General features: G+C 44.1%; 1 protein-coding gene across 1 annotated transcript; it reads left to right on the top strand.

The window, feature by feature from the left end:
* Window positions 1–3,869: 3,869 nt before the first annotated feature.
* LOC141059049 (BPI fold-containing family B member 4-like) lies at window positions 3,870–101,682 on the top strand. The gene is made up of 16 exons (XM_073555258.1): window positions 3,870–3,993; window positions 7,906–8,377; window positions 27,375–27,479; window positions 49,797–49,940; window positions 50,028–50,091; window positions 57,075–57,135; window positions 66,270–66,361; window positions 68,123–68,308; window positions 78,371–78,424; window positions 81,095–81,265; window positions 81,751–81,818; window positions 90,836–90,878; window positions 90,979–91,042; window positions 91,953–92,029; window positions 100,344–100,372; window positions 101,395–101,682. The coding sequence occupies exons 1-15, from the start codon at window positions 3,870–3,872 to the stop codon at window positions 100,365–100,367; spliced, it is 1,749 nt and encodes a 582-aa protein (XP_073411359.1). The 3' UTR covers window positions 100,368–100,372; window positions 101,395–101,682.
* The last annotated feature ends 19,579 nt before the right edge of the window (window positions 101,683–121,261 follow it).

Genomic DNA, 121,261 nt, shown 5'->3' with positions numbered 1-121,261 from the left:
CCATAATTTTATTTAAAAGACAAAATAAAAAATCCCCATTATTCATCAGAAATGTAAACATAACTTGCTACATTGCAAAGTTTTCCTTTTGCAAGAAAAAAATATGTTTTTTGCAATCTTCATTTTTGTAGTAGACCAATATTAGATCTGTACCAACAATATACAGCTCTTGGTTAAAATTGGTTACCATCCTTTTTTCCTTAGCCAAATAGGTTGAGGTCATTTTGACAATAATAAGGCTTTGTTTGCATTACAGAGCTCCAAAAGGGTTTAATAAAGTCCAAGGAGTACTAGAGGCTTTTAAGTATTGCAATTCTGATAATCAAATTTTTCATTAAAATTCGGTGAATATTTGAGTTACCCGTAAATTTTTTGAAGCTGGAGAAACTTGAACAGATTATTAGAACTGTACTTATCTTTTCTACAGTTCACAGGAAATGCTGATGTCTTCATATCATAATTTAGAGCTGTAGACATACAGCGGGAGCAATAAGTATTGAACACGTTACCATATTTCTGCGTAAATTTATTTCTAAAGGCTTTCTTGAAAGGAAATTCTCACCAGGCGACGATAAAACACATCCAATCCACACAGGCAAAGAAATCAAAACATAGATGTCCATAAATGAAGTTATGTGTAATGATGAGAAATGACACATGTTAAAAGTATTGAAGACATGAAGAAAGAGGTGCAAAAACTCATGGCCTATAAAAAGGTGTCTCAGTAAAAAGGTGCCATACATGAAACATCACATGATTGGTAAAACTAATGAGCTGTCCCAAAACCTTTGCAACCTTATTGTTGCAAAACATAGTGATGGCATTTGTTACAGAAAAACTTCTGTGGAGGTTTCTAGTGGGTACTTTGGGGCCATAATCCGGAAGTGGAAAGAACATAATTTCACCATAAACCAGGTTCTTTCCGCAAGATTTCAGATAGAGGAGTGAAAAAGAATTATTAGAAGAGTTGTCCAAGAGCCAAGCACATCCCGTGGAGAGGTACAGAAAGACCTAGAACCTTCAGGTACAATTGTTCCAAAGAAAACAATAAGTTATGCACTCAACCTCCATGACCTGTATGCACGCTCAATATGCAAGACTTCATTGATGAACAAAAAGCATGTTCATTTGCATTTAAAGTTTGTTCAAGAACATTTAGACAAGACTGTGAAATACTGGGAGAATATAGTCTGGTCAGAGGAGAAGACCATAATAGAACTCTTTGGATACCATAATTAGAGATGAGCAAACCTGTTCGGAAAAAGTTTGACAATCTCAAAGTCAGCACGAATGTTGCACATTCGGATTTGTGTTCGGATTCTCGAACGCTGTCCATAAAATTTTGTAAATGATTGAGTTTTTACTAAGGCTGTGATCTTACCTGTGGTTCTAATCGCGGTAAGATTGTGACCATTGGTCAGAGTGTTGCAGGGACATACTTTGTTCTCCTTATTCTCTGTATTGTTCAAGTGCAAAAAGTAATTTGTTCTGTCACAGATTTCCAATGTGAAGTTGAGAACCTCCTCATTCTAATTGAGCCAACAAATTAACCAAAGCCATCTGTCTTTACTGTTCATAGAATTAAGATATTGTCAATATACAGGACAGTATCACAACCAAAGCAATCTTGAGGAAAATTGCAAACATTGAAGCCATGGGGCCGCATAGCAAAAGTCATAATTGGGTCTCCCCCTTTCCTCTCAGCAGAGTGGGTGGGGGCACAGTGCATTGGAGGAGTCACAGTATGACATGCCTCATAAGTTTACAAATGAATAGGGACATGTATTACCGCAAATACAGACTAATTTTGCTCCTATTGAAGACCCTTATTGTTCTCTCCCACTACAATATCCATTTTATGGCCCCACAGAATATGATGCTTCTAAAAATGCATCTAACATATTACATGAAACCCCCACAGGCACAGTATGATGACCCCAACATAGCATGATGTCCCCATGCCCCACAAGTAAATAGGTCCACACAATATGAGAGCCCCATACAATATGAGACTCCCATATCACCTTGCACAGTATAATGGCCCCAGAAGTATAATTCCCCCAAACACAGTATGACCACTCCCACAATGGTCCCCACAACCACAGAGAATGATGGCCCCCTATAAGTACTGACTGATAAAAGAAAGGAAAATACTACTTACGTAGACACTTTCCCCTCCTCTGCTGCCCCGATCTGTGCAGCTTGTGGACTGAGGCTCCTTACAGTAGGAGACTCAGATGGACATGCTGAATGATAGAGAATGGTTCTCACAGCTCCCTGTTCCACCAGTGTATTCATTGTCGGACTAGGAAATATAGGACCTACCAGTGACACATTTTTATAATCATCAAAAACATTTGGAAACCCTAAACTTTGCCCACAGTAGCAAACTAAAAAAATAAACTCAGACATGTAAAAGAGACTTTAAAAAATGGTGCAAATGGAAAGATGAATATGGTGCAAACAAAAGAGACCCAAAACACTGAAAATGTAGTCAATTGTAATAATGAATTGGGCCCATATTATTCATCCTAATTGTTTTATTATTATTATTCATTTTATTTTACTAAATTTCGTAGTTACTATATTGTGCCACTTGCTTTGTTTCATCTACATGGTGATAAGACCTCTGTTTTCTCATACAAAGCTACAAATAGCCTTATCAGATATCAGTTTCACATACAGATGTTGTCCAGGAATGTAAGAAAATTATGTTTCCTTTTTAAATGAGTCATCTAGTGCCATAAAGTAATCAAATGTGCTTAAAGAGAAACTAACCTTTTTTTTAATTATTGATGTTTTTGCAAAGTTATGAATCTATGTAGTGTATTCCATTACCATATTTGGCTTCCTTCCCAAATCCATGCTGAAAGTGCTGTTTAACTGCCTTGTTAATGCTGAGTAGCTGATTTGAACTGCAGTGGCACAAAAAAATCAATAATCAAGCATAATCTTCGCTAATCCTGTCCCCCATTCTCAGACACTTTTTACAAATACCCACCCTGATTGAACATGAGAGGAGAGCAGAGAAGCTCAGACTGGAGTATGGATTTTTGGTACAATTACAGTTCAAATCAGCTACTTTTATTGCTTGAACAAGACAGATAAAACATCACTTCTAGCATATAATATTTGGGAGAAAAAGAAGAAAAATATTTTAATAGAGTATAATACAGACATTTGGGCATTTTCAATGGCTGATAAATGATTAAATTAAATAAAAAGCTTACCGGTAGTTATTCTTTATATTTGTACAGTACAAGTATGTTACTAATTAGTATATTTCATGTCTCAAAATTGCCCAATCTTTAGTTATAATCTCTGGTCCTCGGTCCTGGCAGGAGCCAGCCTTGTTCTCTGTCATTGCTAATGTATAGAAAGAAAAAGGAGCTGATTTAGCCATTGAAATAACCAGGTAACCTCCTTCACACACAACCATGGCCACATGCAGACACTAGAAATACCATACTGTATTGGACACAAACCTAAGAAGGACCTACCAGAATGCATCTTCTGTTTGAAGACTGGGGCACCTTCGAGATGATGAGTAGACCATTTGGGTTGCATCAACAATGTGCTGTACATAGCAGCAACAACACGGTGCCCATGACTTGATTCAGTGGTCTTGTGGCTGTATGGTACATGACTCTGTAGCTGAAGAAGAACGACTGTCAGGGACCTTATGAGATGACTTGAAACCCGCAGAGGATTTTACTAGAATGTTGTGATAATGTATTGAGTTTCTATAGTGAAAATTTCAACTCTGTAACAAAATGTTCAGAAAAGTAAGGGTGAGCATATCTGAAAATAGATATATCTTTCCAGTCATTAACATTATTTTCTATTTTGTCAGGTAAATTGATACAAAGATGTTCAAACTGTGGCGCGTCGGCTTCATATGTATATTGCTTATCCAGGCACATAGTCTTAGTAGTGCTGCCGGAAGAAACAATGGTGCTGTACTTCGAGTGTCTAAAGAAGCATTAAATAATGGTGAGATCTACATTTTATAAAATATTGAATAATTTTATGATTTAGCTATTGTTCGGGATCTTTAGACAAATGAGAATACATTTTCAGTTGAACAGAACAAGTGCATGTGAACTCTGGATTGTCCCAGATAAGTGAAATTTCCAACTCTCCCTCCCCCACATAAAAAAATTCCAGGTTAAAACATTAAAAAATGGAAAAAAATGTACATCGCACACACCTATTACATGATGTGTTACATATATGTCACATAATTGCTTCAGACAATTGCTGGCATTATCAATTGACTTTTTGAAGGGAACTCATCAACAATATATGGTTGTGAAGCATTTATCAAAATGCTAATGGCTCATAAATACCTTTACAACCAATAAACAACAAGAAAGCATAAGGCCCCATCCAGAGAGGGAACATATAACCTACCGTATATAAAATATATCAGAGACCACAAAAAATGTAGAAAATTAGCAATTTTATTAACATCAACATTAATACAATACATACCATGGTGAATAGAAAAGGATAATATACCCCTTCAAATATAAACCCCAATGCAGGCGATGACTCCTTATGCTTATGAGGAAACTTTAAGGGATACTCACCCCTGTGTTTTGGCTCCTTCTTTCCTGATTCCTAGAGTGGTAGAACAAGTATATTGTCCATTTCTGTTCACCATGGTATATATTGCATTATTGTTGATGTTAATAAAATTGCAAATTTTCATATCTTTGTTGGCATCCCCCTTTTGAAATTGTAACTTTCAATAGGATCAAGACATTAATGCCACGTTCACATGTTCAGTATTTGGTCAGTATTTTACCTCAGTATCTGTAAGCCAAAACCAGGAGTGGGTGATAAATACAGAAGTGGTGATGTGTTTCTATTAGGCCATGTGCACACGATCAGTATTTGGTTAGTATTTTACCTCAGTATCTGTAAGTCAAAACCAGGAGTGGGTGATAAATACAGAAGTGGTGACGTGTTTCTATTAGGCCATGTGCACACTGTTCAGTATTTGGTCAGTATTTTACCTCAGTATCTGTAAGTCAAAACCAGGAGTGGGTGATAAATACAGAAGTGGTGACGTGTTTCTATTAGGCCATGTGCACACTGTTCAGTATTTGGTCAGTATTTTACCTCAGTATCTGTAAGCCAAAACCAGGAGTGGGTGATAAATACAGAAGTGGTGACGTGTTTCTATTAGGCCATGTGCACACTGTTCAGTATTTGGTCAGTATTTTACCTCAGTATCTGTAAGCCAAAACCAGGAGTGGGTGATAAATACAGAAGTGGTGACGTGTTTCTATTAGGCCATGTGCACACTGTTCAGTATTTGGTCAGTATTTTACCTCAGTATCTGTAAGCCAAAACCAGGAGTGGGTGATAAATACAGAAGTGGTGACATGTTTCTATTAGGCCATGTGCACACTGTTCAGTATTTGGTCAGTATTTTACCTCAGTATCTGTAAGCCAAAACCAGGAGTGGGTGATAAATACAGAAGTGGTGACGTGTTTCTATTAGGCCATGTGCACACATTCAGTATTTGGTCAGTATTTTACCTCAGTATCTGTAAGCCAAAACCAGGAGTGGGTGATAAATACAGAAGTGGTGATATGTTTTTATTATACTTTTCCTCTGACTGCTTCGGTCTTCTCTTTTGCTGGCTATTTGCACCAAACATAAAAACGGTTCCGGCGTGAACTTTAAAGAAACGAGGCAAATACTGACACCAGAGGCAGGCGGAGGTGCTGGGGCAGAGCTGAAGGCCCTACCCACAGTCCTGCCCCTATGCACCAAAAGGTTATTACACCCAAACTTCAAACTGTGGATTAAAGAACAATCAGATTTCTTTACTAAATGTATCTATCAACTCTTTATAACAGTGAAATTATGACCATGCCTTTTACTTTAACATGCTAAATTGTGATAACAGGCTTTCTTTAAATTAAATTTAAAATCAATAAATGGGTTGACGTTGACAGATTTAAAATCCCATTGTCAACCTTTTAGTCAATATGTTAATAGTAAGCCTCTATTCAGGACCTGCATCACGACAGTGAAAATGTAACCATGAGGAATATTTCTCACATCAGTACTTTACATACAGTAGGGAAAAAAAGTATTTAGTCAGCCACTAATTGTGCAAGTTCTCCCACTTAAAAAGGTGAGAGAGGCCTGTAATAGATTTCATAGGTAGACCACAACTATGAGAGTCAAAATGAGAAAACAAATCCAGAAAATCACCTTGTCTGATTTGGCAAGATTTATTTTGCAAATTATGGCAGAAAATAAGTATTTGGTCATTAACAAAAGTTCATCTCAATATTTTGTGATATATCCTTTGTTGGCAATGACAAAGGTCAAACGTTTTCTGTAAGTCTTCACAAGGTTGGCGCAAACTGTTGGTGGTATGTTGGCCAATTCCTCCATGCAGATATCCTCTAGAGCAGTGATGTTTTGGACCTGTCGCTGGGCAACACGGACTTTCAAATCTCTCCAAAGGTTTTCTATGGGGTTGAGATCTGGAGACTGGCTAGGCCACTCCATGGACCTTTGTAAGCCACTCCTTCATTGCCCTGGTGGTGTGCTTGGGATCATTATCACGCTGAAAGACCCATCCTCGTTTCATCTTCAATGCCCTTGCTGATGGAAGGAGGTTTGCACTCAAAATCACACTATACATGGCCCCATTCATTCTTTCATGTACAAGGATCAGTTGTCCTGGTCCCTTTGCAGAGAAACAGCCCAAATTCATGTTGTTGCCACCCCTATGCTTCACAGTAGATATGGTGTTCTTTGGATGCAACTCTGCATTCTTTCTTCTCCAAACATGGCGAGTTTTGTTTCTACCACACAGTTCAACTTTGGTTTCTTCAAATGATATGACATTCTGCCAATACTCTTCTGGATAATCCAAATGCTCTCTAGCAAACTTCAGATGGGCCCGGTACTGGCTTAAACAGGGGGACATGTCTGGCACTGCAGGATCTGAGTAACTAGCGGCATAGTGTGTTACTGATGGTAGCCTTTGTTATGGTGATCCCAGCTCTATGCAGGTCAGTCACTAGGTCCCCCTGGGTGGCTCTGGGATTTTTGCTCGCCATTCTTGTGATTATTTTGACCTCATGGGGTGAGATCTTGCATGGAGTCCCAGTTCGAGATAGATTATCAGTGGTCTTGTATGTCTTCCATTTTCTTATTATTGCTCCCACAGTTGATTTCATCACACCAACCTGCTTGTCTATTGCAGATTCAGTCTTCCCAGCCTGGTGCAGGGCTACAATTTTGTTTCTGGTGTCCTTTAACAGCTCTTTGGTCTTCACCATAATGGAGTTTGGAGTGTGAGTGTTTGAGGTTGTGGACAGGTGTCGTTTATACTGATAACAAGTTCAAACATGTGCCTTTACTACAGGTAATGAGTAGAGGACAGAGGAGCCTCTTAAAGAAGAATTTACAGGTCTGTGAGAGCCATAAATCTTGCATGTTTTTAGGTGACCAAATACTTATTTTCCACCATAATTTGCAAAATAAATCCAGCCAAATCAGACAAGGTGATTTTCTGGTTTTGCTGTCTCATTTTATCTATCATAGTTGTGGTCTACCTATGATGTCAATTACAGGCCTCTCTCATCTTTTTAAGTGGGAGAACTTGCACAATTGGTGGCTGACTAAATACTTTTTTCCCCCACTGTAAACAGTTCATTTTAACAGCGCCATCCATGCCAATAAGCAGATTATCTCAAAGTGGTCTCCACAGCTGGGCATTCAATGATTATATTATTAAACATACTTTTTTTTAAGAAGAAGGGATTGTCTAAAGCAGACAACCCCTTTAACTTGTAAACTAATGTAAAGATGATGCAAAACAAATAGTGGAACAGAGTATAAGATATATACATGTTTTTCATTCACAGCTGTCTCAGGCCAAATGAAAGGAAGACAGTCGCAGAACACAGCTATGGGTAGTGGCGGTGGTGACCTTGTTGGTGGTTTGGTTGGTGGGCTTCTTGGTGGAGGTGGTGGAGGAGGTGGAGGCCTTTTGAGTGGTGTCCTGGGAGGTGGAAATGGTGGTGGATTATTAGGTGGTATACTTGGAGGAGGAGCAGGTGGTGGAGGAGGCCTTCTTGGTGGTATTCTTGGTGGAGGTGGTGGTGGTGGCGGTGGTGGCCTGCTTGGTGGTATTCTTGGAGGCTCTGGTGGTGGTGGACTACTTGGAGGAATTCTTGGTGGCGGTGGTGGAGGTGGTCCACCTGGTTACACCGATCCTCATGTTAATGGTGGAATCCTAGGAAATGGTGGTTTGCTTGGTGGATTGCTTGGAGGCGGAGGACTTCTTGGAATACTTGGCAATGGAGGACTCTTAGGCACAATACAGGGCATAACTGGGTAAGATATGCAATGTTCATGTTATGTCTCCAATAAGTCAAAATAATAACCCACTCACATAGTAGAAACTTGTTAAATAATATTTCCTGCAATTTATTGATATTGGCAAAGAATGGAGGACAATGTAAAAGTGTTCCTAAATATTTGTATACAGTGAAACGGTTGCGGTCTTCAAAATTACATGAAAGAAACTATCTATAAAAAGAGCAGTTGTGTAAAGAAATCCACCGAATGAAATGGTGTTCAAAGTAAGGGACAACAACCAAAAGTCAAAAATTTGTAATCATTACCATTAAGCAGTATCATTACTTTTATTACTATGTGCCACAAGTAGATCTTGGGTTTCCTCTATAAAGTATTCTGGAGAACATTGTCTGTGAAAACCTTTTGTATATTATGTGGTGCAGTAACCTCTGTTAAAGCTAGGGGCGCTGTGTATGCTACTCAGAATATGCATGTGGGCGTATGTTTGAACGCCCAAGGTAAAGAATGTATGTGTCTGGCTGTATGTAATAGAACCTGTAGTGAGGTCATGACCATGTGATCCATACCTCACTTGTGGGTGTGGTCACGTACCATATAGTGTGACTGAGGTCAGGTCACAGGAGTTGTGTGTTTGATCTTGAGTTGTCAGAGTGGAAGGTCCCGGAAGGCCTGTGTGTGCTGGAAGTATCTGAGACTGAACTTCCTGGAAGAGCACATGGAAAAACCCTGTACCTGATAGAGGCTGTGATGGCTCTGTGTAGGGAAGCTACTGCCCAGCTGCGGGTCTGAAACTGTAGACGGCCTAGTGAGCAAGGCACTGTCTGGAACGGTGATCCCAGTGCGGCCGCTTCTCTGATAACCCGTGAGGGATAAACTGTGAGTAACGTTGACCGGGGTCAGTAAGAGACTTTGTATGCTTTATGTGGTAACACTGCATGTTTAACGGACGTTGTACTGGAAGCTACACGCTGTTATGTTCATGAAGAGCGGTTTATGCTGATGTTTAATAAACTGAATGAACTGTTTAACCTGAAGTGTCCCCGAGTATGCCTCAAAGACCAGCCAAGTGAGTAAATCCCAGTCCACTCACATGGTGGACCTCTACAATTAGTAATATCAGGGATTACAAACTAGAAATTAGCGAATCTTTCAAGGTTTGGTTCAGTTCGGATTCGAAGATTTCGTCGAACACCATTAAATTCAAAGGGAGGCAAAACTAAACACATAGACAACACCATAAGAGGTGACAAAAAGCTTTCCAAACAACTAAAATTAGGGGCAGACACCAGGAAAAGTGGCATAGATTGACCCACAGTAGAAATTTATAAATGGCACAGCGCAGCAGTCAGCCATGGGCCATGCATGAGGTATCAAGGTCTGGGCCAGCATTTACAGAAGTTTTAATGAGGACCTGTTGGTTAAGGGAGCAATGTAAGCCTTCTCAGTTGGGAGACCTCACACCTCTTGCAACACCTCCATTTTTTTTTTTGTATTCCAGCCACACACATCATAACTGTAGAGTCGTGGGCCGGACTGGGGGGGTGGTGCCTCTGTATCCCGCACAACGACATACAGACACAAGATGGAGGCAGATTTCGGGTGCAACAGGTCCAAGTTTATTTCCCGCTGTCCGACTGATGGCCCTCACAATACACCGCAATTCTCTTCACAGCCCTCCGTGTCCAGGCCCAGTTACACACACCGTACTTATCACCAGGGACGTAAACATACGTACTGTCCCTTTTCACTTAGTGACATTCCTGTCAGCTCGGTCACTGTGGCCACCTTAGGCCCGTACTCCAACAGTAATTTTACTGGTCAGGTATCGTCTTCAACTTGGTATGTATTTCCACGGGGCCTCATCTGTACTGCGATACTTCATGTCAGGACCACCCCCCTGACTTCCTTTCTCCTCAGTCCCCTGGCTCGGCTCTCCTCACAGTGCACAAACTGTCACAGACTTCTTGTCTCTTGAGCACCTCCCGGGGACTGGAACTTTCTGGAACCCTCCTGTCAAACATATTACTTTCTCGGTCCCCTGTAACTCCGCCCCCATGACTAACGGTTTCTAAAGCCCTAGGCTGCTGTCAAGTCCTGAACTCACACTCCTCCCTGCCATCTTGTGGTCAATCCAAGGTTCTGCACGTCATCTACACTTTCCTAGCTGTTTCCCCACTGTCATAAATGCCATCTGCCTAAAATGTGCAAACCCTCCTTTCTACTTGCTAACAAGTCCATCCATCAGGTCACCTTCCCTACACTCTCCTTCCTTTGTCTATTGTCGTCCTCGACAATCGTAGTCCCTGCCTTTGTCATTCTGAAACTTCTCCTACTATCTGTTGTCGGACCAGTTGTTGGGCCAAACCCACTATCTGCAGGTGCCGAACCAAACCGGGAGCACCATGCTCCGAGCAGCCTACTGCCACTCGCCAGCACGCACGTCACATGACAGCATCTTTCAAATTGGGCTAGGTACACCCGGATACTTTCTACGGCGTGTACCTTCCCCTACTCTCCCCTTCTGTCACCTTTCACTATCCAGTACGCCATGATCGAAGCCTGACACCTACCAGACCACTGTCAGCGTCCGCCTTCTTCTTCGGGAATGTCCGTGGTGTTAGGGACCTGACTTGGGACTTCTGTCCGTCTCACATCTTCCATCTCTTTACCTTCCTCTTGGTAACAAGTCATAGTCGGCATCTCGGTCACACAGACCCTGTCTGCTCATAGACCCCTTTGGTCTCACACTTCCTTCGGTCACCAAGACCTTCCCGTACCCGGACCTGTTGCATTCTACTTTTGCATATTATACATCAAAACATTTTATAATGGCACAAGTACCCCTTTTTCTATATATTTTTCCTTTACTGTTTCTCGTTAAAACCAACATACAATAAAACAAAAACAAAACAGGTTTTTCTCCCCCTTCCTTTGACATTGACACTCCCTCTCTTTTTCTTTGCATCCCCGCTATGTCAGGCAGTAAAATAAACTTTAACTCTCATATCAAAACAAACTTACAAAACAACAAAGAGAAAAAAAAAGGAAAAAAAAATATAAACAACACTTTCTGTTAACCAGGACGCCAACTTTCCCGATGATCTGCATAACGTTGCAACGAATTCCCGACAGTCCACGCCATCTCCTGGTGGCCGGTAGCAAGAGACCCCACAGCCATGGAGCTCCTGGGATGCAGGCAGTGTCCTTAGAGTCCTTTCTACGGGAGCTCGTGACCTTCGGGTTCAGCGAGTACGGCTACCACGTAGTAGCCGCGGGGACAATATTCCTTGTAATAAGACACCAAGTCCCCCTCTTGCAAGGCCCGGCCATGGCGGATCAATGCCACATTGATGTACACTTTCTGGCCGGTCGCAAGGTCTCGGATAAACCCGTAACCCTTGGGTATATTAGTGTATACAAGCCGCCCCAAGGATCATGCAGCCGCTATGCCAGCCTCTCCCCTTGCATATAGCAGGTTCCATATTTCCTGCTCCCTGGCTTTTTTCTTCTTAATGACCTCCGCGACCCAAACGGAGGGTCCAGAGTAGGCCCCGGAGTCCGGTGGGCGGGACTTAGCCGGGGGTGAAAGCGGGGCAGATGCGGTCATTGATGTCAGCGGCCCAGCAGCCGCTGAGGCCGGGTGGCAGATAGGGGCAACCGTAGTTCCTGTAGACTGGGCCGCAGGGCCTGACAAGCAGGCCGCAGCCAACTCTGGCATCGGCATAGACGTGGCCATGGGATAGGCCGCACTCTGAGCTGTAGACGGGGGCGGAATGGCGGCCGGTTTCGGGGATGAGGTCACTACTGGCAGGGGGAACGCATCAGCGCCTTCCGCAGACAGACTCCGCACTGGTGACACCGGGCAGGGTGGCTCGGGGACGGGAGCAGGGCCCTTACTCGGCTCAGCGTAAACCGTAGGGCCCTCCGCAGCCTTGCCTTCAGGAACACAGTAGGCCGCGTGCGGCAACCGAGTGGTGGGGGCTGCCTGCGGAGCCGCCAGCGGAACCGGGGGAACTCTCACCTTCCCCGGCGCCGCGGCTCCTCCCACAGTCTCCCTCCTTCACCCCGCCGTCGGCGGGGCTAGCCTCCAGGCTCAGGGGTTCTGCGGGGAGGGTCTCTGCTGTCAACGTTGGTGGCCGCTTCCGCAGGACCAGCAATTGCTCTGCTTCTCCGCCCGCGATCCAGATGTCTGCCCGTGACTCTGAGGGATAAGTCTTCCAGCGAGGCGCGATCTCCCGACGCCATCGCCACTCCAGCGGCACTAAGCTTTCTTAGCTGGGAGACCTCACACCTCATGCAACACCTTCAAATTTTTTTTTTACTCCAGCCACACTCAGATAGCACAAACATCAGTTTCATTCAGTAAAATTGGTAGGAAATTATAAGGAAAGTAACACAGGTAGTTGACTGAAAGTAAGTGCAGGCCTGCCTGTCTGGGAGACCTACTTACACGGGCAACCCACCAGATGGAGAGCGAACTTGGAGTCTCCACATTTAAAAAAATAATTGTCACACACAGAGTAGAAACAGTATAATAGGCCTCTGACACATCTTCTACTACAGGCATCCCACCTGATGGAGACCCAACTTTGAATCTCCACATTTCAAAAACGTTGAACACCAAACCCATTCTCCCTTCCTTCACAACCTTGCTTTTTTGCACTCATGTTGTAAGTAACCTTCTCATGTTGTAACCTGCTGTTTGACAACCTTAGACCCACAGCTGTCAGTCACCTGTCACTAAATGAACAATCACTACATATTTTCTTAGGTAGTGTGCCTGAACAACATTGTCATGCGTAACGATTTTTAAGTGGAAATCTGACCTTCTAATTTGCCACTGAAACAGTTTTATCAAAAGCGATTTGGAGTAACTAATTGGGCCTTGTGACTGCACCCCAATATTAGGCCTAACAATTTTTAGGTGGAAATCTAGCCTTTTAATTTGCCACTGAAAGACAGTTTTATCACAAACTATTTGGAGTAGCTAATTGGCCATCCGGAGACTGCCACACAGCTGCAACACTACTTCAATGCTGGAAGATCAATTTCACACAGGACAGTATCAATCTATTTAACTGACAAGTTCACATTCAGCTCTAGCACAGGAGCGACCACTATGACACTGAGACAGTGGTGCCAGCAAAACAAGAAGTCCGCTTTTTATATGGCAGGCATATGTGACTTTGGCAGCCAATCACAGAAGACATTATGTCATGACGTTGTAGATGGTTTCTGCCCCCTGATTGGCTGCCGGAATCAACAAACATAAAGTTAAGAGGAAAAAGAAAAGAGCGCGCCGCTCCGGTAACCTCTCCACACGCTTTTCTAACCTCTCACACCCCTTCCCCTTATCAAACACGTCATCATACAGCACCACTATCTTAGCCAAAGTAATAACAAAAGCATTAGTGGAAACGCGATGATTTACCGAACTGTGACTGAATTTTGCCGACTTTGAGTAAAAATGCTCGTGAAAGCGAATACGAATACGAATGTGCTATATTTGAAATTGGTGAACGTTTTCCTAACACGTTCGCTCATCACTATTTAAGATTACCTGCGTATTCTCTTAAAGTCAGTGGTACAGAGAGTAACTGCTGTCATTGTAAAGTATTTGTTACTTATACACTGTTTACCTTCCATCTTTTCGTTTCTTTTATGAACTGGTTAAGTAAATATTCATATTATGTTATCTAATCTTTGTGAATGTTTGCTGATTGTTGCTGTACCCCTCGTGCATGTTTCAGCACTACACTTGCTTTGGCAATGATAATTTGTATTTGATTATTCCAATAAAGGTAATTTGTGTTTCAATTTCATAGGTAAGCTATTAGAAGTGTTTGTAATGAAACTTTTGAAGTGTTAGGAACGGCAGAACGCACTAAATAAAAATAATAATAAAGTGCGTTCGCCGCTCGGGGTCCACCGTAGAGTAGGTGTTACAACCGCTGCTGAGTAATGGCAGATGAGCAATATGGCGATATAATACGCACGGGTTCAACTTCACCCGAATTGCGCAGAGCGGGCTCTGTTCACACACAGAGGCGCCGCAACAAAAACATACAAAAGGCTGAGCCTGTTAGAGTCACAGGCCTCAGGAAAATTCACACACGGTATAAGGTCACAGGAGCAGGAACTAAGACAGAGGGGCTGTGTCTGTCTAGACCTACCGTGTGTGGCGTTGCTACTGCGAACGCCAAGAAGGACTGCAACTGCAGCGCAGCGCAGGACACTGTCACTAAACGACACAGCTACAAAGCAGGCGTTATGTCGGACGCTAGCGCAGAGGTGCGGTGTGCACAGTGGCCAAAGGTGTTATGAATGAGTCACCATAGGAGGCAGACACAAAAATAGAAGCTACGTCCAGAAAACCAGAGAATTTGGCAACTATCAGATTGCAGACCCCTGAACCTATCAACACAACTAGCAGTAGCCGTGGGGGGTTCCTACGGTGCCCTAGACCCCTCGATCAAAGCCGGAGAGCTAAATAGCCTAAAGACAGAAAAGGAAATCTAAACTGCCCCAGAGCAGACCCCAAAGTAAAAGGCAGCCCCCAACATATAATGACGGTGAAGCAAGATGAAAAAACACTCACACAGATAGAAAGATAGGCTGAGCAAACGATGGGGCCCAAGCTAAACTAAACAGGACAGGAAAGGACGGTTGCTGTCTGCAATCTGCCAAAAACCCTATCAAAGAAATAAGCCAACAGCTGATATGGAAAAAGACCCTGAAGCAGCTAGGCTTCAAAAACTATATCAGCACTCCGGTATTTTCAGAAGACAGAGCTAAAGGAATTCAGCTCACCCCAGCAGGGAATGGCAGAAATCCAGAAAAACAAAGCAAACAAAGTCAAAGCACAAATGCAAAAAGCAGCGCAGAAAAACTTAGCTTTAGAAGAGCAGGAATTCAGACTGGTCTCCAAGGATCCCACAGAGAAATCACCCGCAGGGCAGGAGGGCGCCGGCAGCCTTATATCCAGTCTGTAACTCCACTCAGCCAGTCATCATCATTAGGCTCAGGTGCCTGATAATCAGGCTCACTACCTTTCCTTACCAGAAGAGGGAGTTCATCGGGCCTCAGTAGTGAAGGGGAAAATGAACTCACAACACTAAGGGTTGCCACAGACTGGTGCAGACTACTGAACTAATTCCCTAACCACATGTGTAATATCAGAAGGAAGGGGTTTCATAATAAGTCAGTCACCAGAATCATACATCCGTCACCATTCACACATAGCATTATAGTCTATACTAGCACATGGCAGAACGGCCATGCGCGCTTTTTATAGCAGCCGGGACCTTCCGGAAGCTTCCAGATCTCCGAGATGGACCAATGAGATCTGGAGCAGGACCTGAGCACATGACTCCTGATATCCAATGGGAAACCGTCTCATGAGCATGCTCAGTAGGAGGACAGAGGGACTTAGCCCCTGGAGAGATTTGCTGCAAGGCAATCTCCTCTGCGGTAGATAAAGAGCAAGACACCGCAGAATGTAAGAGTCTGGATTCCTGCAGAGCAGAAGCAGGAACCTGACTCCTAACACTACCCCCCCTCCTAGAGCCCCCTCCTATCTTGAGCCTTCCAATCCACCACCCTGTGCCCATCAGAGGCATAGGCCTCAGACTCGTCCGAAGGCAAGTCTGATTTCCCGGTAGGTGACACGGAAAACCAGGACACGTGGAAGGTATCAGAGGCGGCAAGATTGCCAGGTTTAAGAAGGGACACGTGGGAGACAACGTGAGCGGCAAAACCGCCCAGAGCATAAGTTGAAGTGGGACGCCGCGGTGTGTCGGTGAACGTCTCCACTCTCTATTTTAGGAAGCTTACCCGAGCACACGAGGCGCATGCCTGAATATATTTCTTTATGTCCTGAGCCCTGTGCGGCCACCAAGACGACCCTGCCAGGAGTTTTGTGGTCTGCATGTAGCCACAGTGACCACCCGCCCTGGATGCGTGTGCCCACGCGAGGACCTTCGGCCGAAGGCGAGGGGGGACAAAGGTCTTGCCCAGCGGCACAGAGTTTGGCCATTGCGGGGCCCCATTTCCTGGTGAACAGAGTGCTGACAGTGGCAGCTGCAAGTGGAACTTAGTGTCGGACGCGCCTCGAGACTGGCGCAAGACACCTCCATGGGCTCTGGGAGTGAACACTCAGGCTCGGGTGATTCCAGAGGTTCAAAGAGGTTGGGAGCCGGAGTAACCTTCCGTCTGGATTGAGCACGCTCCAGTCCGTGCTCCGAAAAACGGAGATCAATACGGGTGGCAATGGCAATCAGCTCCTCCAGACTTGCAGGAACCTCTCTGGTAGAAAGAGCATCCTTAACATGCTCAGCTAAACCTTTCCAAAACCCAGGGATGAGTGTTATGAATGGGTCACCGAGGAGGAACAACAAAAGCTAAGTCCCAGAAAACCAGAGAGGTTGGTAACTATGCAGATTTCAGATCCCTGATCTTAACCACACAATTAACAGTAGCAGTGGAGCGTTCCTACGATGTTCCTAGATGCCTCGTCACCGCCGGAGGACTACAAAAACCTAAAGCAAGAAAAGGGAAAACTAACTACCCCAGAGCAGACCCCAAAGGAATAGACAGCCCCCACACATGTATTGACGGTGAAGCAAGATAAAAACACAAACACAGGCAGGAAAATAGGCTGAGCAAACGATGGGGCCCAACTAACTATAAAGAACAGGAAAAGAAAGACACTGTCTGCAATCTGCCAAAAAACCCTACAAAATAACACTTCTGATAACAAAATTAACCCTGAAGTCACTAGACTTCTCCCACTATATTAGCACTCTGAAATATTCTGAGACAGAGCAAAAAGAGGCCAACCTAATAAGGGACTAAAAGCAAATTGGCAAATACAGATAAATAAGAGTGGAAATTCAGCACAGCCCAGCCGGGGCTGGCTGAACACACAAAAAACTGAATAGACCAACAAAATCAAGTGTGAACATTAGCAAAAACACTTAGCTTTGAGAAGGCTGGAACAGAGCTGAAAACCAAGACCTGAGAAGCCAGAAGCAATCACCAGCACTAGACTAGGGCGTCGGCTGTCTTAAATCCAGTCTAAGATTCCTGAGGTCCAATCGTCATCCTCATTATCAGGTGGTAGATCTCTACTGATTAAATCAGCCTCACTACCTCCTGTTACCACCAGAGGGAGTCTGGAAGGCGAACTCACCACTGGTGGACCAGAGAATGAACTCACAACAGTACCCCCCCTTGAGGAGGGGTCACCAAACCCTCATCCACGCCACCAGGCTGATCAGGATGGGCCCGCTGAAAAGCACGAACCATTCTATTGGCATGAATATCAGAGGCAGGGACCCAAGAATTATCCTACTGGCCATAACCCTTCCATTTGCCCAAATACTGGAGTCTCCGTCTAACCAAACGAGAATCCAATATTTTCTCTACCTCATATTTAGAGTTGAGCGATACCGTCCGATACTTCAAAGTATCGTATCGGATGGTATCGGCCGATCTTTAAAAAAAGTATCGGTATCGCCGATTCCGATACCGGAAGTCCCATTCAAGTCTATGGGACTTCCGGTATCGGAATAAGAAAAACCCTTTCCTGCCCTTGTACAGCCTCTCTGGGGTCTGTACGGGCCTTTCGGGGGGCTGTGCCGGCCTGCCAGGGGGTCTGTGCAGGCTCCGGTGGTCTGTGCCGGCCTGCCGGGGGGCTGTGCAGGCTCCGGTGGGCTGTGCCGGCCTGCCGGGGGGCTGTGCCGGCCTGCCGGGGGGCTGTGCAGGCTCCGGGGGGCTGTGCCGGCCTGCCGGGGGGCTGTGCAGGCTCCGGGGGGCTGTGCCGGCCTGCCGGGGGGCTGTGCCGGCCTGCCGGTGGTCTGTGCAGGCTTCGGGGTCTGTGCAGGCATCGTCCGATGGGACTACAAGTCCCATCGGGCGATGCCTGCTACCATGACAGTGATTGACACATTAGCCAATGATGGGACAGTAGTAGTCCCATCATCCGGCTAATGTGTTAAATGTAAAAAAAAAAAAAAAAAAAAATTACATGCTACATACATACAACATGCATACTACATACATGCTACATTCATACTACATACTACATACATGCTACATTCATACTACATAAATACTACATGCAACATACATACTACATATATACTACATACATACTACATATATACTACATGCATGCTACATACATACTACATGCTACATACTACATACATACTACATGCATGCTACATACATACTACATGCTACATACATACTACATATATACTACATGCATGCTACATACATACTGCATGCTACATACATACTACATATATACTACATGCATGCTACATACATACTACATGCTACATACATACCACATATATACTACATGCATGCTACATACATACTACATGCTACATACATACCACATACATACTACATGCATGCTACATGCTACATACATACTACATATATACTACATGCATGCTACATACATACTACATATATACTACATGCATGCTACATACATACTGCATGCTACATGCATGCTACATACATACTACATACATACTACATACATACCACATATATACTACATACATACAATACATTCATACAATACATACATAGACATACAGTACATATAACATAGAGTAACATACTTACCAATACTTGTCACATTGTTCCCCGAAGCCATTGTCGTCTACGGAATAAATATTAACATAACAAACCACAAAAATACTCACCCACGATCCGAAGCAGTCCACGAGTGTGTCCCACGACGATCTTGGGTAGAGAACTGCAGCATCAGATGATGCTGCCGTTCTCTACGGGCTGCAGGAATCCAATGACGGAAGGTAGGTATCCTTCCGCACTGTATTCCTCCGCCACTTAAAAAAAAAAAGTCCCTAGTCTCACTTTATGCCATTGCTGTGTGGGAATTTCCCACGCAGCAATGGTATAAAGTGAGACTAGGGACTTTTTTTTTTTTAAGTGGCGGAGGAATACAGTGCGGAAGGATACCTACCTTCCGTCATTGGATTCCTGCAGCCCGTAGAGAACGGCAGCATCATCTGATGCTGCAGTTCTCTACCCAAGATCGTCGTGGGACACACTCGTGGACTGCTTCGGATCGTGGGTGAGTATTTTTGTGGTTTGTTATGTTAATATTTATTCCGTAGACGACAATGGCTTCGGGGAACAATGTGACAAGTATTGGTAAGTATGTTACTCTATGTTATATGTACTGTATGTCTATGTATGTATTGTATGAATGTATTGTATGTATGTAGTATATATGTGGTATGTATGTAGTATGTATGTAGTATGTATGTAGCATGCATGTAGCATGCAGTATGTATGTAGCATGCATGTAGTATATATGTAGCATGTATGTAGCATGCATGTAGTATATATGTAGTATGTATGTAGCATGTATGTATGTGGTATGTATGTAGCATGTAGTATGTATGTAGCATGCATGTAGTATATATGTAGTATGTATGTATGTATGTAGCATGTAGTATGTATGTAGCATGCATGTAGTATGTAGCATGCATGTAGTATATATGTAGTATGTATGTAGCATGCATGTAGTATATATGTAGTATGTATGTAGCATGTATGTATGTGGTATGTATGTAGCATGTAGTATGTATGTAGCATGCATGTAGTATATATGTAGTATGTATGTAGCATGCATGTAGTATGTATGTAGCATGCATGTAGTATATATGTAGTATGTATGTAGTATGTATGTGGTATGTATGTAGCATGTAGTATGTATGTAGCATGCATGTAGTATGTATGTAGCATGCATGTAGTATGTATGTAGCATGCATGTAGTATGTATGTAGCATGCATGTAGTATGCATGTAGCATGCATGTAGCATGTATGTAGTATGTATGTAGTATGTATGTAGTATGTAGCATGTATGTAGTATGTATGTGGTATGTATGTAGCATGTAGTATGTATGTAGCATGCATGTAGTATATATGTAGTATGTAGTATGTATGTGGTATGTATGTAGCATGCAGTATGTATGTAGCATGTATGTAGTATGTATGTAGTATATATGTAGTATGTATGTAGCATGTAGTATGTATGTAGCATGCATGTAGTATGTATGTAGTATGTATGTAGCATGCAGTATGTATGTAGCATGTATGTAGTATGTATGTAGCATGTAGTATGTATGTAGCATGCATGTAGTATGTATGTAGTATTTTTTTTTTTTTTTTTTTTTAACATTTAACACATTAGCCGGATGATGGGACTACTACTGTCCCATCATTGGCTAATGTGTCAATCACTGTCATGGTAGCAGGCATCGCCCGATGGGACTTGTAGTCCCATCGGACGATGCCTGCACAGACCCCCGAAGCCTGCACAGACCACCGGCAGGCCGGCACAGCCCCCCGGCAGGCCGGCACAGCCCCCCGGAGCCTGCACAGACCACCGGCAGGCCGGCACAGCCCCCCGGCAGGCCGGCACAGCCCCCCGGAGCCTGCACAGCCCCCCGGCAGGCCGGCACAGCCCCCCGGCAGGCCGGCACAGACCCCCACAGGGTGCACAGACCACCGGCAGGCCGGCACAGCCCCCCGGCAGGCCGGTACAGACCCCGGGCAGTCCACACAGCCCCCCCGGCAGGCCGGCACAGCCCCCCGGCAGGCCGGCAGAGACCCCCAGAAGGCCCGAAATGACGGCGCATCATGATGCGCACACACCGCGCATCATGATGACGTCAGTCTGTCAATCAACTTTGAACTTCCGATTCCGATGCCGAATTCCGATATTGAAAAAATATCGGAAGTCGGTATCGGAATTCCGATACAGCAAGTATCGGCCGATACCCGATACTTGCGGTATCGGAATGCTCAACACTACTCATATTCCATATTGCCTTTAACCAATACAGGGTCAGGAGGTGCTGCCATAGGAACCACTGGCTCAACAAACCTCTTCAACAGTGATTTATGAAATACGTTATGAATCTTGAACGTAACTGGAAGAGCCAATCGAAAATAAACAGGATCAAGAATCTCCAAAATTTTATAAGGTCCAATAAATCTTGGCTTAAATTTTGGAGATGCAACCTTCATAGGAATATTCTTAGACGACAACCAAACCATATCACCCACTTTAAACCGGGGACCAATGGTCCTACATCGGTTGGAAAATTGCTGGGCCTTTTCCTGAGAGAGTGACAACTTATCCACTACTTGGTCCCATATGTGCTGCATTCTCTCAACCACAGTATCCACACCTGGGCAGGACGAAGATTCCACTTGCCCTGAAGAGAATCGAGGATGAAACCCAAAGTTACAGAAAAAGGGTGACATCAAAGTGGCAGAACTAGCTCTATTGTTCAGCGCGAATTCGGCCAAGGGCAAAAATGAAACCCAATCATCCTGATCAGCAGATATAAAACTTCTTAAATAAGACTCCAAGGTCTGGTTTGTTCTCTCAGTCTGCCCATTAGTGTGCGGATGAAACGCGGAGGAGAAGGATAACTGAATTCCCAGATTGGAACAAAAGGCTTTCCAAAATCTGGAAACAAACTGGACTCCTCTATCCGACACAATGTTCTCAGGAATCCCATGGAACCGAACCACTTGTTGTAAAAACAAGGGCACCAACTCAGCGGAAGAAGGCAACTTTGGGAGTGGTACAAGATGCACCATCTTCGAAAATCTATCACAAATCACCCAAATCACAGTCATTCTCTGAGAGACAGGAAGATCAGAAATAAAATCCATTGAGATATGGGTCCATGGTCTCTTGGGCAACGGCAGAGGCATCAGCAACCCACTAGAACGAGAACAGGATTTAGACCGAGAACAAGTCCCACAGGACTGCACAAAATTCCTGACATCATGAGATAAGGCGGGCCACCAAAAAGACCGACTCACCAAATCTCTGGTACCAAAAATACCTGGATGACCAGCCAATATGGAGCAATGAACTTCAGACATCACTTTCTTCCTCCACTGGTCAGGAACATACAATTTTCCCATAGGACAATGCTCAGGTTTATCCTCCTGAAATTCCTCCAGGGTGCGTCTCAAATCGGGCAAAATGGCAAAAAGAACTACCCCCTCACCTAGGATGGTAGTAGGCTCGGTCACATTAAGAGAATCAGCAAAGAAACTCCTAGAAAGAGCGTCTGCCTTAACATTCTTAGTGCCCGGAAGAAAAGAGACCACAAAATTAAAACGCGTGAAAAACAAGGCCCATGTAGCCTGTCTAGGATTCAAGCGTTTGGCCGACTCCAGATAAATCAAATTCTTGTGATCAGTGAGGACCACAACTTGATGTCTAGCTCCCTCCAAACAATGTCTCCACTCCTAAAATGCCCACTTCATGGCCAACAATTCCCGATTCCCCACGTCATAATTGCGTTCAGATGGGGAGAACGTACGAGAAAAGAAGGCACAAGGATTCATCTTAGAAGTCACAGGGTCTTTTTGGGACAAAACAGCTCCTGCACCAATCTCAGAAGCATCTACCTTCACCTGAAATGGACGTGAGACATCAGGTTGCCGTAAAACTGGAGCTGAAGTAAATCTCCGCTTAAGCTCTTGAAATGCTGAGACAGCCTCAGGAGACCAATTCAGCACATCGGCGCCCTTCTTGGTCAGATCAGTCAGTGGTTTGACAATACCAGAAAAATTACCTATAAATTTACGATAGAAATTAGCAAAACCCAAAATCTTCTGGAGAGCCTTCAAAGAAGTAGGCTGAACCCAATCACAAATGGCCTGTACCTTGGCCGGGTCCATTTCAATAGTCGACGGAGACAAGATAAATCCCAAAAATGATATCCTCTGTACACCAAAGAGGCATTTCGATCCCTTAACAAACAGGGAATTCTCCCTCAAAATCCGGAACACAGTCCGAACATGTTCTACATGAGAATCCCAATCACTGGAAAAGATCAGAATATCATCCAAATAGATGATCAAAAACTTATCCACAAAGTCCCGGAAAATATAATTCATGAAGGATTGGAAGACAGAAGGGGCATTAGTGAGCCCAAAAGGCATCACCAGGTACTCAAAATGTCCCTCCGGAGTATTAAACGCCATCTTCCATTCATCCCCGTGCTTGATGCAAATAAGATTATACGCCCCCCTGAGGTCAAGCTTAGTAAACCAGCAGGCACTCTTAACTCTGGAGAATAAATCAGACATCAGAGGTAACGGGTGCTGATATTTAACCGTCATCTTGTTAAGGGAACGATAATCAATACACGGTTTTAATGAACCATCTTTCTTGGCCACAAAAAAGCCCAGCACCTAAAGGTGACGAGGATGGTCTAATATGACCCTTCTCCAAATACTCCTTAATATAGGATCGCATAGCATCATGTTCGGGTACTGAGAAGTTGAAAAGCCGACCCTTGGGAAATTTACTCCCAGGCATCAACTCAATTGCACAGTCATAACTCCTATGAGGGGGCAAAGATGCAGACTTACTCTCACTAAAAACATCAGAAAAATCGGTCAGATAATCAGGAATATCATGAGACTGAGGAGAGGTGGAGAAAACAGGAGTGTCTCTAAGAACACACTGACAGCCACAACTCACCACAGACCCAGATTTCCAATCCAAAACTGGATTATGAGCCTGCAACCAGGGAAAGCCCAGAACAATAGTATCATGCAAATTATGCAGCACCAGAAATTTACAATTTTCTTGGTGGTCTGGGGCAACTCGCATTATCACCTGGGTCAAAAACTGAGGTTTATTCTCCACCAAAGGAGTAGCATCAATACCCCTCAAAGGAATAGGAGTGCACAGAGGCGTCATGGACAAACCACAACGTTTAGCAAAGTCCAAATCCATCAGATTCAATGCTGCTCCAGAATCCACAAAAGCTTTAGTGGAAAACGTGGATAAAGAGCAGATCAGAGTAATTGCCAAAAGAAACTTAGATTGTACACCACCTACAGCAAATGTGTGTGCAAAACGTTTCTCTCGTTTAGGGCAGACAGAAATAGTATGAGAGGCGTCTCCACAGAAAAAACACAGCTTATTATGCCTTCTAAACTCCTGACGTTGCGCCCTAGACAAAACCCCATCACATTGCATAGGTTTAGACATTTGTTCAAAAGGTGGCAGCGCCTCCCATGTAGTTTTACGTTCATATAAACACTGATCAACGTGAATGGCTAATGACATAGAATTATCCAGACCAGAGGGAACAGGAAATCCCACCATAACATCTTTTACGGTCTCTGACAAACCCTTCCGAAAGAGAGCTGCCAATGCACTATCATTCCATGTAGTAAGGACCGCCCACTTTCGGAATTTACGACAGTACAACTCTGCAGAATCCTGACCCTGGCTTAATGCCAACAGGATTCTTTCAGCTTGATCAACAGCATTAGGTTCATCATACAACAACCCCAAGGCTTGAAAAAATGCATCCACATTAGTCAAAATTGGATTTTCAGGTGTCAGAGAAAAAGCCCAATCCTGGGGATCGCCGCGCAGCAAGGAGATGACAATTTTAACCTGCTGCACAGAGCTCCCCGATGAATTAGGCTTCAAGGCAAGAAATAATTTGCAATTATTCTTAAAATTCAGAAATTTAGACCGATCCCCAGAAAACACATCAGGAGTAGGAATCTTAGGTTCAGCAGCATGTGACTGAATGAGGTAGGTGGAAATTCCCTGCACTTCAGCAGCAAGTTGCTCCACACGATCAGACAATTGCTTAATCTCCATTAGAAAAAAAAAATCCTCCTACGGCCCCAGAAAAAAAAAAAAAGGAAAAAATATGTAAAAAAAAAAAATTCTGACCCTTTTTTTTTCTTTTTCTTTTAAACAATTTTTCCCTGCTTTTGAGTACCCTAGAATCTGCGGTATGGCTGGTGATTCTGTTATGAATGGGTCACCGAGGAGGAACAACAAAAGCTAAGTCCCAGAAAACCAGAGAGGTTGGTAACTATGCAGATTGCAGATCCCTGATCTTAACCACACAACTAACAGTAGCAGTGGAGCGTTCCTATGTTGATCTAGACACCTCAGAGGACTACATAAGCCTAAAGCCAGAAAAGGGAAAACTAACTGCCCCAGAGCAGACCCCAAAGGAATAGATAGCCCCCACACATGTATTGACGGTGAAACAAGATGAAAACAATAGGTGGCACTAGAGTTCTAGTCCTCTTCCTCTCTTCATAACAGAAGGGGTTTCATAATAAGTCAGTCACCAGAATCATACATCTGTCACCATTCACACATAGCAGTATAGTCTATACTAGCACATGGCAGAACGGCCATGCGCGCTTTTTATAGCAGCCGGGACCTTCCGGAAGCTTCCAGATCTCCGAGATGGACCAATGAGATCTGGAGCAGGACCTGAGCACATGACTCCCGATCTCCAATGGGAAACCGTCTCATGAGCATGCTCAGTAGGAGGACAGAGGGACTTAGCCCCTGGAGAGATTTGCTGCAAGGTAATCTCCTCTGCGGTAGATAAAGAGCAAGAGACCGCAGAATGTAAGGGTCTGGATTCCTGCAGAGCAGACGCAGGAACCTGACTCCTAACATTGAAGTATTGCCCCTTCCTCCACACTGACTGCTAATGATGAGAGCTAAAAGCCATCAGTTAAAGGGAACCTGTCACCACATTGGACCTATCTCAGCTATCAATATAGGAAAACAGGTTATAGACTGCGGTAAACAGTCCTCCCTGTGTGTGACATATCAGCTGAGTTGTTGCGAAGAAATAATCTTTTATCACTTTATATAAGTGACCTCTTCCAGGCTCAGGTGCCTGGAGATAACTCTGCTTCCAGAGATTATTTTAAAGGAGGCACTCCCAATGTGAGACAAGTAACCACCACAGAACAAGAGAAATTAAACTTGTCTTCTTACAAAAACATTTTGCTTGTGTCTGCTCTGCTGTATTGCAACAATATTGCAGCCCTGTCTGCCTGTGAACTGGAAGCTGAGAGGAACCTGCAAATGTGTCAGTTATCAAAAGAGCACAGAAAAGTTTTCATGTCATATTTTATTCCTGCTGCTCCCCTAAGTAGGTCATTGTTTTTCTTTTTTAAATCCATTATGTGGTTCCAGTGATATCGGCCTCTTCATTTAGTGCTAATTTTTGCATTCTTTACAAAGTGGGCAGTGCTCACAGAGTAATAATGCAGAGCAGCCTAAAGACATATCTCCACAGAATCCTGTTAGTTATGGCCCTTGGGTAAAGACCATAAGGTACAATTCGCACGTCAGTATTTTGTCAGTATTTTGCACCATTGTTTGTATGCAAAAGCATGGAGTGAAACTTACAAAGAAAAACTTTAATTGAAAGATTGATACCTATTCTGTGTTTTGAAGAGACTCCTTGTTTTGGCATACAAATACTGATCAAAAAATACTGATGTGTGATTGAGGCCCAAAAATTTGCAACATATTTATGAAAACGTCTGGTGGATTTAAAAAAAAGTAAAAAAAATAAATGGAATACCCTAGGGAGCAGCAAGAATGAAATTAAAGCAAAAGCTGGACACCTTTGATCTTGGTCTTTTTTCAGTAATGGTCAAAAAGGAAGTCACGTTTCTTATTTTTTTCACAGTATTAGAAGGTCTTCTATAACTAAAATAGCATATTTCTACCTATCAATGTGTGATTAGTGAGGGTCTAATTAATTATTGATACTGCCACCAATTGTGGCAATGCAAAGAGTGCTGAGAAATAGAATGAGGCCAAGCATCAATACCAGCTGCATGGTTTTGGGTAAAATATGTAGAGGTCCTTTACACTGGGAATCACTGAAGCCACTTTAGTCTGCTGATTAGAAAGAACCCCTGGACCGGATGGATCCTCACCAATCTAATATTGATTACTTATGTGAAGCCCTCTGAAATGTTGTATTTGAATATCTTCAATGCTGGCCATAACTATTGCCATATACCAAGGCACTCAAAACTATTTCTGAATACAATATATGGTATGAAATGAATACATAGTGTCATTGCTACATTGAAGAGCTGTTGTACTTTTACGATTTCTTTCAGCCTACGAATTATAGACCTTACACTTCCACAAATATCTTTGCACCTTTTACCTGGTATTGGAGTTCATCTGCACCTATACACAAAAGTGGCAATCAATGGTAATAGGTAAGAAAATACATTTAAATTAAATGTGTGATGGTTTTTATTTTGACTGGATATGGGGTCTGGGATTTAGGAGCCACCAAAAGACCCTGGGTGGTACAGTTCGCTCCCATACATGTGTCTGTGTCATAGAGGTCTAATAACAGACAGCTGGGTTAGCTAAGCAGAGTGTGTTGTGTTGGAGCTGGAGAAAGATTATTCATGGTGGACAGTCTATGTTAGAGACTGAGAAGTGGCTATAACTGCAAGTTGGTAAGACTGTTTGATTTCCTTTACCTTATCCAGAGGCCTTATTTGTTATTGCTTTGTGCTGAAGAAAGACTGCATTCATTTTGGAGCTGTAAAGTTTATGAAGGGGAATAAACTTTAGTTTTTTTGGACATTAAAACTGTCACGATTCCTTCGCTCAGTGAGTGACTGTTTTGCTGCTCTATGGAATCTGGGTCATGCTGAGTTGTTGGTATTTTAATTGACAGCTCGGCCATCCAATCTTGTGATGGGCATGCTGAGCTGTCAGAACCTTGATTGAGAGCTCAGCAGTCCAATCTGTGACCAGGAGGTGCTGGACTTTTCTTCAGATGTTCTCTGTTCTGGAGATGGCCCAGCTACTTAACTTAGTTGTCTGCCTCTGATCCCTTCGAGATGTAGTTTGTGCTTCCTGTTTACCTGATTCTGTTCTGCTGAGTTCTCATCTTCTGCTGCTTGCCTACCCTTTGGACCATGTTATGACTATCCCTTTGTCTTATCCTTTTGCTTTAATCCACTATCTCCTGGGAGATTGACCCTAGACCATGACCATATTTCCTCCCTTGTCTTTCTCCATGGTTTTCTATGTGCGCTCTTAGTAGTGACCCTGCAACGTCTGAATTCTCTGCCTCACAGTTTGTAAGCTTTACAGAAATCTATGCACTAGCAGATAAAATCTTATTTAAGGTGAGCTTTATGATCAGGTTGCAGCCTCAAAAAATGTTGCTTCAGACATATTTCTCAGAGCAGGGTATATACAGTAAAAGTAAAGTATTTAACACAAGCACCATACTCATAAAAAAAAGTCCCGCCCGTCAAGTTCATCCCAACAGCGCTATTCAGTGGAGGAGGCATATGCTTTCCTTGCCTCCAACACTGATAGCGAGTGAGAGGATCCCACATTTCTTTACTTTTCAGATTCCTCCTTCTCATCTTCCATCTTCCTCCTCGGGTCCTGCGAAACTGCCACGCAGATATCCCCGGACAGAACATGAGGCAGTGCCCACCATTCCAGAAGATGAACCAGTGCACCCCATTGCGGACCTCGTATGGACCTCGCCCCCTGAAAATTACGAGCCTCTGATTTCTGATTTTGTGGCAGAATCAAGAATCAAGTTTGACAGTACCTCACAGAAATAGACATTTTTCAAAGTCTTTTTTCTGAGGATTTTGTTAACCTCATGGTGGACCAAACTAATTTATATGCTCATCAATTTTTGGCACAAAACCCTGGTTCATCATTTTCTAACTGTTCTCATGTAGAAATGATGCAGTTTAGGGGCCTAGTCCTTCACATGGAGATTCTGAAGAAGCCAGAACTTCGGCAATGTTGGAGTGTTGATGTTTTATACAACACTCCAGTGTTCCGAATGGTCATGGCCTGGACACATTTTGAGGCCATCCACAAATTCCTGCATTATACCAATAGTGCACAGTGTCCTCCATGAGATGACCCCAACTTTGACCGTCTGTTCAAAGTTCGGCCGGTCATCGAACATTTCAACAAAAAAGTTTGCTGAAGTGTACGTGCCCCAAAGGGACATCTGCGTGGTTGAGTCCCTAGTTCATTTAAAGGGAAGGCTCAGATTCCGTCAGTACCTGCCCAGCAAGAGGGCCAGGTATTGAATTAAACTTTATAAGCTGTGTGAGGAACAGACACCAGGATAGAAACCCCTGAATGTCCCCCTGTCCTGGGAGTGAGTGGAAAAATTGTGTGGGATTTGGTGTACCCACTGCTGGATAAAGGTAATCACCTCCACACAGATAGCTTTTAACCAGCATCTCACTCTATAAATCCCTCTCTGCGCGAGGTACTGTAGCCTGCAATACTGTCCGCAAAAATCAGAGAGGCCTCCCGAAAATGCTACTTGGGCAGATGCTCAGAAGGGGTAACAACAGAGTCCAATATAGCGACCACCTGGTGGTCAAGTACAAAGGCAAGAGGGATGTCCTTCTCTTGACCACCATACACGGTGATGGCAGCGCCCTCAGCACTGTAAAAGGTACCACTGCACAGGTTAGCAAACCGACCTGTGTACTGGGGTGCAACAAAAATATGGGGGCATTGATCTCTCTGATTAAATCCTCCAATCATACAGTGCTTTGAGAAAGCCCAATGTGTGGTACAAAAATCTCACCGTGCACATCGTACAAATGGCAATGCTCAATGCTTTCCTGCTGTCACGATGTGGAAGCCTCACAGATACGTTATACCTTCAATTCCAGGAGGTAGTGGTTAAGGCCCTAATATTTGGCACTCAGGAAGGAGCGGGCCCCAGTACTTCTGGAACTGAAGGTGCTCATATTATACCAGGTCAGCATTTCCCAGGGGCGGTCCTGCCAACTGATAAAAAAGGTAAGCCGCAAAAAAGATGCCGAGTGTGCTACAAAAGGGGAATACGAAAGGAAACCATTAATCAATGAGAAACCTGCCCCGAAAAACCTGGCATGTGTATGAAACATTACTTCAAACTGTACCACACCTCCATGCACTACTAATTTACTTAAATTTACATTGCCGGAAACAGTAGATTAGTTCCAAAAAGGGGGCACATCTGGATAAGTTCCTTAGGGGTCTAGTTTCCAAAAAGTTGGCACTTGTTGGGCATTGCCACTGTTTAGGAACATCTAGATAAGTTAATTGGGGGTCTAGTTTCCAAAAAGGGGGCACTTGTTGTGCATTACCACTGTTTAAGCACATCTAGATAAGTTCCTGGGGGTCTAGTTTGCCAAAAGGGGGCACTTGTGGGTTTTTTTTTACTGTTTACATCAGGGGCTCTGCAAATAGAACATGACGCCCGCAGACCATTCCATCAAAGTCTGCATTCCAAAATGTCACTACTTCCCTTCTGATCCCCGACATGTGCCCAAACAGTATTTGTTCCCACATATGGGGTGTCATCGTACTCAGGACAAATTGGGCAACAACTTTTGTGGTCCAATTTCTCCTGTTACCCTTGGGAAAATTAAAAATTGGGGACTAAAATATCATTTTTGTGGGAAAAAATAGGACTTTTTATTTTCATGACCGGGCGTTATAAACTTTAGTGAAACACTTGGGGGTTCAAAGTTTGCACCACACATCTAGATAAGTTCCTTGGGGGTCCAGTTTCCAAAAAGGGGGCACTTGTGGAATTTTTTACTGTTTAGGCACATCAGGGGCTCTACAAATGGAACATGATGCCCGGAGACCATTCCATCAAAGCCTGCATTCCAAAACATCACAACTTCCATTCTGAGCTCCAACATGTGCTCAAACAATAGTTTTCTCCCACATATAGCTTATCAGCGTACTCAGGACAAACTGGACAACAACTTTTGGGGTCTAATTTTTCTTGTTACCCTTGGGAAAATTAAAAATAGGGGACTAAAAGATCATTTTTGTGGAAAAAAATGTTTTTTTTCACGCCAGGGCATTATAAACTTTAGTGAAACACTTGGGTGTTAAAAATTCTCACTACACATCTAGATAAGTTCCTTGGGGGGTCTAGTTTCCAAAATGGGGTCACTTGTTTCCACTGTTTAGGCACATCAGGGGCTATCCAAATGGGACATGGCGTCCGATCTCAATTCCAGCCAATTTTGGCTTGAAAAAGTCAAATGGCGCTCCTTCCCTTCCAAGCTCTGCCGTGTGCCCAAACAGTGGTTCCCCCCATAAATGAGGTATCAGCGTCCTCAGGACAAATTGCACAACAACTTTTGGGGTCCAATTTCTCCTGTTACCCTTGATAAAATAAAAAAATGTGGACTAAATTCATGATTGTGGAAAAAATAGGATTTTTTATTTTCATGCCCGGGCGTTATAAACTTTAGTGAAACACTTGGGGGGGTCAAAGTGCTCAACACACATCTAGATAAGTTCCTTTGGGGGTCTAGTTTCCAAAATGGGGTCACTAGTGGGGGGTTTCCACTGTTTAGGTACATCAGAGGCTCTCCAAATGTGACATGGCGTGCGATCTCAGTTCCAGCCAATTTTGGTTTGAAAAAGTCAAATGGCACTCCTTCGCTTCCGAGCCCTGCCGTGCACTCAAACAGTGGTTTTCCACCACATATGGGGTATCAGTAGAGATGAGCGACTTTGTCTTTTATCGGGTCAAGTCGAGTTTCACGAAACCCGACTTTCGCAATAGTCGGGTCGAACAAAATCGGCCAATTATCGTGAAAAGTTGAAGGCCGACTGAAACACGAAACCCAATGTAAGTCAATGGGGAAGAAAAGTCTGCAGTGAGTGGAGGACAGGAAACACACCTAGAGTGCCCATTTTAATGCCAAAAACATCAGTTCTTATTCCTCAAGCTTGTCAACCTTAATTTACTTTATAATAATAGTTAGGCATTGAAAACTGGGGGTTATTTGGCTAAAGTTGTGGGGGGGTAGTGCTGGCTCCAGATTTTCGTGGGCCTAGGGCCAAAGAGTGTCACTGGGCTCCTTTAACACATTACACAATTCATGATCCTTTTATACAGCAGAGAAATAGTGGTACAGTACAATTAAAAATGCTTCAATTCTTACATCACATGACTTATATCCGTTTTAAATTCTCCAATAGCTCCAAAAGCAGACACTATATTCCTCCATACAGTATTATGGCCACCGCATAGTGCGCTATACAGAGTAATGAGGCCCGTATATTTCTCCATACAGAATCATTGGTCCCATATAATGTTCGATACAGTATATGATGAGCTCCACATAATGCTACAGTATAAGTTGTTCACCATGAATGAAGCTCCACTGTCTTATGGGCCCAAATAATGCTCCATATATAATGGGCCCCATTTCTAATGCTCCAGTGTATAATAGGCCCTGTAAATGCTGCTCCAGTGACTGATGTCCACCTTTGGAATGCTCCAGTGTATGGTGGGCCCCAGATATCATTCTCCAGAGTATCATGCTCCACACAAATTGCTCCCAACCTTTAATACAATTAAATAAGTCTCCTCGCTAGGGAATCCCTGTACTAGTCTGGACTCCTCGTCATCCCCATCTTCCATCTCTCTGCACTTGGACTGTTTAGGCAGAGGGCGTACAGACGTGATGTCATCACGCTCTTTGACCAGAATGTCACTGTCAGGAAAAGTGTTTGGTTTCTGGGGGCAGTACGGTTGCAAAGCTGAACCTTAAATGAATGTCCAGAAGGGCACCACCAGGAGTGGAGCCTGCGGCTTAATTGGACTCAACACGGGCAACCTCAACCATGCCATCCACAAAAAAGCTGCACAGATTGCAAGCTTAATTCCGTTAACGAACGAGACACAGGCATGCCCCCGCGGTCCGCGTCCAGCTTACTAGAGGGACACGCGAGGCTCTGGCACTCGAGATCGGCGGATAACAGGTCTGTCATGCCCTTACATGTCTGGGGCTGTACGCGTGCTACAATGAAAGGACCAGCGTGTATCACTTACAGGTGCGGATAACACGCTGAACCCCGTTAGTGATGCGGATCTGGGATTACAATTCTTCCCCGCAAACAAGCATTTCCCAGTAAGTGCAGGTCAACTGTAATTCCGGAATTAGGCCTAAACGGCATTCCAGAAAGAATGTGAAAGAATTAAGTGTCCAAACCACAGGTGCTGTAGCTTGCTTAACAGCTGGGCTCCTCTGCTGAGTAGCACACAGTTCTTACATAAACAGGCTGCATAGCTTGGTTCACGGGTGGCCAACTCTGCTGAGTAGCATACACAGTTACTATGCCCAAAGTATTAAGTGGTATAAATGCAGTCAAAAACTGGTTCTTTCATAAACAGGCAGCATAGCTCGGTTCACGGGTTGACTCCTCTTCTGAGTAGCAGACACAGTTACTAGGCCCAAAAAGATTTTCAGGACAATATGCGGTAAAAAATTATTAGAAACACACATGGTGTAGCTCCTTCACAGGTGTACAACACGGCTGGCTACCAGACACCACTACTATGCCCTAAAACTGTCTATTATCATTGAAAACCATTATTAATGTGAAAAAAAGATACGCTTTTGTTTAACGAACCGTTCTCGAACGGAAACTCAAACAGCCGAATTTTAATCAAAGTGTTGTAGTTTGACGAACGGATCTAACACCACCCAAAACAGCTAGAATTTGAACTTGGCCAACAGTTCCACTCAACACCACTCATCTTTAATCAGGAGGCAGACTCAGACGGTCTCAGGCACAGTATGGATTCGACAAGATTGCAGAAAGTTGAGAAAGGGTACAGTATCACCGGATAAAAGGTATATATAGCATAGTTTAAACATTTAAAATCTCCGTTTTTATTTCCGGAGTCCGACAAAGACACTCACAGCCTCAGTATGGATTAGACAACAATCTAAAAAGTAGAAAAAAGGAAATGTTTTTGAAGCGTACACCAGTATACACTGTTGGGGTATTTTTAAATCTTCATATATATTTCTGTCTCAGTAAAACAGTCCAGACTCTCCGCAAAAGGAAAGGAGATGGATAAAAGTACAGACATAAAGTCGAGTGATTGCAGAAATTTAGGAATTACTAATCAGGGGAAAAAGTCCCGGGAGAATTCTCAGAGGCGATGCTGACCCTCAATTACTTTGTGTGTGGAGACAGAGAAAACAGGGAGAGATGTAGACATGGTCCTCACTGCCTATCATGATCTGTCAGGTAACTTTGGAGTGCAAAAGACAGAAGCCACAGGCTGTAGGCGATTCTATTGGATTGGCATGAGAGGGCACATTTAAAAATGTGGGCAGGAATGTCACACGTCTGTGAGTAGGAAAACTGTAAAAGCTGATGATAAACCACCACTGCATCCCATTGTGAGTCGACGTCCATAAGAAATGGAACCATTGATCATCTGAAGCTAGAGCCCGGCCAGCAGGACAGGGCATAGCTATGTCTTAACCATCATCTATCAGTTCACCAAATTTGTAGTGGCAGTCCCAGGGAAGGATTTGACAGCCCAGACTACACAGTGGAGGAGCAGGGAGAGGTAAATATTGTAAATGCTGGGGCCCTGCCCAAGCAAGGGGGGCCCACTCGTTGGCGTCGGTACTGGCACTGGGCCCCTCATAGTACGCCGGTGTGTCTGACGGCGGGTGTGCACCCCCACCGTCAGAGACACTTGATTGCACTATGAGCGACCCTGTGCCAGTGCCGGCGCCCAAGAGTCGGCCCACCCACCTGTCCAGGGCAATGGCACTCGCATGGTTGCGAGCGCTAGGTGGTGACCCCGGCCATGGGGGGGGAGAGGCAGCCCAGTTAGGGAGGTTTAAAAAATGGCATATGTTGATGTTGGACATTCAGCAGCTGCAAATGGAGGAACTGGAGAAGTCCGAGGAAGAGGAGCGCAAAAGCGAGCCATTTTTCTGGCAACCTATGTGTCATCAGGGGAAGGTGGGACCAAATCCTTTGAAACCCATGCATGGTTCATTTTAATGAAGGTTAGATCATCAACATTTTGGGTCGACAGACGGGTCCTTTTTTCTGTCAGGATTGAGCCAGCAGCACTGAAGACTCTTTCCGATAGCACACTAGCAGCAGGGCAAGCGAGCTCCTGTAAGGCACATTGTGCCAATTCAGGCCAGGCACCTAGTTTAGAGGCCCAATAGTCAAAGGGGAATGACCTGTGAGGGAGAACATCGATATGGGATGAGAAGTAGTTTGTAACCATAGTTGACAACTGCTGTCTCTTGTCACTTTCAATCGATGCAGTATTATGAAAAATCAGTCAACAATATGGTCATGAAGCCCCTGTCTCCAACGCCACTTCTGATGTGTGCACCACGAACACCTCTTCCATGTTGCCCCCTATGGCTCGTTGGAGAACCAACACCGCTGCTGTGTGCTGGGAATGCCTCAAACAAACGGTTTACCAGAGTTGCTTATTTGTTAGCCAATATTAGTTCAAGGTTCTCCTGTGGCATGATGTTTTGGAATTTGCCTTTATAGCGTGGATCCAGGATGCTGGCCAACCAGTAGTCGTCATCGTTCATCATTTTGGCAATGCGGGGGTCCCTTTTTAGGATCTGCAAGGCATAATCTGACATGTGGGCCAATGTTCCATGTGTCAATGATGCACTGCGAGTGCTGGGTGGAGGAGTACTTTCTGGCAAATCCACATCCCTCCAGTCACGCACAAACCCTGTACCAGACCTTGCCACGCCAACATTTTCTCTTGCCCCATGAGAAGCATCCTCCTCCCCAAATAACAATACCCATCATCATCCTCCTCCTCCTCTTCTTCCTCCACCTCATCCAGGAGAGGTCCCGGAGCAGACAATGGCTGACTGTCATCAAGGCTTCCCTCCTCCTCTTCCTCATCCTCCTCGGCTGCAGACGCCTACTCCTTAATGTGCGTCAAAGTTTACATGAGCAGACGCATAAGTGGGATGCTCAATCTTATGATGGCGTCGTCTGCACTTACCAGTCATGTGCATTCCTCAAAACACTGAAGGACTTTACAGAGGTCTTTCAGCTTCGACCACTGCACACCCGACAACTCCATGTCTGCCCTCAAAGTGCCTGGTCGTGTATCCTCCCACAAATGCATTACAGCCTGCCTCTGATCACACAGGCTCTCAACCATGTGCAGGATGGAGTTCCACCTTGTTGCAACGTCGATAATTAGGCGGTGCTTGGGAAGTTGGAGCAATCGCTGCAGCTTCTGCATACGACTGGAGTGTACGGGCGACCGGCGGATGTGCGAGCACAGTCTTCGGACCTTCTGGAGCAGGCCTGTTAACTCAGGATATTTATAGAGGAAGCACTGCACCACCAGGTTCAAGGTGTGATCCAGGCAAGGTATGTGTCAGAGTTTGGAAAGGGCTAATGGCTGCCACAAAATTCCGGCCGTTATCACTAACTACCTTGCCTGCCTCAAGATGTAGACTGCCCAGCCATGACTCAGTTTGTCACTGCAAGTAGTCGGCCAGTACCTCCGCGGTATGTCTGTTGCCCAAAGACATCATCTTCAACACAGCCTGCTGACGCTTACCACTAGCTGTTCGATAGTGGGAAACCGAGTGTGCAACACTGGCAGCTGCGGATGGAGTGCTCGTGCGACTGCGCTCTCAGGACGAACTTTCGCTTCTGGAGGAGGAGGAGGGTCGAACACCTACAGCCAACTGTTTCCTATACCATGGGCTAGGCAGCACTCTCCCACTGCCGCTGTCCCCTGTGGACCCTGCATCCACCACATTAACCCAGTGCGCAGTGATGGACACGTAATGGCCCTGGCCATACCTACTGGACCATGCATCTGTTGTGAGGTGCACCTTTCCACTCACTGATTGCTTGAGTGCATGGACAATGCGGTCTTTCACATGAAGGTGGAGAGCTGAGATGGCTTTGCGAGAAAAGAAGTGCCGACTGGGTAGGTCATAGCGTGGTACTGTGTAGGCCATGAATTCGCAGAAAGCTTCGCTTTCAACCAACCGGTAGGGCATCATCTCTAACGAGATTAGTTTGGCAATGTGGGCGTTCAAACCCAGTATACGTGGATGAAAGGATGAGTACTTTCTTGTCCTACTCATAGTCTCTGGTAGGGTGAGCTGGACTTGAGAGGTTCATATGTTGGAATTAGCAGTGGACATGGCGGACTGAGAGAGGGTTGAAGATGGTGATGGAGTTGGTGTTCTTTCTGATTGCCTAGATTCAGTCTTTCGTAGCAATAACATTGTGATTCCCTGACTGCTTTGGCCTTGCGACGACACCTCAACATTTGCTGCTGGTGTTGTGCTAACCGGTGGGCTTACAGTGGGGGAAATGATGTAGCGTTGCTGACTACCTTTATTGGGAGCAGTTGCACATGTGGTATGTGAGGTTTGGTAGTCCATCCACGCTTGCAAGTGCATGGTGGTTAAATGTCTAAGCATGCAACTGGTATTCAAATTTCTCAGATTTTTCCCTCGGCTAAAGGCTTTTGCACACTTCTTACAGATAACCTTTGCCTGATCATTAGGATTTTGTTCAAAAAAGTACCACACTGCACTCTTCCTACTATGGAAGACATTTTGAGGCCTTGCACGCTGTGCCAATTTGACCATCTGGCCTAGCTGTCCTGCAACTCTTTTGGTTTTTGTAACCCGTTTTTGGACTGCTCCGGGCCTGCCAGATAACAGCTGTTGCGATGTCGATGCCTGCTGCGGATGCTCCTCCTCCTCTTCTGAGCTATTGGCAGCGGCACCCTCTTCCCCTGATGGATGCCAATCTGGGTCATCAACTGGGTAATCCATCACCTCCTCTTCAATGTCATGTGCACCTTCTTCTGTGTCACCATGTAAGGTGGTATAGTATGCGGGAAGGGACACCTGAGTTTCATCAGGGTCAGATTCTGGCTCAGTACACTGCGAGGACAATGTAGTGCTCTGAGTGAATGTACCAGCAGATAAATCTAGCAGTGGCTGTGCATCAGTGCACTCCATGTCAGATTCTTCTTGGACTGGGTAATTCACGATTTGACTTGATAACCCAGGCATGGTATGAGAAAAGAGCTCCATGGAGTAATCTGTAGTGTGGCCTGCCACATCCTTTACTTTTGGTAGGGGTGAAGGGCACAAGGAAAGGTGTGATTCCTGACCAGGAGCCTCCAATGACGACTCAGTGCTTTTATTTTTTGAAAGTTCAGAAGAGGAGGCGATAGAGCTGGAGGCTGTGTCAGCAATGTAAGCCAAAACTTGTTCCTGAAGCTCCGGCTTTAAAAGTGGTTTACCTACTCCCAGAAAAGGGAGCCTTCGAGGCCTTGTGGAGCCAGACGATGACGCAGGCTCAACACCTCCTGCAATAGGTGCTATTGTGCTTTTGCCACTACCAGCAGATCCACCACCACCACCAACACCATCATTACCAGCTGGCAACCCCCGCCCACTTCCACGTCCTCTTCCAACACATTTCCTCATTTTTGGGAAAATGTACCCAAAATACCACCAGCAATATGGTACTGTAAAACAAGCTACAAGGTGTATATAGCATTGGAGAGAATTTGAATCTCCCTACAGACTTGAGGACACTGAACTAATATCTCAGGCCCAGTGTAGATTACACCTCAATATAACAGGCTGAAATTGGATGGTGTAAAAAATGTCTATATAGGACTGGGGAGAATTTGAATCTCCCTAAAGACTTGAGGACACTGAACTGTTATCTCAGGCCCAGTGTAGATTACACCTCAATATAACAGGCTGAAATTGGATGGTGTATAAAATGTCTATATAGGACTGGGGAGAATTTGATTCTCCCTAGAGATATTAGCAAGCTGACAATGATGCTCTCAGTCCAAGCATGGCAGCAGGCAGCCTAATAAGCAGGACTGCTGAACACAAAAGTGTGGAAAAATGAACGCTTGGTAACTGGGCAAAAAAGAGGATGAAAAGTATTTTTGCTTTTAAAAAAGCAGTTTGCACAGTAGTGTGAAAACAGATATGCAGCTATCAGGGAGCTTTATAAGGCAGCCTAATAACCAACAGAGCTGATGCACCAAAATATAGCCTCCCCTTGTACTGCACACTAACTGGTGTGTTGTACAGGCAAAATCGCTAGCAGCAGAAGCAGTTTTTGTATCTTCTTCCCTGCCTAACGCTCTCCCTACAGAATCAGCAGCAGCTCTCCCTATTCTGAGATCAGCAGAAGTAAGATGGTGGTAGGCATGCACGCCCTTTTATAGCCCCTGTGATGCCACACAAAGCAAGCCAATCACTTGCATGCCCTTCTCAAAGATGGTGATGACCGCTGCCTATGTCATCGCATTGCCCACAGTGTATGTCCTCCATCATTGGCTGAAAAAGGGCGATGGAAGCATCTTTTGAAACGCAACTTTGGCGCTCAGGTCGTCGACCTCGTGGCCAACCTCACGCTATGGTCGGGTTTCGTTTCATGAAACCCGACTTTTGCGAAAGTCGGCGACTTTTGAAATTGACCGTCCCGTTTCGCTCAACTCTAGGTATCAGCATACTCAGGAGAAATTGTCCTTTGTCTCCTTTTAACCTTGTGAAAATAAAAATATTGTTGCTAAAAAATCAATTTTGTGACTAAAAAGTTAAATGTTCATTTTTTTCCTCCCACGTTGCTTCTGCTCCTGTGAATCACCTGAACGGTTAATGAGTTTCTTGAATGTGGTTTTTGTCAGCATGAGGGGTGCAGTTTTTAGAATGGTGTCACTTTTGGGTATTTTATGCTATATAGACCCCTCAAAGTGACTTCAAATGTGAGGTGGTCCCTAAAAAAATGGTTTTGTAAATTTTGCTGTAAAAATGAGAAATCGCTGGTCAACTTTCAACTGTTATAACTTCGTGACAAAAAAATTTGTTTCCAAATTTGTGCTCATTTGAAGTAGACATGTGGGAAATGTTACTTATTACCTATTTTGTGTGACATATTTCTCTGTTTTAACCCCTTTCTGAGATCAGACGTACTATCCGTCCATGGGACCCGGGCCCCTATGCCCATGGACGGGATAGTACGTCTAGCGCGATCAGCTGCCACAGATCATCTATCACAGATGATGTGTCATCCCTTCGACTAATCACCCACTTATTTGCATAACCTCTTCCATATTAAATAGACACATTTGAGGATATTCATTAAATAAAAAGAAAACAAAAGAAAGGAGCGTGTGGGAAGCAGAAGAAAGAATGGGATAAAGATATGGGGCTGCTTCATAGGACATGTGGACGTTGTCAGGTTTACTTTAATTAAATATTTGGAAATTTAATTCCTCCATGTCCTGTGCATAATATTACACAGTGACAGAGATTCTCTTAAAGCGGTATTTTGGTAAAAACAAGTTGTCACCAATCCCTGTATCCTATCCCGACTGCTGCAACCTGTACTGATCAACAGAATGTGGATAGAAGGTAAGTGAAAACTTAATAATAATAATAATAATAATAATAATAATAAATTTTATTTCTATAGCGCCGACATATTCCGCAGCACTTTACATTTCAGAGGGGACTTGTACAGACAATAGACATTACAGTATAACAATAATCACATAGATCATAACAGATACCAAGAGGAATGAGGGCCCTGCTCGCAAGCTTACAGTCTATGAGGAAAAAAAAAGTGGGTGGTAACAGTTGCCCTGATTGTATGGACCAACCATAATGTTAAGTGTGTAAAAGTACAGACGCAGAGGGCTAATGGATGCATAAAGCATGTGGGAACATAATGCGGGGAACCTGGTTATGGTAAAAACTTTTGGCTGTACCACAAAGGGATAGATTAGGTTAATGTGTGGAGGCGATAGGCCAGTCTGAATAAATGCGTTTTCAGGGCACGTTTAAAATTGTGGGGATTGGGGATTAATCGTATTGACCTGGGAAGTGCATTCCAAAGAATTGGCGCAGCACCGTGTACAGTCTTGGAGACGGGAGTGGGAGGTTCTGATTATTGAGTACGCTAACCTCAGGTCATCAGCAGAACGGAGAGTGCGGGTAGGATGGTATACTGAAACAAGGGAGGAGATGTAGGGTGGTGCTGAGCCATGAAGAGCTTTGTGGGTGAGGGTAATAAGTTTGTACTGGATTCTGGAGTGGATGGGTAGCCAGTGTAATGACTGGCACAAGGTAGAGGCATCGGTGTAACGATTGGCGAGGAATATGATCCTGGCAGCAGCATTCAAGACAGATTGGAGGGGGGAGAGTTTGGTAAGAGGGAGACCGATTAGAAGGGAGTTACAATAGTCGAAACGAGAAAGAATAAGAGAAACAGTAAGAGTTTTTGCGGAGTCAAAAGTAAGAAAAGGTCTAATTCTAGAAATGTTTTTGAGGTGCAGATAACAAGAGCGAGCCAGTGATCGTATGTGGGGGACAAAGGAAAGCTCGGAGTCAAGTATGACTCCAAGACAGCGGGCATGTTGCTGGGGAGTAATAGTAGAACCACACACGGAAATGGCAATATCGGGTATAGGTACATTAGTAGAGGGAGGAAACACAAGGAGTTCAGTCTTTGACAGGTTCAGTTTCAGATATAGTGAGGACATGATGTTAGACACAGCGTTTAGACAATCGCCGGTGTTTTCTAGAAAGGCTGGCGTGATGTCAGGAGAAGAAACGTATAATTGGGTGTTGTCAGCATAGAGATGGTACTGGAAACCAAATCTACTGATTGTTTGACCAATAAGGGCAGTATACAAAGAGAAGAGGAGGGGGCCTAGGACTGATCCTTGAGGAACCCCAACAGAAAGGGGAAGATGAGAGGAGGAGGAGCCAGCAAAAGATACAGTAAAGGAGCGGTCAGAGAGATAGGAGAACCAGGAAAGAATGGTGTCCTTGAGGCCAATGGAATGGAGCATAGTGAGGAGGAGCTGATGATCCACAGTGTTGAATGCTGCAGAGAGATCCAACAGAATTAGCATGGAGTAATGACCATTTGATATAGCTGTTAGCAGATCATTAGAGACTTTAGTGAGGGCAGTTTCAGTAGAGTCTAAAAAGCGGAAACCAGATTGGAGAGGGTTGAGAAGAGAGTTATCAAAGTGATAGCGGATAAGACGGGAGTGGACCAGGTGTTCCAGGAGTTTAGAGATGAAGGGAAGATTAGAGACAGGTCTATAGTTAGCGGCACAGTTTTGGTCGAGGGATGGTTTTTTAAGTAGTGGATGTATGATGGCATGCTTAAATGAGGAGGGAAAGATACCAGAAGAGAGAGAGAGGTTAAATATTTTAGTTAGGTGAGGGGTGACAGCAGGGGGAAAGGGACTGGAGGAGATGTGACGGAAATGGGTCACTGGTGCAAGTGGTTGGGCGAGAAGATGCAAGGAGCCTGCTTACTTCTTCTTCTGTGACTGGTTCAAAATCAGAGAGTGAGCTAGATGCAGTGGGGGAGGGAGGACAGTGCATGGTATGAGGTGATTGGCAGATAATTTCTTGTCGGATCTGGTCAATTTTTTCTTTGAAGTAATTGGCCAGATCGTCAGCTCGAAGCTCCGTGGTTGGGGCCTGTACTCTTGGGTTGAGTAGAGAATGAAAATTGTCAAAGAGACGTTTAGGGTTATCGGACAGTGAAGTGATGAGGGTGTTGAAATAGGTTTGTTTTGAGAGGTGAAGGGCAGTGTGGTAGGTTCGAAGCATACACTTATAATGGATGAAATCTTCGGGTAGATTGGATTTTCTCCACAGACGTTCGGCGCACCTGGAGCACCGCTGCAGGAAACGTGTTTGCAGGTTGTGCCAGGGTTGTCGCCGTCTGTGTTGTGGTGTTCTATGTATAGGAGGAGCAAATTCATCCAGGGCACTTTGAAGTGTTTCATGGTAATGCTTCAATGCAGAATGAGGACATGAGAGGGAGGAGATAGGGGTCAATGAAGACTGCAAGTTCTTCATAAGTTTCTGGGTGTTAATGGCCAGTATGTTTCTATAAATATGGACAGTGGGGGTGACCTGAGCAGCCTGGCAGTTCTTGATAGAGAATGAAAGAAGGTTGTGGTCAGAGAGCGGGAGTGGGGAGTTTGCAAAATCATCCACCGCACAAAGCCGAGAGAAGACCAAGTCGAGGGAGTTTCCGTCTTCATGCATTGGAGAATTAGTAATCTGCAAAAGGCCAAATGAGGAGGTTAGAGATAAAAGGTGAGTAGCAGATGGGGAGAGGGGAAGAGCAATGGGGATGTTGAAATCGCCCATGATGAGGGTAGGGATGTCACAGGAGAGATAATGTGGAAGCCAAGTGGCAAAATGATCCAGGAAATGATGGGAGGGGCCGGGAGGACGATATACCACCGCCACTCGCATGGAGAAGGGGGTGTAGAGTCTGACGGCATGGACCTCAAAAGAAGGGAAGACAAGTGAGGGTACTTGAGGGATAACCTGAAAGGTACATTTTGATGATAGGAGCAGACCAACACCTCCACCTACTCTATTGTCTAATCTTGGGGTATGAGAGAAGTGTAGTCCACCATATGAAAGAGCAGCAGCAGCGGTAGAGTCTGACTGTTGGATCCAGGTTTCAGTAAGGCTACTTTCACACATCAGGTTTTCGGCGTCAGGCGCGATCCGGCGTCGTGCCGGAACGCCGGATCCGGCAAATGTTTTGTAAAACCTGATGTGCCGGATCCGGTTTTCTGCCGGATCTGTCTTGTTCTTGACAGACAAAACCGGATCTCCTCACCAGCAGCTTCATGTAATGTAGGCGGCCACGATGCTCCTGTGCTGGTGGATGGGACAGATGGGTCGAATGTGTGGGAAGGCTGGGAAGGTGCAGATGTACCGGGGCGGTCGAAGTGTCCCTCGGTGCCGGTCTCCTCAGGGATCGCCTCAGAAGGGTCCAATCGTGCAGGCTCCCGAGTGCTGCTCACCGTGCTGTGGAATAAAGAGAAAAAAAAACAATTAAAATAGTGACATGGTATGGCCCTGGCTGAAAAAAAAAAGTTACATCTAAACATTTTTTTGTCACATGTGGTGTGTAATATTTACCTTCTGGTGAGCATTGTATCCCGGAGGAACGACAGGGCTCGTGCGTACTTGTACTTGCTCCTGCGTCCTCCAGATCCACTCGGGGCCCGCATCTCTTTATTGAACTCCTTCTTGAAACGATCCCTCACAGACCGCCACCGCTTCACAATTCTCTCCCCTGAAACGAGAAAGGACAAAGTGGTTAGTATACAACATCAGTGTTTCCCAAACTCCAGTCCTCATGGTCCCCAGGGGTCATGTTTTCAGGATTTCCAAAGTAAATAGAAATCCTGAACACATGATCCGTGGGGACCACGAGGACTGGAGTTCGGGAAACACTGGTTTAAATCAAGCAACCGGTACTGTATATACTTACGCTCTTTAATCTGGGCCCGAGCTTCGAGGTCCTCCCAGCGGTCCACAAGGAGCGAACAGATTTCCTCACAGAGTCGTCGGGTAACGATAAGGTCAGCGTGGCGGCGGTCAGCCATATTCCAGAGCGGCTCCCTTTCTCTGACGAGATCGATGAGGTGGTCCACATCAATTCCTCCATCCTCACCGTCAGAGTCGGGAGCACGCTGTGAAGGCTGTTAAAGAAAAAGACAAAAATAACATAATTAGCCTCCACAAAAGAAATGAAATAAAAAGTGCAAAAAAACAAAGCAAAAATATTTATACTTACACGCTGGTGACCGCCGCGTTGCTGTCGCCGACGACCCTGGGAGGCACTGCGAGGACCTCTTGGCCGAGCACCAGATTGGGAAGACTAGAGAAGAAAACAAAAAATGTTATGTCTTTGGATGTAGGCATTTGTTTGCTGTGTGTGGTCTGCAGAACATTGTTTTCTATGTGTTGTGTGTGGTGTGATGTTGTGTTTCTGCGTTTGATGCAAAAAACTTACCAATTGTGAGCCCACTCCAAGTGTCTGTCCACCCCTTCCTTCTTCTTCTGGGAGCTCCTCTTCATCTTGTGATTCCTGTTTTGAAATAAAAGGCAATGAATAGACATATATTACAGAGATGATGGATTTTGGAAATAAAAACTTACCGTCAAACGCTGACGATGCGAGGGAGGGCTCCCAGAAGAAGATGTGCTGTCTTCCTGATGGCCAGACTCCATGGCTGTGGGTGGTGTTCCTGCTGCTGCCATTGCTGCTGCTGCTGCTGCATCTATTGGGCGGCTGTTGAATAAAGAGAAACAAAGGGCCAATGAATATCTTGATATTCCATAGCCCTAGTTTGGAGGAATGGGGGATTTGATAATTACCGTCTCTCATCTGCTGCTGGACTCCCCTCCCGTTGTTCAGCATGCTGCTCCATTTGGGGTGGTGCTGATGGTGCTGCTGCAGATGTCTGCTGCCTTCTCCTGCTCCTGGTTCTTGGCTTGGGTGGCATGTTGGGTATGGCTGAGGGTCCCACTGTCTTGCTTTTATATATGTCTTGTGGGCAGAGCTACTGAGCATGCTCAGACCAAAAAAACCGGATCCGGCCACCGGATCCGGCTGTCGCCGGATCAGGCGCATTGCGGCGCTCATAGGCTTTCATTGTATGAAAAAGCCAGACACGCCGGATCCGGCGTGTCCGGCTTTTTCGCCAGAGACAAAAAACGTTACAGTAGCCGTTTTTTCCAGACGCCGGATCGCGTCACATTGCCGGATCCGGCGAAAATCAGATGAAACGCATGGCCATCCGGCTCGATCCGACTCTAATGCAAGTCAATGGGGGGGAACCAGATCCGGCATTGCATTTCGCCGGATCCGGTTTCTGTCAAAAGCGCCGGATCGCGCCTGACGGCGAAAACCTGATGTGTGAAAGAGGCCTAAGAGACAGAAGGTTAAGAGAATTAGAAAGGAAAAAGTCATGAATGAAGGAGAGTTTGTTACACAATGAGCGAGAATTCCAAAGGGCACAATTAAGAGAGACAGATGGCAGGCAGGGAATATTTATAAGATTAGATGGGTTTCTGAGTCTAGCAGTTGGGGGGTTTGACTTTCTATAACATGGGGGACCAGGGTTGGGAGCAATGTCTCCTGCGACTAGGAGGAGGAAAACTTTAATTGAAACCACCGTAATTGTACATCACAGTTATGGCGATGGCACAGAGGCGTAGCTAGGGATTTTGGTATGGGGGGGTGAAACTTCTCAGTGGGCCCCTACCAGGTAACTTTGATTACAACTCAGTGACGCACCCTTGTAAAACCTCAGCAGATGACCGCTCTGTTGCTGAAGCAATCTCTAAATAAAGACCAACATTGATATTACCGCTATATGGTCAGAGGTAAATACCAGTCCTACAGAACATTTAAGAGATCACAGCACAGTTACAGATAATGGCTTACCGCAGACATTCTTTCCGATGGAATCGTTCACTTTTCACCTCTTCTCCATCTGGCCCAGACCGACATGACGACTTCTCCAGCCAGGACTCGACTGCAGAGATTACAAAAAAGACACGTTTCACTTCTCACATTTCCTGCACCGTCCCCATCTATTCCCATCCTGCACAAACTCATCATCCTGCTGATAACCCAGCGCTGAGCCGCTGCTGTAGCTATGTGTCCCTATTACTGCACCTGCTGGGTGGTTCTGTGAGCCCTCTAGACGGTAAAACAAACCTCTAGAATATAGTAATGCCCCTTGCAAGTGCCCTAGAAAACAGTGCCCACATTTTGTCCCCTAGAGAGTAATAATGCCCTGACAGTCCCAGTAACCTGAGTTCCCCTACAACAATAAGTGCCCACTTTACATTTAATAATGTCCCAAGTCTCCCCCCTTTAAAGCTCCCTCTGCACAATATTATGCTCTGTTATACAGTCTAATGACCCCTCACTGTATAGAGCTCTGGCAAAAATTAAGAGACCACCACATCAAAACTGTCATGGACAGCCCAATCTCCAGACCTGAACCCCATTGAAAACCTCTGGAATGTAACCAAGTGGATGATGGATAGTCACAAGCCATCACACAAAGAAGAACTGCTTAAATTTTTGCGCCAGGAGCAGTGTGAAAGACTGGTGGAAAGCATGCCAAGACACATGAAAGCTGTGATTATAAATCATGGTTATTCCACAAAATATTGATTTCTGAACTCTTCCGGAGTTAAAACGTTAGTATGGTTGTTTCTAAATTATTATGAACTTGTTTTCTTTGCATTATTTGAGGTCTGAAAGCACTGGTTCTTTTATTTAATTTTGACAATTTCTCATTTTTAGAAAAAAAATACAAAATTTATTGCTTGGAAATTCGAAGACATGTTGTCAGTAGTTTATAGAATAAAAGAACAATTTACATTTTACTCAAAAATATCCCTATAAAGAGAAAAATCAGACAAACTGAAAATTTTGCAGTCCTCTCTTAATTTTTGCCAGCGCTGTATATACTGACCCCTTAGTATCCACCAAACTGTTTGATAGCTCTAACACTAATCTCAACACTGTATGATGGCCCCCTAGATAGCCTCCATATAGTATAATACACCAGACAAGCCACAATATAGTCCTCAATATTGTATAATGCACTCCCCACAGGTCTCCATACAGTATAATGCTCCCCCCATAAGCAGACTCTATATAATATAATGCACCCCCCAAAAACAGACTGTATAGTATAATGTACCCTTCATAGGCAGACTCTAGTATAAAGCAGCCCCATGCATAGACTCTATAGTATAATGTACCCCTCCATAGGCAGACTCTATAGTATAATGCACTCCCCATAGGCAGACTCTATAGTATAATGCACTTCCCATACGCAGCCTCTATGGTAAATGCAGCCTGTAATATAATTCACCCCCATAGGCAGACTCTGTAGCACAATGCAGCCCCTAATATAATGCACCCCCATAGGCAGACTCAATAAAATAATGCAGTCCATAATAATAATAATCTTTATTTTTATATAGCCCTAACATATTCCGCAGCGCTTTACAGTTTGCACACATTATCATCACTGTCCCCGATGGGGCTCACAATCTAAATTCACTATGTCTTTGGAATGTGGGAGGAAACCGGAGTACCCGGAGGAAACCCACGCAAACACGGGGAGAACATACAAACTCCTTGCAGATGTTGTCCTTGGTGGGATTCGAACCCTGGACTCCAGCGCTGCAAGGCTGCAGTGCTAACCACTGAGCCACCGTGCTGCCCATAACATAATGCACCCCTATAGGCAGACTCTATAGCATAATGCAGCTTCCAATATAATGCACCCCCATAAGCAAACTCTATAGTATAATGCAGCCCCTAATATAATACACCCTCGTAGGCAGACTCTATAGTATAATGCAGCCCCTAATATAATCCACCCCCATAGCCAGACTTTATAGTATAATGCAGCACCTAATATAATGCACCCCCATCGGCAGCCACTATAGTATAATGCAGCACCTAATATAATGCACCCCCATAGGCAGCCTCTATAGTATAATGCAGCCCCCAATGTAATGCACCCCATAGGCAGCCTCTATAGTATAATGAACCCCCATAGGCAGCCTGTGTAGTATAAAGTACCCCCATAGCATAGGTGCCTGTATAGTATAATGCACCCCCATAGGCAGCCTGTATAGTATTATTCACCTTTACAGGCAGCCTGTATAGTATAATGCACCACCATAGGCAGCCTACATACAGAGTGGGCCATTTATATGGATACACCTAAATAAAATGGGAATGGTTGGTGATATCAACTATCTGTTTGTGGCACAATAGTATATGGGAGGGAGGATACTTTTCAAGATGAGTGGTGACCAAGAAAAACAATGGTGTGCTTGGATTTAACGTAATTTTATTCTTTCATGAGTTATTTACAAGTTTATGACCACTCATAAAATGTGTTCAAAGTGCTGCCCATTGTGTTGGATTGTCAATACAACCCTCTTCTCCCACTCTGCCTTCTCAGGGGTCCCATAGCAGCCAGGGGCTGACCAGGGAGATCAATTCTCCCTGCTCTGCCGCAGAATGTAACTGTATCGGCGCAGAATGTAACCGTAGCTCCGGGTGGGCCCCCTAAGAGCACGGGGCCCGGGGCGATGGCCCCCTCTGTCCCCCGGTAGCTATGATACTGCGATGGCACACTAAATGTGCCAAAGTCACTTGCTTTTTATGGTCAACACTTCACTATAATGGGGATAATGTCTTAACAGATATTTATATATACTGTAGGTGCATTTTGGCCCCTCAGTGTCAATTCAACCTATGAGTCTGACACTGGCCAAATGGTCAGACCTTGACCTAATTTTTGCATTGGAGTGCCAATGAGTCTGTGCAAAGATCATTGTGAAGGGAGGGAGAGTGAGAGAAATCTATGACATTGCCTACAGTGATTGAGGGAGGCTTTGTAATTAGCTGTGTGTATAGAGGTGTTGCCTGTCATTACATGACAATCTTTATTGCTAAGTAACATTGCTTAAAATTCTTTCTGAAAGAACAAAAAATACTTATCTAAAAAAGCCCCTGTGGCCAGTGTGAAAATTGCAATATTTGTTTTTAATAAAAACAGTGATATGAAAGAAATAATCGTTTCCATTTTTTTTTCAAACATGCATGAAACACAAAATATGATTAAACAATAGGTAATTTCCGATTATGGTTTTCCTTTAAGTTGCAGCAACTTCTGCAATTAATCTGTTGGGTGTCAATATGATTAATATTGTAATTAAGAATTTTTTTTTTCAAAACATTTTTAATCATACATTTTCATGAAAAGGTGACATTTATAAAACAAATATTTGTGATTTTAGTCTTCTAGGATTTCTTGATATCTTGGTGGAAGTAAATATTACAGCAAGAACCAGACTGACTCAGGAGGCATCAGGAGTTCCCCGGTTGGTTATCGAAGACTGTCAAGCTCTACTTGGGGGAATAAACATAAGGCTACTAAGAGGGTGAGGAGCAGCAGCTACATTTCCTTCTCTAAATTTGGATATTAAATATTTCACAAACTAAGAAGTATTGTGATTTCAATGACATAGATTACTATCGGGGATCTTGGATGGCCTTTTAACCGAGGTTCTTCAAAATATTTTACCAGGAGTGGTAAGTTTCCAATCTACAAATTGTCATTTATGTTTACTTCTCACTACAGAGCAGCTAAGAAAGTAAATGTATTTTATTTCGCAAAATATATATAAGGATATCATAGGTTAATAGTGAAATGAAAAGAAATTAGGCAAGATAAGTTAATGGCTTGAGTAGCATGCATGATGGGGTAAATATAATTTGGAAAGGTCAAAAATTTGTAGTTGAGCATCTCAAAAATATGCTCTCACTAACACCTATTAGCCTACAGTATTTCAAAGCATATCTGTAGGCCAAATTTAGTTGACTACCTCATTGCTAAATTTTTCTCCCAAGAGCAATAGCTTTATTTTTCCTTCAACAATAGAGAGGCTTATTTTTTGCTTAATGATTTGTCACCATGCATTTTACCAGATTATATATTTAAAAAGTGGGGTGAAATAAATGCACTTAAGTCAGTTTTTTGTCAGGGTCGGGACAAGGTATTTTGGTTCCCTGGGCAGATGAGGCCAATGATGCCCCCAACTCTTCACTTCCATGGAATGGGTCAAAAAGTAAGGTAATAGGACCCAGAACAAATCTCCTCATCCTCCCCAGATGGTTCAGTTAAGCTCTGATAACCATTTTCCCCAGAAATGTTTCCTTTATCATCGCAAAATACCAGTAAAAGTAGAAAAGTGACCGCTTGTATTTTAAATGTCAAATCCAAGGATAGTTATGGACACTAACATAACTTAACTATAAGAGTAGCCGTTTGGTTTAACATAAAGAAGTACTGTCATCAAAGTTTTTATCCTCTTAATATATTGTAGTCATCATATTATATAGCAGTGTGTATTTACAATTGCTCATTTTGCATTTCTACCCTGTTAGGCTACTTTGACACTTCCTTTTTTTTGCGCTGCGTGCGCACTGCAAACGCACATAAAAAATGCATCATGCATTTTTATGTTTTTTTTTGTGCTTTTGCGCATTGTTTTTTTAAAAAAACATGCGTTTTTTTGCGCTGACGTCAGCGCTCCCATAGACTATAATGTGTTTTTGGGTGAATTTTGTGCGCATTGCGTGCACATGCGGTTTTTTTGAGCCAGGTCTGATGCACAAAAAATGCAACAGGATGCATTTTGTGCGCCCGGGAGCACACTACAAAAAACGCATGCGCGTACAAATGCGTACAAACGCATGTCTATGCGCACACATGTTAAGTATAGGAAAAAAAAACGCATGCGTTTTTTTGAGCAAAAACACAGCGCAAAAAAACGCAAGTGTGAAACCAGCCTTAATTCTTCTCTTTTCTCTGCACTGTGTGGAAATAGAAAGTCTCTTCTCCCTGCATTTATCATTCCCCCTTCAACTCCTGAACCAACTGTTCTGCTATTCCCCAGCCAGGGACTTTTGCAGTGACTGATGAGTTATACAGGGAAAATTGACCTCCTGTTTTTACATAGATCAGCTAGTCATTTTTTAATCACATGGTGTCATAGAGGCAACATGGCCTATTGTAAGTACACAGTGTTATATATTATGATGATTGCAATATATTAAAAGGATAAAAATGTTGATAGGAGTTCTTTAAGGTGTCAAGATAGGAATAATTTGTGAATACCTCCTGTGCTGCTTTGTATGGAAGACGTCAATGCTCAGAGATTTATTCAAACATGCATTTTTTTATTCAACACGCTTCAAAATGTCAAGAACATCTTCTTCAGGAAATGACCATTTGTGGTCATTTTCTGAAGAAGAAGTGCTTGAGACTTTGAAACGTGTTGAATAAAAACCACGTTTGATTAAATCCCTTCCATACACAACAGTGCGAGAGGTATATACAGATTATGCTATCTTCATGTTTGTCGGTTATGAAACCCGTGGAAACGCAGCAGCTGTACAATGATTTGAAAACGCCTTTTAAGCAGAGATGAGCAAACTTGTTCGGAAAGCATTCGCCATTCTCAAGTCTGGCAGGAATGTTGCAGATTTGTGTTTGTGTTCGGCTTCCAAAGTATTTTCCTTAAAATCAGCAAAATTTGGCCAAAGTTTGGTAAATGAACAGGTTTCCACTAATGATTTTGTTAGGTTATTGGCTAGGATAGTGGTGCTGTATGATGAACCTGGGGGGACGTGTTTGATGAGGGGAGGGGGTGGGGAGAGGTCAGAGGAGCGGCAGACTGTTATTCTTTTTTTTTTATTAACTTAATTTGTATAGATTCTGGCAGCCAATCAAGGTGCAGAAACCATCCAAAACATCCAGACAGAAGGGCTTGTGTCATTGGTTGCCGAAGTCAGATGTCCCTCTCTATATAAAAAGCTGACATGTGGTTTCAGCGTAATTTTTACATTGTAATAGCGTGGAGTAGTGAGCCTGCTGCTGCAAGTAGTCAGGTAGTTAGCTAGTTGGTCTATTATCAGCTGGCTCAGATAGATAGGATCCTGTCTCAAGTCGACCTTCCAGCATATCAATTCTTTGTGCTAATTGCGTGGTCCAGACACCAGTCCACATTTCAGCATCTAAATCCTGTGTGATAACTGTGTGGTCCAGCCAGCAGTCCACATTTCAGAAATCCTTTGTGTTAATTGTGTGTTCCAAACACCAGTCCACATTTCATGAACTAAATCCTTTGTGCTAATTGTGTGGTCCAGCCAGCAGTCCACTTTTCAGCATCTAAATCTTTTGTGCTAATTGTGTGGTCCGGCCAGCAGTCCACATTTCAGCATCTAAATCCTTTGTGCTATTTGCGTGGTCCAGACAGACACCAGTCCACATTTCATCATCTAAATCCTTTGTGCTAATTGTGCTGTTCAGACACCAGTCCACATGTCAGCATATAAATCTTTTCTGCTAATTCTGTGGTCCAGGCACGGTATCTCAGCACATAAATACTGATTGTTAATTTAGTGACAGGTGACTGACAGGTCTGGGCCTAGGGTTGTGAAACAGCTGGCTAAAAGAAGGGAAGGGTACATCCTACATGAATGGGAAAATGCGAGGTCGTGGTGGAAGGGGAAATAGGCTTAGTGTTCGAAGTTAGCTATAGCAACATATTCTGGTATCCAATAACACCAGAAATTCTGAAGAGATCCATAATATTAAAAATTAATGAAACTTTATTAATAATTATTTTTAAAAAGCGCAAAAACACAATATTAAATGAACAGAGTGCCTCACAGGGGAGCACCACAAAAACAAATGAAGTACTGTATTTTTCAGTTTATAAGATGCTCTTTTTCACCAAAATATGGGGGAAAATGTGAGTGCATCTTATAATGCGGATATACCTTACCGGTCGCAGTGGAACAGGGTCACAGTCTGCAAGCTGGGATGAGGGGTTGTTCGGCACGCCGCTGCGGATGTTCCGTGCTGCAGGTGTTCCATGCTGCAGGGGTTCTGCTGACATTTTTTGAAAGGCCAGAGCCCCAGCACTTGCATTGTTTCCTATGCGATGGACTCCGGGAAAATGGCTGCCAGGGGCGGAGCATGTGCCAAGATCTCGGCAGAAGCGTCATGCGCTGTAGTGCCATATGTGTCATTGGGCTATTTTCTCTTATATCCATTGGCTCGGGATATATTTAAATAGACCACCTCCCCTCACATACCCACGCCCCCGGAAGAAGCCAGCAGCAAAACGCACATTGGACCTCATGGAAGCACCTGACACATAAGTGCATTTTTTCTGCCCTACCTGCATCATGATGCCCATATTGTTAGGATTAGAAATAGGGCTGACTACTGGGTTGTCATTCTGTTAGATCCATTTTACAAGAGTAAATTTTGCCAGATTCTCCCCCCCTGGAAAGGGACATATGCATACTGGAGTATGGAAGCAAGCTTGTAGATAATCTTAAGAGTAGTTTTCCTGAAGACAGCAGTGAGGCACATAGTGTGTCTTGTAGTTCTAGACTTCCAACCCCGGGATCGTCGAATCTTCAGCACAAAAACATTAGCAGCAGCAGCAGCTGTAAGTGGCAGAAACAATTTCTGTGAGTCGTTTTACATTTTTTGAGACCAACTCATGCACCAGCAGAACAGAGTACAAGTCTGACACATAGTGAACGACTGGAGAGGATGGTGCAGGAATATCTCAAGCTCAATATCAATGCCATTAGTGGAAATTTGGACCTTTTTCCATTTTGGTCCTTAAAAATGGAAGAGTGGCCTGAGCTCACACATCACATCTTTGACGTTTTGTAAAGCCCTGTAGCCAGCGTTCTCTCAGAACGTGTTTTCAGCACTGCTGTTTGGGTCCTGATGGATAAGGTCATCTGGCTGTGCCCTGAAAGTGTAGACCGCCTAACTTTCATCAAGATGAAAAAGTCATGGCTCTCTAATAACTTTTGCACCCCAACCACAGGCTAGGCAGATTAGGAGATGGTGTAGTTTTTAGTGTGCTGCATTGATCTGGCATTATTGCAGTTTGTGACACCTTTGTTGTGGCTTCTGTGAGTACTGTTGCTACTGTGGAGACTCTAACTTGGGTCTTCATCTGGTGGGTTGCCTGTAGTGGAAGGAGTCTCAGAGCTCCATTATACTACTTCTACTCTGTGGAAATTGATGTCACATTTCCTCCTACACCAGTCCCTCACCCACATCTTCATTTGAACTTAAATTCAAATATGTAATTGCTGATCCAGACCCTATCTTATGCATGGCCCATCGCTGACTGCAGCTGTGCTATTTTTAAACTTCTACTGTAGGTTAGTTAATGCAAATATTCCTTGTGTCTGCCCCTAACTTTTGGAAATGTTTTATATCCTTCATGTGTGTTGTCTGTAGCAGTGGGTCTTCTTGACCAGCAGGTCTGCACTTATTTTTAGTCAACTACCTGTGTTACTATTCTTAAATTTTTCTAACAGTAGTAGTTTGCTAAGCTCATATTTGTGCCACCTGAGTGTCACAGAGCAGAAAAGTGGTTTGAGCTGTTGCATGAGGTATCAAGGCTCCCAGCACAGCAGGCATACACTAGTCCCTTACCCAACTCTTAATTTGAACTTAAATTCAAAGCTGTAAATGCTGGCCCAGACCCTGTCTTGTGCATAGCCCATGACTGACTGCTGCTGTGCCATGATAAAATTTCTACTGTGGTTCAATTGATGCTACTTTTCCTTGTGTCTGCCCCTAATTTGAGCTGTTTTGCCAGCTTTTGGGCCCCCCTCAAAGTGTTGTCTATGCATTTGCTTTTGCCTCCCATTGAATTCAATGGTGTTTGGTTATGTTCAATAAATTTTTCAGTGACCATCAGGAAGTTCACTGAGCTAAACCAAACCTTGAAAGGTTCGCTCATCTCTACTTTTAAGTCATAAATCAGGTTAGTACAATCTGATAAATAGCTCCAATTTTATGTCAGATGAGACTCTATTTGTGCTAATTTCTCCTTAGTTTTTTATCTTTAAGGTGTCCAGGATTTGAATACTTTAAAGCAAATCAAACAAACCCCATTGTAGTTGAAGGCACACATCTGATGGTGTTTGCATCAATCATATGACAAATACAGCTTGCAACAGCTTGTGGTTTTTGGGCAGTATTCATGTACTGATGGCTATTCTGGTGTCATATTTATGTAGTGATGGTAGTTCTGGTGATGCTTTCATCACTAGAATCATCATCAGTCCATGAATATGTCATCTGTGTTTATGAATATGGCATCAAATACCATCATGAGCAAATGAATACAGAGCCACCATCAGTTCTAATGTACAAGAACAAGCTTAGTACAGCAATCAATTGCATTGTCAGGTCAGCTCCATATATGAGTACTACATGAACCTACAATTCCCAGCTTATCCTTAGCAACTCCCAGCATCTCCCTACTATTGTTATTACCAGCCACCATCAGATTGCGGACTATACAGGAACCAGAGTACTGATTAAACGCAGGCAGTAATCACAAATAAACATTTACATTTGGGTACCTTATATGTGACATCTTCTCTGATTGCTGTTGTTGTCATTCCTTTCATCTCCATATGTTTCTGACAGAATTACGGAAAGAAGAAACTGGGAAAGCAAAGGCGCAATAGGGTCTTAACCGATGACAATGGGGTGTCAGGAAAAGGGGAGATATACACACCTTGTTAGCTTGCTGAATGGCAATCCATAAAGCTCATATAAAACAGCTGCTGCACAGATACTAGTTAAGAGGATGACCATAGATATAGAGAGGAAGACGGTGGTATCACTCATGCGCTGCTGAAAACGGAATATCGGTTAAATAAAAACAATTATTTAATAAATGTTTTAATTTCACCGATATTCCACTATCAGCGCATGAGTGATACCTCCGTCTTCCTCTCTATGTTTTTGTCAGGACAAAGCTGACATTTTTGTTGATACCAATTTGGAGTATACACTATATTTTATTATCATTTCTATATATTCTATTTGCATAAGGGAGATGTAGCAGCAAAAACTGTCAGTTCTGCATATTAATTTTTTTTTTCTTTTTTCCAAATATGTTTTTTTTTTATATTATTTACTTCTGAATGGTGAAAAAGGGGGGAATTTAAACTCTTCTAAGTTTAAATTTTTTACTTTTACTTCAATTTTAGTTTTCTTGGGGCATGAGAACCTTCTGATATTTGATCGCTTATACTATATACTGCAATACAACAGTAAGAATGTAAGAATACAGTGTAATTGTGGTTCTCCTATGAAGCCCAGCCTCTAATTGAGCTTCACAGGAGGACTAAGTGGGTAGCCATTGACTCCAAACAAGTGACTCACAGGAGTACAGATGGGAGACAACTGAGCCATTTAAATCTCTCTGTCAGTGATTGACAGCTGTATCTAAATGGTTAACAGCAGCACTCTTGCAGACAGACACCGGCTATGTAATACAGTTGGCATCAGTCGCATATGAAGTGGACTAAGTTCCTGAGCTTGTTACATATAGCCCTCAGTGTCCGGTGAAAAAATGTGCTTCACAGGTTGATGTGGGATTAAAAACACTATGCAAAGTTGGTAGAAGGTAGTGTCATTTACCCAAATTTCTTATTATTATTCTCTGCAGTTGTGTCCAGTTGTTAACATTGTGCTTGACTTAACCAATGGACTTCTTTTGACTGTGAACTGTAAGTTGAATAAATATATAAATGTAATAGTGGTGGTCTCTAATATGCATTAATGTATATTTAGCATACATATGAGCAATAATTATTGTTGCCATTTATGTTGTACATGCATTAAAGGGAGCCTGTCATGTCAAAAAACGCTATTAACCTACAGATATCGGGTTAATCTACAGGTTTATAGCATTTTAAAGCTGCCTGGTGCCAGCACTGAGAGCCCCTCTGCTGGGAGAAAATTAATTTTAATATCCTCGGCAGTCTCAGGCTTTTAGTTATGGAGGTGCGGAAGGAGCAGTTTCAGTCACCGTTCAATGGCAGCTGTAACCACTCCCTTAGTACTGACTGACAGCCGGTTCTTCATTGCATCTCCAAATTCAACACAAAATGTCACTTGTATTGTCTACCGCTGTCATAGAGCCATTAAACCCCCTGAATTGAAACCCTCATAACAGCAAACAACTACAAATTAAAAGCACATGTAATATATTAGTAACTAACCAATCATGAGTAAAAAACCATATCAAATACCTGATTTAAAAAGTCCAAAAAGTTAAGAGAAGAGATCATTGTTTGCACAAACGAGGAAACGGATAAAAGGATATGGCAAAGGCATTGAGAGTTCTTAGGCTGTGTGCACACGCTGCAGATTGGGTGTGGATTCATCCACGCGGATTTTGTAAAATCCGCAGGTGAAACCGCAGGTCAAAAGACCTGCGGTTTTACCTGCGGATTGCTCTGCGGTTTTGCCCTGCGGTTTTTCATCTCCACAATGGAGGAGATGGCAAACCGCAGCAGAATCCGCAGAAAGAATTGACATGTCAGTTCTTTCTGCGGATTGAAAACCGCAGATAATCCGCGCGGAAAATTCCGCACCGTCTGCATTGCGGTTTTTGATTCCCATAGGGAATCATGGTACTGTACACAGCAGCAAAAACTGCTACGGATCCGCAGCTGCCCAAACCGCTGCGGAACCGCAGCAAAATCTGCAGCGTGTGCACACAGCCTTAGAGATACAGATGGATGCAAAGTTCACAAGATCAAAATTTAAATAACGCTGGCAATACTCCCTGGACATGATAGAAAGAAGCTGTCATAAGTTGTTACTAGACTCCTGAGGAGGAAGGTGACCAAAAACCTGCAAGTCCTTCCTTTCCCCTCTCCAATTTTTGTTTTAAGAGGGAAAACTGTAAAAGACCCACAGCAAGATTTGATGGCAAAAGGCACTGAAGTTTCATTTTGCACAATAATATGCATACTAAATGCTGAAAATCTCAATGCTCAAACTACAATACGTACACCTTTACAGTCCCAAAATTTCAAGAAAAGTTGTCTAGTATACTGAAAAACATAACTATAAGCCACTGAAGTTTTGGTATTCTGCTCTGTTGAGAGAGGAAATAAAACTAGAACTCTTTCAGCCTGTGCATTTACGACATGTCTGGAGGAGGAAGAAGAATAAAGAGAACACACTGCCAGCAGTAAAGCATAGTGATGTCTCATGGATGCTGTGGGTCTGCTTTGCTTCCTCTAGAAGTGGGAACCTCTACAGTATGGAGGGCAAGATGAATTAAAAGTATCAAGAAGTCAAAGAAGAAAACATCACACCTTTTGTGGGGAAGTTGAAGTTGGGGGGTCATTTCATTTTCCAGTATGACAATGATCAAGGCATATCTCAAAGTTCACCAAGGCTAGGTATAAGCAAAAGTTTTAAAAGATTCTGAAGTGGCCCACTGTTTCCTACCTTGAACTCCATAGAAAATTTTTTGATGGAATTTGAAAAAAGCGGTTACAAACCCAAGAATATTATAGAATTGAACCCTATTGTCAATAAGGAATGGGCTAAGATTCCTCTGGAATGCTGACAGAAGCTGGTGTCTGGCTGTGCAACATGTTTGCATCAGGTCACAACAGTAGTCACTGTGACTGCAGTAGTAATTAAAAGTTGCATTTTCTGTTGAATTTGGAAAAAAAAAATTGTAATAATAGCTGTGTTGGGCTCTTGAGTTCTTGTTTGATTTATTGCAGAAAGTTTGTAAATGTTTACTTTGTGCAAAATTCGTGAATCGCGTTTTCCATTTTGATGAATTTAGCACTATAAACTTGAACGTATACCAAAAGACAAAGAAAAGTGACTTAAAAATAAGTGCAATTAATAGTTTTTAATTTTTTCATTTCTAATCTGCGTTGTTGTAATATTACATTGCCAAGATTAGATTATAATTTATAAGAAACCTAACTGGATGTTACAAGAGATTTGTCTCTGAAAGAATGTACGTTTTTTTCCTGCTGACATTGGCCAATCATAAGTAAGAGGCATAATGCAGGGGAAAGAAGAATACACCCCCAGAGGGCAGTATGACATGCTTTTTCCTGTGTGTTAGGCTGGAGTCACACACAACGAATAAAAAATCGGTCCGATTTTTACGGTACGAAATCACACAAAGATTTCTTGTCCAGAGATTCGTCTGTCATCCCATTTTCCGGTGATGAACCAATTTTATTCGCATCTAAGCATCAAATTGACATCCAATGCCAATGCCTGAAGCTCTTTCCTGTTGACCTGGAGAAGTCTTGCGATTTAATCGCAAGTCACACGTGTGGTCCGTTTTCAATGCGTTTTTTAATCGCATCCATAGACTTGCATTGGCGAATCCGATCCGAAAATCGGTGACAATCGCAGCATGATGCGATTGTCTCGGTCCGAGGAACGGATCCGATAAAAAAACGCATGATGGGAGCAGCACCATAGAATAACATTGGGACGAATGCAATGCGATTTTTTATCACATTGCATTCGTCCGATTTAATCGCTAGTGTGACCCCGGCCTTATAATGACAGACAATCCTGCTCTCAGCCCTTATACCTGTAGCTACTGTGTAGAGTACAGCAGAACTGATTGCAAACACCTTCACCTTTCATCTCATGGCAGTCAGTGTGTTTGGAGGGGGATACAACAGAGCTGACAACAGTGAGAGAAGAGAGCTGCAATAGGTATTTGAAATCACACTTATTTCAGTTCTACTCCCCTTTGCCCCACACTGAGTGCTGTTGGATTGAAACTGGAGGGATTATAAACACTCTCAATTCTGCTCTACTTTCCACAAATGCTGCAGAAATTAAGAATGAGAGCTAAGCTGTCTATCATTATTTGTCTCACAAGAGTTATGTTCTTCTGACCTTCTGAAGGTGTGTTAATAATAATAATAATAATTTTCTGTAGCACAGTGGCTCAAATCCCACCAAGGACAACATCTGCAAGGAGTTTGTATGTTTGCGTGGGTTTCCTCCGGTTTCCTACCACACCCCAAAGACATACTGATAGGGAATTTAGATTGTGAGCCCCATCAGGGACAGCGATGATAATGTATATAAAGCACTATGGAATTAATGGCGCTAAGAAAATGAGTAAAATAAATAAAATAAAATAGCGCCAACATATTCCGAAGCACTTTACATTTCAGAGAGGACTTGTACAGACAATAGACATTACAGCATAACAATAACCATATAGATCATAACAGATACCAAGAGCAATGAGGGCCCTGCTCGCAAGCTTACAGTCTATGAGGAAAAGGTGAGACACAAAAGGTAGATAGTAACAATTGCTTTCATTGTTCAGAACAGCCAAAGTGTAAAGCCCCCGTCTCACATAGCGAGATCGATTTTGTGACACAACAGCGATCTCACCAGCGATCTTACTACATGTGACACGCATGAAGCGACCGGCCCCCCTGCTGGATATCGCTGATCATGCAGAAATGTGGGCCATTTTTCCATCGTCGGCATCCCACTAGCCAGCATGCATCGCTGTGTTTGATTGCTGGATCATTGCTGCGTCACTGAAGAGATCTGCCTGTTTGGCAGCTTACTAGCGATCATTTAGTGACGCACCAGCAATCCCTACCAGGTCGTATCGTTGTCTGGATCACTGGTGCGTCGCTAAGTGAAACGGGACCCTAAGAATCGGGTGCTCATGTAATGCTGCATGAACCAGTTATCAGCCTAAATATGTAACAGTACAGACACAGAGGGCTATTAAATGCATGAAGTATGTGAGAACATGATGTGAGGAACCTGGTTATGGAAAAAATTTTGAATGGGCCACACAGGGATAGTTAGGTTAATGCGTTGAGGTGGTAGACCAGTCTGAACAAATGCGTTTTTAGGGCACGCTTAAAATTGTGGGGATTGGGGATTAATCATATTAACCTGGGTAGTGCATTCCAAAGAATTGGTGCAGCACGTGAAAAGTATTTGAGACGGGAGTGGGAGGTTCTGATTATTGGGGATGCTAACCTCAGGTCATTAGCTTATCATATATTATATTAACGTTATAAGCTAATATGGAGAGGACAAATGCTTTATTTAGCTCTGTAGACATTATTCTATGATGTAACCAGTTAAACGTGCTAAAACTATTGAAAAGTCCTGTTTAGCATGAATAAAAAATGTAAAAAAAGTACCTTCTTTACATCTTTACTGTTGGTTCTGCTGTGCTTTGATAATGAGGAATTTTCTTGCCTAACTAAGCTGATGGGGGGACATTCAGCAAAGTGACTTCCTGTGACATCCCTACCCTCATCATGGGAGATTTCAACATCCCCATTGCTCTTCTCCTCTCCCCATCTGCTACTCACCTTTTATCTCTAACCTCCTCGTTTGGCCTTTCGCAGCTTACTAATTCTCCAACGCATGAAGATGGAAACTCCTTCGACTTGGTCTTCTCTCGGCTTTGTGCAGTGGATGATTTTGCAAACTCCCCTCTCCCGCTCTCTGACCACAATCTTCTTTCATTCTCTATCAAGAACTGCCAGGCTGCTCAGGTCACCCCCACTGTCCATACTTATAGAAACATACAGGCCATTAACACCAAGAAACTTATGAAGAACTTGCAGTCTTCATTGGCCCCTATCTCCTCCCTCTCATGTCCTGATTCTGCATTGAAGCAATACAATGAAACACTTTAAAGTGCCCTCGATGAATTTGCACCCCCTATAAATAGAACACCACAACACAGACGGCGACAACCCTGGCACACCCTGCAAACACGTTTCCTGCAGCGGTGCTCCAGGTGCGCCAAAGGTCTGTGGAGAAAATCCAATCTACCCGAAGATTTCATCCATTATAAGTTTATGCTTAGAACATACAACACTGCCCTTCACCTCTCCAAACAAACCTATTTCAACAGCCTCATCACCTCACTGTCCAATAACCCGAAACATCTCTTTGACACTTTTCATTCTCTACTCAACCCAAAAGTACAGACCCCAACCACGGAGCTCCGAGCTGAAGATCTGGCCAATTACTTCAAAGAAAAAATTGACCAGATTCGACAGGAAATTATCTGTCAATCACCTCATACCAAGCACTGTCCTCCCTCCCCCACTGCATCTAGCTCACTCTCTGATTTTGAACCAGTCACAGAAGAAGAAGAAAGCAGGCTCCTTGCAACTTCTCGCCCAACCACTTGCACCAGTGACCCATTTCCGTCACATCTCCTCCAGTCCCTTTCCCCCTGCTGTCACCCCTCACCTAACTAAAATATTTAACCTCTCTCTCTCTTCTGGTATCTTTCCCTCCTCATTTAAGCATGCCATCATACATCCACTACTTAAAAAACCATCCCTCAACCAAAACTGGGCCGCTAACTATAGACCTGTCTCTAATCTTCCCTTCATCTCTAAACTCCTGGAACGCCTGGTCCAGTCCCGTCTTATCCGCTATCTCTTTGATAACTCTCTTCTCGACCCTCTCCAATCCAGTTTCCGCTCTTTACACTCTACTGAAACTGCCCTCACTAAAGTCTCTAATGATCTACTAGCAGCTAAATCAAATGGTCATTACTCCATGCTAATTCTCTTGGATCTCTCTGCAGCATTCGACACTGTGGATCATCAGCTCCTCTTCACTATGCTCCGTTCCATTGGCCTCAAGGACACCGTTCTCTCCTGGTTCTCCTCCTATCTCTCTGACCGCTCCTTTACTGTATATTTTGCCGGTTCCTACTCCTCTCACCTTCCCCTTTCTGTTGGGGTTCCTCAAGGATCGGTTCTAGGCCCCCTCCTCTTCTCCTTGTACACTGCCCCTATTGGTCAAACAATCAGTAGATTTGGTTTCCAGTACCATCTCTATGCTGATGACACCCAATTATACGCTGCTTCTCCTGACATCACGCCAGCCTTTCTCGAAAACACCGGCGATTGTCTAAACGCTGTGTCTAACATCATGTCCTCACTATATCTGAAACTGAACCTGTCAAAGACTGAACTCCTTGTGTTTCCTCCCTCTACTAATGTACCTATACCCGACATTGCCATTTCTGTGTGTGGTTCCACTATTACTCCCCAGCAACATGCCCGCTGTCTTGGGGTCATACTTGATTCTGAGCTTTCCTTTGCCTCCCACATTCGATCACTGGCTCGCTCTTGTCAACTGCACCTCAAAAACATTTCCAGAATCTGACCTTTTCTTACTTTTGACTCTGCAAAAACTCTTTCTGTTTCTCTTATTCATTCTCGTCTCGACTATTGTAACTCTCTTCTAATCGGTCTCCCTCTTACCAAACTCTCCCCTCTCCAATCTGTCTTGAATGCTGCAGCCAGGATCATATTCCTCACCAATCATTACACCGATGCCTCTACCTTGTGCCAGTCATTACACTGGCTACCCATCCACTCCAGAATTCAGTATAAACTTATTACCCTCACCCACAAAGCCCTCCATAGTTCAGCACCACCCTACATCTCCTCCCTTGTTTCAGTATACCACCCTACCCGCGCCCTCCGTTCTGCTGATGACCTGAGGTTAGCATCCTCAATAATTAGAACCTCCCACTCCCGTCTCCAAGACTTTACATGTGCTGCGCCAATTCTTTGGAATGCACTTCCCAGGTCAATACGATTAGTCCCCAATCCCCAAAATTTTAAGCGTGCCCTGAAAACGCATTTATTCAGACTGGCCTATCGCCTCGACACATTAACCTAATCTATCCCTGTGTGGCACAGCAAAAAGTTTTACCATAACCGAGTTCCCCGCATCATGTTCCCACAAGCTTTATGCATCCATTAGCCCTCTGTGTCTGTACTGTTACACACTTAACATTATGGCTGGTCCAAACAATCAGGGCAATTGTTACCACCCACCTTTTGTGTCTACCTCCTTCCTCATAGACTGTAAGCTTGCAAGCAGGGCCCTCATTCCTCTTGGTACTTGTTATAATCTATGTGATTATTGTTATGCTGTAATGTCTATTGTCTGTACAAATCCTCTATGAAATGTAAAGTGCTGCGGAATATGTCGGCGCTATAGAAATAAAATTTATTATTATTATTATTATTATTATAGTGACGTATGACAGTACTTTATGCTCCACGTTAGCCAATAATACCCCAAATTCTAAGTTTCTGCATTGTGCACAGGATACTAAAATATTAGTTTGTTTGACCACTTTGGGGTATATTGTGAAATGCTGCTCTTATTGCAAATTTTGCAACTAAAAAATTGACATTTTGCCAAAATTTTGCAGCAATCATGGATTTTGACACAATTTTGTGGAATTATACCATAATATGGTCACACCAGCTAAATTACAGAAAATTAATAAATGTCTGAGAAATGTGAATGTAACACTTTGTGTTATGTATTGAAACTGTATAATTACGAAAGTGAAAAATGATATACCGTTCATTATCATCTTTAGAGAGCAGTGTCTGCATTCAAGATCCAGTATAATTATCTGCATAATATTACAGTTAAGGTATGAGACATGCCTTGATTCTCTGTAGCCGGTCCCAAATAACTGATTAATGACTTTCTCCACGACAAGATATTAAAGGGAACCTGTCAGCAGTTTTGGCCAATATAAGATGCGGCCACTGCCTTTCAGGGCTTATCTACAGCATTCTATAATGCTGTAGATAAGACCCCGGTCCGACCTGCAAAATAAGAAAAATAAGTTTTATTATACTCACCGGGGGGAGGGCGGTCCGATGCGGTTCGGTCCGAAGGGTGTCGCAGGTCTGGGTCCGGCGCCTCCCATCTTCTTGTGACGCCGTCCTCCTGCTTGCATCATTGCTCCCCGGCATCGCACTCCTCCACAGGCGCAGATCTTTGCCCTGTTGAGGGCAGAGCAAAGTACTGCAGTGCGCAGGCATCGGAAAAGGTCAGAGAGACCCAGCGCCTGCACACTGCAGTACGTCACTCTGCCCTCAACAGGGCAGAGTAGTACGCCTGCGCAGAAGCGCGATGCTGGAGAGTGACGATGCAAGCAGAAGGGCGTCGTCGCAAGAAGATGGGAGGCGCCAGACCTGGACCTGCGACACCCATTAAACCGGATGGCATCGGACTCCCCCCGGGTGAGTATAATAAAACTTATTTTTCTTATCTTTCAGGTCGGACCGGGGGCTTATCTACAGCATTATAGAATGCTGTGATTAAGCCCTGAAAGGCGGTGGCCGCATCTTATAGCGGCCAAGAGAGGTGACAGGTTCCCTTTAATTCTCCAAGTTGTGATTCTCTGATCACTTAACAGCAGTTATACTAACTATTTGTGCCACTTTAGTGGGACAGGGTGCACAACCTGCTGCCCAGGGGGTACATGTCTGCCTTTGTCTGATAACAGCTCATATGTATTTTTGTGTCAGAGAAGAAAGGAAAGACACATATTGTGGGAGCAGCATCAAGTAAGTACTAATGGTGTGTATAACCAAGATCAAGACCTCCATATATTGGCAAAATGGTGGTCTCCCCATTAAAACCACAATGGAGAAATCTGCATACTTACAGTACATGATCTCTCCTTGAGCATTAACAGTGTAGAAAGGGTTTTCTATTCTCCCAGCTGGAAGTCTTGGAAGTACAACTGGCAATGATCAAATATTTATAGCACATACTTTTGATATGCTATAATTGTTCAAGGTTGTGAATCCCTGCTTTGGTGAGAAAGGTTCTTTATCATAGGAATTGCTCATCGGTGTCATTCCAGCCCCATTTATTGCTATACGTCACTATTGATGGAACACAAATTGTCCCTGATATTTTAACCACTTGAGCTGAAAATTCTTTCATTCAACTCAAATGCATTATCTCACTGTCTAAAATGAACTGTGGACTATGTTTTATTTTTATTTTTGGGCAGCATTGGTCCCCCTTGGATTAATTGGCAGTATTCAGTATACGGTATCAAGTCTTCCAATAGTGACTGGGCAGTTCATTGAATTGGATTTAAATGTAAGTTAAGACACAGGTAATTATACAAATGTTATATCCACATTGTCTGATGAGGAACTCTGTGACTAGGCTTAGGATATCTCCATGGTGGGCATGGCTTACAAAGCCTGCATTTCCAGTTTGGAAACCATTGATGGAAGAAAAAAAAACAATGATGTGAAAATACTGTGAGCTATGCCTACATTTCTACTTCTGTCTAGAGTTTTACTGGTTTGTGTATGTTAGGACTGTCTATCGTTTACTAGGGGAATTTTAAAAGAAACACATAGACTACACCAAAGGCAATAAATTCTATGCTACTTTCTGTCCCCTTCCTCCCAGAAGAGGCTATTTCCATATTTCAGATCCCTTGAACGATAATTATATAATAATTAGTTATTATCCCTAATTACCTAATTACCAACCTCTAGAACACTCACTGATCCCTAAAACAAGGCTCTACAAAACCTTATATAAAAGAAGTGGTGCTCTAGCATGCAAACCTCCTCTCCAATCAATGTCTATGGGACTTCTGGCCCCAGCAATCAGTAAGAACTCCCTTATCCCATGAATAGGGGATAACTAACCAACTTCGTACAAACCTTTTAATTTTTCAACAAATATTTGAACGTACTGAATATGTGACAGGAGTTCTTTAACATAGTGCATGTGTTAATGTGTTAACTTTATCTGAATAGGATCTGTCACCAGATTTCAAAATACAAATTGCATACATTATTAGACTTAACGAATGTACTTACTTTGAAAATAATACCAGAATGGCTGTATAATACTGATATTTGAATTAGCATTTTTATAAATATACAGGTATTCTGAAATGGACGTAAAAAGTGAGTACACCAGCCTCATCAGGTCTAAGATATCTATTTAATAATATAAGCATTTTTTATTGTGAAATCTGTTGTCAGGTCATGTTTACAGAGGTTGTCCACTAGTTTTACATTGATGGCTTATCCTTAAGATAGGTCATCAATGTCTGATTTGCCGGGGTCCAACATCTGGCACCCCGCCGGTCAGATGTGATTGGTTAGGGCGGCAGTAGACGCTGGATGAAACCACTTACTTGCGGAGCTGGCCTTCTACTTGTAGTGGCCTGGGCATGTTACTCACATCCACATCTTCTATTAAAGGGAATCTGTCACCTCATTTTGGGGCGGTATTTAAATGACTTGGGTCCGGTCCGATGGGCAGTGTTTCGGGTCCTTTCCTCCACCCCTCCTTGGCCGCTGTCTGCAATATTTCAGGGAATTTCCGTACTTGGCCTCCATATTACGCGCACGCGCATTGCAAACTGGATTCGCTCACTTGCAGTATGCTTTGCCCAACTGCGGGCAAAGCCGAAAAGCATTAGTGCGCATGCGCCGGTGAACTATGTCCCAGAACACAGCGAAATATTTCTGCGACATAGTTCACTGGTGCATGCACCAAGGAGGGGTGGAGGAAAGGACCCGAAACACCGCCCATTGGACCGGACCCAAGTCATTTACATACCGTGCCAAAATGAGGTGACAGATTCCCTTTAATTTGAATATGAGCCGGATATGCAGTACAACCCCCCAGCCAACACAAATAAACAACCAGCTCTGCAAGTAAGTACTTCCAGCCAGTGGCGGGGGTGTTGGGTGTCGGATGCCTGCTGATCAGACATTGATGATCTATCCTAAGGATAGGCCATCAATTTAAAAGTAATGGACATCCTCTTTAATCTTCAAAAAGTGGACTATAGTGATATTCTTATAATACATCTTTACTTTGCCATAGACGGTGGTAAGTCAGCTGGGTGGTGGCCTTATTGATTATCCTCTTGGCCACAATGGGCCAATATATATGCCGCCAATGAAGGAAGCATCTGAATCCCAACTCGGTCTCTCTACCAATTTCCTGGGATCTGTTTTAACTGCTCTGCAAAAGGAGGGCCTGATGGACATTGAAATATCAAATGGAGATGTGAGTACATTTAGAATTTGCAATGATAAAGTAGAGCTCTAGTTTTATTGTAATTACAAATAGAGTATTAAAAGTATGCAGTGTTGTATGACTGCCCATCACTGCTCTGCATTTCAGGCACCGTCAGCAGAAAGCCAAACTTGACCATAGCAAGCTAAAAACTATCCACTGATGTACCATATTTTGTGGAATATAAGATGTACCAGACTATAAGATGCACCCCAAATTTTGGAACGAAACATAGGAAAAGATTTTTTTTAAATAAAATGGTGTTGCATGTTGTAGTCTGATTTTCTAGTAGCTTACCAGGCGGAGCTGGGAGGAGGGTTTAATCTCGTGGTGTGAGGCTGTGGGACCTGGGCTTTCATAAAATGTTGGCGGTGAGCGGAGACCCCGCACTTCAAATTAATTTCCCTGCGGTGGGCTTTGGGAAAATGGTCACCAAAGGAAGTACATTCGCAGATTGAGATCTCGAGAGCTGAGATCTCAATCTGCACATGCGCCATTTCTGACAGCCAATTTCCTGAAGTCCACAGCAGAGAAATCAATGTGAAGTGCGGAAATTCCATTCACCGCCAACATTTTATGGAAGCTCCTACTCCCAGCCTTGGGCTCGCAGCATCGCCCCACTCCTGCCGCCACTGGCCTTCTGCAACAGCAACCCTCCCCCTGTGACCCCGCTCCACCCTAGCTGGATTGTAAGACGTCCCACCATTTTCCTCCCAAATTTTTGGGGAAAAAAGTGCGTCTTAGGGTAAGTTTCCACGGTCAGGAATGGCTCAGTATTTGCTCAGGATTTGATGCAGATGAAATCTGCACCAAATCTGCATCTGAGGTCACTGGCAGTTCACCTGCGTTTTTGATGCGTTTTTTACATGCGTTTTTGATGCATTTTTCCGCATGCATTTTTGATGCGTTTTTTCATTGCATGCGTTTTTTTGTCACTTGAAATAAAGCTACTTGAAAGTTGTCTTCTGAGAAGGAAAAAAAGTGATTTCCTGTTTGCAAATATATTGCAGTAAACGCTGTGGGTTGGACGCTGTGTACACCTGCAGCGTCCAACCCACAGAGTCCAGCTGTTACAGCATAGTAAATAGGATTTCAAGAAATCCCATGCCCACTATGTTTTTTCAGAGACGACCATGGCTCACCCACAGAGATGGACATGTGGCGTTGTCTTTCCAGACCGCAGCATGGCTATTTATGTAGTGGAGAGGATCCGTCTCCTCTGCGTAAATTACCCATACACTTTCATTAGATGCGGTAAAACTGCATTCTCTTCCTAGTCATACATACATGCGTATTAAGTGCGGGAATGCAGCATACTATGCATTTGTACTAATTTACATAATGGAGAATCTTGTGACACAGCCAGAAGCACACGACACAGGAAGAGGAGGAAAGCACATAGAAAGGTCCCCTTCTTTTTAATAAATAATAAATTAAAAAAAAATAGCATGGAGTCCCCCTATATATGTTAACCAGCCTGAGTAAAGCAGACTACTGGGACTGTGGAATTTCAGGCTGGTAAAGATCCAATATCCATGAACCTTACCAGCCTGATAATACCAGGCCGCAGCAGTCTGCTTACCTTGGATGGTTAACAAAAATAGTGGGATCCCCTCCAAAAAAAATTGCGCGGGGTCCCCCTATATTTGTTAAACATCCAGAGTAAAGCAGACTACTGGGACTGGTATTTCATGCTGGCAACGATTCAATATCCATGAACCTTACCAGCCTGATAATACCAGGCCACTGCAGTCTGCATACCTTGGATGTTAGCAAAAATAGTGGGATCCCCTAAAAAAAATGGCGTGGGGTCCCCCTATATTTGTTGACAAGCCAAGGAAAAAGCAAACAGCTGAGGCCTGACATTCACAGGCTGGCAAGGCCCATGGATTTTGGCCCTCACCAGCCTAAAAATAGCAGCCCGCAGCCGCCCCACAATTGGCGCATTCAAAGATGCACCAATTGTTGCACTTTACCCGGCTCTTCACACTTGCCCTGTATTTGGGGGGTTGATGTCATCTTTGTATTGTCCGGTGACATCAAGCCCATGGCTTAGTAATCGAGAAGCAAATGAAAATGAAAAGCAGATAATTGCTCATTATTTGTGATATACAATATTTTGCAAAAGTTTTTAGGAAAGTGTTGAAAAAAATCTGCATAGTAGGAATGCTTTTAAAAATAGAAATGATAATAGTTTACCTTTTCTAATTAACAAAATAAATTTACAAAAGAGAAATCTAAATCAAATCAATATTTCTAGGTATACTTGCGCACAATTTTTGAGTGAACACGGAAAGGAAGTTAAATTCCTATTAATGACCAAATAATAAATGGCTCTCCTAACTATAATATATAAATCCTATGCCAGTAGTAAAAATATTCAATTTTAATTAAATCATCAATTATATCAATATTTATAAAAACAAGAGAACGTCAGACAAAAGCAGGGGCCACACAAAAGAATAATCCCCTTTATGTAAAATAATTATCTCCCAAGGTGAGTAAAAATTGGGAGTATGCTATGCTATTCTCAATTCAAATTCTCAAACATAATCTCATGAGGCATGCCAGAAAGCACAGACCAATGTGAGAGAGGTTAGCACTAGCTTATTTAATATAAAGTGGATAGTAATCCTACTATAATCTCTAACACATTGGTGTGTACCACATATGGCATAAATTGCCAGGATTGTGATACATACTACTACAAAATGGTGGACCCTACTGCCATATATAGCCAGATAACAGAATGCAAATATGAGAAAAATGAATGTCTATAGGAAATGTTTCACCCTGAAAGGTAATACAGATGCAAACACACATTCCTGAAACACATATTAATATGGCTAAATACATAGAGATGTAACCTATGGGGAAGGCATAAAATACATCAAGGAAGTTGTTGTAGAACTAACTACAAGTATTCTGTGGATGTAGGCTTGTACAAATCCTTCTGTCTATCATGTAATACCAGACAGATTGGTGATGTTAAGATCAGGAACCTGTCACAAAGTGACTTGCCCTGTGTGACACGACCAGCCAATTGCTTGGTAACTAAAACAACAAGACAAACCTCCTGCACTCTCCTGAGTCTGAACACTCCTCACGTTCCCTATACAGGTTCTTTCTACCTATCACCGACCAGGATACCTCAGTCCCTCACTTGCCCTGCAACTATCCCTTGCTAGGGAACTGGTAAGTGCGGACACTGGTCCTCACCACTGTACTACTATAACACCAGGGAAATAGCAAACAGGGAAAACAAACAACTTAGCTTTCTCTGTTGCCAATGCTCCTGAGGCAACAGAGTACGGCACCCGGACACAGCTTCCAGCTGAAACACCAAGGCTTTCAGATGAGCTGCAACAACACTGCTCCAAATAGCTCCTCTCTCCTCCAAGGTTGGTTAGGGAATGACCAGTATCACCAACAGTGATCCAGAGCACCTGACAACATTTTATAGGAAGGAGGGGGGTGACACCTGCTGGCTAATTTAAATGTGTAGTAACCCCAGCGGTCACCGGGGGCATAACCCCATCAGCAGAGCAACTAAGGTTGTAATAACACCGGCGGCCACCGGGGGCATAAATTAATATTAAGCCAGAGGCTTAAAAGAAAAAAAGGTTATATATGAGCCCGGATCTGACACAGATCCAAACATGGATCGTGACAGTACCCCCCCTTCAATGAGGGGCCTCTGGACCCTCAACACCGCACCTCACCGGAAAACCACCTACAGTGAGGACGCCCAGATCCACCAGAGTTCACTTCAGCAACTACCTGACTCTCAAGTTTATGGCAAGCGTGGGCAGATGGAAGTGGCAATGTACGCCCCGGAGGCACCACAAATCTCTGGAGCGCCGACCTGGGGAATGAGTTGTGTATGGGCATTATTGGGGAAACTCCAGCTGGTAAGTCCCTGGGCCAAGGATGGCCGACACCCGATATGGCCCGATCACCCGAGAACTCCAGACCCAAGCAACACACTTCTATTGGATGTTTTTGGTGGCCACCCATACATACTCGTTCACACACAGGTCCGGACCTGAACGTTTATTGCCACACACACGTTTGCCACAAGATGGTGAACTCTTTACGGGACTGACAACAGAGGCGTCCCCCTGTGTCACCACACTCACACTCCTGAAAAAACAAAAAATTCTCTCATCCTCCAGAAAACCTGTCTGGGGGCGATAACTTGGGCTCTGGTGGAGTCTGCATCTGAGCTGAGGCCCCGTACCCCTCCCACTGCTGCAGCTGCTGCTCCACCACACCACGCAGCACCCCACGCTCCTCAGTGAGGATCTGCAGCAAATGGACAAAGGTCTGCATTAGGTCCATGACTCACCAGGGAAAAAAATGGGTAGGTTGGTGATAATGTCACAAAGTGACTTTCCCTGTGTGATGCGACCAGCCAATCGGTCGGTAACTAAAACAAGACAAACAAGGGGACACAATTGCAACAGTGGGCCCTACAATAGGGAACAGGGACGTGGAAGCTTCCTGCACTCTCCTGAGGCTGTGTCCCTGAACACTCCTCACGTTCCCTATACAGGTTATTTCATCCTGTCACTGACCAGGATACCTCAGTCCCTCACTTGCCCTGCAACTATCCCTTTCTAGGGAACTGGCAATTGCGGACACTGGTGCCAACACTGTACTAATATTACACCAGGGAAATAACAAACAGGGAAAAACAAACAACTTTGCTTTCTCTGTTGCCAGTGCTCCTGAGGCGACAGAGTATGGCACCCGGACACTGCTTCCAGCTGAAACACCAAGGCTCTCAGATGAGCTGCAACAACACTGCTCCAAATAGCTCCTCTACTCCAAGGTTGGTTAGGGAATGACCAGTATCACCAACAGTGATCCAGAGCACCTGACAACATTTTATAGGAAGGAGGGGGGGGTGACACCTGCTGGCTAATTTAAACGTGTTGTAACCCCAGCGGCCACCGGGGGCATAACCCCATCAGCAGAGCAACTAAGGTTCTAATAACATCGGCGGGCACCGGGGGCAAAAACTAACATTAAGCCAGAGGCTTTAAAGAAAAAAAAGGTTATATATGAGCCCGGATCTGCCACACATCCAAACATGGATTGTGACAGAACCATTGTTCTTCTTTACTCTAAAGATAGTGATTAATGACATTAGCTGTATGTTTGGGATGATGCTCCTGCTGCAGAAAACATTTATAGCCAATCAGGTACCTCACCGATGGTATTTCATCGTAGATAAGTATCTGCCTGTATTCCTCAGCATTGAGTACACCATTAATCCTAATCAAATTATAAACTTAATTTCCTGAATAGCATCCCTAAACTTGAAAGGGACCTCCATCATGCTTCACAGTTGCCTGTAGACTCTCATTATTGTACCACACTCCAGAATATCAGTAAACAAATTGCCTTCTTGCCTTCCATGTTCAAGGTATGGTTTTGGGCATAATTTCTTCTATTTAATACCACTTTTGACTAGACATCTCCAAAAGTAGATGGGTGTAGCTGGATCGAATTAGTTGCTGTTAGTTCTGTGCTAATGGCACTGCTAGATATGTTCCAATTTACAATGGGAGTAGCTGTGATGTGTTTTTCATCTGCTGCGCTAATAAAACTTACCATTGCCCATTTCTTTGTTACCAGTGCTTAAAAATATGGACAGATCCATCATGTAATATTCTCAGGGAGGTATATGATTGAATCCATTTTATTCTGCAGAATGACAATGACCCAAACATGTAGTCAAGGGCTTTAAGAACTATCTTCATCATAAAGAAGAACAATGAGCCCTAAAAGTGATATGACCCACACAGAGCCCTAATCTCTACATCATCAAGTCTGTGTGGGACTATATTGTTACATATATGTCCCAGGTTTTCTCGGCTCTGCTTCCTACACCTCAGTCCTCTGCCCTCTGTTTTGCTCCACGTCAGGTTTTGGAGGCTGCCTGGAGTGGCTTAGTGACATCAACACTTTTATCCTATTTAAATCCTAATAAAACACACATCTGTGTCTTAGAATTAGATTCCAGAGTCCAATGGAGTCCAATGTTTGATGTGCTCTACCATCTGCGTTCATTATGCTTCAAGTTCCGTTCATCCCTGCTGGATTCAACTTCATCTATCTGTCCTACTGCTTCTGTGATTGATGTCTATCCAAGTCCTTATGGTTCTACAAGCTGCACCAACACCCGGAGTCCGAGTGCCCACCCGGACTAGAGGCTTAGTGGATCCATCTCATCAGATGAGCCTTATTACATATATAGAGAGACAAAGATTTGTGCAAACCTGCATCCAAAAAGATCTGTATTTTGTTCTCTGAGCTGTTTTGAACAACCTCCTTGTTGAGTTCCTTCAAAAACTCTGTGTGAGGCCAGCGACTCGCACGTCTTCTAAGTGTCGCTTTATTCACCGTGTGTTTCTCTTTGCTCCACACACTACCTTACCATCACTCGGAGCTGCCTTGTGCAAGATTTCCAGCTGTGAGTCTCCACCCAGCTATAGGAAGGCGCAGCCAAACTCTGCAAGAATTTCCATCCACTCTGTCCTACAGATAACTGCTTCACTGGCCTATCACCTGCTAGCAGGTGATAAATCAGGCAGCTCCATCCTCCACTCCTTGCCTGAACATAGGTTCCCAGTAGCTTGTCTTTAGTTCTTGTTTGTTCTGTCTCTCCTGTTATTGGCCAGGCTGGTTTACCGTTTATCTTGATCTCTCTGCTCATGACTTTTGCTATGTACATTGAACATGTACTGCCTGTCCTGACCTCAGATTTTCTGACTGTGTCTTTGCCTTCATCCACTTGTACCTCATACCTGTCTCTCTGACCCTCCGGTCGACTGCTGCTGACCCGGGAACTGCTCTGAAATGGTACTTGGTGACTATCGGTGACCAATTCTATCCTCACCATCAGAGGCTCTAGTGAATACCCAGTAGTCATTTAGACATGACTCTCCAGGGTAAGTCGAGCCTGTGGCACAGTGGGTCCTTACCCACCAGTGTTGCACTGTGTGTGCAAGTGTATTTACAATTGATGCTCTGAAGCTGTTGTGAAGGCAAAGGGTGGTCACAGCAAATATTGATTTCATATAGATTTCTCTTTTGTTAATTAATATTGCATTTGTCTTGGCTATATTTCGCAGTTCTATCCGGTGACCTCTGGCTTGTGGTCGGTTTCCCTCTTTGTGTTGTCTCTTTTCAACTGCTGATAATACTCTGTTCTTTGCTTTGCTGTGTTGCTTCTATAACATAAAAGCAATGGTGTATAACAGCATCCTGTACATGGCAGTAGATAAAGCTAGAGCTGTTAATCCTGGACAGTTAAAAGATCAGTTGCTACAACACATGAAGCGGGGATGTGGAAACCACATAAATATATGACCAATAGATCAAAAAAAATAGCAAAATATCTCATTTATTAGGGAATATTACAGAAACGGGAGAAATGGGGAACATGTGCAACAAACAAGCAAAAAAGTGCAGCAGTGCTAGAGGATGCGGAAACCTTGCCACGGCCATAAAGTATGCTACAGTATATTAGTATTAATGATTTGAGATACAACCATTTACTAAAGGTATAGAATAAGTAAACATCCTGATATACTATCCGGTGCAGTATAAGGGGATAAAGTAGAACCTACTAGTAAGAAAGATGGTAGATATATAACTCTCCCTCGGGGTCCTGACAAAGGAGTACATCTCCGAAACGCACGTCGGGGTGACGTGCTGACCGCCCGGCCATCCGAATTTTCGCCTCCTGAGGTAATACTAATCCGGGGTTGTTAACTCTAATTTGAGTGGATGTTATTATGTGTCCTCTCTTGGGGTGGGCATGTTGCCTCTCTATAAGTGATGCTCTATTACCAGCTCTGTCCCTGAAGTTGTGGTGATGTTATGTTAATTGGCCATATTTGCAGTTTGGCCGTGCCATTTTAATTATAATCGGCACCCACATATATACACATACTGTATATATTAATTTTTTCTGGGTACAAATCTGGTTTAGTACATGTGATTATTGGATGCCCCCAAAGGAGAGTTATATATCTACCACCTGGCTAGATTTACGCGTCCTTTAGCACTGCTGCACTTTTTTGCTTTTTTGTTGCACAAGTTCCCCATTTCTTCTGTTTCTGTCAATATTCCCTTACTAAGGAGATATTTTGCTATTTTTTGGATCTGTTGGTCATATATTTATGCGGTTTCCACACCCCCGCTTCATGTGTTGCTTCTATGCAGATGTTTTGACTTACTTGTTTGGTTTGTCCTATTACATCTTAGGAGGAAATGGTTATACTCACCATGAACTTGCAGTCTTTGCTGGTTACATTCCAAGTTTGGTGGTGTTTGGAGATCCAGTTCCTCAGCTAGTGATTATCTTACCTGAGTAATCTTTGTTGCTTTTCCTACAGTTTGTTTGTGTGTCTTCATACCCAGTACCCTTCCCTTTCTTTTGCTTTTGCGGTCTGGAAGGTTTTTCACATATTCCGTTTGTTGTTTGGTTCTTATTTTCTTGTTCCATCTTTTGTGTGCGGCTGTGTGAACACATCCTTAGCCCCACGTCTCACCCTCTGCTTGTGTGCACTACTTTCTGTTGTTGCTTTTTGGAGTACACACTGTGTATAGTTTAGTTTGCAGTTAAGGACACTCAGGGTCAGCCGACGTTGAGTGGGGCGTCATTCCGTAATCAGGTACAGGTTAGGAGATTGCCTAGTGTGAATAGGTTCTGGTGGTTTGCAGATTCCTAAGCATGTGAGTGTGCTTATATAGTCATAACAGCATTTTACTAATTGAGAAAAAGAAACTATTAATGCTTCTATCTTTTAAAGAATTCTTTTATTTTTCCCCCATCTGCCTAAAACTTTTGCAAAGTACTGTATTTTCTGTTCAAATTTTTTAGATTTGTCTTAGATTAAAAAAATCTATGAATTATCATATACATTTCATCTAAATTATATCTAAATTATTTACTTACCTGTGTTCTCACACATCATAAGAGATGTATTTGGCAAAGTATTTTGTTCATGTCACAGAAAAGAAATCTGATCAACTAAATACTGTACATGATACACTTGATGCATCGCAGAAAGGAAAATTCTCTGGCTACTTGGATACACAGAATACTTGAAGGGTTATTCTGATGTTCGTTTATCGTTAAATTTGCAAAGTTCTTGTAAAAAGAAACAACTTTACAATTTACAAGTTGTTAAATATCCTGTCTCTTCTGAAGTAAGGAGGGATTTTTATTTTATTCTTTGTTGCTTGTTGTCTATGGAACTGACACTACTGTAGTCTAGCAGTGGTGAATGTACATGCGTAGTCTTTACAAGCTCTTTTCACTAGAAACTGGTTTTGATTTCTGGAATGCACTCTTTTCAGAACATTTCAGCTCCAAAAACTTCCTGAAAAAGCTTAAAAGAAATAGAATGAACATATGCATTTTCATGTAAAAATGACTTGCTGTTCATGCGTTCAGTCTTTTCAACATCTTTTACCTACATTAGGTTTCCAAAGATGCCAAGTGGTTAAAAGAAGTGAACAGTCCATTCTTCAGGAGTTTTGTGCTCAGAAGGCATATTTTTGAGTTTCACCATATTTTTTGCTGCAAAAGCAGTTAATGATTTCTTAATTATTTATTGGAGTTTAACAAATGAATGTAAAATGCCAGTTAAGAAGACACCCCAAAATAATGGTAAATTGCTTAAAATATAAACAACCGGTGTGCAAAAGGCCCTCAGGAAGTGACCCAAAAATGATAAAAATGATGGTTCTGGAAAACAATAATGGCTTTTTCTGAATCGTCTTCCTCTTGGAAAATCTCGACAGGTTTGCGCACCTCAAAAAGATGTTGCTGCACAGCCAAAGCTGCCACTGCTTGTTGCTTGCTTGTTGTCTCCAGTACGAACTATCAATCAGTCAGAAAAATTAGACAGAATTACTTCTACATCTGTTATGGTATATCTGAAGTCATGTGGAAATGTTTTTTTGATCTGTATTCAAATAGCTTATGAAGATATTTTTGCTTAGTACTAATTAATGTATTGTCACACACAGGTACCAGGGATTCCACCACTCACTACAACTGTTCTAGGTGGAATAATTCCAAAGGTAAGAAGAAGCTTATAAGATACAACATATACACTCACTGGCCACTTTATTAGGTACACCATGCTAGTAACGGGTTGGACCCCCTTTTGCCTTCAGAACTGCCTCAATTCTTCGTGGCAGAGATTCAACAAGGTGCTGGAAGCATTCCTCCGAGATTTTGGACCATATTGACATGATGGCATCACACAGTTGGCGCAGATTTGTCGGCTGCACATCCCTGATGCGAATCTCCCGTTCCACCACATCCCAAAGATGCTCTATTGGATTGAGATCTGGTGACTGAGGAGGCCATTTGAGTACAGTAAACTCATTGTCATGTTCAAGAAACCAATCTGAGATGATTCGAGCTTTATGACATGGCGCATTATCCTGCTGAAAGTAGCCATCAGATGTTGGGTACATTGTGGTCATAAAGGGATGGACATGGTCAGCAACAATACTCAGGTAGGCTGTGGCGTTGCAACGATGCTCAATTGGTACCAAGGGGCCCAAAGAGTGCCCAGAAAAAATTCCCCACACCATGACACCACCACCACCAGCCTGAACCGTTGATACAAGGCAGGATGGATCCATGCTTTCATGTTGTTTATGCCAAATTCTGACCCTACCATCCGAATGTCGCAGCAGAAATCGAGACTCATCAGACCAGGCAACGTTTTTCCAATCTTCTACTGTCCAATTTCGATGAGCTTGTGCAAATTGTAGCCTCAGTTTCCTGTTCTTAGCTGAGAGGAGTGGTACCCAGTGTGGTCTTCTGCTGCTGTAGCCCATCTGCCTCAAAGTTCGACGCACTGTGCGTTCAGAGATGCTCTTCTGCCTACCTTGGTTGTAACGGGTGGCAATTTGAGTCACTGTTGCCTTTCTATCAGCTCGAACCAGTCTGCCCATTCTCCTCTGACCTCTGGCATCAACATGGCATTTCCGGCCACAGAACTGCCGCTCACTGGATTTTTTTTCTTTTTCGGACCATTCTCTGTAAACCCTAGAGATGGTTGTGCGTGAAAATCCCAGTAGATCAGCAGTTTCTGAAATACTCAGACCAGCCCTTCTGGCACCAACAATCATGCCACGTTCAAAGGCACTCAAATCACCTTTCTTCCCCATACTGATGCTCGGTTTGAACTGCAGGAGATTGTCTTGACCATGTCTACATGCCTAAATGCACTGAGTTGCCGCCATGTGATTGGCTGATTAGAAATTAAGTCTTAACACACAGTTGGACAGGTGTACCTAATAAAGTGGCCAGTGAGTGTATATATATATATATATATATATATATATATATATATTTAGCCTAGATGTCACCTCTCTGCTGTCCAGAATCCCGGAGTGTCTATCAGCCATATCCTCCTTTTTCACCTCTCGCTTCCTAAAACTCAATGTAGAAAAAACTGAACTCATTATCTTTCCTCCATCTCGCGTATCTCCCCTACCTGATCTGTCTATTATGGTAAATGGTATCACGCTCTCTCCCGCACCTGAAATCCGCTGCCTCGGAGTAGCTCTCGACTCTGCCCTGTCCTTCAAACCACACGTCCAAACTCTTGCCACCTCCTGTCGCCTCCAACTCAAAAATATTTCCATAATCCGTCCCTTCCTCAGCCCTCAATCTACTAAAACTCTTGTACACACCCTCATCATTTCCCGCCTTGACTACTGCAACACTCTCCTCTGTGGCCTCCCTGCTAACTCTCTTGCACCCTTCCATTCTGTCCTCAACTCTGCTGCCCGACTAATCCACCTCTCTCCTCGCTACTCCCCTGTCTCTTCCCTCTGCAAATCCCTCCACTGGCTCCCAATTCCACAACGAATCCAGTTCAAACTAATAACACTGACCTACAAAGCCATCCACAACCTCTTCCCTCCCTATATCTCTGAACTAATCTCCCAATATCTTCCCTCACGTAATCTTCGATTCACCCAAGACCTCCTACTCTCCTCCACACTTATTCGTTCCTCACACAACCACCTCCAAGATTTCTCCTGAATATCCCCCATCCTCTGGAATTCCACGCCTCAACACGTCCGATTATACACCACCCTCGGATCCTTCAAACGGAACCTGAAAACCCATCTTTTCAGGAAAACTTACAGCCTGCAATAACCATTCTGCTGCCTAAACATCACCTGAGCTGCCGCCTCAACACCACCAGAGCTGCTGCACCCCCGACCTTCTCTCTCTTCCCCACTATCCCGTAGAATGTATATCCGCAAGGACAGGGTCCCCTCCCCCCTGTACCAGTCTGTAATTGTAAATTTGTTTACTGTTAACAATTTCTATAACTTTGTATGTAACCCCCCTTGTCATGTACAGCACCATGGAATTAATGACGCTATATAAATAAATAATAATAATATTATGTATGTTTATATATGTATATATACCGTATATTTATTATAATAACTTGTGGTTAGAGCTAGAAAGTGAACCCTATAGGTAGGATTCTAAATATTTGTATGGGCTAAGGCATTGTGAACATTGTAAAGTTTCCTTATGGGTATCTAATAAGTCATTGCATCTAGTTATACTTATAGTAATACAAGTTACATAAAGTATAAGGAAATTAGGTCTTCAGGCTTCTTTGTTGATTAATTGTTTTTGAGGGTCTAGCAAACATTTGTCTAATAGCACATGATGTGCATTTGTGCATCTTTGTCTTTCCAATATAGGTGTCTTCTATGTATAGCGAAGAAAGGCCATTATCAATTATGATTACTGTTCCTGGTCCTCCAGTTGTTAAACTGCAGGATAAAAGAGGTGTTGTGACATTATTTGTCAAAACAGAAATCCTGGTCTGCAATGGAGATTCCACAAAAACCTCATTGTGTGTCCTTGGAGTGGTAAGTAAGACTTTTCTTTGCTTCTTGTTGTTGTAAAATTGACTTCTTGGACCAGATTCTCATGTGGCTACGAAGTATTTCCTGCAGTTTCTACTTGTGAACTGGTGGAAAAAAAAGTCATGTACTCCACCTGTACTTATCATCGATTGGTGGCACATACAGGTGAAGAATAAGGCTTTGTTCACATGCTGAACTTGTGTTTTGTCCAAGAATAATTTATTTGCTGATCAAATTGGGAAAATCTGCTCGAACAGCCGAATTTCAATTTTGCCTGAGCCATTCATCTCTAGCTGATACGTAACCTTCTTTAATTTGGCTTCTCTGCCATTACTAGTGTAGACAAGTCAGTTAGTTTTCATTTTTAGGTACTAGATTTTGAAACAAGAATAACATTGAAAAGTCATGAAGGCAAGCAAGCAATTTTATCGCCCTGCTTCTGTGTAAGCTCTTTTCCTAATTCACCAACTGAAGATATCTCATTCTAGGATGCACATTTAGGAGCCCAGTTTTCTGTAGCAGGGGATAAACTGAAGATTTCCTTGTCACTGGACAGGTAACTCATAAACACATCATAGAATATAATGGGGAATATATTTATCAAGGCTGTCTAATTCTTTTCAAACTTGTCAAAGTGGTTCAAAAATCTGTCTCATTTAAAGACTGTCTAGTCTAAGTTTACACTACCTATTAATTGGCTTTCATTGTGGCAGAAATGTGTGATGCATTTTGTTGCTGCATTATGTGACATTTTATGCTGTGCCCCTTTTCTGCCAAACCATGTTCCTGTTCATGTTCACACTGAAGCAGTTCCCAATATTGCTGTGTGCCTTGCACAATGCAAAATCTCATTAGAAATGCAGATCAGAGCAAGTAATTGCAGCTACAAATACTGCCGTTATATTACATATAGCGCTACATTGTATCACGGCTCACAACTAGACATATCATTCACACTATAAATGTCTCATAAAGGCATATTACCTATTCCCAGCTCTTGCCTCATAAATGCCAAATGGCTCTCTAAAGATCTTAGACCCCGACGCGCGTTTCGCTGTCAATGCTTCCTCCAGTGGGAACTGCTTCAGTGTGCTTTTTGCCCCTTTATTTTGTGTAGAATTAATATGCTATAAGGAATTTTTCTAATGAATATATAAATTAAATAGATGGTTGATAAATTTTGGTGGCACTCTCTTCAGAATGTTATTTTTTGTGGAGCACACAATTTATAAACTGATGCAGTTTTCTATTATTCTACTTTGTCAGTTTTGTAATGTCAATTTGAATCTATCTTATATGAATTATCACTAATCAGGCCATGGGGTTTTTTGCAATATTTATGTGATAAAAAAAGATTTTATTGAGAAATATAAAAATAAAATTTAAAGATGATAATTATATGATGTGCTTTTAAAGATATTTTCTGCTTTATATTTTTCAAGATATTTTCACAAAAAATTGCAGAAAATATTTATGTACAACTTTGATATATAGCTTACAATATATGTCTCTATTATGTCCCTTTAACTTTTGTATTCGCTAAATTTTGATCTTTTTGTATGGTATGAGGCACTTTATTTATTTTATATGTTGAAATAAAAATTGGAATTTTATCAAATGTATGTTTCTATCACACTTTTTTTTGTCTAGATGTAGCGTATTGTCTACAAGATTACTATGATAAATATACCCAAACTTGTGCAGGACTAATATACTAAAGGTATTATGTGGTGGCAACTTGGAATCCGGTAGATAGCTGTCATGGTTAGGACATGGTTAATGTCCTGTTCTCACAGAGTTAACTTTTGCCGGCCTCTCTTTGGATCTGGGAGGGGTATTTATACTCACTCCAGACTAGCATTCTCTGTCAGCTATACTGTTATTCTGGCTGTGTGTCTGACCGACCCCCCTGGTGTGAGTGTACTGCATTGCTTGCTTGATTCCCGTGTATGACCCAGTCTGTCCCCTCACTCTGAACTCTGTCTCACGTTTTAGGTACTATTGTCTTCTCTGGTTCTGACCTCCTGGCTTGGCTATTGTTACTCCGCTACCGTTTGCCCCTATTGTACCGTCTATTGCCCGTTCTGGTTTTCTGATCTATTGCTACGTCCTGACTATCCGCTCTTTCTAACCCTTTGGTACTGTCCTGCTATCTCGTGCATTGACCCCGGCTTGATCTGGTTTCCACCCCTGTCTATGCCCCTTGGTAACTTGTCCCATAGTTACCTTTCTAGGAGTTTCCCTGCAGCTCCTAGCTCTGTGGAGCTTGGGCCACGCCCCCAGCGGTCACGTGCTTCAGGTCCTGATAGTTTGAAGCACGCATTGTCACCGCTGCTGCCCTGCTCCACAGGTATCTTTGAGCATGGTTTTTTTGTACTCAGGACATGCGCACTGGCTCAGTGAGCGAGTGTAGTGCGGTGTTCCTGACAATAGCATTAGAAAGGTCCTGTACTAAAAGCATGGCACCTGGGAGAAAATTAACTTTATTCCTTCTGGGATCTTCTGGCTTTCAGTCATACAGGCATGCCTACAGTCACACTCACAGCAAAGTGAGCGGTGGCTATAAGAAAACCTCAGCACTTTGACCGATAGCCATCTCTACATTGATGCATTGCAGTGTGAGCTGTCAATCCAAGAGCCGCCGCTCTCAGTGCTGTGATTGGTGACTGTAACTGCACTAGAACGCCTGTATGACAGAAAGCCGGCAGATCCTGGGAGAAGTAAAGTTAATTTTCTTCCGGGAGTAGTGATTTTATTACTTCATAAAGCTATTAACCGGCAGATTAACCCAATATCTGCAGGTTAATAGTGTTATCCAACGTGACAGGTTCCATTTAATAGAATGAACAAGTTATACTTATATTACACACTTTACTCACGGTTCCTGATTTAATAAGATTTTATAGAGATTTTTAGCTAAATACTGGAGATAAGCTTTAAACTGGAAAAATAAAGGAAATAAAGCTGATTTCCCCTTTGTCCCCATATTTCAGATTTTAATCATAGTTGACTTCCTTGTGAGACATTCATTGACAAAAGACAACCTTATTCTGGTAAAATAAGTACCCCTGGATTGATACTATGAACCCATACAACCAAATTCAGAAAGGACGTTCAGCAGTGAGCATTGTGCTGGGTGTCATCTGTGAGCATTGTCTTTTATGCCCCAACATTTCTAAGCTACACACTCCTTCCAGTTGACATTGTTTGCATTCATCTCAAGCTGTAGTCACTTTCAATAAATATTTTCCTAGTTTTTCCTGATGGGAATCAATCCTGGCAATAAATACAATTGCTATCAGATTCTATACAGACCTTTACAAATGTCAGTAATATTGGTATATATGTAAGGGGATGGTAGAAATGGTCAAATGCCCTTAACCCTTAATGGTTCACTTGTATATGTGTTATGTATTTCATGCTGTTAAATTTATATTTGTTTATTGTGTCTTATAATGTGTTATAGGGAAAGTTCAGCATGTAGCTAGTCCACTAGATGAGGATGTGGTAGCACTTAGTAGTGTAAATAGTTAATGTAAGAGGGGTCAGCTGTTGGTAAGCCAGGAGGACATCCTGTTTCTAGGCAGTAGGGCTAGGGAGCCTGTGCAGGGCGGCTAGACTCCGTAACATTGAAGGAAAATAGCCCAGCTGTTCAGGGCCTTTAGTGGCCATCAGCAGTGACAGCAGCAGTGACAGCAGTTGCGAGAGCAGAAGCTACAGCAGAAGTCGCAGCAGAACAGAATTGCAGGTCGCTCCAAGATGTGACAGCTTACTACATGGTAATATCAAAGGAAGGGGACACACACCTGAAGTGCCAAATACAAGTGGAAGGTGTATGATACTATCAACAATGTGATTTATAATAAACCAAAAGTTAGAAAACCACCTTTAATATAGCACTACCAAGTAAATTGGACTGTATTAGAACTTGACATCGGAAAGGAATAATCATAAAAGCAGAGAGACAAAAAAAACGACTGAAAGTCCCAAAAATATTTTAAATATAAAATACAATTTTTGTTGCGTGTATCAGGATTAAAAAATGGTATAAGATCACAGAATATTAAAATTCATAATTAGCAATAATTGTATGCGATACAAAAATAGGGCGCTGCTCAGTGGTAGAAAAATAGATGTGGAAATCTATAATTGCATGAGGATATACTGTGAAAAAATATGATTGACTAAAAGTGAAAAAATATAATTGTTAGACCAAAGTGTGAAATTTATAAAAAATATATTAAAAATATTAAATGCACAATACAGTGTGAAAAATATTGAAATTATTGTATAAAATATATATACTAAGAATAGTGAAGCCACCTGAAATAAGGTGCAAACAAAGTGCAAGTGAAAAATCTCTATCAAATGTGAATAAATGCTTACAAATATATTGGTGAAGTGTAATACCAAAAATAACCACACAGAGGCAGTATATCCACAAAAGAGCCTCAGTACTACAACTACATACATCTAATATATAAAGCTCAAGTGTGTGTATGTATGTGTGTATGTCCGGGATTGACATCCGCACCGTCGCAGCTACAGCCACAAAATTTGGCACAGTCACACGTCTGGACCCCAAGAGCGTCCTAGGCTATGTTGTGAGGCAAAATTTTAACCCCACGCGTTCCAATTCACCAAACAATTTTGCCCCTATCTACATAATGGGGAAAAAGTGAGTGTGTATCAAGCCCCGCCCCTCATTATAATGTCATAATGGTTGCCATGCCGACGCTGATGTCCTCATAGGTTGCAAGCCCCGCCGCTCATTATGATGTCATAATGGTTGACTATGGGACAGAGGATGTGTGATGGGTATATGGGCATGGGACTATGGGATGGAGGATATGTATGATGGGTATATGGGCACGGGACTATGGGATGGAGGATATGTATGATGGGTATATGGGCACGGGCCTATGGGATCATGGATATGTATGATGGGTATATGGTCACGGGACTATGGGATGGAGGATAATTATAATTTGCTATAACTAACCACAGTTAGTTACTATGCCCGGGCAGCGCCGGGCTCTTCAGCTAGTACTAAATAAAGTAAGTATACAATATATCAGCATAGTGTCCATTGTAAAAAAGCCCACATCATAGTGTAATGACCAGGAGTTAACATAAATATAGGTAAGTATTGTGATATAATAATGGTAACTTACAATATAGTATTAACGACTCCTGGTTTCCTGAGGCACCCACTCCCAATGCGCGTTTCGGCAAGTAAACGCTTAAACGTCACTGACACATGACACAGCAGGCAGCGGTGAGCAGCGATGGACCGGGACAGGTGAATATCGCTATATTTACCCCCTCCTGGTGCGGTCTCTGCAGCCCTGCTTCTCCATGGTATTCCTTCCTGCCTTCAGTGGTCATGTGATACCGCTCATTACACTCACGAATATGCGCATATTCATGAGTTTAATGAGCAGTACCACGTGACTGCTGAATGCAGGAAGGGAGACCGTGGAGAAGAGGGGGGGCTGCAGAGACCGCGCAAGGGGGTTGGGTGTCATCTCTGACACCCCCGCTCCCCCTCCCTCGCCGACACCCCCAGGTATATGACTCATGTATAAGATGAGAGGGGGACTTTCAGCCCAAGAAAATGGGCTGAAAATCTCGTCTTCTACACGAGTATGTACGACATTTTATATTTAAAATCTTTTTGGGACTTTCAGTGTTTTTTTTGTCTTTCTGCTTTTAAGCTTACTACATGGGCAGATGCCCTTATGTCTGGGGCAAACAGACAAGAGAACTCCTGAAAGTAGTTAAGCCAGACAGAGAGGACGCTGCAGTACCGTGCGGGACGGTACAACCCAGGAGGATACCCGGAGACATGAGGAGAAGCACAGGGCAAGTGAAAGATGTGAAATGTGTGGAACTTCATGTCGATGCTGTAACTGATTTCGACATGCTGCAAATGGAAATTAGTAAAGTTGTTCATTTAAAGTTGGAATTAGACTGTGCCTTTGTTTGTGCACTACCGTCTGGAGGGGGTCTTCAGCAACTCCGAAGAGACCCTGAAGGTGCAGAGGGCGGAGAGGCAGGTACATTAATAAAGCGATGTTGCTTTCATGTGATGGGAGACTAGGGCACGGATGAACAGATAGTGTCAGCTACGACTGAGGCCCTGTCGCCAACTCACATATATACATGGCAAGTCAACATTATCATAAAGGAAGAGCACAATATTTACTGTAGTAAAATCTATGCAATATCTCTCATAATCACTAGGTGTCAGTACAAGGCAATCAGCAAAGATAATCAGATATCTTGTGCAACATCATGAATAGTGCAAGTGTAGTGCTGAACTAATATCTAGAATTTTATCAGTCACTAGTAATGAAGAACAGAATATTACATTATTACCTTCCCCAGCAAGTTTAACGATCCTGTTCTACGCCTTTGATAAGGATAACTGTACAAGCAAACATCTGGTTTCACAGTTGAATTGAATCAACATATTTATTTAGAATAAATGTTATTTTTTTTTTTAACAAGAAAGGATACTAAAATGGATCCAGTCACATCCCAAAATGTGATTAACTTACAGATATGTGGTCATTCCGCTGGTTAATAGCATTCTAGAGCTGCCCCACTGCAGTAAAAGTCCAGCTACTAGAAGAAAATGACGCTTATTTCTCCTGGCAACCTCTGGCTTTTAGTCATGGAGGCATGACCAGTTCCGCCTCAGTCACTGCTTAGTACATACAGATGGCTGTAACCACACCTTGGCACTGACTGAAAGCTGGCTTAGCACTGTGTTAGTACAGAGCCAGCTGGCAGTCAGTGGCAGGGTATGATTACAGCCCCCATGCACTATATACTGCAAGGTGTCTGAAGCCATCCTGACCAGACCTCTATGACTGAAAGCCAGAAGCTGCTGGAGAATAAACTTAATTTCCTCCCAGTAGCCGGGATTTCATTGCAGCAGCAACACAGCAATGGAACACTATTAACTTGTATCCACAGGCTAATAACATCTTGGGACTTAACAGGTTCCCTTTAAAGATGAAGTACAAAATAAGGTATATAAGCAGGCAATAACACACTGGAGAAAGAACATCCCCCACCCAATAGCATAGGGCATGTTTCTTAGTGTGTGAGATTTAATGATCTCCTTGTCTAAAGGCCCCTTTACATTTAGCGATACACCAGCGATCCTGACCACGATATGACTCACTAAATCGTCGCTAGTGAGCTGCCACACAGGCAGATCTCACTAGCGATGCAGCGACGCAGCAGCGGTCGTTACTTACCTGTCAGCTGCGTCAATGATGACAACCTCCGCCCACGTCCACGCGTCGCTCGTCGGCGCCAGTAGGACGAGAAATGGACCTGCACGATCTCGCGCAATCAGCGATAGACAGCGAGGAGGTAAGTATCACACATAGCGATATCGCTAGCAATATCGCTGCTGCGTCACGAAATCGGTGATGCTTTGCCGACATTGCTAGCGATATTGCTATGTGTAAAGCCCCCTTAACCTTCTGCATGATTAGAAAGTGCTGAGAGTAGAGTACAGATGACTAACACTTTTAAGATAAGGTCAATGTCGGGGAAGGGGCAGCACAGCCGAGTTTAGCTCTCTTGCATTACAAACACTTCCATCAGCACTATCTGCTCTGCTGTACTGCCCCTCACCCCACACTTGGACTTAACTAAAGATTAGCGCAATAGGTGCCAAATCCTTTGATTGATAATTTCTCAGCAACGGAGAAGCAAAATTAAAGTCATAAAAAGCAAAATAATTGTATTCTATGAAGCCTCTATTACATCATGTGCTTGGTTCAACATGAAAAATCTGGTGAACGATCCTTTTTAAATAAACATTTTCTCTAACGGCCTTGGAGTTTCAATTCATGTCTAGACCAAAGAATAATTAAACAATTCATTGGCAACATAAACAATTATTATATTATTTTAAACATATTATTAGAAGTTTTGAAGGATAGTTCTGTAGCATGAGACCTCCAGTCCTCTTGCTTCTGTGAGGATATCTTATCTATAGACCTGCATCTTACTGAATATACTAACAATATCTGCACGCCTAGCCTTGGTTTCTTTTAGCTGAAACCAAACATGATTTTATAAAGCTGGAAAATAGCTGGCTTCTATAATCTAATATATAAAGTTCAAGTGTGTTTATGTATGTGTGTATGTATGTATGTGTGTATGTGTGTATGTGTGTGTGCATGTGTGTATGTCCGGGATAGGCATCCGCACCGTCGCAGCTACAGCCACAAAATTTGGCACAGTCACACGTTTGGACCCCGAGAGCGTCCTAAGCTATGTTGTGAGGCAAAATTTTAACCCTGCGCGTTCCAATTCACCAAAAAATTTTGCCCCTGTCTACATACTGGGGAAAAAGTGTGTGCGCGTCAAGCCCCACCCCTCATTATGATGTCATAATGCCCCTATCTACATACTGGGGAAAAAGTGTGTGTGCGTCAAGCCCCGCCCCTCATTATGATGTCATAATGGTTGCCATGGCGACGCTGATGTTATCATAGGTTGCAAGCCCTGACGCTCATGATGATGTCATAATGGTTGACCATGGGATGGAGGATGTGTGATGGGTATATGGGCACTGGACTATGGGATGGAGGATATGTATGACGGGTATTTGGGCACGGGACTATGGGATGGAGGATATGTATATGGCCACTGGACTATGAGATGGAGGATATGTATGACGGGTATATGGGCACTGGACTATGGGATGGAGGATATGTATGATGGGTATATGGGCACGGGACTATGGGATGGCGGATATGTATGATGGGTATATGCGCACGGGACTATGGGATGGAGGATATGTATGATGGGTATATGGGAATGGGACTATGAGATGAAGGATGTGTGATGGGTATATGGGCACTCGACTATGGGATGGCGAATATGTATGATGGGTATATGGGCATGGGACAATGGGATGAAGAATATGTATGATGGTCATATTGGCATAGGACTATGGGATGGTGAATATGTATGATGGGTATATGGGCACGGGACTATGGGATGGAGGATATGTATGATGGGTATATGAGCACGGGACTATGGGATGAAGGATGTGTGATGGGTATATGAGCACGGGCCTATGGGATGGTGGATATGTATGATGGGTATATGGGCACGGAACTATGGGATGGAGAATATGTATGATGGGTATATGGGCATGGGACTATGGGATGGAGGATGTGTGATGGGTATATGGGCATGGGACTATGGGATGGAGGATATGTATGATGGGTATATGGGCACGGGACTATGGGATGGAGGATATGTATGATGGGTATATGGGCACGGGCCTATGGGATGGTGGATATGTATGATGGGTATATGGGCACGGGACTATGGGATGGAGGATAATTATAATTTGTTATAACTAACCACAGTTAGTTACTATGCCCGGGCAGCGCCGGGCTCTTCAGCTAGTAATATAATATATTGGCAAACTATGAACTATAGTAGCTTTATTGATTATTTTCTTCATAATTTTATAGTCTATGCTAAAATAAAGTTCTACTGTAAAATGACTTTTTTTTACTCTTCTTCTAGCACACATCTTTCTATACTATCGAGTTCAGTTGGAAAATTTGATGTAGGTATCACTTTTTATCTGTCAATAGAAAAAGCATACATGAATGTGTATAATGTATAAAATATACTATATACATATAAAAAAAAACTCTTTCTTCCAGATTTCTGTCTTAGAGGGCTTGGTTGGTAACATTTTCACCATTGTGTTCCTGCCAACAATAAACAGTAAGGATTTAATTTGTCACATGCAAAATTTATAATAGGAGGTTCATGTATTTCATGTTTCATATTAAGTAAGGGAGCAACTTGAAGCTCCTAGACCTCAACGTAAAATATGTAACCGTGTCCTCAAAACTACCATGTGCAAATTATTCAACTAGCGCTGTCTTTTATGACAGAAAAGCTTTTATATCCCTTTAAATTCAAGTATGACTATCACATCTATTGTTAGTTATCATTGTACTAAGTGGCCTATTCGGCATTCACGGTGAACCCTATTCTTCTCTAGAAGCAATGTTTTTGGTGAAGCATGCCAAAATTTTTTTGTTTACTCACTTTTCACCGAAGCCATGGAAAATCACATTTCTATATCTTCATGTAATGTGGGTGATTAATATGAATCCATGTGTTGAACATAGTAGTAAAAATCATTGGCCACTAGTGGCTTTTCCAATGCCAGTTTTAATGATGTGCGTGTAGGAATAAGAATCAATTAATTTATTAAGCGATGCGCGCCACTTAATACATCAAGTGCATTTTATCACTGACGTGCCCAACGAACGCCTCAGCAGAAATGTTACTCCAGTCATAGCCTGGAATAACATTTCTGGCACAAAACATGCTGCCACTCTAAATTAGTTTATCAGGCGGGCATTGCTTACCATGTCCCATTCCCACACTGCTCCTCCCCAGATCTCACAATTTTGACGGAGCTACCTAAAACTAGTGTGAAAACGCTAAACGTTTCTGAATGTTTGCCTATCTTCATGTTACACAAAATTTCTGCAACATATGAATGTGTGTTTGACCAGAATTCTGGCATAAACAACATGATGAACCAGTGATCATATAATAGCCTGAGCCCTGAAACTTATCCAAACTGTTTAGTGTGACATGTACTGTTGTTACATTTCAGCTGTTGTAGGGAACGGAATACCTTTACCAAAGCTGATGAACATAAACTTTAATGATGCAGAAATTGACATTCTGAGTGTAAGTATTTCATATTATTTGATTGCAGTATATGACTGTGTCACTTGCATAGCCCTAAGGGGGTTATCTGGTCTAAAATCCCCTAGTGCACGACCTCTGTGAGGATGTTTGACCAATGCATACTTCCAGCCAGAGCCCATCGGCCTCGCTTCATACAAGTGTATGGAGCGAGACCAGGCCAACTGGTTGGCTTCTGGCCGGGAGTATGCATAACGTATATGTACATGCCGGTCCAGGCTCAGAAATCGGTGAATCCTTGCAGCCCACAGTGTGTGCTTTGGGGGGGATTCATAAGTCTTCAGACACAGAGTGACTGCAGATTTATCAATTCATAACAGACAACCCCTTTACAGTGGTTATCTCATGTAGAGATCTATAGTATTTCCACAGGATTTGCCATAAATATCTAACAGATGCTAGTCTCACATCCAGGAATTGCAACTATTTTCCGAACAGGGATCCCTTGTCCCGACTGAGTGCATTAGCTTTCCAGTATTCAGAACCCTTGTACCAGTGTGTCATGTACCCACTTCTCAGCACGTGACTCTGGGTTGCTCCTGCAAGGATTAACCTATCTCCTCTCACTCAGTACAGCATTCAACCTCTTGTCAGGAACACCGCACTGCACTTGCTCACTGAGCCAGTGCGCGTGTCCCGAGTACAAAAACTGTGCACAAAGATACCTGTGAAGCGAGGCAGCAGTGGTGAAGATGCATGCTCCAGGCTCACAGGACCTGACGCATGTGACTGCTGAGGGCTTGATCTAAACTCCAGAGAGCTAGGAGCTGAGGAAAACTCCTAAAAGAGTAACTACTGGACAATGTTTCCAAGGGGCATAGACAGAGATAGAAACCAGATCAAGCCGAGGTCAAAGCACGAGATCGCACGACAGTACCAAAGGGTTAGACAGAATGGATAGTCAGGACGTAGCAATAGATCAGAAAACCAGAACGGGCAATAGACGGTACAATAGTGACAAACTGTAACGGAGTAACGATAGCCAAGCCAGGAGGTCAGAACCGGAGAAGACAATAGTGCCAAAATAAGAGATAGAGTACAGAGTGAGGGGACAGACCGGGTCATACACGGGAAGCAAACAAGCAATGCAGTATACAAGCACACCAGGGGTCAGACAAACAGCCAGAACAACAGTATAGCTGACAGAGAACCCTGGTAAAGAGTGAGCATAAATACCCCTCCCAGATCCAGAAAGAGGCCTCATACACTTAACCCTGTGAGTGCAGGGCAAGAACCCTGTTCAAACCATGACACTTCTGTTCTATGCTGCAGTGGTAGCATAAATCACACCCCAACACAGACCACGCACCCCGCTTCATACAAACGCTGCCACCGCTCACCAAACACGAGCAATGATTCCGGGAATATTACTACTGTCTGCCAATCACCAGGATCATACACTCTAAGGTTATGATTCTTTAGCGCATACAAGGTTCAAAAGTCTTAAAGTTTTAAGCTTTAATAGAAAAGGTACAGTGCTTACAGTAAAATATATTAAAAATATGGAAATAAAAAGTGACATACAAATATGCAAAACAGTTATAAAAATAAAAGGGAGAGAAGTTACAGAAATATCTAAACTTTGTAGCCTGGCTTTCTGATCCCTGAGTGGGGGATGAATATGGAATGGCTCACTCCAGCTTGGCTGTCCCTCAGTCTGTGAACAGCTTTCTATGTTTAAAGGCCTAATTTATATATTTAACCTGGAGATCAAATTTCTAGACCAGCTACTCATGTTAATATTCTAATTGCTGTTCTGTGACTGGATCAAGGTGACTCTACCAATGAGTACATTATTTTTTCTCTGAACACTGTTTGTATAAATTTTCTTTCTGATAGTAAACAGATAGTGTCAGGCTGCCATTTGGGGTTAGGTTGTATTTCCTGATCAGGGCCTCTTTTATGGCCTCACAGTTCCCATCTAGCTCTGGTGGGAGGCCAGCAAAAGCTTCCAGGGTTTTGTCTCTCAACTCTGGAGTTAAGGCCCCGTCACACATAACGACTCACCAGTGATCCCGACAATGATATCAACGTGTCAGGATCGCTGGTGAGTCACTATATGATTGCTGGTGAGCTATCAAACAGACAGCTTCACCAGCAATCAGCACGCCGAGCGCGCGGCATCGCTGTGTTTATTAGTTACCAGCGCGGTGATGCAGGGAGCTGGTAACTAAAGTACACATCGGGTTTCTAAGGGACATGCGTCCCTTAGATACCTGATGTGTACGTTAGTTACCAGCTCCCTGCATCAGCGCGCTGGTAACTAACGTACATATCGGATTTCTAAGGGGCGCACGTCCCTTGGATACCTGATGTGTACATTAGTTACCAGCTGATCGCTGGTCTCCCGCCTGTCACACACAGTGATGCATGCTGGCCAGCGGGAGACCAGCGACCAAAGAAATGTCCAGGGCTTTCCAAGAGCGATCAGCAATACCGGCAGGGGGGCCGGTCGCTGATCGCTGTCACACACAGCGATCTCGCTGGTGAGATCGCTGTTGTGTCACAAAACTTGTGACTCAGCAGCGATCTCACTAGCGAGATCACTATGTGTGACGGGGCCCTTAGATACTGCGCCCACTGCTCACAGAGTAGATGGTATTGCGTGCAGGCTTTTCAACACCTCCAAGGGAAAGTATCTAAGTCTGTATCCTTCTCCATCACAGGGAAGTTCTCCAAACATGGTATCCTTGGATTTATGTCCTGGGAGGGGGTTAACTGAGGGCTGTTACCACTTTCGTTTTGAGCCATGTGAAGCATGAAATCCCTCTCCCCCGGTGTTCTGCAACCTCTCTCTCAGCCTGGCCTTACTGTAGAATAAGCTGCAGGTGCAAATGGGATCACTTGTTCCCAGCTGTTGTAAGTCCATTTGTAAAGTAAAGTCCATAGGCTCCTCAGCGCTGGCATTACTGGCACCTCCATCAGGTATCTCCAGTGTAAGAGCTGCCATTGCTGGGTCTCTCAGAGGTGGACTCTCTTCTTGCCCAGATGCTTCAATACTTTGATCTATGTCCTGCTCAACCAAGGTGCGTATCAGCAGTTCCTTGGATTTGTCAGCTGTCTCTATTCCTGTCTGCTCACAGAGGTCGATCAGGGCCTCTTTGCTCTGCTTCTTGTACAGGGCTGCCATATCAATAGACAGCCTTTTGCCAAATAAAAGATAGAAAAGAAAAATGTGGAAGGGAAACTCTTTGCAAATATGTCTAAGTAACCACCGAGTTACATAGTAACATAGTTAACAAGGCCAAAAAAATACATTTGTCCATACAGTTCAGCATGTATTCCATCAGAATTTTTTCTTGCAGTTGAACCTTGTAGAACTGGTGCATTCGTCGCAAGGAAACCAATTCTTTAGTACAGGGAATAATTGCTTAAACCATGCACTAATGCTCTAATAGAAATAAATTCTATCCCACCGCTCTGCCACCAATTTGTCACATACTCACTTCTCAGCACGTGACTTAGATTAACCCTTGCAGGCGTAACCCTATCTCCTCTCACTCAGTTCAGCATTCAACCTCTGTTCTATGCTGCAGTGGGAGCATAAATCACACCCCGATACTGACCATGCACCCCGCTTCATACACACTCTGCGACCACTCACCGAACACGGGCAATGGGTCCCGGAAATATTACTACTGTCTGCCAATCACCAGGATCATACACTCTAAGGCTATGGATTATTTAGAGCATAGAAGGTTCAAACATTAAAGTTTTAAGCTTTAAAAGAAAAGGTACAGTGCTTACAATAAAATATATAAAAATATGGAAATAAAAAGTGACATACAAATATTCAAAACAGTTATAAAAATAAAAGGGAGAAAACTTACAGAAATATCTAAACTTTGTAGCCTGGCTTTCTGCTCCCTGAGGGGGGATGAATATGGCATGGCTCACACCAGCTTGGCTAACCCTCTGTCTATGAACAGCTTTCTATGTGTAAAGGCCTAATTTATAGATTTAACCTGGAGATCAGATTTCTAGACCAGCCTCTCATGTTAATATTCTAATTCCTGTCTGTGACTGGATCATGGTAACTCTACCAATGAATATATTATTTTTTCTCTGAGCAATGTTTGTATAAATTTTCTTTCTCATAGTAAATAGTGTCAGCCTGCCATTTGGCATCTCTCTTCACAGGCACCACAAGGTGTGAAATAGTTACACTTTAATAGTAATAATAATAATTTTTATTTTTATAGTGCCAACATATTCCGCAGCACTTTGCAATTAAGCGGGGACATGTACAGACAATAAATTCAATACAAGTTAAAACAATTCAATCAGTGACATTAGGAGTGAGGTCCCTGCTCGCAAGCTTACAATCTACAAGAAAATGGGGGGGGGACACAGTAGTTGAAAAGTGCTTGTTATTTCAGGTCTGACAATTATAATAAATAGGGATTTTCATATAGAGCCGCATGATCCGGTCATCAGCCCGTGTGTTTAAGTGCAATAGTCAAGTATCAAGTTCAGTTATCGTGTGCATGGAGGGTGTGGAGACGGATGAATAGTAGGGTGCAGATTCAGAATAATATTTGGAAGGAGGGAACAGGGCAAAGTTAGTTTACTGAGTAGTTGATGTGGTAGGCTTGTTTGAAGAGATGGGTCTTCAAAGCGCGCTTGAATAGGTCGGGGCTAGGTATCAGTCTGATCATCTGGGGAAGTGCATTCCAGAGAGCTGGCGCAGCACGAGAGAAGTCTTGGAGATGGAGGTGTGAGGTTCGGATTACGGGGGATGTTAGTCTTAGGTCATTTGTAGAACAGAGGGTATGTGTAGGGCGATAGACAGAGATGAGAGAGGAGATATAAGACGGTGCTGAACTGTGGAGAGCTTTGTGGGTGAGAGAGATGAGTTTATACTGGACCCTGTAGCGAATAGGTAGCCAGTGTAATGACTGGCACAAGATGGAGGCATCGGTGAAGCGGCTGGACAGAAATATGACCCTGGCTGCCGCATTCAAGATGGATTGGAGAGGAGAAAGTTTAGTAAGAGGGAGACCGATCAAAAGAGAGTTGCAGTAGTCCAGACGAGAATGAATAAGAGCGACAGTAAGAGTCTTAGCAGTTTCAAAGGTGAGAAAAGGTCGGATTCTGGAGATGTTTTTAAGATGCAGGTGACAAGAGCGAGTGAGTGATCGGATACAGGGAGTAAAGGAAAGTTCGGTGTCGAATATGACCCCAAGACAGCGGGCATGCTGCTTGGGAGTTATGGTTGAACCCTCCAGGGTTATTTCGATGTTAGGTAGAGTGAGGTTAGTAGAGAGGAGAAACACAAGAAGTTCAGTTTTGGAGAGATTTAGTTTCAGATAGAGGGAGGATATGATGTTAGAGACAGCAGACAGACAATCCTTGGTATTTTGAATTAGGGTAGGGGTGATGTCAGGGGAAAAAGTGTATAATTTGGTGTCATCAGCATAGAGATGATACTGGAACCCAAATCTGCTGATTGCTTGTCCAATAGGGGCAGTGTATAGAGTGAACAGGAGGAAGCCTAGGACTGAGCCCTGCGAGACCTCGATAGTAAGGGGACGAGGAGAGGAAGAGGAGCTGGAAAAAGATACAGTAAAGGAGCGGTCAGAGAGGTAGGAGTAGAACCAGGAGAGGGCTGTGTCCATGAGGCCTATAGAGCGGAGCATAGTGAGGAGGAGCTGGTGATCCACAGTGTCAAATGTGACAGAGAGATCCAGGAGAATCAGCAGGGAGCAATGACCTTTCGATTTAGCTGTTATTAGATCATTAGAGACTTTAGTGAGGGCAGTTTCAGTGGAGCGTAAATAGCGGAAACCAGATTGTAAGGGGTCGAGAAGAGAGTTATCCAAAAGATAGCGGATTAGACGGGAGTGGACCAAGCGTTCCAGATGTTTAGAGATGATGGAAAGGTTAGAGACAGGTCTGTAGTTAGCAGTGCAGTTCTTATCCAGGGATAGCTTTTTAAGTAAAGGGGTTATGATGACATGTTTAAATGAGGAGGGAAATATACCTGAAGCAAGAGAGGTTAAATATTTTAGTCGGGTGAGTGGTGACCACTGGTGAGAGAGACTGCAGGAGATGTGAAGGAATGGGGTCACTGTTGCAGGTTGTAGGCCGAGCAGAGGCGAGGATCTTGGAAACCTCTTCTTCTGAAACAGGCTCAAAGATGTCTAGTGAGCTTAAGGTGCGGCAGGGAAGGGGATCCAGGCACTGAGGACATTGGGCTGAGATAGCCTGATGGATGTGGTTGATTTTTTCTAGGAAATAAGTGGCCAGATCCTCACCGCTGAGGTTGGTGATGGGGGCCTGTACTTTAGGTTTCAGGAGGGAGTTTAAGGTTTAAAAAAGTCATTTTGGGTTGTTGGATAGTGAGGTGATGAGGGTGGTGAAGTAGGATTGTTTGATCAGATGAAGGGCAGAGTTATAGATTTTGAGCATGAACTTATAGTGGATGAAGTCTTCTGCTAAGAGAGATTTTCTCCACTGCCACTCTGCACACCTTGAGCAGGGCTGAAGAAAGCGTGTTTGCATTGTGTGCCAGGGCTGCCATTGTCTGCATCGGGTCTTTCTGCGTGTAGAAGGTGCTGCTTCATCTAGGGCATTCTTTAGTGTATTATTGAAGTGTGACAATGTTAAGTCTGGACAGGAGAGGGAGGAGATGGGGGCTAAAGATGTGTGGAGATTGTCCATAAGCTGCTGGGTATTAATGGTACGTGTATTCCGATAAGTGTGGTAAGTGGGGGTGTCCCGGGTGAGGAGACAATTCTTGACAGAGAAAGAAGGTTGTGGTCTGAGAGTGGGAGAGGGGAGTTAGTAAAGTCATGCAGTGAGCCGGGACGGGAGAAAACCAGGCCCAGAGTATTCCCATCCTCATGTGTAGGAGAATTAGTAAACTGTGAGAGGCCGAATGAAGAAGTTAGAGAAAGAAGATGAGAGGCAGATTGGGAGAGGGGCTCATTGATGGGGATGTTAAAGTCTCCCATGATGAGGGCGAGGATGTCACAGGATAGAAAGTGAGTAAGCCAGGTGGCGAAGTGGTCTAGAAACTGGCGGGAGGAGCCTGGAGGTCGGGCGATAAACAACCGCCACTCGTAAGGAGAAGGGTTTAAAGAGTCTGACGGCGTGGACTTCAAAGGAAGGAAATGTAAGTGAAGGAACCGGGGGGGGTGACCTGGAAAGCACATTGTGATGAAAGGAGCAAACCAACACCTCCACCCTGTCTGTTCTCAGGTCTGGCGGTATGTGAAAATTTCAGCCCACCAAACGAGAGAGCGGCAGCAGCGGTGGTGTCTGAATGCTGGATCCAGGTTTCGGTAATAGCCAGAAGGTTAAGGGAATTAGAGAGGCAAAAATCGTGAATGTAAGTTAGTTTGTTACACACAGACCGTGCATTCCAGAGAGCACATTGGAAACCGATAGGAGAAGGCATGCACTGAATGTTAATAAGATTAGCAGGGTTTCTATATGTAGCTGGAGGCAAGTAATGTATGCTGGTGGAGGGAGGCCCAGGGTTGGGGGAGATGTCGCCTGCAACTAGTAAAAGGAGAAAAAACAGAAAGAGCAGGTGGTGGGATGATTTGTATGAACGTTTTGAGTGCCGCATGGAGGTATTGGATGGTTTGGAGTGGGTAAGAAATGTCAGTAGAGCCTCAGAGTTATACATGGGAGAGGGGAGAAGGGAGGGGTGGATATGGAGAGAGTGCACAGAATGTGTTCAAGGGTGGGCGAGTTGTGAGAAAGCAGAAGTTAAATCAAATAAGCAGCAGATTGATATGATCAATGCATAATGTAGTACGACTGACCAAGATGCATATTTGTATGGAAAACTTATGCACCTTACCTGTCTCCTGCCCTGTACAACTGCCATTGTCTAACTGCCAAGCACTTTATCCTGTTGCACTTAATATCTGTTGCACGCGTGACCCCACACACGTGCTATCCTAGCCAGAGCTAAATATATATGAAATGAAATGTCTGCTAGCATCAGGCACCAAATGGCCACAATCAGTAATTAACCAATTAGCACAAGGCCAGAGCAGGCATTACTATGCAGGGTAAACAACCAATGCTGAACAAGGCCATAAAACAGTGAAAGAAAAGAAAAAAAAATTGCTTTGAACACTTTAAAGCAGAAACCAAAAAAAATAAAATAAAAAAGGAAAGCCCCCCTGTGGTTGAGACCAGGAAGACTGTATTTTTCTCAAGATAATATTCTGGATGCATCCATTAGACATTTATAGCATATCCTGCAAATATGCCATGAATATCTGTACAAAAGCACTTGAAATGTAAGAGTTAATACATGGTTCTTTTTTATTTTCAGGATCTTGTTGTATTAAACGCCTGAATAAGGTAAGATACCAAATTATCCAATTGTATATGTATACAACAAACTGGGGCCACAAATACAGTAAATATTTTAATAAGGGGGTTAGCCATTTGTCTTATTAAAGACTATGAATACTTCATAGAAAAGATCGAACCATTGGGAACCCTACAGTCACTAGATCCCAATTTCTCCTCCGCATAACTTTGATGAAGACTTTTAACAGGGCAATGGTGGAGCCGATCTTTACTAAAGGGTATTTTGGAGTAAACACTCCTGACTCATTAAGAGGTTCACACATAAGGCGAGGGAAAAAGTGGTGAGTACGTGAGCGTGGCCAAAAATCTTATGCCAGCCACTGCTGAAGGAAGATTTGTGGCACAGCGAATGACGCCTCTTGTCATGAATGTCGCAGAGTTTCAAAGTTAAACAAAGTGCCTAACATCTGGCAGCCAGTGCCTGATACATGCTGCCCATGGGCAGCATGTATCAGGTTCCCTTTAAAATAAACCAACTGATTTGAAGGGTGGTAAGCCAACAAGGAAATAACCAAAGAGAAATGTAGGAAAGCACTTTCTGGAGCCTAGCATCTGAAAAGTAAGAACACTTGAACAACCATTACATTAAATTAAATCGGTTATTTGGTACTTTAATAATGATGGCCTATCCTTCGATAGATCATCAGTACCAGATCGATGGAGGTGTGACAGACACCTCTGCCAATCAGCTATTTACTGTGAAGGCAACAGCTGGCTGGCTTTTGTTACAGAACAGCACAGCTCCATCAACAACATAGTATTGTACTACAGATCCATTTGAATAGGGGCAGATATGCAGCATCTGGTTGTGAACACTATACAGATGATGGCACTATGCTGTGCAGCTCCACAACTGAAATCGCAGATTGGCGGGGTGCCAGGTGCTGCACCCCTACCGACCTGGTATTGATGACCCATCCTAAGGATAGGCTATCAATATTAAAGTACCAAAAAAACCCTGCAAGTTATTTAATTCTGCAGCCTACTGACTGTTTTTTTTTCATTTTCAGAAATCAGGTATGATGATACTTCCAAAGCTTATAGTCATCGACGAATACTATGTGTCTTTATGCAAACTAATAGGTGCTTCCCAGATCCAGCAAGCAGGACCTATTCATTTGCATGTCAGAAGAAAGAGAAAGACTGTCTAAGAATTGATTCCATCAATAAAAGACTCACAGTCTCTAAAGTGTCTCTGGAAAATATATTATTGTATTGAAAATTGCCTTCACTTGTAATCTGGGTGGTAATGGACATGTATCTGCATCTTAATAAATGCAGGTAGCAGTTTCAAGCTTAGCGGGAAAAAAAAATGGATCTTTATTTGGCTAGTCGCATAGAGTGCTTAAAAACAGCAACATAGACAAGCTGAAATGTAGAAATTGAGTTAATAAATCACAACTTTATTTGAAGTTTGGAGCCCTGCTTTCACTTTTCTTCTTGTTGACCATTGGTTCTCTGCTATTGGTCCGTATTTGTAACTGTTGGGAATAGGGTTCCTCACGCACCTAATTTTTACAATCTAGTACGTGTAGTCCCAACTCGTCCAATCCAAGAGGTTTTCCATGTCAGGCTTGAACGAATCAGAACTTTGGTTCAGTACTGCCAAAACAGCTCTTTCCTGAACAGCTCCTCGCTACCGCCTGTTCCCGTTTCTTCGCCACTCTTCTCCCTCCTTGCACACAATGGGCTCTCTTCTGTCCCACACTAACACCAAATTCTTCCTTCATTTCAGCAAACTCTTTACCCAGGAACTTGGTTTCTTTAGTAGTGCCCCCCATCACAATCTACTTGTGGTAGTGAATACGGTAAATTGACACGTGTTGCCAGGTTTCCCTGCAGATTATACAGTAAGCATTGCTAAGGTTTACAATTGTTCAGTTTATGTCCATAGTTGCTATGCTAACAAAAACAACATCATTAAAAGAATAGTTAACATTTTATTAATGTATTTGTTACATTGCTCCGATATCTGGGTATCTGCACCAACATCCCAAACATTTCATCTAGTACATGGGTTTTTAGAAGGGGTTACTGAGAGAGATGAGCAAATCAAACAAAATTAAAATTTGTTGATCGTGAAAATTTTCAAAGGAAATTCGATTTACAGATAAGTTATACTCTGTGAATTGAATGTATGTTATTATGCATTGGTGTCTCTTCTGACACCAGAGCCTAATAAATGTAAGATGAAAAAATGATAATTTTTTTATCACCTCAACGCTCATATCCCTTCATTTCTCACCGTGCCCAGTATGCTCCTAGGCACGTCTTCTAACACCTCTGCTCATGTTCAGTCCCAGGCCTATTCACACTGGACCGGGACTTTTTTTTTTCGGCTCTGAGGTGTGGGTCGTTCTTTGCAGGCATGACCTTGTGAGTGCGTGGTAGGAAATATCCCAGGAATCATCAGAGCTGGAAGTCCCATCGTGAAAAAGCCTGGGGATTCAGCTCGAGCGGCGGTAATAAAAAGATGCAACGATAACCAAACAAATGATGGTGAGGAGCAGAGTGGCAACAAAGGTGAGCAGTAAAATATTCTTTTTTTATTTTTTAAACTTATTTTTTAAACTTCAAATGGTCTTTTATGATTCAGTTTAATGGAGGTCAGTGGTGGAAGCAAATAAAAAAAATCCACACTTTAGCAAATGCTAATGTTTTGAATAATGGAGTGGAATGTACTCACTCATCTCTAGTAACTAAGGTTTAATTTTTATTTTCATATTATTAATACCTAGACAATGGTGTGATTCAGACAGTAATCCAAAGCATAAAGGCAAGTCTACACATGTGCAGCGGAAAATACATAACGTTACCATTAGAGTTGAGCGAAACGGGTCGAAAAATTTCAAAAGTCGCCGACTTTTGGCAAAGTCGGGTTTCATGAAACGAAACCCGACCCTAGGATGAGGTCGGCCACGAGGTCGGCGACTTACGCGCCAAAGTCGCGTTTCAAAAGTTTGTTTTGCGCTCTTTTTCAGCCAATCAGGATCCACGGACACTGTGGGCAACGTGATGACATAGGCAGGGGTCACCACCATCTTTCAGAAGGGCATGCAAGTGATTGGCTTGCTTTGGTGGGCGTCACAGGGGGTATAAAAGGGCGTGCACGCCGACCGCCATCTTACTTCTGCCGATCTTAGCATAGGGAGAGGTTGCTGCTGCTGATTCTGTAGGGAGAGCGTTAGGCAGGGAAGAAGAAAAAAAAACTGCTTCTGCTGCTAGCGATTTTGCCTGTACAACACACCAGTCACTGTGTGTGCAGTGCAAGGGGAGGCTATATTTTGGTGGATCAGTGGTGTTGGTTGTTAGGCTGCCTTCTAAGGCTTCCTGACGGCTGCATTGCTGTTTACCCACTGCTCTGCAAACTGCATTTTTAAAAGCAATCCCATATTTTTTTTGTCCTGCTGAGGTACTGAGCGTGCATTTTTTCACACCATACAGCGGTGCACATTCCTCACACAGTACAGTGTAACGGCTGTTATCACAGCCACAGTGAAGCTATCTGTGTGTCACTCTGTGAGAATAAGTCGAGGACATGTTCCGTTCTTACAGACCTGCACCTTCTAGTTTTGTCTAGCTTTCAAACAGTTAAATATATTTGCTGTTTGATCACATTCAAAACTATAGAGAGACAGCGTGTGTCAGTCCGTATACTTAAAAAACACGGAGCTTGACAATTTTACGTACACCGGACAGCCGTGTACGTGCATGCTCCTCTCAGTACCGTGTAAAGCTATCTGTGTGTCACTGTGGAAGGATAAGTGGAGGACCTGTTCCTTTCTTACAGACCTACACTCTAGGGAGATTCCTATTCTGCCCAATTCTATATACACCTTGTAGTTTGTGATACACTAGCCAATTTCTGCCTGTGACATAGCGCTGTGATATTCAGTGGGCCTCACACAATCCAAAAGTGTCCAGTGTCCACTAGTGTGTGCAGAAATTCAAAATCTCCCTTATCCTGTAGTCACTTTTTTCACACCTGTGCCATCGAGCCTGTGACATAGCGCTCTGATATTCAGTGGGCCTCACACAATCCATAAGTGTCCAGTGTCCACAAGTGTGTGCAGAAATTCAAAATCTCTCTTATCCTGTAGTCACTTTTTTCACACCTGTGCCATCGAGCCTGTGACATAGCGCTCTGATATTCAGTGGGCCTCACACAATCCAAAAGTGTCCAGTGTCCACAAGTGTGTGCAGAAATTCAAAATCTCCCCTGTCCTATAGACACCTTGTACCTTGTTTTACATTACTATATAGTTTGTTGGATTTTGTCTACATTTCTACCAAAAATGAGGAAGGCTGGTGGGAGAGACCGTGGAATTGGGCGGGGGTTCGCAGCTGGTAATGATGGTGTTGGTGGTGGATCTGATGGTAGTGGCAAAAGCAAAATAGGACCGAATGCAGGAGGTGTTGAGCCTGTGTCATCGTCTGGCTCCACAAGGCCTCGAAGGCTTACTTTTCTAGGAGTTGGCAAACCGCTTTTAAAGCCAGAGCTGCAGGAAAAAGTTTTGGCTTACATTGCTGACTCAGCCTCCAGCTCTATCGCCTCCTCTTCTGAAGTTGTAAAAAGTAAAAGCACTGAGTCGTCATTGGAGGCTCATGTTCATGAACCACACCTTTCCTTGTGTCCTTCACCCCAACCAAGATTGAAGGATGATGCAGGCCATACTACTGATTACTCCATGGAGCTGTTTTCACATACCATGCCTGGATTATCAAGTGAAATGGTGAATTACCCAGGCCAAGATGAATCTGACATGGAGTGCACTGATGCACAGCCACTGATAGATGATTCTGCTGGTACATTCACTCAGAGCACTACATTGTCCTCGCAGTGTACAGAGCCAGATTCTGACCCTGATGAGACTCAGGTGCCCCTTCCCGCACACTATACCACCATACACGGTGACACAGAGGAAGGTGCACATGACATTGAAGAGGAGGTGATGGATGACCCAGTTGTTGACCCAGATTGGCATCCATTGGGGGAAGAGGGTGCTGCTTCCAATAGCTCAGATGAGGAGCATCCACAGCAGACATCGACATCGCAACAGCTGTTATCTGGCAGGCACGGAGCACTCCAAAGACAGGTTCCAAAAATCAAAAGAGTTGCTGGACAGCTTGTCCAGAGGGTCAAAATATCACAGCGTGCTAGACCGCAAAATGTCTGCCAAAGTAGGAAGAGTGCAGTATGGCACTTTTTTGAACAAAATCCTCATGATCAGGCCAAGGTTATCTGTAAGAAGTGCGCAAAGACCTTTCTTTAGCCGAGGGAAAAATCTGAAAAATTTGAATACCAGTTGCATGCTTAGACATTTAACCACCATGCACTTGCAAGCGTGGACACAACACCAAACCTCAAGTACCACATGTGCACCTGATCACAAAGAAGGTAGTCAGCAATGCTACATTGTTTCCCCCACTGTAAGCCCACCGGTCAGCACAGCAGCAAATGTTGAGGTGTCGTTGCAAGGCCACAGCAGTCAGGGAATCCCACTGTTAAATCAACGAAATACTGAATCTAGGCCATCAGAAAGAACACCAACTCCATCACCATCATCAACCCTCTCTCAGTCCGCCCTGTCCACCGCTACTTCCACCATATGCAGCTCTCAAGTCCAGCTCACCCTCCCAGACACTATGAGTAGGTCAAGAAAGTACTCAGTCTCTCATCCGCGTACACTGGGTTTGAACGCCCACATTGCCAAACTAATCTCGTTTGAGATGATGCCCTATCGGTTGGTGGAAAGCGCAGCTTTCCGCGAACTCATGGCCTATGCAGTACCACGCTATGACCTACCCAGTCGCCACTTCTTCTCTCGCAAAGCCATCCCAGCCCTCCACCATCATGTGAAAGACCGCATTGTCCATGCACTCAAGCAGTCAGTGAGTGGAAAGGTGCACCCCACAACTGATGCATGGTCCAGTCGGCATGGCCAGGGCCGTTACGTGTCCATCACTGCGCACTGGGTTAATGTGGTGGATGCAGGGCCCACAGGGGACAGCGGTGGTGGGACAGTGCTGCCTAGCCCACGGTATAGGAAACAGTTGGCTGTAGGCGTTCGACCCTCCTCCTCCAGAAGCGAAAGCTCGTCCACAGAGCGCAGTCGTACGAGCACTCCATCTGCAGCTGCCACTGTTGCACACGAGGTGTCCCCCTATCGAGCAGCTAGTGGAAAGCGTCAGCAGGCTGTGTTGCAGATGATGTGTTTGGGCGACAGACACACCGTCGAGGTGCTGGCCGAGTACTTTCAGCGACAAACTGAGTCATGGCTGGGCAGTGTACATCTTGAGGCAGGCAAGGTAGTTAGTGATAACGGCCGTAATTTTGTGGCAGCCATAGCCCTTTCAAAACTCAGCCACATACCTTGCTTGGCTCACACCTTGAACCCGGTGGTGCAGTGCTTCCTCAAAAATTATCCGGAGTTAACAGCCCTGCTCCAGAAGGTGCGAAGACTGTGCGCGCACATCCGCCGGTCGCCTCTACACTCCATTCGTATGCAGAAGCTGCAGCGATTGCTCCACCTTCCCAACCACCGCCTCATTATCGACATTGCAACAAGGTGGAACTCCACCCTGCACATGGTTGAGCGGCTGTGCGAGCAGAGGCAGGCCATAATGCATTTGTGGGAGGATACAAGGCCAGGCACTTTGAGAGCAGACATGGAGTTGACAGGTGTGCAGTGGTCGAAGCTGAAAGACCTCTGTAATGTCTTTCAGTGTTTTGAGGAATGCACACGGCTGGTAAGCGCAGACGACGCCATCCTAAACATGAGCATCCCACTTATGCGTCTGCTCATGCAAACTTTGACGCACCTTAAGGAGCAGGTGTCTGCAGCCAATGTTGACGAGGAGGGAATCCTTGATGACATTCAGCCATTGTCTGCTCAGGGACCTCTCCTGGACGAGGTGGAGGAAGAAGAGGAGGAGGAGGATGATGATGGGGATGATTACTTAGGGGAAGAGGATGCATCTCGTGGGGCAAGTGAAAATGTTGGCGTGGCAAGGTCTGGTACAGGGTTTGTGCGTGACTGGAGGGATGTGGATTTGCCAGAAAGTGCTCCTCCACCCAGCACTCGCAGTGCATCATTGACACCGGGAACATTGGCCCACATGTCAGATTATGCCTTGCAGATCCTAAAAAGGGACCCCCGCATTGACAAAATGATGAACGATGACGACTACTGGTTGGCCAGCATCCAGGATCCACGCTATAAAGGCAAATTACAAAACATCATGCCACAAGAGAACCTTGACCTAATATTGGCTAATAAACAAGCAACTCTGGTAAATCGGTTGCTTGAGGCATTCCCAGCACACAGCAGCGGTGATGGTTCTCACACGAGCCGTACGGGCCGGGGGCAGCTTGGCAGAGGTGTTCATGGTGCACACAGCAGAAGTGGCGTTGGAGACAGGGGTTTCATGACAATGTTGTGGACTGATTTTTCAAGTACCGCTCACACAACTGGTAATACTGCATCGATGGAAAGTGACAGGAGACGGCAGTTGTCAACTATGGTTACAAACTTCTTTTCCTCCCATATCGATGTTCTCCCACACAGGTCATTCCCCTTTGACTATTGGGCTGCTAAACTTGTCACCTGGCCTGAATTGGCACAATATGCCTTACAGGAGCTCGCTTGCCCAGCTGCAAGTGTGCTATCGGAAAGAGTCTTCAGTGCAGCTGGATCAATCCTGACAGAAAAAAGGACCCGTCTGTCAACCCAAAATGTGGATGATCTAACCTTCATTAAAATGAACCATGCATGGGTTTCCAAGGATTTTGTCCCACCTTCCCCTGATGACACATAGGGTGACAGAAAAATGGCTTGCTTTGGTCCACCTCTTCCTGGGACTTGACCTATTTCGCCTTTTGCATCAGCTGAATGTCCAACATCAACATATGCCACTTTCTAAAACTCCCTAACTGTGCTGCCTCCCTCCCCCATGGCTGGGGTCACCAACTAGCGCACGACACCGTGCGAGTGCCGTTGCCCTGGAAGGTGGGTAGGCAGACTCTTGTGCGCGGGCACTGGCACAGGGTCCCTCATAGTGCAATCAAGTGTCTCTGATGGTGGTGGTGCACACCCGCCGTCAGACACACCGCCGTACTATGAGGGGCCCAGTGCCAGTACCGACGCCCACGAGTGGGCCCCCCTTGCTTGGGCAGGGCCCCGGCATTTGCAATCTTTACCTCTCCCTGCTCCTCCGCTGTGTAGTCTGGGCCGTCAAATCCATACTGTGCCTGACACCGTCTGAGCCTGCCTCCTGATGTATAGACATATATTTTGAATGTGTACACTATGCTATCCATACATGTTATCCGGGGATACGGTACCCTTTCTCACCTTTGTGCAATCACGTGCAATCCATACTGGGCCTAACACCGTCTGAGCCTGCCTCCTGATGTATAGACATATATTTTGAATGTGTACACTATGCTATCCATACATGTTATCTGGGGATACTGTACACTTTCTCACCTTTGTGCAATCACGTGTAATCCATACTGGGCCTGAGAACGGCTGGCGAGCTGTTAAGCAAGCTACAGCACCTGTGGTTTGCACACGTAAGTTTTTCACTTTTTCAGGAATGACGGTTAGGCCTAATTCCGGAACTGCTGTTGACCTGCACTTACTGGGAAATCATCGTTTGCGGGTAATAATTGTAATCACAGATCCCCATCACTAACGTTGTTCAGCGGGTTATCTGCACCTGTAAGCGACAAACGGACATGTAAGGGCATGACACACCAGTTATTAGCTAATCTCATGTGCCAGAGCCTCACGTGTCCCTCTAGTAAGCCGGACTCGGACCGCGGGGCATGACGGAGTCTCGTTCGTTAACGGAATTAAGCTTGCAATGTGTGCTTCTTTTCTGTAGCTGGCATGGTTGAAGTTTCCCAGGTGGAGTCGAATTAAACCGTAGGCTCCACTCCTGGTGGTGTCCTTCTGGACATTCCTTTAAGGTTCAGCTTTGCAACCATACTGCCCACGTAAAACAAACACTTTGCCTTCATGAACGCTGTTTGGAGGGTCATGACTCGTGGGAATAACGCCGCCCAATCAGTTAACCTGCTAGAGAGATCCTTCGTTGCTCCCAAGCATGACATCACACTCCCTAGGAGGAAGGTAATGCCACTGTGGTGACCGTACTCCTGGGGGCGACACAAGTGCACTAATGCCCAGCCACTGCTCGATGAATCTGCTGGTACATTGACCCAGACCACTACATTCCCCTCGCACGCTACACGGCTTGAATCTGACCCTGATGAAACTCAGGTTACCCTTCCCATATACAGTTCCATCTTACACGGTGACAAAGAGGAAGCTGCAGATGAAAGTGCAGGTTCGGCCCACCCGCCATCAGACACACCACCGTACTATCAGGGTCCCTGTGCCAGTGCCGTCGCCAATGAGTGGGCCCCCCTGCTTGCTCAGGATCACAGCACTTGCAAGGTTGAAATACTGTGCAGTGAGATGGAAGATGGGAACGACGAGGAGTCCAGACTAGTACAGGGATTCCCTAGCGAGGAGACTTATTTCATTGTTTTCAATGTTGGGACAGCAATTTTTGGGGAGCACTATACTCTGGAGAATGATAGATGGGGCCCACCATACACTGGAACATTCCAAAGGTGGACATCAGACACTGGAGCAGCATTTACAGGGCCCATTATACACTAGAGCATTAGAAATGGGGCCCATTATGTTTGGAGCATTATTTGGGCCCATAAGACAGTGGAGCTTCATCCATGGGGACCAACATATACTGTAGCATTATGTGGAGCTCATCATATACTGTTTCGAACATTATATGGGACCAATGATTCTGTATGGAGAAATAGATGGGCCTTGTCATGAGATGTAAAAAGTGAAGTATTTTTCATTGTACTATAACGCTATTTCTCTGCAGTATCGGAGCATGATGAGTTGTGGTATGTGTTAAAGGGGCGCTCTTTCGCCCAGGGCACATGAAAACCTGGAGCCAGCCCTACCCCCCCACAACTTTAGCCAAATAACCCCCATTTTTCAGTGCGTAACTTGTATTATGAAGTTAATTAAGGTTGACAAGCTTAAGTAAGAAGAATTGATGCTTTTGGCATTCAAATGGGCACTGTAGGTGTGTTTCCTGTCCTCCTCTCACTGCCGACTTTTATTCCCCATTGACTTACATTGGGTTTCGTGTTTCGGGACGACCCCGACTTTTCCCTATAGTCGGCCGATCTTGCTCGACCCGACTTTTGGAAAAGTCGGGTTTCACGAAACGAAACTCGACCCTAAAAAACCAAAAGTCGCTCAACTCTAGTTACCATATAAATGGACAACTATGGCTTATGTTTGTCTACTAGAACATGGTCTGTTCTCTGGCTCTCTATTTTGACTCCAAGCACAAGAGTCAAGTTATTCAGTGAGTGCATGCACAGAGGAAGTCACACTTCCCCATAGAAGAATTAGCCTATTTACATATGTGTTGTCAGGAGAGGGCTGGGCTGGGGGGAAGGGAGCAAATGCTCTCTTGGCCAGTTCCAAAGCAGCTGCTCAGGGCCGCCAGGGGCCCACACTGTACCTTTGAGTATTTTCAGCTACTTTCCCAGCCACATCACAGTGATGCAGACCAGGGCCACCATCACGGCATTACTTCCCTAACTGCTATGTGGGGCTTATGTACTTCTGCTCACCAGGCCCGATCATGCATTAAAGTGATGCATGCTGCGGCACTTTCTCGGAGCTTTGCATGGCCATCTTACCTTGACAGCTGCGCAGCTCCTGCTCTCTCCCTTCGACTTCTATGTACTTCCTGTAAGACAATGGTGGCGGCGCGTACACTGTGACATCATCGCGTATGTGCCGACATGTACCGGATGCTTGAAGCAGAGCTGCGATGCTGAGGAACGTCTGTGAGGTAAGTATATAAAATGTTTTTGTTTTCCTTATACAATGAATTCAATGGGTGAGGGGATAATGAGGAATTACAAATGATGAAGTGGGGGGTGAGGGTGGGAACTACACATTATGAAGTGTGGGGGGTAAAGGGGACTGCACATGATGAAGTGGGAGGGTTAAAAGGGACTGCACATGATGAAGTGGGGGATAAAGAGGACTGCACATGATGAAGTGGGGGGAAGGAGGACTGCACATGATGAAATGCAGTGGGGTAAAGAGGACTTGCACATGATGAAGTGGGAGGATTAAAGGGGACTATGCTGGATGAAGTGGGAGTAAAGGGGACTGCACATAATGAAATGGGGGAGGTGAGGGGGGACTGCACATGATGAAGTGGGGGTTAAAGGGACTGCACATGGACTGCACATGTTGAAGTGGGGGGTTAAAGGGGACTGCACATGATGAAGTTGGGGGGCTAAAGGGGACTACACATGATGAATTTGGGGGTTAAAGGGGACTGCACATGATGAATTGGGGTTAAAGGGGACTCCACACGATGAAGTAGGGGAAGGGGGATTGCACATGATGAAATTGGGGGTTAAAGGGGACTTCACATGATGAAGTGGGGAGTTAAAGGGACTGCACATGGTGAAGTGGGGGTTAAAGGGAACTGCACATGATGAAGTGGGGGGAGGGGGGATTGCACATGATGAAATGGTGTGGTTAAAGGGGACTGCACATGATGAAGTGGGGGATTAAAGGGACTGCACATGAAGTGGGGGGTTAAAAGGGACTGCACATAAAGAAGTGGGGGAGGGGGATTGAAAATAGTGAAGTAGGGGGTTAAAGGGGACTGCACATGATGAAGGGGGCTTAAAGGGGACTGCACATGATGAAATGCGGGTAAAGGGGACTGCACATGATGAAGTGGGGGGAAGGGGGACTGCAAATGGTGAACTGAGGGGGACTTCAAATGATGAAATGTTGGTTCAGGGGGACTGCAAATGATGATTTGGGGGTGTAAGAGGACTGCACATGAAGTAGGGGGGTACGGGGGACTGCACATGATGAAGTGGGGTGGAGGAGACTGCACATGATGAAGTGGTGGAAAAGGGACTGCACATGAAGTTGGGGAAGGGGACTGCACATGATGAAGTGGGAGGGAAGGAGACTGCACATGATAAAGTGGGGGAGGGTCACAAGACTGCAAATGAGTAATTGAGAGTGAAGGACGGGGGTTGCAATTGAATTGCAGGTGGGGGTGGGGAGAGCAAATGATGGTCTGGGGGAGAGCAAATAATGAATTTTGAGGGTGGGGGAGTAAATGAAATATTGAATGTGGGGAGAGAGTTGTTGATAATGAATAGAGGGTGGGAGAGAGAAGACATGATAATGAATTGGGGCGGAAGGTGCATGTGAATATAATGAATCAAGGGAGCAGGAGGTACATAGTGAGAGGTGTTGAGTATGCAGTCACTAGTAGAGTTGAGCGACTTTTGTTTTTTTAGGGTCGAGTTTCGTTTCGTGAAACCCGACTTTTCCAAAAGTCGGGTCGAGCAAGATCGGCCGACTATAGGGAAAAGTCGGGGTCGTCCCGAAACACGAAACCCAATGTAAGTCAATGGGGAATAAAAGTCGGCAGTGAGAGGAGGACAGGAAACACACCTACAGTGCCCATTTGAATGCCAAAAGCATCAATTCTTCTTACTTAAGCTTGTCAACCTTAATTAACTTCATAATACAAGTTACGCACTGAAAAATGGGGGTTATTTGGCTAAAGTTGTGGGGGGGTAGGGCTGGCTCCAGGTTTTCATGTGCCCTGGGCGAAAGAGCGCCCCTTTAACACATACCACAACTCATCATGCTCCAATACGGCAGAGAAATAGCGGTATAGTACAATGAAAAATACTTCACTTTTTACATCTCATGACAAGGCCCATCTATTTCTCCATACAGAATCATTGGTCCCATATAATGTTTGAAACAGTATATGATGAGCTCCACATAATGCTACAGTATATGTTGGTCCCCATGGATGAAGCTCCACTGTCTTCTGGGCCCAAATAATGCTTCAAACATAATGGGCCCCATTTCTAATGCTCTAGTGTATAATGGGCCCTGTAAATGCTGCTCCAGTGTCTGATGTCCACCTTTGGAATGTCCCAGTGTATGGTGGGCCCCATCTATCATTCTTCAGAGTACAGTGCTCCCCAAAAATTGCTGTCCCAACATTGAAAACAATGAAATAAGTCTCCTCGCTAGGGAATCCCTGTACTAGTCTGGACTCCTCGTCGTTCCCATCTTCCATCTCACTGCACAGTATTTCAACCTTGCAAGTGCTGTGATCCTGAGCAATCAGGGGGGGCCCACTCGTTGGCGACGGCACTGGCACAGGGCCCCTGATAGTACGGTGGTGTGTCTGATGGCGGGTGGGCCGAACCTGCACTTTCATCTGCAGCTTCCTCTTTGTCACCGTGTAAGATGGAACTGTATATGGGAAGGGTAACCTGAGTTTCATCAGGGTCAGATTCAGGCCGTGTAGCGTGCGAGGGGAATGTAGTGGTCTGTGTCAATGTACCAGCAGATTCATCGAGCAGTGGCTGGGCATCAGTGCACTTGTGTCGCCCCCAGGAGTACGGTCGCCACAGTGGCATTACCTTCCTCCTAGGGAGTGTGATGTCATGCTTGGGAGCAACGAAGGATCTCTCTAGCAGGTTAACTGATTGGGCGGCGTTATTCCCACGAGTCATGACCCTCCAAACAGCGTTCATGAAGGCAAAGTGTTTGTTTTACGTGGGCAGTATGGTTGCAAAGCTGAACCTTAAAGGAATGTCCAGAAGGGCACCACCAGGAGTGGAGCCTACGGTTTAATTCGACTCCACCTGGGAAACCTCAACCATGCCAGCTACAGAAAAGATGAACACATTGCAAGCTTAATTCCGTTAACGAACGAGACTCCGTCATGCCCCGCGGTCCGAGTCCAGCTTACTAGAGGGACACGTGAGGCTCTGGCACATAAGATTGGCCAATAACTGGTGTGTCATGCCCTTACATGTCCGTGGCTGCATGTGCGCTACACTGAAAAGGCCAGCGTTTGTCGCTTACAGGTGCAGATAACCCGCTGAACAACGTTAGTGATGGGGATCTGTGATTACAATTATTACCCGCGAACGATGATTTCCCAGTAAGTGCAGGTCAACCGCAGTTCCGGAATTAGGCCTAACCGTCATTCCTTAAAAAATGAAAAACTTACGTGTGCAAACCACAGGTGCTGTAGCTTGCTTAACAGCTCGCCAGCCATTCTCAGGCCCAGTATGAATTACATGTGATTGCACAAAGGTGAGAAAAGGTACCGTATCCCTGGATAACATGTATGGATAGCATAGTGTACACATTCAAAATATATGTCTATACATCAGGAGGCAGACTCAGACGGTGTTAGGCCCAGTATGGATTGCACGTGATTGCACAAAGGTGAGAAAGGGTACCGTATCCCCGGATAACATGTATGGATAGCATAGTGTACACATTCAAAATATATGTCTATACATCAGGAGGCAGGCTCAGACGGTGTCAGGCACAGTATGGATTTGACGGCCCAGACTACACAGCGGAGGAGCAGGGAGAGGTAAAGATTGCAAATGATGGGGCCCTGCCCAAGCAAGGGGGGCCCACTCGTGGGCGTCAGTACTGGCACTGGGCCCCTCATAGTATGGCGGTGTGTCTGACGGCGGGTGTGCACCACCACCGTCAGAGACACTTGATTGCACTATGAGGGACCCTGTGCCAGTGCCCGTGCCGAAGAGTCGGCCTACCCACCTGTCCAGGGCAACGGCACTCGCACGGTGTCGTGCGCTAGGTGGAGACCCCGGCCATGGGGGGGAGGCAGCACAGTTAGGGAGTTTTTGAAAGTGGCATATGTTGATGTTGGACATTCAGCTGATGCAAAAGGCGAAATAGGTTAAGTCCCAGGAAGAGGTGGACCAAAGCAAGCCATTTTTCTGTCACCCTATGTGTCATCAGGGGAAGGTGGGACAAAATCCTTGGAAACCCATGCATGGTTCATTTTAATGAAGGTTAGATCATCCACATTTTGGGTTGACAGACGGGTCCTTTTTTCTGTCAGGATTGATCCAGCTGCACTGAAGACTCTTTCCGATAGCACACTTGCAACTGGGCAAGCGAGCTCCTGTAAGGCATATTGTGCCAATTCAGGCCAGGTGTCCAGTTTAGCGGCCCAATAGTCAAAGGGGAATGACCTGTGTGGGAGAACATCGATATGGGAGGAAAAGTAGTTTGTAACCATAGTTGACAACTGCCGTCTCCTGTCACTTTCCATCGATGCAGTATTACCAGTTGTGTGAGCGGTACTTGAAAAATCAGTCCACAACATTGTCATGAAACCCCTGTCTCCAACGCCACTTCTGCTGTGTGCACCACGAATACCTCTGCCAAGCTGCCCCCGGCCCGTACGGCTCGTGTGAGAACCATCACCGCTGCTGTGTGCTGGGAATGCCTCAAGCAACCGATTTACCAGAGTTGCTTGTTTATTAGCCAATATTAGGTCAAGGTTCTCCTGTGGCATGATATTTTGTAATTTGCCTTTATAGCGTGGATCCAGGATGCTGGCCAACCAGTAGTCGTCATCGTTCATCATTTTGGCAATGCGGGGGTCCCTTTTTAAGATCTGCAAGGCATAATCTGACATGTGGGCCAATGTTCCCGGTGTCAATGATGCACTGCGAGTGCTGGTTGGAGGAGCACTTTCTGGCAAATCCACATCCCTCCAGTCACGCACAAACCCTGTACCAGACCTTGCCACGCCAACATTTTCAATTGCCCCACGAGATGCATCCTCCTCCTCTAAGTAATCATCCCCATCATCGTCCTCCTCCTCCTCTTCTTCCTCCACCTCGTCCAGGAGAGGTCCCTGAGCAGACAATGGCTGAATGTCATCAAGGATTCCCTCCTCCTCTTCCTCCTCATCAACATTGGCTGCAGAAGCCTGCTACTTAAGGTGCGTCAAAGTTTGTATGAGCAGACGCATAAGTGGGATGCTCATGCTTAGGATGGCGTCATCTGCGCTTACCAGCCGTGTGCATTCCTCAAAACACTGAAGGACTTTACAGAGGTCTTTCAGCTTCGACCACTGCACACCTGTCAACTCCATGTCTGCTCTCAAAGTGCCTGGCCTTGTATCCTCCCACAAATGCATTATGGCCTGCCTCTGCTCACACAGCCGCTCAACCATGTGCAGGGTGGAGTTCCACCTTGTTGCAATGTCGATAATGAGGCGGTGGTTGGAAAGGTGGAGCAATCGCTGCAGCTTCTGCATACGAATGGAGTGTAGAGGCGACCGGCGGATGTGCGCGCACAGTCTTCGCACCTTCTGGAGCAGGGCTGTTAACTCCGGATAATTTTTGAGGAAGCACTGCACCACCAGGTTCAAGGTGTGAGCCAAGCGAGGTATGTGGCTGAGTTTTGAAAGGGCTATGGCTGCCACAAAATTACGGCCGTTATCACTAACTACCTTGCCTGCCTCAAGATGTACACTGCCCAGCCATGACTCAGTTTGTCACTGAAAGTCCTCGGCCAGCACCTCGGCGGTGTGTCTGTCGCCCAAACACATCATCTGCAACACAGCCTGCTGACGCTTTCCACTAGCTGCTCGATAGGGGGACACCTCGTGTGCAACAGTGGCAGCTGCAGATGGAGTGCTCGTACGACTGCGCTCTGTGGACGAGCTTTCGCTTCTGGAGGAGGAGGAGGAGGGTCGAACGCCTACAGCCAACTGTTTCCTATACCGTGGGCTAGGCAGCACTGTCCCACCACCGCTGTCCCCTGTGGACCCTGCATCCACCACATTAACCCAGTGCGCAGTGATGGACACGTAACGGCCCTGGCCATGCCGACTGGACCATGCATCAGTTGTGAGGTGCACCTTTCCGCTCACTGACTGCTTGAGTGCATGGACAATGCGGTCTTTCACATGATGGTGGAGGGCTGGGATGGCTTTGCGAGAGAAGAAGTGGTGACTGGGTAGGTCATAGCGTGGTACTGCATAGGCCATGAGTTCACGGAAAGCTGCGCTTTCCACCAACCGATAGGGCATCATCTCAAACGAGATTAGTTTGGCAATGTGGGCGTTCAAACCCAGTGTACGCGGATGAGAGACTGAGTACTTTCTTGACCTACTCATAGTGTCTGGGAGGGTGAGCTGGACTTGAGAGCTGCATATGGTGGAACTAGCGGTGGACAGGGCGGACTGAGAGAGGGTTGATGATGGTGATGGAGTTGGTATTCTTTCTGATGGCCTAGATTTAGTATTTCGTTGATTTAACAGTGGGATTCCCTGACTGCTGTGGCCTTGCAACGACACCTCAACATTTGCTGCTGTGCTGACCGGTGGGCTTACAGTGGGGGAAACAATGTAGCATTGCTGACTACCTTCATTGGGAGCAGTTGCACATGTGGTACGTGAGGTTTGGTAGTCCGTCCACGCTTGCAAGTTCATGGTGGTTAAATGTCTAAGCATGCAACTGGTATTCAAATTTTTCAGATTTTTCCCTCGGCTAAAGGTCTTTGCGCACTTCTTACAGATAACCTTGGCCTGATCATGAGGATTTTGTTCAAAAAAGTGCCACACTGCACTCTTCCTACTTTGGCAGACATTTTGCGGCCTAGCACGCTGTGATATTTTGACCCTCTGGACAAGCTGTCCAGCAACTCTTTTGATGTTTGGAACCTGTCTTTGGAGTGCTCCGTGCCTGCCAGATAACAGCTGTTGCGATGTCGATGTCTGCTGTGGATGCTCCTCATCTGAGCTATTGGAAGCAGCACCCTCTTCCCCCAATGGATGCCAATCTGGGTCAACAACTGGGTCATCCATCACCTCCTCTTCAATGTCATGTGCACCTTCCTCTGTGTCACCATGTATGGTGGTATAGTGTGCGGGAAGGGGCACCTGAGTCTCATCAGGGTCAGAATCTGGCTCTGTACACTGCGAGGACAATGTAGTGCTCTGAGTGAATGTACCAGCAGAATCATCTATCAGTGGCTGTGCATCAGTGCACTCCATGTCAGATTCATCTTGGCCTGGGTAATTCACCATTTCACTTGATAATCCAGGCATGGTATGTGAAAACAGCTCCATGGAGTAATCAGTAGTATGGCCTGCGTCATCCTTCAATCTTGGTTGGGGTGAAGGACACAAGGAAAGGTGTGGTTCATGAACATGAGCCTCCAATGACGACTCAGTGCTTTTACTTTTTACAACTTCAGAAGAGGAGGCGATAGAGCTGGAGGCTGAGTCAGCAATGTAAGCCAAAACTTTTTCCTGCAGCTCTGGCTTTAAAAGCGGCTTGCCAACTCCTAGAAAAGTAAGCCTTCGAGGCCTTGTGGAGCCAGACGATGACGCAGGCTCAACACCTCCTGCATTCGGTCCTATTTTGCTTTTGCCACTACCATCAGATCCACCACCAACACCATCATTACCAGCTGCCAACCCCCGCCCAATTCCATGGCCTCTTCCACCAGCCTTCCTCATTTTTGGTAGAAATGTAGACAAAATCCAACAAACTATATAGTAATGTAAAACAAGGTACAAGGTGTCTATAGGACAGGGGAGATTTTGAATTTCTGCACACACTTGTGGACACTGGACACTTATGGATTGCGTGAGGCCCACTGAATATCAGAGCGCTATGTCACAGGCTCGATGGCACAGGTGTGAAAAAAGTGACTACAGGATAAGGGAGATTTTGAATTTCTGCACACACTTGTGGACACTGGATACTTATGGATTGTGTGAAGCCCACTGAATATCAGAGCGCTATGTCACAGGCTCGATGGCACAGGTGTGAAAAAAGTGACTACAGGATAAGGGAGATTTTGAATTTCTGCACACACTTGTGGACAATGGACACTTATGGATTGTGTGAGGCCCACTGAATATCAGAGCGCTATGTCACAGGCTTGATGGCACAGGTGTGAAAAAAGTGACTACAGGATAAGGGAGATTTTGAATTTCTGCACACACTTGTGGACACTGGACACTTATGGATTGTGTGAGGCCCACTGAATATCAGAGCGCTATGTCACAGGCTTGATGGCACAGGTGTGAAAAAAGTGACTACAGGATAAGGGAGATTTTGAATTTCTGCACACACTTGTGGACACTGGACACTTATGGATTGTGTGAGGCCCACTGAATATCAGAGCGCTATGTCACAGGCTTGATGGCACAGGCGTGAAAAAAGTGACTACAGGAAAAGGGAGATTTTGAATTTCTGAACACACTTGTGGACACTGGACACTTATGGATTGTGTGAGGCCCACTGAATATCAGAGCGCTATGTCACAGGCTCGATGGCACAGGTGTGAAAAAAGTGACTACAGGATCACGGAGATTTTGAATTTCTGCACACACTAGTGGACACTGGACACTTTTGGATTGTGTGAGGCCCACTGAATATCACAGCGCTATGTCACAGGCAGAAATTGGCTAGTGTATCACAAACTACAAGGTGTATATAGAATTGGGCAGAATAGGAATCTCCCTAGAGTGTAGGTCTGTATGAACGGAACAAGTCCTCCACTTATCCTTCCACAGTGACACACAGATAGCTTCACTGTGGCCGTGATGACAGCCGTTACACGGTACCGAGACGAGCGTGCACGGCTGTCCGGTGTACGTAAAATTGTCAAGCTCCGTGTTTTTTAAGTATACGGACTGACACACGCTGTCTCTCTATAGTTTTGAATGTGATCAAACAGCAAATATATTTAACTAGAATCATAGAATGGTAGAGTTGGAAGGGACCTCCTGGGCCATCTGGTCCAACCCCCTGCTCAAAGCAGGATTCGCTAAATCATCCCAGTTAGATGTCTGTCCAGCCTCTGTTTGAAGACTTCCATTGAAGGAGAACTCACCACTTTCTGTTTGAAAGCTAGACAAAACTAGAAGGTGCAGGTCTGTAAGAACGGAACATGTCCTCGACTTATTCTCACAGAGTGACACACAGATAGCTTCACTGTGGCTGTGATAACAGCCGTTACACGGTACTGTGTGAGGAGTGTGCACCGCTGTATGGTGTGAAAAAATGCACGCTCAGTACCTCAGCAGGACAAAAAAAAAAATTGGGATTGCTTTTAAAAAAGCAGTTTGCAGAGCAGTGGGTAAACAGCAATGCAGCCATCAGGAAGCCTTAGAAGGCAGCCTAACAACCAACACCGCTGATCCACCAAAATATAGCCTCCCCTTGCACTGCACACACAGTGACTGGTGTGTTGTACAGGCAAAATCGCTAGCAGCAGAAGCAGTTTTTTTTTCTTCTTCCCTGCCTAACGCTCTCCCTACAGAATCAGCAGCAGCAACCTCTCCCTATGCTAAGATCGGCAGAAGTAAGATGGCGGTCGGCGTGCACGCCCTTTTATACCCCCTGTGACGCCCACCAAAACAAGCCAATCACTTGCATGCCCTTCTGAAAGATGGTGGTGACCCCTGCCTATGTCATCACGTTGCCCACAGTGTCCGTGGATCCTGATTGGCTGAAAAAGAGCGCAAAACAAACATTTGAAACGCGACTTTGGCGCGTAAGTCGCCGACCTCGTGGCCGACCTCATCCTAGGGTCGGGTTTCGTTTCATGAAACCCGACTTTGCCAAAAGTCGGCGACTTTTGAAATTTTTCGACCCGTTTCGCTCAACTCTAGTTACTACAAGATAAAGCAACTAAGAAGCAGGCTTTTCAGAAGATTAGATTTTATGAAGAAGGGGATAAAGTTGGTCATCTATTGTCGATTATAGCTGCAGCCCAGAGAGGCAGCTCATTTATACATAGTATGGATAATGCAAAGGGGACAAGGGTTACTGAAACGCCCGAAATTCTGGAGGTCTTCGCAGGTTTTTACCAGAACCTCTATTCATCGAGTAGAATGGGAAGGGAAGGGGGGGCGGAGGCATTTCTAGGAGCGGGACTGCTTCTG

Source organism: Dendrobates tinctorius, unplaced genomic scaffold (assembly GCF_039654945.1).
Source record: "Dendrobates tinctorius isolate UK_male_01 unplaced genomic scaffold, ASM3965494v1 ptg000223l, whole genome shotgun sequence".
In the NCBI taxonomy this organism is placed as follows: domain Eukaryota; kingdom Metazoa; phylum Chordata; class Amphibia; order Anura; family Dendrobatidae; genus Dendrobates; species Dendrobates tinctorius.
This window is presented reverse-complemented; position numbering and strand designations above follow the sequence as displayed.

Coding starts and splice junctions, on each gene's coding strand:
- LOC141059049 (XM_073555258.1), top strand. CDS start 3,870: ATGTTCAAACTGTGGCGCGTCGGCTTCATATGTATATTGCTTATCCAG. Junction 78,425..81,094: donor TAGGTGGAATAATTCCAAAG/GTAAGAAGAAGC, acceptor TTTCCAATATAG/GTGTCTTCTATGTATAGCGA. Junction 81,819..90,835: donor ATTTCCTTGTCACTGGACAG/GTAACTCATAAA, acceptor CTCTTCTTCTAG/CACACATCTTTCTATACTAT.